Source organism: Wolffia australiana, chromosome 15, assembly GCF_029677425.1.
Source record: "Wolffia australiana isolate 7733 chromosome 15, ASM2967742v1".
Classification (NCBI taxonomy): Eukaryota; Viridiplantae; Streptophyta; class Magnoliopsida; order Alismatales; family Araceae; genus Wolffia; species Wolffia australiana.
Window position 1 is genome coordinate 10944414 of NC_135849.1, and position 142965 is coordinate 11087378.

The 142965-nt window shown below is 42.5% G+C and overlaps 11 protein-coding genes and 1 pseudogene across 18 annotated transcripts; 7 read left to right on the forward strand and 5 right to left on the reverse strand.

The window, feature by feature from the left end:
- Window positions 1-1386: 1386 nt before the first annotated feature.
- BRS1 (alpha/beta-Hydrolases superfamily protein) lies at window positions 1387-4996 on the forward strand. 2 transcript variants are annotated; one of them, XR_013583894.1, is made up of 9 exons: window positions 1387-1832; window positions 2688-2795; window positions 2875-2970; window positions 3051-3143; window positions 3217-3302; window positions 3383-3786; window positions 4178-4298; window positions 4381-4486; window positions 4556-4588. XR_013583894.1 is itself a non-coding variant. In XM_078587277.1 (9 exons), the coding sequence occupies exons 1-9, from the start codon at window positions 1571-1573 to the stop codon at window positions 4712-4714; spliced, it is 1410 nt and encodes a 469-aa protein (XP_078443403.1). In that variant the 5' UTR covers window positions 1396-1570; the 3' UTR covers window positions 4715-4996. The 2 variants fall into 2 exon arrangements, 1 of the variants encoding a protein (XP_078443403.1); XM_078587277.1 differs by having other exon boundaries at window positions 1396-1832; window positions 4203-4298; window positions 4556-4996.
- A 632-nt stretch (window positions 4997-5628) lies between these two features.
- On the forward strand, window positions 5629-7916 carry LOC144712897 (ribosomal RNA small subunit methyltransferase G). Of its 5 annotated transcripts, none has more exons than XM_078587279.1 (5): window positions 5629-5831; window positions 5957-6196; window positions 7130-7200; window positions 7282-7492; window positions 7579-7916. In XM_078587279.1, the coding sequence occupies exons 1-5, from the start codon at window positions 5826-5828 to the stop codon at window positions 7822-7824; spliced, it is 774 nt and encodes a 257-aa protein (XP_078443405.1). In that variant the 5' UTR covers window positions 5629-5825; the 3' UTR covers window positions 7825-7916. The 5 variants fall into 5 exon arrangements, with proteins under 5 accessions (XP_078443405.1, XP_078443408.1, XP_078443407.1 ...); XM_078587281.1 differs by having other exon boundaries at window positions 5642-5844; window positions 5957-6644; XM_078587282.1 differs by lacking the exon at window positions 5957-6196 and having other exon boundaries at window positions 5640-5831.
- A 1384-nt stretch (window positions 7917-9300) lies between these two features.
- On the reverse strand, window positions 9301-10064 carry LOC144712898 (chaperone protein dnaJ 8, chloroplastic-like). Its single transcript, XM_078587284.1, has 3 exons — window positions 9847-10064; window positions 9696-9764; window positions 9301-9613 (listed from the first exon to the last, which is right to left on the reverse strand). Exons 1-3 carry the CDS (start codon window positions 10027-10029, stop codon window positions 9440-9442), a joined length of 426 nt encoding a protein of 141 aa, XP_078443410.1. The 5' UTR covers window positions 10030-10064; the 3' UTR covers window positions 9301-9439.
- A 3461-nt stretch (window positions 10065-13525) lies between these two features.
- Window positions 13526-38501, reverse strand: LOC144712765 (putative protein phosphatase 2C 11). Its single transcript, XM_078587066.1, has 11 exons — window positions 38320-38501; window positions 36751-36890; window positions 25629-25692; window positions 23301-23409; window positions 22975-23128; window positions 14967-15092; window positions 14704-14827; window positions 14552-14628; window positions 14408-14460; window positions 14024-14078; window positions 13526-13934 (listed from the first exon to the last, which is right to left on the reverse strand). The coding sequence occupies exons 2-11, from the start codon at window positions 36865-36867 to the stop codon at window positions 13755-13757; spliced, it is 1059 nt and encodes a 352-aa protein (XP_078443192.1). The 5' UTR covers window positions 36868-36890; window positions 38320-38501; the 3' UTR covers window positions 13526-13754.
- Window positions 38502-39560: 1059 nt separating this feature from the next.
- Window positions 39561-42088, forward strand: LOC144713080 (uncharacterized). 2 transcript variants are annotated; one of them, XM_078587565.1, is made up of 2 exons: window positions 39561-41368; window positions 41978-42088. In XM_078587565.1, exon 1 carries the CDS (start codon window positions 39650-39652, stop codon window positions 41351-41353), a length of 1704 nt encoding a protein of 567 aa, XP_078443691.1. In that variant the 5' UTR covers window positions 39561-39649; the 3' UTR covers window positions 41354-41368; window positions 41978-42088. The 2 variants fall into 2 exon arrangements, with proteins under 2 accessions (XP_078443691.1, XP_078443692.1); XM_078587566.1 differs by lacking the exon at window positions 41978-42088 and adding an exon at window positions 41820-41872.
- Window positions 42089-57108: 15020 nt separating this feature from the next.
- Window positions 57109-57907, forward strand: LOC144712661 (UPF0057 membrane protein At4g30660 pseudogene; annotated as a pseudogene). Its single transcript, XR_013583860.1, has 3 exons — window positions 57109-57118; window positions 57279-57544; window positions 57623-57907. The product of XR_013583860.1 is annotated as a UPF0057 membrane protein At4g30660 pseudogene (transcript).
- A 272-nt stretch (window positions 57908-58179) lies between these two features.
- Window positions 58180-58578, reverse strand: LOC144713210 (uncharacterized). The gene has a single exon (XM_078587724.1). The coding sequence runs from the start codon at window positions 58564-58566 to the stop codon at window positions 58240-58242; it is 327 nt and encodes a 108-aa protein (XP_078443850.1). The 5' UTR covers window positions 58567-58578; the 3' UTR covers window positions 58180-58239.
- A 22400-nt stretch (window positions 58579-80978) lies between these two features.
- LOC144713049 (uncharacterized) lies at window positions 80979-84059 on the forward strand. Its single transcript, XM_078587530.1, has 6 exons — window positions 80979-81434; window positions 82298-82540; window positions 82621-82794; window positions 82862-82968; window positions 83064-83344; window positions 83412-84059. Exons 1-6 carry the CDS (start codon window positions 81285-81287, stop codon window positions 83939-83941), a joined length of 1485 nt encoding a protein of 494 aa, XP_078443656.1. The 5' UTR covers window positions 80979-81284; the 3' UTR covers window positions 83942-84059.
- Window positions 84060-96336: 12277 nt separating this feature from the next.
- On the reverse strand, window positions 96337-99439 carry LOC144713315 (Tetratricopeptide repeat (TPR)-like superfamily protein). Its single transcript, XM_078587896.1, has one exon. It carries the CDS (start codon window positions 99277-99279, stop codon window positions 96541-96543), a length of 2739 nt encoding a protein of 912 aa, XP_078444022.1. The 5' UTR covers window positions 99280-99439; the 3' UTR covers window positions 96337-96540.
- A 120-nt stretch (window positions 99440-99559) lies between these two features.
- LOC144713316 (pentatricopeptide repeat-containing protein At4g30700-like) lies at window positions 99560-102924 on the forward strand. Its single transcript, XM_078587897.1, has one exon. It carries the CDS (start codon window positions 100043-100045, stop codon window positions 102389-102391), a length of 2349 nt encoding a protein of 782 aa, XP_078444023.1. The 5' UTR covers window positions 99560-100042; the 3' UTR covers window positions 102392-102924.
- Window positions 102925-112066: 9142 nt separating this feature from the next.
- On the forward strand, window positions 112067-125926 carry MPS1 (multipolar spindle 1). The gene is made up of 9 exons (XM_078587933.1): window positions 112067-112457; window positions 112549-112789; window positions 112875-112934; window positions 113219-113298; window positions 113383-113440; window positions 114200-114313; window positions 123505-123703; window positions 123850-123920; window positions 124012-125926. Exons 1-9 carry the CDS (start codon window positions 112323-112325, stop codon window positions 124200-124202), a joined length of 1149 nt encoding a protein of 382 aa, XP_078444059.1. The 5' UTR covers window positions 112067-112322; the 3' UTR covers window positions 124203-125926.
- A 1288-nt stretch (window positions 125927-127214) lies between these two features.
- LOC144713349 (Ubiquitin-like superfamily protein) lies at window positions 127215-129648 on the reverse strand. Its single transcript, XM_078587935.1, has 4 exons — window positions 129490-129648; window positions 127930-128115; window positions 127816-127855; window positions 127215-127362 (listed from the first exon to the last, which is right to left on the reverse strand). Exons 1-4 carry the CDS (start codon window positions 129490-129492, stop codon window positions 127301-127303), a joined length of 291 nt encoding a protein of 96 aa, XP_078444061.1. The 5' UTR covers window positions 129493-129648; the 3' UTR covers window positions 127215-127300.
- Between the last annotated feature and the right edge of the window lie 13317 nt (window positions 129649-142965).

The following is a 142965-nucleotide window of genomic DNA, read 5'->3' on the forward strand; positions in this document are numbered from 1 at the left end:
TTGCAATTCTTCAGTCTTTTTAAAACTACCGACGGATAAACATAATAAGGACTAAAAGACCATGGAAAAACTCCCAGCTTTAGAATGCCTTTAGAAGAAATCTCGGAAGAATCTCTGTGAAGGTGCCTTCTTTTGAGAGCACCGACAGTCACCCTGAGAAGCAGAGATTCCCCCGAAGAAGACAAATGAACTGGTACTATTATATGCGATGGGAAAAGCTGCGTTAAATGCTTAGTCAAATGACGGGGAAAACCACAGGAAGACGAACCACAATTGTGACAATACTACGGTCTCATCCACTAGTTACCCCCAGAAACTATCGACGCTGACATTTGGATTTTGCAATGGAGGAGAATGGCAGAAAGATGCGGGATCAGGGCAGTGTGTAGATTAGATATAAAGTAGTTCTCCGAGAGGCAGACCAGCTTCTTTGCAGTAGCTTTCTAATTCTTTATCCGTTGATAGGTCAGGCACGACCAGTAATCTACTGCGCCTGGATGAGACTGAAGAATGGGGTGAGTTCGAGCGGCCCTGTTGCTCATAAATGCCTGCTTAAACAGCGTCTTCTAAGTTCTACCCGCGCTAGGAAGGCGCAAGACATTAAATCGTAGGAGCTAAACTGAGATTTAATGTTGGGGCTGATCGCGGCAGTTCACGGGCGGCAGACGCTCCACGGCGCCGAAAAGGGCCGTCGCCAGGGACTGTTAGGGTTGAATTTTTGCGGTAAAGAAGTGGGTCAAACATGGGTATTTAATGCGTATACCATCCTCAACATCGGGACTGGAAGAGATTTAAACGCTCTTTTGGACTTCGTCTCGTGATAGAAACTTTTGTCCTCGGCCCGGTTCCGGCTTCTGCAGTAACCCTACCTCAATCGACATTCCCGGGATGCGACATGTTTACTAATGTAAAACAACTGTAATGTGTATTATAGCTTACATGAGACGATTTTGTTGTCCTGGAATAGCACATGTAAATTCCATGCATTAGTTTATGCAGAGGAGCGGACACTAGGAATCGGGTCAAAGATTGGCAGAACATAGCGGGATTGAGTAAACAAAGATTGAAGAGACGTAAGACGTCAATGCTGCCCCCTCCGAAATAGATTATCAAGTTCTCAGTTTCAGTGATCCTGAACGATCAAACCTTGGACCCATGGCTTTATCCTATCTCTCTCTCTCTCTCTCTTTTCTCTGTGGGTTGCAAGCTGGCGCCTGATGAGCCACCCACTGACGGAGCACATTAATGAGGAGTTGGCCCATGGAAACCCAAGCTCTGATTTTGAATTAATGACGTTATGCGAGACATAAGGAGCGCTACTATTCATCTATATTTTCGTGTGAGAATCTATCTCCTCACTCATCTGCAATCCTTCTCTCTAAGATTTATGCAAAGTCTTGTGCCTCGGAAGGCTGTAGAGATAAGTCACTATTCGATTTACATGACCAGACGGGCCTATTATTGGGTGGGCATGCGCCTCTGTCGCTACTGCGAGACAGCCCTTCCCGCTCCTTATTTATCGCTCCTGCGCAACTGCGAGTGAGAAGTTTAACGAGTGAGAGAACCAGCGATGGGGAGACGAAAGAGAGCGCCCATTGCCTTCTATCTCTGCGTTCTCTTCCTTCTCTCCATTCACTTTGTGAAGATTGCCGGGAGCAGTGACTTGGAGCGCGACCGCATTGCCCGTCTACCCGGTCAGCCGCCGGTGACTTTCTCTCAGTTCTCCGGTTATGTTACAGTGAACGAGAAGAAGGGAAGGGCGCTCTTCTACTGGTTGACCGAGGCCGTCGGTAACGCCGCAGAGAAGCCGCTTGTTCTATGGCTGAACGGAGGTGAGCATCGAAACCCACCTCCGCTGGATCTCTGCCTAGTTTTTTTAATAATTTTCTCTAATGGATTTATGTCCCACTTGCGAAGCTGTTACTGGATGGAGGATACGATAGATCCTATGTGGGAAATTACCAAGGTCGGAGGGAAACTCCGATATTGTGAGGAAATGGGGATACTCGATTTCAGAATGATGAGTATCCCCTTTTTTCTCTCTGTAATTACGGCAATGAATGCCCCTACTGTGCTACGCCTGTCTGGGCTTCTTTGTCTGCGTCCGCGTCCACGTGTCAGAAGCTCGGTGATGCCGACAATCAGCATGCCCCTATCTAACCAGCTTTAAAAGCTGCTTCCCCATCAGGACAAGCTTGTTGCTCGTGGATTCAGTCTTGTAGTCGAGCTTCAACCCCTATTCACAAAAGGTTTAGAGAGAGAGAGAGGGGTTCGTCCATCGACCATTTGGCACCCCGCAGAGACTATCAGAAGCTCCAGTTTCATCTCTAAATTATTTAAGTAATCAATGGGAGTCTTATCATCGAGTTAACTAAGCATGCAGGAAAGTGCACGATTTCTTTATTATCGTAATCTCTTTCACGACAAACATCTAGGGTTTCAGCAGGAAAGAGTTGGCAGGATTCTTGTTTTAAACCTGCAACGATGCGAGCGCGGGGCAGAGATGAGCATCAACTCCAGGCTGATGCCGGTAACTAGGAGCCAGCCTAAACGATTCTGAGGTCTACTGCGATGCCTGTTGCCTAGTAATACGCAGTCTTCTTGCAGAGGCAGAGAAAGGAGTGATAAGACAAGAATCAATGAATGAGAAGTTAATGCGAATTGATCGTCGTCGTTGTTCTTGCCAGGCCCCGGGTGCTCGTCAATTGCATACGGCGCGTCGGAGGAGATCGGTCCCTTCCGGATTAATCGGACGGGCGCGTCGCTCTTTGTGAACAAGTACTCATGGAACAACGGTTAGCCGCATACTACACCGCAGCTTCTCTCTGGCTTCTGCGGACTGAATTAATAAGTGTTCTTTCTTTCTGATAACAGAAGCGAACCTTCTCTTCTTGGAATCTCCCGCCGGGGTGGGCTTCTCCTATTCGAACACGAACTCCGATCTCAAAACATCAGGCGACGAACGAACTGGTAAGCTCTCTACCTCCTCTTGTAAACCTACCCGGGTCTTCATTTACTCCACCTGCGTTCACTCCAACGTTCTCCCCCAGCTGTGGACGCGTTGACTTTCCTGGTCAGATGGATGCAGCGATTTCCCCAGTACAAGCACAGGGACTTCTACATCGCCGGGGAGAGCTACGCAGGTAAAAATGAATCAAGGGTTGATCCGAAAAATAACAAAGGAGGTCTCACACTGTTAACCTCTGCATTCTCCAGGACACTACGTTCCTCAGCTAGCGAAGAAGATCCTCGACTACAACAAGCCGCTCGCCAAGCCCTTCATCAATCTCAAGGGTTTCCTGGTACGTATAAACTCTCTCTCGCTCTCTCGAGAGAAGTTGGTAGAAATAGAGGAAAAACTTAGTCGCGATCTCCTGCGCAGGTGGGGAACGCGGTAACGGATAACCATTACGATGGGATAGGGACAGTGGCTTACTGGTGGACGCACGCTATGATATCGGACAAGACCTACAAGACCATCCTCGCCCAGTGCAATTTCACGAACACGAAGAACTCAGACAAGTGCGACGACGCCGTGGATTACGCCATGAACCACGAGTTCGGAGACATCGACCAGTACAGTATTTACACGTCAACCTGCGGCAGCGCCGGCGGCAACGCCACCCGTCGCCTGCGGCTGCGCGGCACCGTCATCCGACGACGGTCCTACGGCTACGACCCATGCACGGAGAGCCACGCCGAGAAGTATTACAACCGGCGCGACGTGCAGGAGGCTATGCACGCTAACGCCAGCGGCAGTATACGCTACAAGTGGACCGCCTGCAGGTACGTAAGGGTCTATAGATCAGGGACGCGGACGGGACGATTTGTTCGTCCCGGGACGGAAAATCGTCCCGTCTCAGGATACGGACGAATTTCGAGACGAATTTTCGTCCTGGAGATCATGGGACGGAAAAACCGTAGGTCCAGAAGTCTCGGACTATTTTCCTAAAAAACTTGTAAAAATCTATATTAATATATTAAAATATAAAATTAGTTTTTTTCAGCCAGGACTAAAATTCGTCCCAGTATGATTGGATGGGACAGTTTTTGTTATAGTTGGACTAAAAACTGTCCAGTCCTTCATCCCTGAGGGGACAAAATTAGTCCAGTCCTGTCCATCGTCCACGTCCGGGACGATCCTGAACTATACTGCTTGATTGCTTGTTCATCTCAGAGATATGATATCAAGAACTTTTCAGCGACGTGCTCATCAAGAACTGGGGGGATTCTCAGTTTTCCATGCTGCCCACTTACAGGGAACTGATAGGGGCTGGTCTCCGAATCTGGGTATTTAGGTGGGGTGTTTGGTTTACTTGCTTGGAGTTTTTTCAATGATCGTCTGATATCCTTTCTTTTTCTTGGTTTTATTGATGGCAGCGGCGACACGGACTCGGTCGTTCCGGTGACAGCCACCAGGTTCTCGCTGAACCATCTCAAGCTGGTTGTGAAGGTTCGCTGGTACCCTTGGTACGCAGGCCGGGAGGTGAGTTTCACTGTTGACGACCGCGTTGACTTGTTTACACGTGCGGGCTGACCGTGGAGGATTATCCAGGTGGGAGGGTGGACAGAAATCTACCGAGGGTTGACTTTTGCGACCGTGAGGGGCGCTGGACACGAAGTTCCTTTGTTCCAGCCCAGGAGGGCTCTTCAGCTTTTCAAGTCTTTCCTGGCTGGCTCGCACTTGCCCAAATCTCGGCCCCACGCCCACTGAACCTTCTTTCTCCATCTCTATCTCTTATTGAAGCCCGATAAAGTCAGTGGGATGTGAAAAGGAGGACAGATTATTCATTATCGGAAGATAGCCGGACGACCATTGGATTAACTTCCCTCTCTCTGTTCCGGTGGTTGTGGAAATAGTGAGATTGCTTGAAGGGTCGCTCTCTCTGAGAAAGGATATCTTATAAAAATAGTGTGGAAAACTGAAAATTTAAATGTAAGAAGTAGACATGGTGGTTCGGTTCTTTTTGTGTGAATTTGTGGGAATTGTTTGTTCTGTTTGGTTTTTGAACAGAACAAAAACAAATTCGAACATAATATCTCACAGATCCGTGTGCGGTTCTTTTGTTCGCTTTGTGAGAATTCTGTTCTAGTTTTATGCGAATTTGTGCGAATGTACTAATTCTGTTCGTTTTTGAAAAAAAATAGAACAAAGAACAAGGCCCCGAGCAGTTCTTTTGTGTTTATTTTCTGTTCCTTTAAAACTAACAGAACAGAACGACAATGTCTATCAGAGTATGCATAATTTAAGCAGAGTTGTGGAGGGTTTTGGGAAAAAGGGAGCAGGGCCAACCGGCCAATGATGGCGGGGGCATGTGAAGTAGAGGGAGAGGGGAGGACCGGCCTGTCCCTGCCCCCAGTTGCAGAAGGGGAAGACGGCGGCCTTTGGAAGACGGGGATGAGGTAGAGAGAGAAAGTAGGGGTACATAAGGGTTTTGGACTGAATATTTAATGAGGGAAGACGACTGAGTCTATCTCCCTGCTCCGAAAGGATCACGACGAAGGTGGGCGAGAGTAGGAGATGAGGTTTCGGTGGTAGACAATGACTGAAACATCGGCGAGCCCCACAACCCACCCTTCCATCTCCGAGAAGTAAAGGGGTAGGAGAGAGAAATAGAGAGAGAGAGAGAGAGAGAGAGAGAGAGAGAGAGAGAGAGAGAGAGAGAGAGAGAGAGAGAGAGAAAGAGAGAGAGAGAGAGAGAGAGAGAGAGGGAGGGTTATTTTCTTCTCTCTCTACGTGTCTACTCCGACGGCGAGACCGGGGGATATTGGTGGAACGAGGGTTCTCTGGAAGAAGAGAACAAGATTTGGGGCAGGGTGATGAGATGGGGGTAAGAGTTGGAGGTAGACATGTCTTGATGATGTATTCAACATTTCAACTTCCTCTCTCTCTCTCTCTATGACTGCCTGTCTCTCTCTCCGTCTAAAGCTGCCTGTGAGTCTCTCTTTCAACCAGGTAGATGCCCGAGCTCGGCATCGTCGACCCCGCAAAAACAAAGATGCCAACGACAGGCCACATCCCAGAAATGCCCTTCCTTCCCCACCTTCTCTGCAAAATCTACAGCTCTTCCTGGGGGTCAAGGCAACCTCGCCGTTCGCCACCAGCCGCTTTCCTGTTGCCGAATTATGTGGGGGCTTTTGGAATTTTCGCTGGGTAAGAGAGAGCCATAGAGAGAGAGAGAGAGAAGAGAGAGAGGTAGGCCGTCTCCCTTCCTGTTTCCCCCTCCTTCTCTCTCTCTCTCTCTATCTCTCTCTCCTCTCTCTTCCGTCTCCTTCTCGCTTCCCTCAGCCTTTATTATTTCCAGTATTATCTTCGACCTCACCACATGCCGCTCCATCCCCTTTCTTCTTCCTCGCAACTTCTCTTGTCCTCCTCCGCGTTTCCTTCCTCTTCCGCTTCCATCCGTTGACCCATCTCTTGATCTCGCCCTTCCTTCCCTTGTTGGATCTTCTTCTTCTTCTTCCTCTTCGTCTCTTCCCTCCGTTGATCGCTTTGGATTCACGAGTTCATGGGGATGAAGAAGGCGAGGTCGTCTGCCATGGAGGCAGATCTTCCTCCCCAGCGCCATCTCGCTGTTACCGAGGATGACAAGGCATGGTTCAGGCTTCAAAATCTAAGGCAGGACTACGAAGATCTTTTCAAGGTTTAGATCCCTCGATCCTTCTGGTTCTTCCCATGTTCTTCCTTCTTTCTGCCTTCTCAATCTTTTCGTCCCGGTTCTGTCCTGAAATTGGAACATATTTGGGGATCTTCTCTATTTGTTAAGCACCTTTCTCGTTCCCCTGGAGATTGTTGATATTTCCCTAATTTGGGCCTTCCGTTCTTCCAGTTATTTGCAACTTTGTTTCTATCAAGTAATATCTTAATACACAATTGGTGTGTATGATTCCCCCCTTATTCTTACGCTGATGATAAGATCCAGTCCTGCATCTCGTTCTTGATGATTTCGTCGTTCTACTCATGCTAGATCTTCGAAAAGTGTGATGGATTGTTTTCTGCCCTCTAATATATAATTATCGGCTCATCAAAAATCTTTTCGCCGTATTCCAATCCCTCAGACTGAGCGATTCTTCTCCGAGTTTCGTTCACAGGTTCTTATTACCCGCTAACTATCATTTCCTAAGGCAGGATACGGAAGCGAAAAGGAAGAAACTGACAGGGGCGAAGCAGAGGGCTCTTAAACTCAAGGGAGAAATCAGGTTAAATTCGTGAATTTCAAATACCGCCTTTGCTCCCAATCTTTTTCCTTCTTGCCTGACACATTCTTATTTGTTCCTCAGGTTCTTGCGTAAAAGGTACAAGCTCCTCACACAGACCGCCTCGCCGACACCGTATCGGCCAAAATCTCATCCGAATCAAAGCTCCAACTCGATCAAACACAAGCAGAAGGCAGTAAATCCCGTCTATCGCCACGACAGAAGCCAAACGGCGGGGGAATCCACTCTTCCCAAAGCCACTCCCATTCTAGATCTAAACCAGGCCTCGCTGCCGGTAATCACCTCGATCTAACCACACGCTACGTGCATTTGGCAACGTTCTGAATCATTCTAGTAAAATCAAAACCCTATTCCGCGTAGGAAGGTGACGAGGAAGCTGAATTCAACATTGCTTCTGAAGCTAGGGCGAAGGAATCGTCCAGAAAGTACCTGACTGAGGAAGATCCGACGCTAATCCGATGTCCAAAGTTTCCTATCGTCGTATCATCGTCGGGCGTCGGTAGCGGCCTTCTCAAGACTCCGATCTGCAGAGACGCCGGCAGCAGCAGCGGGCAAAGAGGGAAGAGGAAGGTCTCATGGCAAGATCAAGTCGCGCTCAAGGTCTGAGATTAATCTCTTTCAAATTTCGCGGTCTTCCACCGTCGGTATTTATGTACAGTTGGGAGTATTCCTCTACCCGCGCATTCTTAATTTCTCTACATATGGTTTAAAGCATAAGGAACCGAATATTAAGTGGACTATGGTACCGGAAATTGGGCCTAGTTTCTTGGGCCAGCCCAAGTGCGTTTTAAGCTGGTGGAGTAACACTATAGTTCCCGATCGTCTGGGACACTGACGACGGACGGGACGGGACGAAGATCGTCCCGTCCGACGTCCGGTATCAGTGCAGGGACGCTGATGGGACGGTTTTTACGTCCTAGACCTCCGGACAGATGGATTTTTCGTTTGAGTGGACGAAAACTGTCCAGTCCGTTCGTCTCGGGACGAATTTCCGCCTGGGTTTTCGTCCACGGACGAAAAAACCATCCCGTCCAGATCCCTACACTAGTTTTGGATCGTCCTGGATGTAGACAGGACAGGACAAAGATCATCCAGTCCGACGTCAGAAATCAGTGCAGTGACACAGATTGGACGGTTTTTTCGTTCGGGACCTCCGGGCGAGACAGTTTTTTCGTATGAGTGGATGAAAACCGTCCCGTCCGTTTCGGGACAAATTTCCGTCCCGGTTTTTGTCCAGGGACGAAAAAACCATCATCTCCGCATCCCTACACTAGTTCCGGATCGTCCGGGACGTGGCCGGGACGAAGATCATCCGGTACGACGTCTGAAATCAGTGCAGGGATACTGACGGGATGGTTTTTTCTTTTGAGACCTCCGGGTGAGACAGTTTTTTTGTATGAGTGGGCGAAAACCGTCCTGTCTATCTCGGGACAAATTTCCGCCCCGGTTTTCGTCCAACCTCGCTGACGGGACATTTCTTTGTCCTGGGATGAAAAAACCGTCTCGGCCTTGGATGGCGCCATGAGGCACGTGCCTCTGGGCAGCCCTGGCTCTTGCACGGCAGCCACACCGCTGATGTAGATGTTCTGCCCATGCCGCCAAGTCTTTTCCTTGAGAAAATACTCCCACGCGGGCGCCTCACTGCTGATGTAGATGTTGAGGGCGACCGGAACAGATAGGGGTCCTCACAGTCGAAACTGATTTTCTACATAAAAAATCATCTCTTAATTTTCTATTAATTTATTGAGATAAAAAAATCAGCTTCAGCGCGAAAGTGATCATTTAATCTATTGATTCTTTAATATAAAAATTTAAAATTGATGTGTGGAAAGACTTAAATGCCCCTGTCATTATCAAAGTTTCGAGACCTGTTCTTTCGACCGACGGACGACCCGTTGCGATTGATGATCCCGTCAATGTCAAATGAACGAGACTTTCGTTCTGATAGATATACGATCGGTTATGACTGATGGCCACGTCTTTATCAAGCTTAAAAGATATCATTTCGTTCAGATCAGCAGATCAATCAGGCGGGATTGATACTACTTCGATCGAATCAGTCGGATTGGATCGCAGAACGCGTTGGGAGAAAAGATATGAAATTGATGGAAGGTCACGGATCTGCTTAAATTTCGCAGGTCGGTCCGCTTCATCCGTAACGGGGGATGATTTACAAGGGGTTTATGTACATCGGATGGACAGATGAAGAATTGGGGAAAAATCAAATGTAAGGGTTGATGTGCGCAGAGTAATCAGTCGTGCAAGCGCCTTCCCAGCCCATCCACTCTTCCCACAGATCCCAGTTCGGATCATACATCCCCACCGACTCGTCCTCGGCCTGCGCATCCTCGCTCCACATCGATTCTTCCGGCTCACGCAAATTGTTCATCACGATCTGCAAAGAACCCGCACCGAACGTCAACATCAGAATGAAACAAAAAAAGGAAAAATCGAACATGGCGATGATTTGAGCATACATCGTAGGCTTCGTTGATCTGATGGAACTGGACGATGCAGTTGCTGCCCTTGCAAACATCGGGATGATACTGCGGAAGAACAGATCGAGAGTGAATTAGGTTTTCATCCGGGACAGAATCAAGAGATCGATCAATAGAAGGGGATGGATACCTGCAAGGCTAGTTGCCGGAAAGCCTTCTTGACCTCCTTCTCCGACGCGCCTGGCTGAACTCGCAGAGTTTTGTACGCCGCTGGAGAGGCAGAGGCGGCGATCGGACGCCTGGTTCTCCTCTTCTCCTTGCCGCCCTTGGTCGAAGCCCCGGTCGATCGAACCGATCCCATCGCCGTTGCCATTTTGAAAGCTGGATAAGCAGTTTAAGGTCGTATAGACGAAGCCCACGAGCCTATTTATAGGAGAGGAGGAGCCTTATCCTGGAGGGCAAAGCCAGCTTACGTGGCTCGCGGAACACTTACCGACGTCCTTATCCACACCCCGGTGGGGCCCAGTCCACTCAATCTTTTCCCCGTTTATCCTGCTCCGAAATAGAACGTAGGGTCCATCGGATGGACCGCATCTCGAGAGTAACGGTTAACAATTTCCGCTGCCACGTCAGTAAGTACGCCTTAATCTGTTTTAAGTTGGGATTAATGCGAGTCAGGATGACGTACGTCCGACGTGGAAAAGGTCAGATTCGTGGCGGAGAAGGTCGCGGCGTGGTGGACACGTAAACGCCGTCTGAGTCACGCGTTATCGCTGACGTCAGATGTCAACGTGGCCTGAGGGTAGAGATGAAGGGAACACGTGGCATGCGGCGACAAGAATCGTGTTACTCTTACTTTTTTCCAATGCGGAAGGACGGAAATAACCCCGGCTTTACAAAAGAGAATGTGTGTTCGATTTTGGGGGCCCACAGCGCGGTGTGGAGCGGTTTCGGAGCGCAACGCATGAAACCGCATAAATGGTATTTTATTATATTTTGTATTAAGTGGTTATTTGTAATGTAAAATAGCAGAAGGCTCGAGAGATGAGAGAGAGATGAGAGTCAAGATACAGAAGAGAGAGAGATATAGATGAGCGACAAGAGAGAGAGATGGGGGACATTAGAGTTGGAGAGATAATGCCAAGGAGAGAGACGAAAAACGAGATAGAGAGAGGTAAGAGAGAGATAATGGCAAGGAAAGAGAGATGACAAACGAGAGAGAGAGAGATGAGCTAAACGAGAGGGAGAGACGAGAAACGAGATAGAGAGAGATGGGAGAGAGATGAGTTAAAAGAGAGGGAGAGACGAGAAACGAGAAACGAGATAGAGAGAGATCAGCTAAGAGAGAGAGAGAGACGAGATAGAGAGGGATAAGAGAGAGTTTAGCTACAAGAGAGAGAGATGAGAAACGCGATACAGAGAGATGAGAGAGAGAGAAAGAGATAGAGATAGAGATAGAGAGAGATAGCGATAGAGAGAAAGAGATAGCGTTCAAGAGAAAGAGATATCGATTGAGAGAAAAAGATAGCGTTAGGGAGAAAGGGATAGCAATAGAGAGAGATAGCGATTGAGAAAGAAATAGAGATAAAAAGAGAGAGACACAGCGATAGAGAGAGATTGATATATATATACAGATATCGCCACATATAGAGAGAGATAGGGAGAGATTGCGATACATAGAGAGAGATAGAGAGAGAAAGAAAGATAGCGGAAGAGAGGGATCGCGATATATATATAGAGATTAGAGAGATGGCGAGAGAGAGAGATAGAAAGCGACAGAGAGAGAAATAGTGAGAGAGAGAAAGATAGCAATAGAGAGAGATAGAGAGAGAGATAGCAATAGAGAGAGATTGCGATATAGAAAGAGGTATCGAGAGAGAGACAGAGACATTGGCAGCGACTTGAAAGTCGATAGAAAGAAATTGGTTTTTTTATTTCGACCGACAAGACCAGCCCCAGTCATCATTTATGTTAGATGCTCTTATTAGACTGCGATGAATAATGTGTGCAATGAACACCCCTCACACGATCACGTAAAGACAGGTGTAAGTGCAGACAAGTGTTCAACTAGTGTCATATTTGGTATAGTGAAATGATCAACTAGTGTAAACTTGATAATGGGTTAAATCCTCAACTTTTACAAATAAGTATTCTAATATACCGAGGGATTGTGGAATCCGAGATCACATAAACCACGTATACTAAGAAATTCCTTCAGGGAAGACTGTTATTCATCTAAGATCTACCTTGTCATAGATATAAGTCATTTATTTTCAGGCCTTGCATATCTCGCCAAATTATCAGTGCTGCCTAATACATTTATTTAATGCAGAAGATTAGGGCAAACATTTAATAAGGTAACCATCAGTCTCTAGTTCCTAATGAGATTTCCACTGGGAACATATTAAATTAATGATTTGAAATTTGTTTTGTAATGTTTACTAGATTAACAGTATAAAAGGTCAACGGTAAAACCATCCAACCTGAAGGCTCCGGATTGGATTCTTATCATTCTCTGGATTCTGATCAGAATATACATTGTATGAAAAACATACGCATGATAAAAATGAATAATCACCCTAGTCATACTTATTATTTAACTTTGTATAATAAGTAAGAAAAAATGAAAGCCAGTATTAAAAAATGATAAGTTAAACAAGGTGTGTGTCTAACCTTGTAAAAAAATAAAAAAGAGTTTAAATAGGAAACCTTTGATAACTCATAAGAATTTCCTGAACCATTAAATGTAGTGATAGATGAATTTTCCTCTTCACTAATCGACAAATGTGATGGAATAATTTAAAATCTAATGAGGTGTTAAGACAGCTGCATGGAGACATGAATTTATGATCACAGACGTATTGAGAAACTGTAGCAAATTGAAGTGTCACATAAATAGGCCTAGTTAGGTCAAAGGTGAATGTCTTAAAGTGAGAGATTCTATCATTTTAATGCAATGATCAAATTATCAAATTTCAAGGTTCACTATAATACACAAGATAACTAACACATTGAACCAATCCCAAAGTCAGTGCTTATAAAGCATTACCTAAAGAATTATGTAGTCGAATATTATGTTTAGATAATTATAAATTAATAAATTGTGTACTAAGCATGTTTGATTGAGAAAGTAAATGGTTGAATATCTCATTCGTTCGTAATGTAATTGTTTCATGAAGATGAGAACAAAACAATTTTTCAAGCTATAACAATATGTTCTGATCCAGTCAACGATGAAATTGACTGGGTTATCTATTAAAAAACCGAATGATACAAGTGGTTATTAATATAATGTTTAATTTGTTTTTCATGATGTGAGGACCAGGATACATATAAATATCTTTTTATTAACTAATATCAAGGAAAATGTATTGATGACTTCGATGAATGTTAAAATCAATTTTTTTAAGGGGAATAAAAGTAGTAATTTCATTATATATAATGAAATTAAAATGGAGTACAAAATTTAACATTTTATCAATAAATTATCAAATATTTATTACAACTTCTTATCTTTGTTAGTTCAATAAAAAGACTTTCACCTTGTATGCATTGGACATGCATTTTAACAATTATTTACGCTGATTGGATGCCCTTTGTATTTAGAAAATATTATTCCTTACTTTCCTTTTTAAGATTTCCTTCGAGCTCAAGAGAATTGAGTTTTGACACACAAAGATCATTTTTTCAACAAAAAATAAACATTGTATTGTACGCACATATTAACTTGTTCCTAAGTAACTCATCAATAACATCAAGAGTTTGGCTATGTTGAATGTTTAGCTTTCAAACAGGGGTGCAAAGCAGAATGGAATATGAAAGAGTACAAAGATCGACATATTAATTATTTCTTATGTAGATGCCAGACCTAATTACAAAACGATGATAATAATTAATATGAATAAAAACGACACCATTCCAGATGGACAAATCACCTCGTTCAACTACAGGCAGCGAGATAGACAAATATATACAACTCTTAGTTGAATCTAACCAGTCAGCAAATAGTTCTTCCTTAAGAGGAGGAGACTTCTGTATCAGGTGCAATCATTCTCCACTAATGTGTGGCAACTTCTTATCTGGTAGCAACAACCTGGTTCACAGAGGGGTGTCGGAATTCGCCTCTGGCGGTGGCTCGGTCTTGCCGGAGTTCTCTTTGAGTGGCTTCTTGAACTGGACCAGAATCATAGTCATATTGTCACAACCTTCTCCAGTCACCGTTGACGGGGCCAGGCACCTATCCAAGACTTTCTCACAAACGGACGAGAGGCTACTCGCCTGCCCCCAATAAAATTCAAGCATCACAACATAAAGTTAGAGAGAGAGAATATATTTGAAGGGAATAATTGGTGGGGGCGGGAGCTTACTTCGTTCATATGCTCGTGTATGAAGTCAACTAGTTGCTGGCTCGTCATACAGTCCCTGAAAGAGATGTCCAGGAGACAGAACTGGCTGAGACCCAAATAGGAACACTCAAATATCATATTATACTTTTTAGAAAATAAATCTAAAAAAGTTATCACGAGGTAAAAGATGAGGAGAATGTCATATTTACATCACAAGTTATTTTTTTGAGAGAATTTACCTCGCAAGTTCTAAAATAGCTAAACCGATTAGGAGAAGCTAACCGTATCATTAGATCTTGAGCTTTGGATTATTTACAGGGTAGTAGTAGACAAGATAATTCAAAAGACATAATGAAATAGAAACACGTCAAGTGCATTTGAGGAAACTTTGAACGATAAACATACCAAACACCATCACAGGCTAGAACAACAAACTCATCTTCGTCAGAGAGCTCAACCTGTGATAAGTAATACCACAGCTATCATAAGCAGCCCAAGTATGAAAGTATAAAACACAGATATAGACGGGGTTCAACATCAGATGCTCACAGTGGTGATGTCAGGATTTGCGGTCACGATTTGTTTATCCGCGGGCAAAAACTTGTTTTGCTTGAATTCCATATCGCCTGAGACCCATATTTTTCAAATATTATTTTCCATTGCGAAATAAACTCCGATCATCAATGCTGCAATCTAATTACCGATTGCCCGAGCCAAGTTTAAGCTTCCATTCACACGTCCTGCATGGATGAACCCCCCAGCCTTGAGAATCCTCTCCTTCTCTGGTTCTTGGTCTGGTTTGTGATCTCTTGAGAGGTTGTATGCCTTGGAAAAACACAACGGAATTAAAAAAAAAAAAGAGCTCGGAAAGTTAAAAACGCATTTAAAAATAAAGAATATAGAGCTAACGAAGTAAAAAAATATTAACCATGGCTCAGTGGGGAGGCTTTAGATCTATAAGTACCTGACCCTTCCTTGAGATCACACATCGAGAATCCCCAGCATTCGCGACAACCAATTCGTTGTTCCTAAGGACAGCTACACATGCTGTGCAACCGGAGGTGGGACCAGCAAAATCAGAGTGAGGTCCCTGGGACACAAACCCAATTTTTAAGAATTAGCGGGGAATTCCGTGTCATTCTTCAGGACATTAACTAACGTAAACATAGCGCAACCAAAATGATCATCAAATACACGATCTGTCGCCACGAATGTCAAAATGATAATATCCCAGAGACTATCCCAGGAGAGAGAAATACTTGTCAAAAGAAATGAGAATATATATATATATATATATATATATATATATATATATATTCAGGGATTTTATACTATCAGTCAAAATTATCGAGGAAAACATTGGCTGGATCCCAAAACTAACCACCATGGAATCTGTCTGAAACAACCAGAATTTTGGATGACTTGCAATCTACTGGACACACCAAAATTCCTCCGTTTTTCCAAAAACAAATCAAAGTACAAAAACAAAATTGCGATTCAACGAAAAACATCTTGCATTTGAATCCTCAACTATCATATGAGTTTGCTGATGATTCATTCCCGTTCATTGAAATCACATGAGATCATGTAAACTTATTATTGCCAAGAACCTTCAGACTCCTTGACTATTAAGCATAAGACTGGATAAAACTTGACTCCAACATGTGACCAGCACTATTTATTCCTTCTACTATACAAAATTGTTCAAGCATCAAAATTTTTATACATAGGTGTTTACAATGTCACTTATGTTCCTGATATTGGGCTTTCCACTATTGGGCCCCATATCCGATTCTTATTTCTCTTAACTAGTAAGGATTCACATTACACACAGCCCTAAAGTGAAATGGTATTAGAGCCGATGGCACTCTCTGGAGACAGAGACGTCAACAAACCCTGATTACGCTTTCCCAGTGATGATCCTTTCGCAGACTTTCTGTGGCTCCTGCAGCTTCCTTCGCTGCTAGCCTTGTGGTTTCTGGATTATATTTCTTTCTCCTGCAGCTTGCCTTTCAGATGGTATTGCAGTTCCTGCAGCTTGCCCCATGGCCAGCCTTGCAGTTCATCTTCCACTCTTGCACAGCTCCTGAGTTCATGCAACACTCTTGTCTGCAAACAGAGTTGAAGGTTACTTCCCCTCACTGTCATCCTGTTCTGGACGGGATTCTTTCTTACAAGCAGAATATTAGTGAATAAGAATTCAGCTGATCAGATAGCCATTATATCTGGCCGAGATCTTGTCTAGAAGCTGATCTCGTTGAAGATAATTCATCCACTGCCACATGCTCCAGAGAAAGTCAAATTTAGCAGGAAAAATATTTATCAATTGACCCCATTTGTTGAGCTGACTCTCAAGGTTAGAAACTTGGGCAAGCATCCAGTTGATGGTCCCATGATTGAAAGTGACCCTGACACTTTTCACATTTGGCTCCAATCAACTTTGACCTCTGTGATGTATGATAACTTCCCACTGATGGACTCTGTGGAGCACATGTGGGATCAAATGAGAACGAATTTCTCTCAAGACAATGACTGATGTATTAATGCTCTTACTGATAACGCCCAAAAGCTGACTCCGGACAGCCAGCAGATCATGGAATATGTTGCAAGTTCAAAGCACTATAGCAGGAGGTTGATCACTATTGGCCGATTGAAGCGTCAGCTCTTCATTTTCTTGGTTGGTCTTAGCCCCGAGAATGAAGACATACGTAACATGACCATAAGTGGAAAGAACCCGGAACTAGGTAAAAAACAATTTTCGGAAAGGAGTTAGATAAAACTATCCACACGCTGATGGAGGATGAAAGCTGACTCAAGACCCATGTATCATGCGGCTACCAGATTGGGGGCCTCACACCATACCTCAGGTGATCAGGGCAAATCAATTGCCTTGACTTCCAAGAAGATGGGGCCTTTAGTGACCTGCAGTTGGTCAACAGGATGGTGAGCTGAAAGAAAAGGAAAAAGGTTCCAAATTCAACTGTGCGACCCTGCCCGAGTCCAAAGATGGATTGGTATGTCCCTACTGTAACATGCCCAGCCACAGAGGAGACATTTAATAAACTTCATAGGTATCCAAGGTCAAAGACCGGAAAGTCTATATTGCTCAAGGAGAAGTAGCTGATGCAGGCAATCCAGTTATTGGGATACAGCCACTGATACAGAGATGTTCAAGGAGGATATGGCATAAATATTGGGCCTGCTCAGTAATTATTCTCTGGAGCCTATTGGCTGATCTTGTGCATTCAGTACTTCCCTTGATACTGGTACTTCCAGTTATCTTTCCAGTATTTCTCAGGTCCTCGATGCTAAAACTACTAATCACATGACTCCATATCATGATAAAACTTTCAACTATTTCAGAAGTGATGATAATCGGAAAGTTCTCACTGCTAGGAAAGGACGTCTTCGAATTGCCAGTATTGGTCATGTAAAGCTGATTCTGTTGTGGTAGCAAAAGGGCCAATTCTTTCTTGTACGACTTTCTTGGAGGAAGCTACTATTGAACCAATGTAGTCATTGAACTAGAACATAGAGTGAGAAAGTGGTACGCCCCTTGTAACTTCAATAAAACTTTGATTGAAATGTGTCTTTGCCAATAATCCACATTGTCTGAGAGGAAGATAGAAGAAGATAGAGAGATAGGTTGGAGAGGAAGAAGGGTGGCGGGGTTGACAACGCCTCTGAGCAGACAGGTTGGACAACGCCTGGACTCGGCCTGGGATGCCGCCCTTGAGCAGGAGTGATTGTCTGCAATGAGGAAGGTCAGAAAAGGCCTTCAAAATGGAATGCGCTATAGCACTTACCAGAGTCAAAAGCCCCTTTCTCTCTCTGCCGGATAGCTGAAGTAGTCCTCGCTAATGGGCCCCCGACGTGGGCCTGGGCCGACGTTCATAGATACGGTGTCATATCGCATCAGAAAAGAGACGGGAATACAAAGAGAAACAAGAACCAAAAGGATGGGGAGATCCTTCCATCTGGACGCGGACTCTTGCTCTCCAGCCTCTGCCTGTGCTGCCTGAACAGGAACTAACCACTTCTTGAGAAAAGGTATCCTCTTTCTTTCGCCCCATTTTATTCATAGGCTATGTGCCTTATTTTACTCTCCACGTGCTGATGTGGACCTCCCTCTTTTCTTGGTTCTCCTTTGGTACATTATTGAAAACAAGCAGGATGGCCTGGGGGGGTTCTTAAAAATGTGTGACATATGGTGTCAGTGAAAGCACTATTGGTTTCACCTCAGAGTCTAGGTACAGATATTGGTTTCTAGCTTACTCTCAATGATGATGGTTATTTCTTGCATTAAAAGTTGGAGGGGAAGACTAAATGGATTAGAAAAAACTTTCGAGTGCTCCTGCTGGAGTAGGGAGACTGTACCTGTCGTATGACAGGAAGCCGGCAGTGGTCCCAAGAAGATCTGAAGCACAGACCGGATCCAAATCATCATGATCGTCTTAGACATTCCCCATTTGCTTTTCACAAATGCTTTTCCCCCCTTTCTGTTTGTCTGTGTTGATTTCAAAACCCTTACATGTGAGGTCTGTCTGTTGGCGAAACAAAAAAATTCCATTTAGTCACACTACTGAGCCAATCAATATTCCATTTAATCAAGTACATAATGACGCGTGGGAACCTGCCCTTGTGTCAAGTATGACTGGGACAAAATGGTTCACCATATTTTTTATGAATGTAGATGATATACATGGACTTATCTACTGAAAGTGAAATCTGAGGTGACACAGGCGGTGATACATTATTCCAAGATGATCCAATAACAGTTTGGAACTGTGGTTGCAACCAGGCCAGGTTTGACAATGCTTGAGATTACTTCACCTCAGAGGTTTCCAGCTACTTTCAGCACAAGGATATTCTACATCAACCCTCGTGTGTAGGTATCCTTCAACAAAATGGGATGAATGAACTGAAAATTGGTTGTATTGTGCCCACCACCAGGACTCTGTTGGTTCACAAACATGTTTATTGGGAGAGACTATAATTCATCTCACTAATCAGATCCTTTTCAAGAAATGCGCTACCAAGTTCTACTGAAAAGCTCTCTGGCAACCTTTCTCATGTGAAACTCAGAACCCGTCTTCTATCCAAGGTTTTTGGCTCTATTGTCTATGTGCCTGAACAGCAGCCATCAGTAAGAAAACTTGATCTGCCAGAAGTTAAGTGTATTATTGTGGGATACTCGTCCACTAAGAATGGGTATAAACTTATCATCCAGCAACAAAACAGTTCTTTATCTCGTACAGTGTGACCTTTGATGAATCCGTATGTTTATATGGTGGTGATTATTTACAAAGCAATGGGTTCCCATTTTCCCCCAACCGAGTTGCTTGATAACATCTGGAGTCTGTCAAATGATATGATCCACCACCGCGTTTATGTTTGGAGGAAGCCATGGCAATGGCCCAGCCCAGAAACCTCGGCCCAGCCCATGGATGCTCCCATTTAAGCCCTCACTCCTGAGAGTAGAGGGCAAGAAGAGTATCACTGTGAGTCTCTCTCTCTCTCTCTCTCTCTCTCTCTCTCTCTCTCTCTCTCTCTCTCTCTCTCTCTCTCTCTCTCGCTGTGACCTCCACCTTCCTCGTTCTCGCAGGTGGACATTGCCAGCCCAAACGTGGGACGCCCTCCTCCTCTGGCGATCCTTTGCCATCTCCTTACCATTCCCATTCTTTTCTTCTTCCCCGGAAACATCTCTTCCTCTCCTCTCCTCTCAAACACTGATCGGTTTCGCCGAATTGAGACTTGAGTTCTATTGAGTTGACAAGTTACATTCATTACATCCGTGCCAGATTCAGTCTCGAATTGGGACCGTATCAAACATCTGGAGTCTGTCAAATCATTCTCATCTCCAGGAACCGAGATCTTACAATAATCAGAATTTCCCGTTTCCATGTTTAACTTCCTCTACTCCACCTGACTATGTTCCAGTCTTGATGCCCACGTGATAAGATCAAAACAATGACAGCCAAAATATGATCTTATTCTGTCTTCAGAGAGAAGATCTTTATCAGTTCGATACATGAGACAATTGCAGAACGAGAGAAATGTACAAAATGTGTACAATGTAGATTCAGCGAGAATGAATAGTAGATAACTCAAACCAGGATTGCGAGATTCTTCTTCTGGACGCAGGCTTCTCCTGCTCTCCAGCCTTTCCCCATGCTCCTAGACGGGACTCCCACAACTTCTTGGAAAATCCTTCCAGTAGGTCTGTCCCTCTCTTTATTTATAGGGTCGTTGACCCTCTTAGTCCTCTTGAGCTGACGTGGACTTATTTCTTTGGTTAAATCCTTGAGAAGAACATATCACCAAGCAACATTGGAAATCGGATGCAGATCTTGAAGAAGCACCAACAAAAGCTACTGAACCTATATCTGCCTGCACTGCCCCTTAAGCATACACCCAACCAACAGAGGAACAGTTAACCTGGTCCATTGCTCTTCATAAGGACACCAGGAGCTTCACCAAGAAGCAGTTATACCCCATCTCTAATCATGTGTCACATGACTGATTGAGCAAACCATAGAAGCTGTTTCTCTCCAACGTAGGGTCTGTAACGATTCCCAGAATGGTTGAGGAAGCACTTGTATCAACTGAATGTTGTCGTGCAATGGAAAAGGGAATAGCTGCAACTCAAAAAAATAAAACTTGGGACATGGTTACTCTGCACTCAGAAAAAAAAGCAGTCCGCTGCAAGTGGGTGTACAAAACCAAGTAGGCAGCTGATACAATCCTCAAGGGATCTATCAAGTAATAATTGCAATATGCTGAATGATCTGTATGGATCAGTCATATTGACAGACGAATTTCACCTCTATGATCTGAAGAAATGTCATCAGAAAGGTGATAGAAAGTTACACCGATCAATAACAAGAACGAAGTCCAGTCTCAAGAATGGAATAGCTGTCACAGACGTAAGAAGTGAAGATGTAGAGAAGAAAGATGAACGATGAAGAAAAACAAGTTGGCTCTCCTTCCCCCTGGATGGGGAAAGATCTCCCAGAATTCAGCCCACAGCAACAAAAAACAGAATTCTTGATCCTTTGACCCGAGCCTCTCTTTTTATTGGACTTGATATTCTGCCTGTCAAACTCATTCAACCATCCCGGTCAAAGTGTGGTCAAAGTTGTTTGACCACGTTTGTGGTCTCTTGAGTCTGTTTAGCTTCCTCTTTAGATAGGACCTAGGGAGGTTCCTATCAGAAGCAGATGGCACCCTGGAGAGAAATAAAGCCTGTCTAGTAACAAAATTTTTTACACAATCTTACTTCGAAACCTCCACCCACTCAATCACAAATCAAAATGGTTTACATAATCACGAAAAGATTAACACAATCAGAGCTCCTCTTGCCCTCTCAACCCACTTTGGGGTAGGAGATCCAACAATATGACACAAATAATACATTTCTTCACAGCGACCTGGAGGAAGAGGTCTTCATGAATGCAACTCCAGAGTACAAACCCAGTAGCTCAGGTGTTTTATGCAAGTTACATCAGATGTTTTTTGAACAATTCAATAAAACTATGAAGAAAGAAGGCTATAAGCAGGGCAATGGTGATCACACATGGAGAGTATGGGTTGATAGTCTTGATTGCCTATGTTAACAATAGGATTACTGATGGACGCAACCCAGGGGAGGCCAAAATTTTAAGCATGTCCCTCGCTATCAAGTTTGATATCAAATACCTGGGAATACCTGGGAATACAGATATTTTCTGGGTATGGAGGCAGAATATTCCAGCACAGGTATCTTAGTCTCCCAGCTTGAATATGTGCAGGATATATTACACGATGTTGGATGGTTGGCATTCCAGCTTGTCAGCAGTCCTACTGATCCAAATGTGAAGCTGGGGCAGGGGATGACAGGCCTCAGTGTATTGTGATTCCTATCAACGACTGATCCAGAAATTAATCAATTTAATTCAACAGCCAAAAGATATCAGCTTTGCTGTTCGCCTGTCGAGACGCTTTATGCCCGAACCCCAAGAAATAAACCTAAGCTGTGCACCATGCCTTTGCTCATCTTGTGGAAACTCAATTGTGCCATATATTTCCACAAGACAGCTGACAAGACGGTTAAGATTTACACAGATACATATTATGCAGGTTCAGCTGTGGATCAGAGATCTCATCCTGGTGTTGTGGCTTTGCTTTTGGGAATTTAATCATTTAGAAAAGTAAGAACCAAGACATGGTTAGTCAATCAAGAGTCGAAGCATAGTTCTGGTCTCTAGGACATGGGATCTGTGAAGGCCCCTGGCCCAAGGGATTTTATAAGATCTCCAAGTTGTCTTTGATGGGCCTCTTCACCTATATCGCATGATGAAGTTGGCCATCACATTGCCAACGACCTTGCTCAACATGAGTGGATGAAATATGTGAAGATTGACAGGCACTTCATCAAGGAGAACAAAGACAAAGGAGAGGTTGACATCCGCTTTGTCAGCTCATATGCCCAGATTGCTGATGTCTTCACCAAGAGTCTCCCAGTCTCAACATTGATCTCCAAGCTTGGCATGGACAATATCCAAACCTTGCTTCAGCGAGGATGCCAGGTGTAGGCGATTACTATTTAACATATGTACCTGACATTGGAACATCCTCTATTGGGTCCCTAATCATATCGTTATTTCTATTCTTTACTTCCTCTGCAGCTGGTAATTCAAACCAGTTCTCTCATTGTAATTAGTAAGGATTTCAGTTTTACAAATCCTATCATGACAAAATAGAATGGCACACTAGTGAAACTTATAAATGAAAAATTGCCTAAATCAGTCTATTGCGGCAATATTTGGACTTTAAGAAATGATGCTTTTTGAGAAGCCAGTGTTTTATTGGTATATATTCAAGCAAACAAGTTTCCTCACAGTATAGTGTACACAGTCAGGATGAAACACAACAAATGCTGAGATTTGATTTGTGAGTAAAACAGAAATGAACATAATAGAATTCGAGACCACCTCCTCCAATGCCCAGTCTCCAACTTGGTCACGAGCCTCCCCACCCCTCGGAGACCAAATGAGGCCTTCTATCATGCCACTCAACCTGTCAATTTTATCACCCAATATAGCTAACTCCCTCCAGCCTCTTTGACCACGCATCATCTCATCCATTCTGTCGTAAAAATAGAGCTTTGTTAAGGTGTTTGTATTTTGTTGTGTTTCCCTCTTTCCTTGAGTCCAGGCCAAAGTAAAGGAGACAACTATTTTCAGTTTCATGAATAAAAGTAATTAAGTTGACAGAATCACAGACTCATTTTTCTTTGATTGAATGAAAGTAAATAAACCTGAGGAAGGCCTTCCGAACTGATGCACCCAAGTCATCCGTGGAACTAGCTTCATTTTTTAGAACTTGATGATGAAGGAATTTGGCACAGAATTTTGCAACAACTTTACCTGAAACGTAAAACTCAAGAATTAATACTAACAAGGAACATAATTAATTCTGACGAGGTTCTCAGAAAAATTAGGCTGCTGAGTTTAATAGGTATAGAATGTTTGACTTGAAACTATGATGCGCAAGTAACAGACTGGTCAATAGAGTGAACTCTCTAATGACTCGCATCAAGCATCTTAACAAATTGATTCTTGCTTATTGCACCATAGTCTCTATTAGACCTTGTGAAATGGAAGAGAGCATTGGAGAATATAGGGTGATGGGAAGAACCCCATCAACCTAGAATACAATTTGAGCAGAAAAGCTCTGTATTCATTCCATACAATCTAGCTTAAATAGGAAAATGGGTCCTTACAAAATTACGGGAAAGCCTAAAATATATTGAATGACTCTCCTGTCTACTGGCCATTCCATAAGAGGATCCGCTAAACATTACTATCATATCCACATTAAAATACTTTTCAGAAAAAAATATATCCACATTACAATAATATTTTACACTGTTAAGTTACAGACATACCTCACACTATTTTACCTGGAATTTTGTCAAATAAAATCAAAAATATGTTTATATAACAAATAATGCTGTCGGTGGAGTACTCAGTGGTGACCGGTAGAGATAATGGAGTATCGAAGACCCTTTAATTGGGGCTCTGTGAACAGGACTAGCAGAGGCCATTCCAACTCTCGTCGCAGAGACATTGGTGGATGGCATATTTGCTTTGGTGGCTAGGGCGGTCAGACACATGGAGGGGAACCCAAATGGGGAGGCAAAGAAAGATCTGCTGCAATGGCAGAGTTGGTATAGGAATAACAACTACAGGAGGTCCTACAGACTCACACTTCCCCCCCTGCACCCTCAATATCTGGTTTAATCTTCTCCGTTCATTGGCCATGAGATGGAATAACCTAGTTTTAGCACCTCTCTCCTTACCCACAGCTATCATGACAGCTGTCTCTAATCCACCTCAACCTTCCTGTCTTCCTCTGCTATTATCACATGGAATCCATGCCTCTCTTTCTCCTCTTTTTCATTAGAGTTCTGGTATCTTCCAAGTTCAATCCAGGTTGTTGAATCCGCCAATGGGGTTGAGATGCTTAATGTTAAGCTCCTCCATGATGTGTTCCGAGATGGTATTCCTATACCATAGTCTGCTGACAAACTTCTTTATGGAGGGATTGGTGGAGGCCAAGATTCTATCCAACCAACCACACCTCTTCACAGGATCCTCTGGACTTCACAAATGCGCCAAATCAGTTTTCATCAACTTTGGGCTATTTTTAGATGAGCAGTCTCTGTGCTCTAGGGTCTTGGGGACAACAATTGGAACATTACCCATAAGGTACATGAGTCTGCCTTTTACAAGGGTGCCAGAGAGCCACAGACTAGCACACAGTCATAGAGAAAATGGAGCAGCAGCTTGAAGGATGGAAAACCAGAGTGTTGTTGAGGGGGCGCCAACTGGTGTTCTCACTGTTGGTGCTCTCTGGGCTTCCCATCTTTTACTTTGCAGTCTCAGAGACACCCATCGGTGTTGGCAAGTACCTGCAAGGTTTGATACGAAAGTTTCTATTGAGGAGAGGGAGGAACCTTGCATCTTGGGATGTGATCTGAAGACCAATCGACCAGGGTGGGCTAGGGGTGTCACAGATGCACAACATGAACCTCACTTCCATACAACTTAGCATGTTTGATGGTCGATGGTTCCTCTGATAATCTATATCCTTGGAAGAGACATCCACCCCTGTCAGAGTCTTACTGGCCTGTGTTGCCCAATCAAATGGGCATGTGAAGAAAAAACAAGAGCAGTCTTCTTCACCACTCGTGCTGCCGGGATTTCTGGTAGCCATCTCTTCCTAAAGGTCCACACCCACCTTTGTTTAAGGAACAGGTACGACATTCAATTCTTCTGGTGGGATGATCTCATTGCACACTGGCCATGATCCCAAAATAAATGCACTAGTAATCAAGAAGAAAGCTACTCCATGATGATCCTCAAATATGAATAATCCCATTATAATAGAATAGATCAATCAAGTGTTTTTCTCCCATCGTCTTTCCAAATACCAATTTTATGTGCTATTGACTCTCAAGAAAAAATGTAACAGAGAAGCACAAGAACAAAAAAGAAGTATAATATTTCAGAAAGGAGACATTTCCTTCAACAATCATAACGGAAATTGTTAATGCAATAACAATAACGAGAATGGGTGGTACCTCCATGCCCATCATAAACACCAAAAAATGATGTGCAGTTGTCTAGATCAGGCAAGGCAGCATGCTGAGAAAAGGTCAAGTATAGAGAATCAAATACATTGTATAGGAGAGACACGGGAAGCTTGAAATACATGGTACGTTAACACAATAACCAAGCATTTTTCTGAGAGGTGTGTTTATTAGCTAAATTAAAGGGTATGTTTATTTTTGCTAATCAAATACATTGTTGAGGCCCAATAATAAGAGGTGTCAAAACATATGGCACTTTTGAACATGCCCTATATTAGCAGAAATAAACACAATGGAACTTCAAAAATTTTAATCCTAAATTATGCCTCCCGTCCTCACTTGGTGATCATAAAAAATGCACGGCCGAGATACTGTCAAAGTTGAATGCTCTCCACTGCCACCAGACTACATCTTTTGTTTAGGGTTTCACAAAATTAAACTATACTTCATTACACAACAAATCTGGTTTAAATACCACTTACAGCATTGGGCCAAGGCACATAATGGGTGAAATAAGTGAGCACATGCCAGATTAGAATGATCCGCTTACTAGGTCCACTCAGGTACAACCAAAAGGAAATAAATAAATAAAAACACGAATCCTTGCCACAGTGACATAAAAACCTCCCCTCCCCCCCACCCCCAATTGAGTGCCAAAGTTAGTGATGCCATCTTGGACACCATCAGCTTCAAGTGTGGATCTGACAGTCCCTTGATGAAAATATCTACAACCTCCTCAATATGTGATTACTTGGTGAAGGTGATCCAAGATTGGTGATTAATACAAGTCTATTTCTATATATGAACGTTAAATACACAAATGACCATAATTCCCCACCCTTTACTCCCTTGTAAACCAGTATGAAACAAAACTTGTCACGTCATGGACACTATTTGTTGAGGCAGCCCTCCTCCTAAACACTACATCATTATGGTGAAGCCATATAGCCCATAGCACCAAGAGGAGCCTTCCCCACTGTGTCTTCCTCCTAGACATGGCTTCCTCATAGAACCCCAAAAGGCCTTGTCTAAGGAAACTGAACATGGGATCTTCCGCAAGCCCATATCACCTCAGCAAATAGACACTAAAAGTAAGGTGAGACCATTCATCTTCACCCCTTGTGCACGTAGGAAGCTTTGCCGAGGTGTCCAAGAAAATTCTCTTCCGAAGAACTCGTGCGGAAATGTGTTGACCAGCCACTTAATATCATTCACGTTATGTTTCTATGTTTTACTTTTATTTTTCCTTTTTCCCTTTCTACATGTAAGTGGGCCACGTGCTATAAGTGGACCCACATGGGCAAGTCACCTATTCTCTCCCATGATAGAATAAGTAATCTATGGATAATGGGCCCAGCCCATTTAACTGTACCAGCTGGTATTTAAACCAGCTACATGAGAAATCCAAATATCCTGTTTCTGTTTCTGTAAACCCTAGCTATACGAGAAGGAGACACGGGGAGATCCTGAAGAGGCTGACGGTTCTGCTTAACAAGGGCGATTTGCAACAAAATGTGTCACCTCAGGAGCAACCATTCAAAAATTTGCACCTTTAATGGAACCTTTTGCTTCATACAAGTCCACATTTGTGAATGCTTGTTGGATGCTCCATTTTCCCCTCTCTAATCTATGTGTTGGCAAACCAAAAAGGAGGTGCCTCTCCATGCCCGGCCATCTTAAGTCTGATACGAACCTTGATCTCGGTTGTATCGGAAGGAGGTGGGAAGACGGGGTAAGGTAGAAGTTCCCGGGGTAAATGGTGAAACAAGAATGATCGGGAGGAGGCCGAGCGGAGGGGGTAGGGATCGGCCGAGGACGAGCAGCCTGAAGACGCGGTGAGGTAGAGACGATCTCGAGAACGGGGATCATGGAGGGAGGCAGCGCATGGGTATTGAAGAGGCGAGAGAGAAGGGAACCAACTATTACTTAAACTCCAACATTCAGTCCGCCCACCTTAGAGGGAGGGCTGAGCTATTTACAGGAACATAAAAGGAGGACACGGGAATGCCCTCAATGCAGCACGATAACCTATCAAAGTCCCACCCAAAAGTCTCAGTAGTAATAAAAACTACTCCATACTCAAAAAATGTCCCACCCTCTGGTCCAATAGAACACTTTACACAATTGGATACGATGTGTCATCCCTAACCGTAGATGAGGGTTCTGTGCACGGGGAAATAGGTTTGGAAAGTCCTCCATAGAATCCCATGAGCAGACAAGCAATCCAACCAATATTGAAATAAAGAGACATCCTATATTTCAAAAATATAAAAATAAAAATAAAGCGCCGTCCTCTAGTTTGTGGCCAAAAAATTCACAGTTTTGAGAGAAACTCTGCCTCACACCATGGCAGTAAGTGTATGCCCCTCTGACTGAAAGCCATGCATTGCTCCCAGTCCAGGCCCATGCCGTAATTGTCCTTCAGCATCTTTAGAATCAGATCCTCCTCAAAACTCATAATCCTGCCCACCCATTTTGTTTGCATTCTAAGGTTCATGGTTTGCAGTTGAAACCCCCAAAATCAAGGGGTCTGAAAATCACATCCCAAGAGGCCAAAACCATTCCCTTATTGTTTCTTGACCTGGCGCCTTTCCTCAAGCCTTTCAGATGCATTCCAACACTTATTTTAACTTAAAGTCTGAGAGGTCAAAAATAGGGATCGAGGAAAGCACTAATTGTAACGACAATAGGTGCCCCCCCTTGACAACACTCTGCTTTACCAACCTCTCACATCCTCTCCACCTTCTCAAATACTGCATGTCAATCCATCATCGAGATTTGTCCCCTCGTCAATGCCAGGCCCAAAAGCACTTGGCTGATTTCCCAAATGGGCATCCCCCAGGCCTTCCAAATGCTTTCCAACACTTATTGGTAACTGTTAGATTCAAGCGCTTACCAAAAGTGCTAAAAGCTATAGCTGATAGCAAAGAGGCTACTTTTCATCTTTAAGCAGGATATTTTTCTTCAACACTCCCCCACAACACTTGTGGCTGGCCTATTTATGACCCACACGTGCAGCGTGTGGCTTCTGTGATTTTACCCTGCAACCTGGCTCTGATACAATACTGGATTCAAGCACTTACCAACAGTGCTAAAAGCTATCGATGATAACAAGTCTACCTTTTATCTTTAAGTAGAATGCTTGTACTTCCGCACTCCCCCATAACGTCTGCCGCTGGCCTAATAATGGCCCAAGCATGCAGTGTGTTACTTCTGGGATCTGAACCTGCCACCTGGCTCTGATACCAAGTTTGATTCAAGCATTTACCAAATGTCCTAAAAGCTATAGCTGATAGCAAGGGCGCTTCTTTTCATCTTTAACCAGGATATTGTTCTTCAACAGTAAATTAAAAACTTTGAGAGGTTAAAAAATCAGGATTCCTGGAAAACACTAATTACAACAACACTTGGCGGTCCTCCCTGGACAACTCTCTGCATTACCATCCCCTCACCTCGCAACCTTCGCAACTATCGCCTGTCATTCAAAGATCGAGATCTGTCCTCTCGTCAATCCCAGACCCAAAAAGCACATGGATAATGTCCCAATGGGAGTCCACAAGGCCATGAGCGTTGTTCGTCCTATGACAGTCCAGCCCAATCCCCATGAATGCTGAATTGTCTCAATTGATAGATAGACCCAAAAAATCTGAAAATAGTTCTAACAGCACAAAAAGGTTCATACCTTCCTTCACAAAGCCTTCCACAAAGAACCTGGCATATTTGAATTCCCGTTGGGTAACTCATTGTCTGGAAGCCCCTCAAGTCAAATGAACATGCTTGAACTGTACACATTGCTAGGGCATACACTTTTAGGATAAATAAATACTGGTACCAAGGGACATTCCAGCCTGACCCCTCTCCCTTTTTGAGGGTGAATCCAACTCCCTCTGGATTCCTTTTCACCAAAACCAAAAAGACTGGGGAAGTAAGACATCTCGGAATTCATGCCACCCCTTAAGTGGGAAAGCTTCATCATAGAGGACCACATAAAGTCATAGTCTAGGGATTCATATTCTTGTGTAAAGTCCACTTTTCACATGAAGCCCTTGGTCCCCTTTCTCTCCCACTCCACTGGGATTTTGCCTACTACTACTGCACCATCCACCAACTACCTATCTGGTATGAATACTATGTGAAAAGGTCTGATTATATCCCCAATCAAATTCCTTAACCTGTTTGCCAGAACCTTTGCGATGATGAGGTATATAAATTTAGACATCGAGATAGGCTAAAAATCTTGACCTCTTACCCCTAGGAACTTCTAAAGACTAGGTGCATCTGTTAATTTGCTTTATGCCATAATTAACTCACTGAAACTCTTCCAAAGTAATCATAATCTCTATCTCAACCAACTCCCAGAACTTACTAAAGAAGAACAGTATAAATCGTTTAACCCCTTGATGGCCTCTCGCTCTTCCTTCTCCATTTGTCCTTTTGCGACTTGATATCCACAGGCTTTAGGTCCCTTGCTTGTAAAACCCCGAAAGTGAGCCGCCATCAGCTTGTGTTCCAACATATTCCTTGTTCCTTAATGGAAACTTCAATATCTGATTGGATCTCCTCCCATCTTCTCTGAGGTATCAGAATATTGTCTTAGTGTCGCTCTCTTTCAGCCACAGTTGCCTCGATCTCTTTCCATTTTCCTATCTTCCTGTGCTTCCAGATCCCTGCACTCTCTTTGTTCCCTCATCTCTTCTTTCAATAAAATTTTTGTATCTTCCAAGTCATCCAACACTTTTGATCTTGACAATGCATCCTTCCGCCTTCTGTTCCTCTTTTCTCAAATTTGCTTCCTTACCCCAATAAAGTGCCTTTGCAACCCTTCAAGCTTTCTAGCCAGCCTCACCATTGATGTGTCCTGCCTTGGTTGTGATGACCACCTCACGAGCTCTTCCTGAAAACTCCTATCTCGCAGCCTAGATCTGTCCATCTTGAAATATGTGGATCACCCCTGCCACTTGTACGTTTACCACACAATCAGGGTGTGATCCAACAATGATCTGGAAAGTGACACCATATTTGTCATATGGAAGCACTCCAACATTTCCATTGAGCATAGGAACATGTCCAGGCAAGATAGCATGGCAGGACCCTTTGAATTCCTCCAAGCGTACATGCAATCCATGGCGCCCATTTCCTGCAACCCTGCCCTCAAGTAGAATGACCAAAAGACCTCCAAACCCAGGCCTCGTCTGCCAGATCCATTAGGCTTATCCCCCACCTCCAACTTCAGATTGAAGTTCACCCAAAACAGCAAGGGAATCCCCTAGAAGGCTGACACTACTCTGGTCAGCTACCTCCATAAAATGTCCCTCAGGGAAACATTAACTGGACCATAAACCGAGACAACAACAAATTCAGTGCCATCACTCTACCATCTTAGCATCATTGCTTCCCCGAACAACCCTGTCCATGATTCCTCTCTAGAAAATATCATCTCATTCCAGGTGACTACTAAACCCTTGGAGTGACAAACTGCCTTGACTCCCAAGAAACCCTCCAAAAAGTCTCGAACCAAATTCTAACCCCTCACCTCATGGCTTTCGAGAAGTCTCTAGCAAGTAGACTGCTTTGGCACCCCACTTTGCACACATACCTCCCCGCCAACCATTCCCAAACACAGTGGAGTCTGTTCTATGAGACACACTTCAAAATTGAGCTGATCGCCCCCTCCCTGCATCTACACCCTTGACAACCCAACAATCTTGGCCATCGCTATTGCTCGCTGGTTAGTGAGTGGATCCTTCTCCACCTAGTCGTCCTCCCTCCCTGCATCATCTACAAGAGTGGAGAAGAGTTGAGCAGAAGGGGCAACAGACAAGCCGGAGGCAACTAAGGTTGCTGTTCGTCTCCTCCCCCAGCCGGTTAACCTGCTCTGATACCTCCGACAGCTAGGATGAAGTGTGCAGTATCAGCTATACAGTAGTCTTTCAGCCGTCTGGGAATATGGTACCACCCTATCCCTTTAACACTGAATCTATCTGAATGAGGTCCAGATCTGGAATCCTGCTTCCAAAGGATATCAGACAGATCCTACTAATGCTCTCTCTGGCATACAGCTTTCTGCTTGACCCCTAAGCTGATGTTGCCTATTGATGTTGATTATAGTGAACACAGGGTGTCCACTATAATCCTTGCCTTCTGTCCCCCAATTCACTGTGCAACTCAGGATCACATTTCCATTCCCCCAATCTCTATGAAGTCAGTGGAGCCGGCAGTGGGGCCCACCTTGTCAGCCTAACCCTGAAAAGCATGACCTCAAAATCGAGATAGCACTGACGTCTGAAGTTCCCCGATTACCTCCACCTCCAATGCAAACATGCTAGGCTCTTAAAACGCCAGTCCCATCAAGACGAGGCCATAGATTCTCCTGAACGACCTGACCTTAGCCTCTATTGTCTGTGATGCTCAATATCCCAGTGGAACCCCTCTGGCTTCCAAAACAACTTATACTGGCGCTCCCCCTGATGCCTCATTGATTCGGAGTACCTGACACCACCTTACCTCAAACTCCTATCGATAATTAGTGTACCTCCATAAATTGTGACATGCTCCCTTGGAGAATCCTTGTATGAAGAAGCCATTTATATATAACAGATAATTACACCGAAACTAATGCTGAATGCTTCTTACATAGCTCACGACAGACCTCCTCTAGTACCAGAAAGCCACCAAAAACTTTCCTCAGCAGGCAACCCTAGAGAAGGCTACTGCATGCATCCAATTCCCAAACCGATGCTTGGCCCTCCCTGTGCCTGAAAACACTCCTTGCTGTACAGCCTCCTGAAAAAGAGACTCTTTCTCTCTTCCAGTCGATCTCTATATCGGCATCCAGAATGATAATGATTCCGCCTCTGCATCTACAACAAATCAATAATCCCTGCATTTCCGTGCGTAATGCACCCCCATTAGAAATAGGATGGATATTCCCTCCTTTCCATTTTTAATCATTGTCTCGTTCTGTTGGTTGGCCTATAATGCTCTTACTCGACATGGTCCCAACTTCACCCAGCCCTCCTTCATCATTTCCTTCGGTGGTCCTATGTTCCTCTCCCACGCAGAGCTTTGCAGGAGCCCCACCCAAACCAACAGTTGAGAACCCACCTCCACACCTCTGGGCATCTCCCATGGGCTCTTGTCGACAATTTATCACATGAGCGTTATTTGTGTGCCAATACACCCACTGCCCAATTCTGCCTCCCATTACCATCTTATAAGAACAGACTCACCCTCTACCAGAGGGGTGATCTGCAAGGCCGCTGCTGCTGCTGCCGCCGCAGCCATCACCTCAAAATGATGGCTGCCTCCCACCAACTTTGTTATGAGGATATTGATGTTTGCCTCCGTCTTCCTAGCGTCACCATTGTCTGTGTGAGTAGTGTCATCCTCCGCTCGCGACGCCTTTACATCCTCCACACTTATACTCCACAAGTAAATTCTGATGACCTGCTGGCAGGCCATCCAGCAGCCATGACTGCCCTCTTCGGTCTCTGCTAGTCCTGACCAATGGACTCCGAAGGAGACGCTGCCAATACTCCATTCTCTACCATTCAATTACCTTGCTGAGTTTCTCTTCCTCCGCCTTCAGTTTTCCTCTCCCTCTTGTCTCACTGTTGGTTCCCTCTATTGTAATGGTGTGACAGCCTGGACAAGATGGAGAAAGTGTGGGAACCCCTGAGGCAATCAACAATATACTAAAGACGACTCCAATCCCCAAGCTCCTGCTCCAGCTCCCTGCCATGTCACTGCTCTTCCAGAAGCTTTGATCTGTGCAGCAAGGGAGCAATGATAGCGAAGCGACGTCGAATGGTGGTGTCGAGTCTCCTCTGGAATATGTAAATCTCCTCAATTGGGACGGTGCTAAATCTCATCTGCCGATGTTTGTATTCTAGGCTGCCTGTTACAATTGTCCAAAAAGGCGTCCGCTGCCCAACCCCCATTGCCTAAGAAGACGTCTGTCTGTTACCTGTCACATGTTGCCCTATGCCAATTGATAGCTGGTCCCCAACTCCAGGGACAGTGGCCTGTCACGTGCTACCCTTTTGCCTGCCTAAGAAGACTTCAGCCTGTTAGTCATCCATCTCCTGTTGGTCACCCGTCACGACAACAAAGCCTATTGTGCATCTTCCACCTGATGCCCATCGCATGAGAAGATAGGTGGTAGCTTCCAACCTGCTCAGTCATGCTGAAAAGATCTAACAGAAAATGTGCTAAAAACCCTTATCTTATTCTTGATGGAACATCAGACAGTCCACATGTTTTGCTCCTGTCCAGCTGGATTGGACTTTGAGTGATATCAATTGCTGACTGATTATCACAGTGTTGTTGGATATATCCCTATAAATACAATGTCAGGTCTTTCAACAGTCCCTTTATCCATCATGCCTTAGATATACTACACGCCAGAAACCTTAACTCCTGGAGCAAGCAACAGCCTTCTGTTCTTTTCACCTTTGCGGACTAAGTTGCCTCCAATGAAGGCACAACAGACAGAGGCTGACCACCTGACCACAAATGACCCAGTATAATCTGCATCCGAGTATATCTCCACTGTCACACCACCATCTTGGGCAAACAGTATACCATGTTCAACGCTTCTCTTGAGATAAGATAAAACCCTATATGCTGCATGAAGAACAAGTTAAATTATTCATGAACTGGCTCAAAGTACTGACTGCATTGGAGATATCAGGTTGGGTATGATTCAGATAAATAAGTTTTCCAATCAACCATTGAGATGAACCTCTGCTCACTGGGACGTTGTCTTCTTCTTCCTTCCGATGCATTACATTAATGTTGACAAGTGTATTCATTGGTTTACTTGTAAGACTGCCCTTTCCTAATGCAAGTCACGTATGTGCATAAGCTGCTTTAGGAAAATGCCTTGTTTAGACTAGGTAACCTCAATTTCCGGGAAAATATCTCAATGCACCAGAGGGTTCAATATAAAATTGTTCAGAGAAGCTTTCACTTGGCTTCCCGATCTCCTCCATGTCATTACCTTTTATAGTTATATCATTCCTTTACCACAAGTTCTGAAAGACAGAGTATGATCACAATGACTCTGAGTATATCTAAGCCCTTCCGTGGCCTTGGCGAACCTCCCAAGCCAGGTCCTTGACAACTGTTTTTAGCATTCTCTACTGATAGGCAAGAGGATAACTTAAAATTTCTGTCTTCATAAGACATTTCTACTACTATTAAATTCATGAATAAAGTGGTTGATTAATGCTAATATTGGGATTGCTTGACAGTTGAAATCTAGGAGGAATATATATGTTGTCTTCCATCTCGCATTTAAGTTTGTTTCTTTGACACCTAACTGATGCAAAGTCCAGCCAGGATTAGCTGCCAAAACCATTAGTATCCTCATTGAATTTAACTTGGCCACAGGATTGAAATTTTCAAAATAGTCAAATCCATAGGATTGGGTATACCCTTTGCCACCAACTTGGCCTTGTAACTTTTTGGTGTTTAATAACAATGCATTTCAGAGAGTTTACTCACCTACAGTCCACAATTTTTTACCCAGTGGGAGTGGTATCATCGACCAGGTTTGATTCCTTTTTAATGCTTCTATCTCTTCATTGATAGCCTTTTTCCAAAGAACCCAAGGCAAAGCTCAATTCTAAGGATGATGTACTGTTGGTAGATCCATCTAAATTTTGTCTGGTTGGACAGCTGATTAATCTCATTCTCACAAGCCCAGATGTCTCTTTTTGCCATTAGTAAAGTTAGCGAGTATTGCCACAAACCTCAGCACACTACTCACATATTGGATATCTTGTGTAATAACAAGGGTGTTCAGTTTTGTATGGGTTAATCTACAAGAAATCAGATCATCTGGAGGTCTGTAGTTATTCAGAACTTATCTTACCAGTTGTTTCCAGATTCGTTCCTGAATCAGAATACTGATCTATGGCATATGAATCTTGTGAAATTCCCTGGGGTTATCATTTCCTCACAGGGCTGAGATTTCTCAATTCAAAACCAATACCACTTACCGTAATAATCATGCTGCCCTTCATATCACGTGCCACCATACTTTCCATCCACAATATCATTCAGGTCAAGCTCATTGTTCTTACACCTATCTCCAATCCCTACATTAGGTGCTTCCCAACTTTGTGTTTTAAGCTTTGGTCATGTAGTCCCCCAACTTTACCTTCAGCATGGTGTTACAATAAGTTGATATTTTTATCTCTTTCCTTCTCTTCCGAACATGGTGTACTTTTTAATTTTGGTCTATATGAATGTTCTTTTTGTCTTTGGATACAGATCTAAATAAATAACTTCATTTTTGGCAAATCTGCAAACTGACTTAATACTTTCCTCTTAAATTTCCTATCATTTGTTCTATACATGATCAAATATGCAAACTGACTTCAACCCTATGCATCATTATGTAAGATACCAGTGGTAAAGATGGAAGAAAGGGACGGAGGAGAAAAAGAGATCAATGCAAACAACAACACCGGCCAGTGGACACAATAATAAGGGGAGTGTCTTCCCACCAGTTGCTCAAAACACCGATAACCCTAATGTTCCGTCCCTGGCACACTGTTAATAGCCCGACCTCAGGAAATAACTGCTTAGGTGCTCAACTCACATAAACCGGTTCAGACCAGTTCATACTGTGTCGGCAAGGCAGATCCATAACAGACAGCTGATCCTTACAGACAGGGGATTAATACAGAGTAATCCTTGTTGGACCAGAATAGTTATTCTCTATGTGAATTGTTATTCAGTGTGTTCTATAGTAAGTATAACCATCTAGATGTCTTTTTTAGACAAATAGAACGTTATGGAACTATGCCATGCTGAGCCCAAATTATTGTTCTCAGGGCGGAAGGGGATACCTCGCTGCCCTACCCTCTCTCCTCTCTAAGTACTAACAAACCTCCTGTATCTTTCAATCTATAAAAATAACCATTTCCTCCCATCCAACTGGATTGGTGTAATCACATCTAATACTACCATTTTATCTGCAAAGGATAGAGGATCATAAATTCTCCAAACAATCAGAGCTGATAAAGAGTCTGAAGTATCATAACATCATTTAAAAATGACATTTATGAGAACTAGATGACGAGAATGTCCGAGAATAACTCACTGCATCTTCCATGGACGCACGCCACCCTTGCATTGATGATAACCCAAATCTAAGCCTTTCATTTTCACCATCATCAGAAAACTTCTCTGTTTTTGGGGTACTCAGATAAACTCCCATTTCTTCTGTCAGAATTTCTTTTTCTGCATTTTTGAAAATGAAAGCATTAATTGAGTATTTTTTTAATAAAGTAAATTGTGTGATTTTCACATAGTACATCCGCAAGGTTGTGCAACAGGAGCACCTTAAACTAAAGGGTGATCAACAAGCCACATGGTTATAGTAGTAATGAGGTTACAGGTAGAGATGGCTTCAACTTTTTCATAAACATGAATGCAATGGGAGATGGAGCACAGCATAAGTCACTGATGAAAAGAGATAACAACAAAAAAATGTTTAAAGGAGACCTGGAAAAAAATCATAAACTAACATATCTGCCACCAGTTTCCAATTTGAAAATAAAAACAGATAGCTTCTGGCAATAATGCTTCCACGGTGCATTCCTTGTTACAGTACAATAAAAACTATAAAATGTGATCAGAAAAAAGTACAAAATACCCTGATGTTCAATTATAAAGAAGTGACTTCAAGAAATATACAAAAGTATCATCATCTAATCAACAGATCAGATGTAAGAAGTAAGAAACTTGAAGTTAAATTATTTTTACCAGGGATATTCAACCTTCCTACCAGGACATCAAATGAAATAATACGCCCATCCAACAAAGTGAGTGCACTTGGTTCTCCAACATTGTGTCTTTCGTTCCAACAGGCTCAGAAACCAGGCCGTTTCGGCCAGCCAAATCTGGCTCTCACCAATGGCACTTCTAGTTATGACACCCAAAGCCGACTACCGGCGTGAGACCAGACATAATTATTTGGAAATAATTCGTTGCCAAGGATCCGGAGGAATGATCCGGACTTCAACCAGAAACAAGGGAAAGAAACAACGACTCTGTTTTAATTCCTAATTACCTAGCCAACAATCTTCGAAAGCCCCCAGAAGAAGATCACAAAAGCAACGGCAACGCCCAGATTTCCAATAACTAAGAATGGAAAGGTTTTAACCCGCCGAGAACTCAATAACATCCGAATTGACGAAAAGGGGGTCATTCCATTTGGGTAAATCAGCGTGATGCGCCGACAACCGTAGTTGAAGAAACCGATTCCACAGAGATTCAACGGTAGAAAATAGGGTTCCAGTTACAATCATACATAATCCTACTTCAGAGTCAAAAAACAAATAGTAACCGCCGTTGGAGTTCAATTTGGCACATCAAAGATTAAAATACAGCAGTGAAGCACAAATGAAGAGGTTCTAACCCGCCGAGAACTCAATAACATCCGAATTGACGAAAAGGGGTTCATTCCATTCGGTAAATCGGCGTGATGCGCCGACAACCGTAGTTGAAGAAACCCATTCCACAGAGATTCAACGGTAGAAAATAGGGTTCCGGTAACAATCATTCGTAATCATACTCCGGAGTCAAAAAACAAAAAAGTAACCGCCGTTCGAGTACAATTCGGCGCATCAAAGATTAAAATACAGTGGTGAAGCACAAATTCCCTTACATGGAGACGATGAGGATTCTTAGAAACGTCGGCAGATCGACGAGAACTCCAAAAGATCCTTCAGAACAGCGGTCAACCGGCGAAGCAACACCCACCGGAAGCCCGACAAGGAACCAACCGTCCTCCGTGATCGAGTGAACGGTGACGAGATCCACCCCAAATTCCGCGAAACTGCCGAAAGAAGTTGGTCTAGTATTTTAACCCCTTGCTGCCAAATTTGGAACCTTTTTTTATTCTTACTGATCCTCTCTGCACTTTTTTCAAAAAATTTCCATTAACTTGATGCATTTAAAATGCATAGATTTTTGGTGCAAAGATTTTTAAAAGTAGTTTTAATTCTAAGCGCGAGTTTCATTTTCAAATTCCTTATTCACCGTCCCAGTATAACGATATTGTGATAAAATTGTACGATTGGAGGTTGACATAAAATTTGTGCAAATTTATTAGGAAATATAATAAATAAACAGATCGCTTTTTCTTATTTAGTTCCTCATATGTTCTTCAATTCTGCATGGTTTATTCTTATTTTCTGTTATTTGTTTCTTCTCCAGGCTAGTGCAATCCTTCCCCTTAAAGTGTGTCGTCTCACCTCACCTTTCCTTTTCTCCGCCTCTCCTTCCATTTGTATCCAAAATCAAATTATCCATCGAATCTCTCTCTCTGTCTGTCTGCCTGTCTCTCTCTCTCCCTGTCTCTCTCTCTATCTATCTATCTGCCTGTCTCTCTCTTTCTCTCTCCTCTGTTTGTCTGCCTGTCCCTCTCTCTCTGCTTGTCTCTCTCTCTATCTGTCTGCCTGTCTCTCTCTTTCTCTGTCTGGCTATCTCTCTCTCTCTCTCTCTCTCTCTCTTATCTCTCTCCCCCCTCTTTGCTTTCTCCTCTCTCTCCCCCCTCTCTCCTCTCTCTGTTATATTAATTTTTTAATCTACGGACAATATATATATATATATATATATATATATGTATATAATTGCATATTGTTAAGCTATCAAGTACATATCCCAATTTATACTTGATTCACTTACTGACGGGATTAAGACATTTATTAAATGTGTAGAGGCTAAGACTATCTTAATTATAATGATAGGATTAATTAAGATACACAAAAGAGGATTAAGTATCACCTCTTCCTATAAATAGGGACCAGGTCCTTAGGTCATAGGGGTATTGACTTTTCTCTTGAGCATCTCATTACTGATAGAGACTTCAGGAAGTCTCATGACGGGATTAAGACTTTTCCGGTACTGATCCAAAAGGCCTCCCCTCAAGACTGTTCTATTCTACTGAGAGAAGATGCTATGGAGGGAGCTATGCTTTACATTAATTTCTATTCATGTACGATCTTCAACATCCCCAAGAATCGATGCAGTCTTCCCGCAGATCTAACACCCTATCCTCTCTTTATCTCCTCTCTCTCCCATCTCTCCTCTCTATTCTCTCTCTATCTTTCTCTATCTCCTCTCTCCTCTCTCTTCCTCTCTCTTCTCTTCCCTCTCTCCTCTCTCTTGTCTTCCCTCTCTCTTCCTCTCTCTTCTCTTCCCTCTCTCCTCTCTCCTCAGTTCCTTTCTCTTCTCTCCTCTCTCCTCTCTCTTCCTTTCTCTTCTCTCCCCTCTCTCCTCTATTCTCTCCTCTCTGTTCCTTTCTCTTCTCTCCCCCTCTCTCCTCTCTCTTCCTTTCTCTTCTCTCCCCTCTCTCCTCTATTCTCTCCTCTCTGTTCCTTTCTCTTCTCTCCCCCTCTCTCCTCTCTCTTCCTTTCTCTTTTCTCCCCTCTCTCCTCTATTCTCTCCTCTCTGCTCCTCTCTCTTCTCTCCCCCTCTCTCCTCTCTCTTCCTTTCTCTTCTCTCCCCTCTCTCCTCTATTCTCTCCTCTCTGTTCCTTTCTCTTCTCTCCCCCTGTCTCCTCTATCTTCTCTCCTCTCTTCTCTCTCGTCCTTTCTCTTCTCTCCCCCTATCTCCTCTCTCCTCTCTCTTCCTTTCTCTTCTCTCCCCCTCTCTCCTGTATCATCTCTCTTTTTTCACTCCTCTCATCCCTCTCTCTTCTCTTTCTTTTCCTCTGTCTCCTCTATCTTTTTCTCTCTCTTCTCTCTTCCCTCTCCCTCTCCCCTTTCTCTCCTCTTTCTCTCTCCCTCTCTCCCTCTCTCCTTTCTCTCCTATTTCTCTCTCCCTCTCTCGTCTCTCTCCTCTTTCTCTCTCCCTCTCTCCTCTCTCTCCCCTCTCTCCTCTCCCCCTCTCTCTCCCTCCTCTCTCTCTCTCTCCCTCTCGCTCTTCTCACCCTCTCTCTCGACTCTATCTCCCCCTCTCCCCCTCTCCCCCTCTCCCCCTCTCGCCCACTCACTCTCTCCCTCTCTCTTTACTCTCCTTTTTGTCTCTCCTCGCTCCCTCTCTCCCCTCTCTCCTCTCTCTCTCTCTTCCTCTCTCTCCTCTCTCCCTCTCTCTCGCCTCTCTCTCTCTCCCTCTCTCTCCACTCTCCTTTTTCTCTCCCCTCGCTCCTTCTCTCTCCCTCTCTCCTCTCTCTCCATCTCTCCATCTCTCCATCTCTCTCTCCTCCCTCTCTCTCCTTTCCCCTCCTCTCCCCTCCCTCCTCTCCCCCTCCCCTCTCCTCTCTCTCCTCTCCCTCCCCTCTCGCCCCTCTCTCCCTCTCTCTCCCCTCTCTCCTCTCCCTCTCTCTCTCCCTCTCTCCCTCTGTCCTTTTTCTCTCTCCTCGCTCCCTCCTCTCCTCTCTCTCCCTCTCTCCTTTTTCTCTCTCCTCGCTCCCTCCTCTCCTCTCTCTCCCTCTCTCCTTTTTCTCTCTCCTCGCTCCCTCTCTCTCCCTCCTCTCCTCTCTCTCGCTCTCTCCTTTTTCTCTCTCCTCGCTCCCTCTCTCTCCCTCCTCTCCTCTCTCTCCCTCTCTCCCCGGAAGTTCTGCAAGGTGGTGCACAAGACCACATTGTGGAAGTAGACAATTTCATAACCGAATAGTGCAATGTCGTGCGGGGTGTGGTGTGAATTTCTGCCAGAGTTTTCAACGCACAGGGGGTTTGGTGCTATCAAATTTTTGAACACTTGGTGCAAAGGTTTCCTCTACACTGCATAACCTCTAGACGCGGAGATGGATGGGATGTTTTTTGGTTGCTAGACAGAGAAATTTAGTGTGACTAGTTTTTTTATTGTGCGACTTGAATGGCGAACCAATTAAATGTATGAACATAGCATACATTGTGATTAAAACTTCGAGGCATAAAAAATGTTTGATCGGCTTTTTCATCCTGCCATTGATTATTTGTTTTTTAACATTGCTTTTCCATAAAATGTTATTTGCTTAATTATTAAGAAATGTACGTTATAGACATACTAATTATTTACTTCATATGTGATATTAGATGTTGTGCAAGGCTTCGTCCATGAGTTGTATACTACATGAAGAAAAAGTGCTGTCACCACACCCACATTTATCAGATATACTAGTACTACTACTTTAAATAGTTATTAAAGCATTCTCTTGAACGTGTATTTGATGCCAAATAGGAAGATCAAGTGAATCTCTATGCTGCTTTGTAGCCCTTGTTATTCGAGTCAACCATAATTTCAGAGTGAGTTATTTTCTTAGTTTTTTAACTCCAGATAATTTCATGATGTCTTAGTTTTACGAAGAATGTCATAAATCAACCCTTTTCTTATTGAAGGAAGAAGAGAAGGATGATAGACACTCAAGGCATAGAGAGGATAGGAGTCGTCCACTACTGAGATGCAGAAGCACTTGTTAGAGCATAGAAACCATGGAGGAGAGCGGTAAAAATCACCAATAAATATTTTTTCTTACTTGAGCAAGCTTTCATTTATACAATATGATCTCCGATCCACTATTGATTGAATAATGGGTCCAAAATTCATAAGTTCCAATAGTCAAATGCCAAAGGACATAAGCACAAATAGAAAGATCATCAAGTACAGCGACAAAACAGCATAAAAACATAAAATAAATTCTTCTGCCAACATTTCGTATGGAATTATCTTCTTGATAATTATTGGTGGGCAATTAAAAGCCTGAATTCTAAGTTAGGAGCAGAACAATTTTGTCTAAGTAGATGGTAGAGGACTTAATCTCCCAATATCAAAGCCAGGTAATGTCAGCAGTGAGGGACAAATGAAGAGGATGAATAGATGAAGAATATAGGCAAAGAGAAAAATACAATTCATGGGGGAGAGAGAGAGAGAGAGAGAGATGAGGCTAAAGAGAGAGAAAATGTGACTGATAAAAGGACAGAGGTTTGATTGGAAAAATAAATAAAAACATCAGTGTTATTCTTCGATGTGATGATTTCATAAGCTCCTTTGAACATAAATTAAATTGATAAACATTCTTACAGAATTGTGAAAAAATCCAGGGAATAAGAGGATGACCAAGGAAACAAAACGTAGCATCCACAACCCTTGAAATCAAATAGAGCTGGAGGGATGATGCTTCGTCATCTGTCCATTCAAAAATGACATCTGTCATCATCCGGAGCGACAAACAGATGACTGATGAAAATGACAATCAAATGTTGGTAGATGACGGCTGACTTTTTTGGATGACGAATTTACTAAATGTGTTAATTATAAATTGTAAAATCTTGTGAAAATTTTTACCAATTCAAATGTGCATCTAAAGAAAAATCCACTTTTGGTTTCATATTGTTCTCTTCTGTTCATACTCAGCAGACGATTTAAAGATGTTTCTTTTTTATTTTATTTATTCTGTACAAGTTTTTTAATAGTAATCTTGAATTCTACATCTTCCTGTCCAAAGAACCTTTATCCTTGATTTTTTCACTCCATTTTGTATAGAGTTGTTGTGTTTTTCTCATTTTTCACCAGAATCGTTGACTTCTTAAAAAAATGGATGATTGGCCCAAGTTTAATCCCCCAGTGTGGAGCGAGTTATCTGAGTGCCAAATGAGCTGGATCGCTTCAAGGAAAGGGCTATAGGCACATTGGTCGCTGGTGGGTTGACGTCAGAGCAAGGTGAGGGAATTTTTTAGCTCATCTCCTTTGATTTGGAGGCCAAGTCCTGGACATGGGTTTTGGCAGATGTGAGGATTAATAGGGAGAAAACAGGCGAGGGGGAGGCCGTTGAACAAGATACAGAGAGAGTGGCGCCTCCAAACCCCCTTTGATTCTCTCCGCCTCGCGTGAGTTCACTCTGAGTGTTATTTTCTTTTGGGGTTTTCTCCCTTTTTTGCATGGTCAAATTGTTCATAGTTTGGACATTACTTTGTCCATCTGCTACATCATCTCAGTAGACGATTTACAAATTGGACATAAGCATTGTGGGCCCATAATTGCCTGCTCCATGGCTAAAAAGGCATCATCCCAGTTGAATATTCATTATTCCCATGAGAGAGATGAGAGACACCAAATAAATAGAAAGAGAGAAAAATATTAGAAGAGTGAAATAAGAAAAAGATCAACAAGTAGAAAGATAAGGAGAAGAAAAAATTCAAGAAAAAAGATAGATAAGTAGTCCATTTGGGTGCAGGAAATAGAAAGAAAGAGAGGAAAAGAAAGAAGACGCCAAAGGAGAGATATAGCATGCAAGGGAAGGGGAAAAAACAGAAGAGAGGAGTGAAGAAAGCATATGAAAGTAAACTCAATTGGGCTTCTTGGAGGGGTTGTTTACGATGAAATAGTCAACAGAAGACAGTGAAAATGACACAAAGAGAGAGAAGACATACGATAGGGAAGGATAACATTCAACAAGGAAAGTTTGACATAAATGCAGAGAAAACTTGTCGTTCTCAATGATAAATGACTTACTCGCTCATCATGGGAGAGGCTAATCAAAACCTGTTAAATAATTCTTGAGAAAGAAGATGAAAGTGAGTAGATAAATGGATGTGGATTCTCTATTTGTCCATCAATTCAGAGGGAGAGAGAATCGTTTTCAAACCCTAAAAGAGTGAAATCTCTATAGAAAAGGATGTATATAATTTCTTGAAGATGCTCGATGTTCATGCCTCGCTTGTGCAAGGACGCTGCAATAATGAACGTAAGTAGAGTTACATTTAGATGAATTACCTTCTTCATGTTTGAGATGTCGATACATCATTCTCATCACCACGTGGGGTTGTTGGGCGCATTCAATAGTGTAATGTGTTGGGTTCCATGCCTTGGTTTGTCCATGAAAAACATGTTTCCATGGATGCGGAAGCGTGTCGATCGATTCACAATCGATCTCCAAAAAAATACATTGAATTTACCTTGTGGGGAACTCATTCCACCCTTGACTTTGCCATTCTAAGATCGTTCTGAAGCCGTTCACGTGTGCAGCCTCTAGAACTATCCACGCGATCACTCGGCGCTTGGATCTCCATGTCTTCTTCTTCGATTCTTCTTGAAAATCTAGAAGATCCCTTCACGATGAAGACTCTCTCCCTTGGAAGAATGGAGAAAGGGAGGGGCTCTCAAATCAAGCTTGCATGGGTGCTTAAAATGAGACCCCTTTCCCTCTTTATATTTCACTTAAAGTTTTTCTCAAAAACCCTACAAAATAAAATATATCCACTGATGTACCACAAATCATGCATGCAAAATAAACATTTTTTAAGGGTTTATGAAGTCATATAATTAAATGAACATGCATTGTTATGCAATTATTCATTCATTATGTAAAATGTCATATTTTTAATGGGTTTTTTCATTTCTAAAAAAAATAGTATGAAATTCGTTGATTAATTAGAAATAAAATTGAAAAAATAAAAAATTAATAATAATAATATATGTATAATTAATAAAAAGGGACTTCTTATTGAGCCGCCAAGGCGCAGCCATGGCTGCCACATTGCAGGCGCCACCCACAGCCACAGCCAAGGCCGCAGCTGCACAGCGATGGCACCCGCAAGTGCAGCCAAAGCCAGCCCCTCAAAGCGGCCCCCAAGTTAATATCAGCCAACGCACAAGGTAAGTCATGTTACTTCAATTCATTAAGTAATTGATTTTGGCAATTATATACTGCATGCGTTTTCTAGAAACATCAATATGGGATGTTCAAAATCCAATCCTTCAAAGGTGAACAAGCCAGGCCATTGATGGCAATAATGGGCCACGCTCTGAAGAAAAATGCACTTAAAATCCGATCGGGCTTCGAGCCAACCTGGCCTGAAGCCCGTATCAAAATGGGCTTTTTAATAAGTCGGGCGTATGATCTCGATTGTTCATCTTCTTTAAGAAGCTTGAACTGTCAAGATCAGTTCATATTAATTTTATTTTATTTCTAGGCAACAACTCAGCAACGTGGACCAATCGAAAGAGGGCATGTGGACACTCGAAGCTGACTAAGCAGGTCCACCAAATCTAAAGGGGTCCATAGCTACAATTTGATTGTACCCACTGATTCCTCTTGTAGATGATTGAACAGTCGAAAATAACTCAACTGATTTCCCCTTCCCGTTGTCGTCTCCATCGCCGAAGATTTCATTCTGACAATAAAAAGGAGGATTTTTGCCAATTCATCGTCGGAGATGGTGGCAGAGAAGTCCCATATTGTTCAGGAAGGTTTGTAGACCACTCCTGACCTATAAAAAGCTCTCTAAATGACCTTAAACGTATCTTTTTGCCGCCGAATTTCATGATTTAAAATCAGCATTTTCCTTAAGGGCTGAGCACCGCTGTCCGTCTCCTCTTTGTTTGATTCTCTCGGTCAACGATCGTGACAGGTCCATGACCTGAAGGGAGAGCTAAAAGAGAGAGAAATTAGAGGAAAGATCAAGGAATACTTAACTGAAGGACGACGCGGCCAGAACGGAGGTCAGGATCGTCAGCAACCTCCATCCATCGCCAAAATCTGGTTAGTAATTCAACTTTGCTTTAGATTAAATTGGTATATCATTTAGTATACGAAAAGATTGAGGAATCATCCTCAATCCATTTCTCGAAATTGAAATAATTCGATTTCGAGCAAAAACACAAAAAGGTCGAAACCTCTCTGGTGCATTTCTTCAAACACCTTTTCGACTCATCTTCTAAACGTTTTTTACACCACCCTTTTAAATACTTTTAAACCAATTAAAATTCTATAAATATAAATAATAAAATATGGGAAGATAAAATTCCTAATCTATATGCTTACTTAGGTAAAATGTCTTAAAAATCTTTCTTGTTCCATATAAAAAATCCATAAAAACCCATTTAATTCATTTAGGCATTTTGTCAAACACCGTTCCACCATGTAATGACCCTCAAAATTCTCTACCAAACGACTTCTAAAAATTATCAAAAAGTTCCTACAATCATTAATATTTCTCTTCCACAAATATATAAAATTTGAGGTCTAGATAAAATAATTTTTTTTTACTTATTGGGAAAAACCACAGTGCCGAGTATGTCCAACCTCGCGGTTAAGCCCGTAGAGCGATCTAGCCGTGCCCTAGATGCCACCTAGGGGGATTTTATATGTAAGTAATTTTTTTATCAGCGTTTAAAGGCGTGGAGCGAGCATAAGTATCCCAATTACACTTGGATCCCACTCGTCCACGCCCATGTGAAGGAAAAAGATAAGATACATAAGTGATACTTGGTAGGTGCTCAGAGAATGTCACTCCCACTAGCGTCTCTTCGCATCCCCCCGTGGCGGTGATGCTGCATAGAATGTACGGAGACCTCCCGCCGTTGACAGGTGGCATCGATGAGGTGCGTGGCAAGGAAATCGGTCAAGCGAGAGAGCGAGTGCTCCCGCCTCCTTTGCTTCATGCAATACGCTAATCGTGGGGGCCAATCACCAGGAGATGATCATTCGTGCCAGCAAGAGTGTGTGGAGCCGGTGTAGCAGATGTGATGCTTGGAGTGTGCGCAGTCCAACCCATCGTCCGCTGATGTCAACATTGAGGTGCGCGGCAAGTCGAACTATCAGACCAAGATAAAATCATTAGGCGTGACTTCCTTTACAACTCATTATCAAATTCTCTCTTGTTCTCTCTTAGACACCAACAAACACCTAGTGGTGTTTGTTTATTACCATTGTGGCGAGTTCCTTATTCATACATTGAAGTTCACCAACCTTCTGCTAAAATTTACCTCATTCTCCTATTTCGAATCCAATTAAAAAAATAATTAAATTCCCTTTTAGAATCATCCTCCTGTCCCTTCGTTTCTTTACTCTCTAAGTCAATAGTCAATTCCAACTCGACTAGCCAATCCCTGTGGAGATGATCTTGCTCAACATTATACAATTTTGAGTAAGTTTAAAAAATAGAAATTTTATTTAATTGAAGAAGAAATAATAACAATGACAAATTTAAGACCCCATTTTTGCCTTTGTCATCCACCAATGCCCTTATGACCTTGTGAGTGTGACTCTCCAGGCCCACTTATGATTCTAGTTTATAACTTTAGTGGCCCAAGAACATTTATTGACCAACCTTATTAATTAACTGATAACTTGAAAATTTTCATGTTTGATTGATGAATATTACATTATATTTATGTGTTTTAATGACCATATTTGCATGTTATCATATATAAATGAAGATAAATGACTTACACTTTGATTTTATAATTGTTTCTATTTTTAATTATTTTTTACATGGTATTTAACCTCATTTCATTGAAGAAATATTTTTTACAGGGCATTAAATACTTGGCTAAAGGTTGATAAGGGCTTTCCCATTTTTCTGGAATTTTCCATATTTTTTATAATTTTTTTACCATTATTTAGTCAAGAAATGAATTTAGAATTAAAAGAATTGATATTTATTAATTTATTTAATATTTAAATACAATTTTATATTAAATAGGTGGCGTCCACGTCATTCGCCCGAAAATTCGGGCGAATGATTGGAAGTGCCAAGATTAGTCAATGATAGGCTCATTATGGCATCACGCATCGCGATGCCATAATGAGCGAATCATGTACTTTGAATCGCGATGCCATAATGAGCCTATCATGTACTTTGAAAAAGGAACGTTGTGCAGTGAGCGAGAAGAAGAAAAGGTACGTTCTTTATTATTATTTTGATTCCTTTTGTGCAATAAATGCACGCAGAGAATTGTTCTCCATGTGCATTTATTGAAGTAGAATCCCCCTACAGTCGATTAGTTGCGTGCATTGATTGCACGCGGCTACCAACAAACATGCAGTTAATAAAGCCCTTTTTGCATAATCAATGAATGAGAATCGATAGCCGCATGCATTAAATGCACGCGCCAATCGATTCCACGTGCATTTAATAGAACGGAAAGCTTACTTTTTATATATTTTAAAACACCGTTTCTGGCCATTTAAACGTAGTGATCATTCTCCAACGATTGTGCGCTGCAGACGTGGACAATGACATGTCAGAATGCGATCTGAGAAGGGGGAAAACAAAAATAAAAGCGTCAACCAATCAAAAAAGGGCATCTTATGAGATATTCTGAAGAGAAATAAAAGATCTAACGGCCTGGATTAATCCTAGTAAAACCTTGATATCTTGAGATCTCAACGTCCGATTGGGCAGAAATTTTGAGGGCATGTTTGTCTTTTCCCCCTCTACAACCCAGACCGTTGGATCTTTAAATAGAGGTCTGGAAAAGGGCGAAATTCACTTTTTGAAGCTCTATCTAAGGATTTGGCGAGCAAGAACACAGGAGTTGCTTTGGAAGTTGATAAATCTTGATTCTGCATTCAATGTTGTAAGTTTCTGGTTTATATTTTGAACTTCTTCTTGAGAGATTCTAAAACGCCTTGGCATGGGTGAAATGTACATGCCCTAGAAGTTTTTTTGAATGAAATTAGCACTGTTATTTGAGTCTGATTCGAGATCTGATTTTTAATCCTTAGTTTTAAATAGATTTGGAACAATTCTGCATTTTTAGATTTTTAAATTAGGGTCGGATTTCATCTTTTCCCCAAATTCTTCAATTTCTCTCTCTAGGTTAATTCATCTATTTTCTTTCTATAGATTTCAAAATTGATTGTTTGAAAATTTAACTCAATATATATAAAAAACCTAAATGTAAAATTTCATCCAAAAATAAGTCCATCTTGAAGTCCAATTTCAAAACCCCTTTTTCGATTATTAAATTCCCAAGTTTAATTCATAAAAATTATCTTTAAAATTTTATAATAATTGGGAAATTAATAATTCAAATTAATCTGATCTTATAATTAAAATTATTGTATCTTGAGCTTTTTCACCAAAAATATTTAAAATCAAAATTAAGTTTTTACTTAATTTTGATTAATTAAAAACATCATTAAGTATAATTAAGGTTTATTAATTGTTAAATTAATTCATCCTTGAATTAATTTATTAAAAATTGGATAAAAATTCTTGCTTGCTTCCTCCTTGTGGTTCGACCCCTTGCTTGCTCTATACAATGTACTTAGTGATTAAGGATATTTATAAATTTTATTATATAAAGTCTAAACGCCAAATCAACGACGTATTTACACATCATTTTTAGGCTTATCATTAACTATATCAACATATATATTAATTAAATAAGGATCGATTTAACCCAATCGATAGGTTAAGTTTCCAGCCCGTGGGGTGCCAAGCTACACCTCCTGTTCTAGAAGGTACTAAGTAGTCTCGAACTCTCCCATGGAACTTTTATCGTCATTAGTTACCATATATGTATACTCCATCATTCATGTGAGACTCTCAAACAACTTAAGGTATGGTTTATCGTCAAACCCTTATCCATCATTCGATTAGTACTGATGCTTAACAGGGATCATTGGAGAACACCTTCTCCAATATCCTCACTACCCTAGTCAGGAATTTTTTCTGCATCGTCTTCCTTGAGTCAATCTCCTCTTATACTGAGGGTTGATGATCCTGTCTTGACAACTCAATCATCTCCGTAAGCTTCTTACTACATCTATAACTTATTTGAATCCCATGGCTTGAGGCTCATAAGTCATAGTCAAAACGTAGTCGTCCAGTCACAAGATGACCTTGGTGTCTCAAGTCAGTGGATCACTTATACAATCGTGACTTGAATCAACCTGATTGACGTTTATGTATAATACCATTTAGTGATTCATAAGGATTAATTCAATGAACTCTTTCTCAAAAGAGCACCCATTATCTGTCCGTAGTGTCGCCACACTAGTAGCCACATGATTAGCTATACTTGTCGTATAAGCAGGATTAGCTAATGCTATTCTGTTCGGATAATTTGATGACCGTTTCGACTATCCATCGAATAGGAATATTTAGAATACATGTTTAAATACAAGTGATCCATGGATTATGATCTCATCATAATTCACTAAGTCATTGCACATATTCATGGACTTCATTATAAACATCACACGAAACAATAATGAACTTAAATAAACATGGTAATGTGATTGGCTTGACGACATCCATCATAATGCACACAACACCTCAATACTCTCTACATCTAGGCTCGCTCCTTAGGGCGTCACAACCTTACCACCCACTAAAAAGAGTCGCTCTAATGGTGCATTTGTTGTTGGCATAGAGAGGTACCCCATGACCAACTTTGAAAGATGTGGATAAGCGTGCACACTGGAGTACATTGTCCTACCGATCTCCTTAATTGCCCATCGTCCATACATCTTTATGTTGGACTGTGCTCCAAATCGCCATGCTCGTTGGAATTCCTCTACATCACCAAATGACCATGGCAATGTGCTACGGATGATAAGCTGTAGAATTTCTTACTTCTCCGCCTCAAAAGTGACCCCAGTGAAGTACTGCTTTGATGATGACAACTCGGAAAACACTTCTGCAACATAACATTGAAAAGTTGCTATACCTTTGAGTTCATCATGTACCTTTCGATGAACCGTTTGTAAATGTCGCCAAAAAACATTTGTGCTTCCATCTTTAGGCCGTTGTAAGTAGCGTTTGTTTGCAGAGTTAAAACCACGATACATTTCACATATGTTCTTTGAGTCATCCACTGTCGTGAAGTACTCAAAGATTTTTGCTCTAGATGGTTTCTTCAAATTTTAATCTAGCTCTCTATTTCCACCGCTTGCGTAGCGTCATTGCAATGGGGCGACGATTTTCTGCACTAGACTTCATACTTATCTTAAATTACTCTGGAAATAATTTTTCCCAAGAAAAATAGCCTACTTACTTGAAAAATAACAAGAAAAAAAAATTTATAAAGAATAGCTCAAGAATAATCCATGGCTAGAACCGATCACATGAGAATTTGAATTTGAAACTTGATGAACAGGCAATGAAACATAATTCATCTATGATTAAAGCCATGCATCAAATATGTAAATTTAAAATTAAACATCGACCTGCATGCAGAACATTGCCCTGTGCGCAGAATGGCTCAAAATGAATTTTTCATATCAATATGATGGCGCAAAGAAAGTGCCTAGAACTTCAGAAATGTCTGATTGAAGTAAGATCCTCTTCGAAATCGAATCATAATAGCTCCAATTTCTCTGATTTCTTCTACAAACTCATATCTCTATTTCCCTGTAACTGGCAAGCGCCATATGGCTCTTCATAAGTATATGACTTATATTTAAACCAGATATAATCTTAAGGAGAGAATGACAAGTAAATTATTCAAAAGAGAAATTAGCCATTATTTTAGTACTTTAACTTAAGCTAATACCGTTCGCCGCATATGACAAGAAGTGACAATATAATCAATTATGCAATAAAATGAGGCTCAGTTTTTTTTATATAATTTAAGAGGAATAAATTGAGGGAGAGAAGAGGAGAACTGTAAGTGATAAAGAGAAAGAGAAGAAAACTGTGAACTAGATATAACTCTAGTCCACATTCTTCAATATTTAAGATAGTTGATACATTAATGTACTTTGCAATGATTGAATATTTAAGGTGCAAAGTTGATTCTGTCAAAGGTGCATCGATAATTATCATTTAAAATAAATGAAATTTAAATATTTCTCAAAATAAGAACTTTATTAGAAGAAATTTATAAAATATGACAATATATGAATTCTCCCATGTTGAAGAGTGAGAATGGTAGAAGAAGAATCTCTAAAGAAATAAGATGAATTCTCCCATGTAGAGAGTTCAGTTTCACCCTCTATTTATACAGGGCAGACGTCACATTTGTTTAAAGGAATTTGAGTAAATTCTAATGGATCCTTTAGAAGACTTAAAGAATACAACTTGATATGTGGGAGCTGAATCATCATGTGTCTATTTAATCACCAAACTTGATATTTCTGAAACTCTTAGTATCCCTAGTAATAAGTGATGGCAGGAATTCTGTATTATTACTGGTGTAGTCTGCATATCTTCAACACTAAGCATTAAGTAGGGTTTAAATACAAAGAGAGAAGGCATTTAAAAGACGAAGCTTCAGGTAAGAAGAACTTTCTCAGAAGAAGAACTTTATTAGAAGAACTTTAAAAAATATGGCAGTAGATAAAGACTGAGAAGAGTAGAAGAAGAATCTCTGACATTTGGTTTGACACGTCTCCAAATGCTTAAAAGACCTGAGCAACTAAAGAAGCATTATAAATTCAATACATGATTGCAAATCTATTGAGATGACAATTTCAACAAGAGACATGATAAAGAAAATCAAAACAGGTAGCTGACTTTCTTAGCTTTGCCATGAGCCCATAGACTCCACATTGATGCAGTTTGATTGAATTTAAAAAGTAGTTAAATTGAAGACAGCAGTGACCTGAATGGTTGCTTCAAATGTCAAAAACTTGAGAGATTGAACGTAGACATTCGTGGAGGGAAGAAAGATGCCCACCTCTGGGATATCATGCCTCCTCTCAGCCTTAGAACAAGATGCAAAGTTGATTCTGTCAAAGGAAGAACTTTATTTGAATTAACTACATTATAATATCGAAGAAACGCCAATTGAAACTCTCAATACATAAGAAAAGCGAAGATTGCAACAAAAAGAAAAACTAATCCAATCCAAAATCCGAAATCAACTCGGAAGTCAACTCAGAAACAATTACCAGGAAGACTTTGTCACCTTCGATGGACTTGCAGAGAGGAAGGGTCCTCAAGGGATGAAGCTCAACTCCGAGCCTGTGGGCATAAGCGGGCGACGATTTTTGAATGGACATGTTGGCATAAGCGGGTGAAGATTTAGAATAGAAATTTAGCCTTAATCCTAAATTTCTAGTAATATTTTTATTAAAGTCCCCCGTTCCGTCATCCACAAGTCCGTTATCCGTTCTGTTTTCTATAACAGACGAATAGCAGAACGGGGTTAATGATGGACTTGTGATAATGACGAAACCCAGACGAAAGACGAATCAGACAAACCAAAATACCCTCAACGGATAACTGAACATAAGTCCGTTCAGTCCTGTTCCGTCCATCCAAGATCGTCATCCATTTACATCCAACAACTCTAAAATCAAAGCCCAGACAAAAACCCCAAACTCAAACAAGAGGAACACATATAACTACAAGGGTCCATAAATACAGTAGTTCAAAAATAAACAACTCACCTACAATGGGAAAAAAATAGGCCACATCAATCAAGCGAATGGAGCAGAGAAAGAGAGAGGAGAGAGAGAGTTGAGGGTGGAGAGAGAAAGAGAGAAAGTGAGAGAGAGGAGAGAGAGGAGAGAGAGGAGAGAGAGGAAAGAGAGGAGAAAGAGGGAAAGGGAGAGATAGACATGGTCCAAACCGTGCGAGCGAATCCCGCTCGTGCGGTTGGGCGAAAGTGCGGTGCGGTTGTGCGGTAAATCACACAGGATTTTCGCACACCGCACCGCACACCGCACAGGGGTCGATGCGGTGCGGATTTTTGCAGTTGTGCGAATCCACCCCCCCTCCCCCCCCCCTCTCTGCCTGCTGCTGCCCCGGTTGGCCCTCTTCAGTCGTCCCCGCTGCCCCGCCCCCCTTCTAGCCGCGCTTCCTGCGGCCGTCCCCCCATCTAGCCCGCGCCCCTCAGCCCGCGCCCCCTCTGGCCATCCCCACCGCCCACTCCCCCCCCCTCTAGCCCTACGGGTTGGTGCCGCGGTGTTGGAGAGTCCATCTTCTGATACCCGAAGTGCGGGTTGCGCCGTTTTGCCGAGAGGTACCGAGACCCGTGGAGCGGGTTCCCTAGGTGGCGGTAGAGGTAAATTTACCTCCTCATTCCCCAAGTACTCTGTTTGAAATTGTCCGCCTGATGGATCTTCGGGTGGAAGATTCCCTACGGCGGGATCATTTTCATGATCCTTGTCGCGTTCTACTATATCGGCATTCCGATACTGGGTTTAACTAATGATGTATGCAATGAAATGATGGTCAAGAGATGCGTATGAATTTCAGGAAATGATGTGCGTGAAGAAAGAAGATGTTACGTTGATATGCTACTGACCGTGTTAAGCAGAAGCTAACACGACCGGCTCTGATACCAATATGATGTAGTACGGTTCCACCAGGATCGACGGCTCGTATTACGTCACAACAAAGATGGTGAGTGAAATTCGATTAGTCTGTTTAAGTGAAAATGATTGTCGTGAGAAAAACCCCCGAACGAGCAATGTAGGACTTCTACGACTGAGGTGAACGATCAACGAATTTCAATGGTGAAGATATTGATCACTCGTAGACTCCCAATGACCCTTAAAACCAACTATGATGACAATGGTGTAAGGGGTGTGTGACGGCCCGGCGTTGTTCCAACTCTAAAATCAGCGAGGAATCCTCTACCACAAGAAATCCTATCTCTCTTGATAAGTGGCTATCCTATCCCAAATAACGTCTCTTCCTAGGCAGCGGAATCGATAGGGAAACGATGGCACTGCAACAAGTAATAATACTAGAAATTAATGGAGGAGAGACGAGTAGGTACCTGTTTATCGATAGTCCACGGCAGCGTAGCCCAATTAGGAAATCAGGACGACGACAGGGCTTCGAAGTCGACGAGCATCTGATGGGGAGGGGCGGCCGGACGTTATCGAGATCCGGAGCACGCGAGCGGAGGGACGCGGCCGGCCGCGGCTGTGGCTTGCGCGCATGCTCGGCAAACCGGGCGCGGGCGGCGCGGGACACGGTCGCGGGGGCGCGCGGGCTCGCTCGGATGGGCGCACGGGGGCGCGCGCGGCTTGGGCATCGTTCACTCTCTCTATCTCTGTATCTCTCTCTGCCTCTCTCTCCTCTCTCCTCTGTTCTCTCTTCCCTCTCTCTACTCTCCACTCTTTCACTTAGGTATCGGGGATCGGATCGGATCGGATCGTTGATCGTTGATCGAAAGATTTGAACGAACAATGCTTATTCGAACAGACCCGTTGGTCGTATTCGATCGAAAGTTTGGAACGAACATTTTGGTTTGTTCGTGTTCGATCGGCCATTTGTTCGAACTGTTCGAACAAAATCGAACAAGTTCGAACAAGTGGCCGGTGGCTCGCCGGGGACTGCCCGCGGCTGGCGGTGCTGCACTGGCGGTCGCTGGCGGAGGTCAGTCGCTGGCGGCAGTGGGCTGCGCCAGCGCGCAGCTGCGACACTCGGCGTGGCCAGCGCTGCGGCAGCTGGCAGAGCCGGTGGGCTCGCCAGCCGGGCTGTTCGCGGACGCGCAGGGGTTCCCCGCCTCCGCCGCCTCCCTCTCGACTCCCACCACCTTCAGCGTTGGCTCCGCCTCCGCCGCCGCGCGCGCCGCCTCGCCGGCCCGCTGCGCCGCCACGATCCTCTCCCGATGCCGCTAGATCTCGCCGGCGAGCCGCGGCAGCTCCTCCTCGACGCTGAGCAGCTCCATCGCCCTCTTCAAGATCGGCACCGCCGCCGCCTCGGCCGGGGGGTCGTTCTCGACGGCGAAGAGCACCTCCTTGCACTCCCTCCGCTTCACCTCGGCGGCGGAGAGCCACCAGCCGGCGGAGCTCCGCCGTCGTCTCCTCCGCGACCTCCGCGCAGAGTCTGAGCTCGCTCACGGCCTGCTCCTCCCTCTTCTCCGCAGCGGCAGGATAAGCCTCTCCTCCGTCGTCTTCCTCCTCTCCTCTGCTTGGCCCGCCGGAGGGGCTGAGCTTGGCGCCGGCGCCACTGGAGCCGGTCCGCGACCACGTGGAACGCGTCCGGTCGGTTTCGAACATTCGAACCGATCCGATTGGAACAACGCGTTCGAATCGAATTGAATTCGAACATTCAATCCGAACAGCCATCTTGTTCGAACAATCCGATCCGAACAGACGCGCAGATCGTGTTCGGATGGAACATTCGTAACAATCTGTCCGAATCACCAATCCCTAATACAGAGGTAAAGACAGAGATAGAGAGAGTGAACTAGAGATTTAGGGAGAGAGAGAGAGAGAGAAAGGAGAGAGAGAAGAGTGAAAGAGTGGAGAGTAGAGAGGGACGAGAGAACAGAGGAGAGAGGTGAGAGAGGCAGAGAGATACAGAGATAGAGAGAGTTAACGAGAGATTTAGGGAGAGAGAGAGAACGAGAGAGAGAAGAGTGAAAGAGTGGAGAGTAGAGAGGGACGAGAGAACAGAGGAGAGAGGAGAGAGAGGCAGAGAGATACAGAGATAGAGAGAGTTAACGAGAGATTTAGGGAGAGAGAGAGAACGAGAGAGAGAAGAGTGAAAGAGTGGAGAGTAGAGAGGGACGAGAGAACAGAGGAGAGAGGAGAGAGAGGCAGAGAGATACAGAGATAGAGAGAGTTAACGAGAGATTTAGGGAGAGAGAGAGAGAACGAGAGAGAGAGAGAGAGAGAGAGAGAGAGAGAGAGAGAGAGAGAGAGAGAGAGAGAGAGAGAGAGAGAGAGAGAGAGAGAGAGAGAGAGAGAGAGAGAGAGAGAGAGAGAGAGAGAGAGAGAGAGAGAACGAGAGATTAAGAGATAGATCCATATAAAAAGGTAATCAGAGAGATGAAGCGATAGAGAACGATAAGAAGCCACAAGAAAACATTTGCAAGATGTCCAGAACAGATGAGCGAGAGTGAATAAATAAAGTCTTCTAAGTTAACGACTTATAATTCAGCCTACATTTTTTCCGTTCCGGACAACAATCTCGAATACAATCCTCGCGTTAAAATAATCGGATCCGGTCAACAATATTGAATGGGCCGTATTAACGAATCTCATCTGCGCGCAAAAAGAGACACGCGGCGTTCATGGAGTCCAGAGGAAATCTGAGGCGTATACGGTGGATCGGACGGTGGAGATCGGCATACTTGTTAGCGATCATGATAGAAAGGTGCAAGTTGGAGAGGAGCTCTCGCAAGGATCGTCTTCTTCCTCTGGAAAGATCGGCGAACGGATCTCTGCAATCATGCGTACCAGCAGATGCTGCACCTTTCTGGAGATCTTAATTGCGATATTGATTCCTCCTCTCGGAGTCTGTCTCCGCCATGGCTGCTGCACGGCAAGTTCCATGAATTTCACGGTAATCCTTCCGATCGTTATCTGATTCAATTTCTTTGGCGTTCTTCTCTTGATTCAGCTGGAGTTTTGCATTTGCCTGCTGCTCACCTTCCTCGGATATCTTCCGGGGATCATCTACGCGGTTTATGTGATTGTTGCGGTTGATCCGGAGCCTCTCTATTCACCGGAGCCCAATTACTGGCGACCGATCAATGCTTAGATCTGGTCAATCGCCGTGCCCTTTCGCGTTCGAATCCGTGACGTGTGGTTCCCGACAATTGAAAACTCACGAAGCCCATGATTAAACATCTGTTGATTAAATTATACATGCCGTAGTAAAATCCGTCCCCGTATAGTTGTTTCAGTTTCAGCGTCTTTCAATTTTAAATTCTACTGATTCAATTCTTCATCTTCAATGTCTTGAATTTTAGTTCTCACCACATCGTCCATCGATCAAACTCTTCCAGCTCGAGATCATGAAATCCGATCCCGTATAGCTCTCACATTTCTAATATTTCAAAATTGTTTATCCAGTACATCAACCCATGATCGAATTCTTAACAAAATCCGATCCCATAGGTTTAGATCATGATAGAACCATCGTCTTCCTGCAATTTCTGAACTGCTCTTCTTCGATTGGGGCGTTTTCCATGGCAAGAAATAGAAATCAAATGGGGGAAACGGATGAGAGGCGAATCAGACCATGTTAAGATCTCCGCCGGGGAGGATTTTCTCCGCGGGCGGGCGGAAGGAGAGGAGTATCGCGGCGAGGAGAACTCCGATTAGGTCGGCGGCGGCGTCCTTGAAGGACGCCCCGGCGGATTCCATGAACCCTAGTTCGTCCGCCGCCTCCTTGGCGGCTCCGGCCGCGAGGGCGGAGAGGCAGCCGATCCGAGTCGACCATCGACGCAGGAATCGATGACGAGATCGGGAGACGACGAGCGATACGATGACGGCGATGAACAGGCAGGCGACGGCGTGCTGGAGCTTGTCGCCGGCGAGCCACTCGTCGTTCAACTCCATCGCTGGCACCGACTGCTGTTTTTCTTCTGATTTTCTTATTCGAAAACGAACGTTTTATCTCCCGGGGTGTCGGATGACGTTGACCAGAGTCGTCGTCGTTGTTCATGATGCCGTCCACGTTTGGTTCGGATCGAGTCGATCGAATGTTGGTCGAGTGTTTCGATCGATCCAAATGAGATTCGATCCGACTGGATCGAGTATTCCGATCGAAGAAGGGCTTCAGGTCGAGTTGTTCTAGATTTTTCGATCTGTTTGAATGAAATAGTTCGTGAAAAAAAACGAGAACTCCCTCTCTCATGCACTTCATGCTCTTTCTCTCTCTCTCTCTCTCTCTCTCTCTCTCTCTCTCTCTAGGGTTGGGAAAAAATGTTTAGTTTGTTTGCGTACACGAACAGTCCAAATCTTACACGAACATGTTCGAACGGTTGGCGTTCAGACGGTTCGCGAACAGGTGGCATTCCCGAGGTAATGTAATATAAATTATTATTTTTACACTAAAATAGTGAGAAAGAGAGAGAGAGAACAGGAATCTCCCTCTCTCTCTCGCTGCCCTCCTCTCCCTCCCTCACTCACTCCCTCTCTCACTCTCTCACTCTCTCACTCACTCTCCCCGCTCCCTCTCACGTGCCCTTCTCTCTCTCTCTCTCTCTCTCTCTCTCTCTCTCTCTCTCTCTTGTTCTCTCTTTCCCTTTGGCTCTCTCTTGTGGGCGTGGAGGATCGAATCGGATCAGATCGTTCGAATCTTGATCGAAAGATTCAAACGAACAAATGCTGATTCGAATAAATCTGTTCGAATCTTTCGATCGAAAAGGCCTTTTGTTCATGTTCTATCGAAAGTTTCGAACAAACAATTTGGTTCGTTCATGTTCGATCGGCCATTTGTTTGAACTTGTTCGAACAAGTTCAAACAAATGGCCAGTGGCCAAGCCAGCGGCGCCAGCGACCGCCAGCGACTTTCTCTCTGGCGGTCGCTGGCGAGCGCGGGCGGTGCTGGCGGTCGCTGGCAGCTGCTGGTGGTTGCTATGTGCCGCTGGCACCGCTGGCTAACCCAGTACTGCAGGAGCTGAACTGAGCACCGAATCCGGATTCGAACATTTGATTCAAACAACGTGTTTGAATAGGATCGAATTCGAACATTCGATTCGAACAGCCATCTTGTTCGAGCAATCCGACCCAAACCCGATGCACAGATCATGTTCGGATCGGATCTGAACTGGACAAATTGGTGTTTGGATTTGATTGTTCGAATGCCCGATCCGATCAAACGTTCGAACAATCTGTCTGAATCCCCAATCCATACTCTCTTGTTCTCTCTCCCCTTTTGGTTCTCTCTCTCTCTCTCCCCTTTGATTCTCTCTCACTTGTTCTCTCTTTCCCTTTGGCTCTCTCTTGTTCTCTCTCCCCCTTCGGTTCTCTCTCTCTCTCTTGTTCTCTCTTCTTCTTTGATTCTATCTTTCTCTCCTTTGTTCTCTCTCCCCCTTTCTCTCCTTTGTTCTCTCTCCCCCTTTGGTCCCCTCTCTCTCCCGTGTTCTCTCTCCCCCTTTGGTTCCCTCTCTCTCTCTATCTTCCTTGTTCTCACTCACCCTTTGCCCTTTGATTCTCTCTCTCCCTCTTGTTCTTTCTCCCCTTTGGTTCTCTCTCTATCTTGTGTTCTCTCTCTCTCTCTGGCTCTTTCTTGCGAGCTCTCTCTCCCCCTTTGGTTCTCTCTCTCTCTCTCTCTCTTGTTCTCTCTCTCTCCCTCTTGTTCTTTCTCCCCTTTGGTTCTCTCTATATCTTGTGTTCTCTCTTTCCCTTTGGCTCTCTCTCTCTATGTCTCTCTCTTGTGCTCTCTCTCTTTGCCTTTGGTTTTCTCTCTCCGGCTCTCTCTCTTGTGCTTTCTCTCTCTTTCTCTCTCCCCTTTGGTTCTCTCTCTTGCACTCACTCTCTCTCTCTCTCTCTCTTGTTCTGTCCCCCCCCTCTCTCCCTCTCTCTGACGTGCTATCTCTCTGGATCTCTCTCATTTCATTCACTACACATTTATTTTGTATGAATTTGAACAAATCAATCTAATCTGATCCAAACCAGACAGTTTGGCTTATCCAATCCAAACACTGGACCAGATTGTTTAATATGATCTGACCCAATGGGTAAGATCTAGTCTGAATCGATTTTCTGGCCCCAAGGATCTAGATTTGGATTCGATTGAAAGAATGCACAATCTGATTGAACATTTGATCAATAAGATCAAATCCCCAATCCCTAATTATGACTCATTATCCTCATCTAGGATGTCAAACACTGCAGTGGGCCAAAGGGCTAAGGGCCATCATTTGATGAGATGAGAGCACTTCTAGAGGAGATGACCCAGGTCATGTCATGTCATCCTCATTAATTCCAGATCCAAGATCTGAACATAATCTATTATCGGGATTTTATTTCTGAATTTTTTTGAAAGCGACGAGTTTATATTTATTTTCTCTCTCCTCCAAGGCCCTAGTAACATGCCAGTGCTGTAATGGATCATATTGTGATTCTTTGGAATTAAATTTCCTTATAAAAAATTGCAATATAGTTCCTCTCTTCCCTGCCTTGCCATAGCCGCTGAGAAGGGACACGTCTTATGTGTCACCATTTTCATGCACTAATTTCTTGCCATACACCGCCACTCATGCGCTGATTTTTGCACACCACTATTGCACCATCCACTGCCACTTGTATGCTGATTTTTGTGCACTAGTGACATGTAATCCGCTGCTATTCATGAAGGTTGGCCAAGTGTGCACCATCTCTCACACATGGCCACTTGGACATGTGGCCGCCAGCCACTCGCACCATCATACCACTCGCACCATCATACCACTCTTCATGCACATCATGTTGCCACTCCTCACACACGCCATCCCACTGATCCTTGTGCATGCTATTCTACCTCCCCTTGCACACACCTACCAGAAAGGTTTCAGAGAGCTATGATTAGATCAACGTTTGGCCCCTCAAAGAACACCATCCTCTGTCCTCCCCCTCTCACAACCAGGCTCATCACATTGCTCTATCACATAGGGCAGGTGCTAAATTTCCACTATTAACTCTTAAGTAATTTACATTAGTCTGTCTGGTGTTTTCTGGAATATTTATTCACTTCCATCATATTTTGTGGAATAGTTTAGTGGAAGAGATTTTTGTCTTCACACAAACCACAGTTTATGATTTTGAATTTGGAGCTTTCTTTTATTATTTTTGTTTTAAGACAGTGTTCTTGCCCTTGATCCAGTAAAGGGGATGCGCCATCATTATTTTATCTGGATCAATCGTGTGTAATTGTGACGACTTATCCAACCCTATACATTCTGCACTGCACTATCTTTCTCACAGTCACGTACCTAGAGCAAAACACACTTAATCTCTTCTTTTGTTAGATACATAAGGGTGAATAAATTTTAAATAGATGAACATGGGCTGATAAACTATATGAAGACCTCATTCTCTTTTAATTGGGGAAGAAGTATTCTCCTCTCTTTTAATCTTCCTTATGGGTTATTCTTCACATATCCTCTATGTTTTGTTTCTTACTGTGTGTATTAGTTTTATCAGCATTGTAATTGGAACCGAATTTCTAGGTAAATTTTGAATCACAATACATTGACATAAGATATTCATGATAAGGCATCAGACGAACTCAAATGATCTAACAATAACTAATTTGGTTTAGGTAGAAAGAAAATAGCTAAATATTCAGGTGAATTTAAGTTGATTTCTGATCCATGTTGACTTTATTATCCATCACTTTACAACAGATGGATGACGTTATTAACTCCAAAGGTGGTAATACTATTTTCTGATTTTTACAACAGTGTGAATCTAAATTTTCCTTGGCTCCAAGACACTACTAAATTGCATGAAATGAATGAGGAAAGTGTCTTCAAATTTTAAATGTTTCATACTCTTTGATCTATAATTATAACATGCCTTGTTGAACAAGCCGCAGAAACATCTCAACGTAGAAATCAATCATAAATAAAAATTTAAATTTTAATAAAAATTTTAAATAAAGATTTTGTATCGCTATAACCTTCACTAGAGGCTTAAATGTGGGGTAGTGGGAGACTACAACGTGATGGTGTACCAACCCATCCTACTGGTCATAGACAACCGAATATTACAGTTCATTTTTCTCCTAATGTTCACTTAATTATATATTCTTAAAGATGATATAAATTTTTTACGTTTTTATCAGCCCTAGTGTATTAAAATTAGTTACTTTGTGTAAGAAATTTATACTTATGAATCTGTCTCTAAGTAATTTTGGACAAGCATTTATTGGAGATCAATCCTTTATTAGCCTTGCCTACGATATCCTTCTTGGATGCTTTATTTCAATTCATTAAGTTACATAATTGAAAATTCTTAGAAAAATATTCCTAATGGTTCATTTTCACAATTTATAGGGATAGTCTCTAACATAGCCTAAAACTCATAAAAAACCCATATGATGGACCCACTTGCATGGAACTCTTTGCCATTTCACGCCAACACCCATGCTCTTGGCACCCTAACATCATGGTGTCATTATGCATGGTGGCTTGGGACCCTCTTTGAATGCTCTATGGTGGTGTCAGCGTGGGCACGTTGTCTTCCAAACCATCATGATGAATCCATAGCTCTATATGCAATCTTAGCATTGCAAGTCGTCAAATTTTCACTACACATGCATCAAGCCCATGTGAACTATCTAGTATCTCCTTGTGCAACGAACGTGCAGCATGTGTAGACCTTAAGCATCCAGCAGCGACTGACAACACCTTATCGAGTCCTTGTTGAAGGCTTGTGTAGAGTCAATGCAAGTCTTGTATGGATAACATGTTGACTAGAGGGGAGCCATAGGAAGCAAGGAGACCCTGTACTTGGGAGCATAGTCATTGGATATTGTAGAGAGGGTGTAGATCTTGAGGGGTGCAGATCTTGAGAGGTACATGGAGGTGTTGGATTTTTTGGATTATATTGGTTGTCTGAAATTTTATCTACACAAAAATTCTTAGAAATTGGATTCAATGAAAATATAAAACAAAAAATGATCCTATCACCTTATGTGAAACCATTACAACTCTCAACTTTTTAAATAGAAGAGTATGTTCACATGCTCAGCCTTGAGACTTTGAGACTTATTCATGCAATCAGTAGAAACATGGATCTCTTCTTGTACTTTAATTATACTTGAAGATCTTGATGATCTTCCCACTATTAAGTCTTGTTAGAAGAGGACAATCATGATAAGAGGAGAAGATGAGGGCTCCCAAATCTGCTAGCATGGGTTCACCCCTATATTTATACTTGGTCTATACATTTCAATAGCGTGGGTTCCCCCCTATATCTATACTTGGTCTATACATTTCACAACTTAATTATACCTTCCAACTTCTATAGATCTTATGTGTGTGACCCTTTAGACCCATGCAGTAAATTTAATAGCACAATAATACTTATTGAACGACCTTATTAATTAACTAGATGGATTTATCAATTGAGTAATCAAGGTCAATTTAACCCAGTTATTTTCTCTCCCATGGGGTGCCAAGATACACCTTGTGTTCCACAAAAAACATAGTAGTAAATGAACTCTCTCATGGAATCTTACCGTCATTGGTTTCCGTCTATGTATAATCCTTCATCCATGTGATACTTTCAAATGACTTAGGATATGGTTAGCCATCAAACTAATCCCTCATTCCAGTTTGTACTGATGCATAATGGAGATCATTGGAGAATGTCTTATCTAATATTTCCACTACCCCGGTTAGGAATTTAATGTATCTTCTTCTTCAACTCAATATCCTACTTTGTGTACTTATTTTTATTTAAGAGCTAAGAATTATTTGAATCACATGCTCAGGGACTGATAAGTCATAGTGAAAATATAGACATCTATCCACAAGATATCTTTGGTGTTTCAAGTCAAAGAACCACTTATAAGACTACGACATGAATCACCCTGTTTTGTATTGAGGTATTATAACATTCATGGTCTCAATCAATTTAGTTAACTATTTCCAAAGGAGAACCCATTATATGTCTTTAGTGTCTCCACACTTATGGCCATATGATAAGCATTACTTATCATATAAGTAGGTTTTGATAGTGATAAAATTTCTAGATATTTTGATGCTTGTCTTGGGTATCCTTTAGATATGGATAGTTAGAATAAATGTTTTTAATAAAAGTGATTTATGTATTATGTTTTCATCATCATTCACTGATTCACATAATGTATTCATGGACTTTATTATAAGCATTACCCATGCATTAGATGAATACAAATTCTATCACTGCATATTGAACGAGATGTGCCATATGTAGTATGCATGCTTGCCATATATATTTCCATTATGAATGGGCTATCAAAAGTACAAACAGGATTGATTTGTTATGGTGTGTTATGATTTATCCTAAAAATATGATTAATTTTTTGGCATAATAATCACTTTAAAATTGAAGCCTATTCTGATAGTGTAGAGAGAGTTTGAGAGGGAATTTGAAGGTGCAGATGAAGGAGATTTTTTATGAAATTTGGAGGTGACGAACTGTGGATATGGATGGAGGTCTAGAGAGAGAAAATACATATTCTAGAGAGAGAAATGGCCGAAATGAGGAGATAGAGAGAGAAAATGAAGAGAGAGTGTAGAAGGACTTTGAGATAGAATTTGGATATGCAAATGAAGAGGCTTTTTTATGAAATTTTTAGGGGAGTAACTATGGATATAGATGTAGGTCTAGTGAGAAAAAAACCTATTTTAGAGAGAGAAAGTGGAGAAAATGAGTGTTTAGAGTGGGAAAGTGATGGATTTTAAGGGTAAATAGATGGGAAATGATGGAGAAGGTAGAAATCTAAGATCCTAAAGCCTCAATGCAAGTTTACTGAGCCCTCAATGCTTCCTCTCAAGTATGGATCCTTATATTTCACCAGGATCAGGCATTTTTCAATGCAAACAAGAGACGAGATTAAGAGAAAACTTCAATAAACTTACATTAAGCAGGTTGAACAACCTGGATTCTGAAGAATGCCTTGTCCTGCTGGCCAGCCACTTGCTAGAGCACGTCCAGAATGAGGGAAAATGAGGGAGAAAAAGTCTATTTATACATTGTGAGAATTACTAAAATACCCCTTTGGGCATTATCTATTCTCTTTTCTTGCCATTTTGCCTCTTTTTCTCCATGGGTTGAGAGCTTTGCCTTGTAATTTCCAGTTTGATTCTTTTGTAATGTGTTTGCACGCCCAATAGGTAGTTCAGGTCGTGGTCCAAGCCCCTCTGATCTCTCCTTTAAAAGCCCACAATACTGTTTCATCATTTGCAGCCCATTTTGATAATCACTAAGCTCCCAAAATCCTCCAATTTTTCTCAGAATGATATCTTCTAATTCCTGTAAATTTCTGCACATTCAGAACTACAAAATACTCATCAGAAATCAAACTGATTGACTTCATACAAGTCAATGAAGTTAGTGAAAAATAATCATAATGTGCAAAAGTTGGAATTAATTGCTAATGCATAAATATTTGGTTAATTCAAAAAATAACATGATAAATTATAAATTAATAATACTAAAAACATCTCAACTGTATACAAATATAGGTTCATTTATCATGTTATCAACCGCCAGAGAGGTAGATCGTTCTCCCTGTTTGTTAGTTATATTTCCGTCTTTAGTATATTGTTGAATGTGCTCTACGCCGTTCGGGTTAATTTAGGTGAGAGAATTAATCGAGAAAACTATGACTTGAGTGAATTCCCAGGTACGGGTCAAGCCCATCCGTTACGTGCAAGCGTCAACATAATTATTCTGTCTGACGTCGTAGTCATCCACGTCGCTCCGACGAGGGTCAGAAGGCCACTGTCACCGTCACCGGTTGCTCACTCGGAGCTCAAAACTCGACAAATCCCCATGAGTCAGGGCCCGCACGTACTCTCTGCCTAGTACACTACATCACATAGTCACATCCTTTTAGGGAAAATATTAGTCGCGACGTCACTAAGAACGTCTGACATCATCTAGGTATTCGAGCATCGTCTCGATACCAACCAGACGACGTCCTTGATGATGTCTGACATCAAGCACCCACTATCTATCCTTAGTGTCTGCACACTAATGGCTACGAGACTGGCCATACTCATCGTATGAGTAAGGCTAGATAGTGCTACTCTATCTGAATACTTTGATGTTCTTCTCGCGTATCCTTTGAATAGGAATGTGTAGAACACATGCTTAAAGACTAACAATCTACATATTATGATCTCATCATAATTCACTAAGTCAGATCATGTATTCATGGACTTTATTATAAGCATCAAGCGTGCACCATAATGAATATGTTATATTAATGAATATGAAATGAGATGTGGATTTGTGATTGGCTTGCCAACCACATATATTTCCATCAGGTTCCCCCTCATAAAGGCATAGTAGGGTGAAATCGGTTTCCAGTTACCATAACCAACTTCATTTTCTCTCTCTATCTCTTCATTTTCTCTCTCTCTATACTCTCATTTCGACATTTTATCTCTCTAGAAACATTTTTTTCTCACTCTAAAATACATCCCTATATCTCTCTAGATCCTCAAGCATTCCCTACTTCGAATCCCAAAAAATCGCATTAAAATATCATTTTTCATCCTTTCAAGACACAAGTTTTTTGTCTTCTAGCCGCCACTGTGCGGTGCCGTGCGGTGCCCGTGCGGCAGAGACAACCCTCTGCCCGTCGGTCCGCGCGCAGCCAGCGCACACGATCGCAGGGCACATGGTAGCCATGTGCAGGATTTAGCCAAATCGGCTAAGTCCTGGCCAGTGGGTGAAGCCCAATAAGGCTTAAGCCCAATTTGGCTAAGTCTTAACTTAGCCAAATTGGGCTAAGCTTAGTAGGCTGACCCACTAAGGCCAGCCCTCTAAGGGCCAACCCGGGCCTGCCGACCCATTTGGCTCGCCACCGCCGCCGTCGTCGCCGCTCCGCCGCCACCTCCGCTCCGCCGCCGCCACCACCACTATGGCACAGCCACCGCCGCCGCTCCAGCACCGCCACTGCCGCCGCTCTGGCAATCGCCGGAGTAGGTAAATTTCACATTTTAGTATTTAAAAAAATAGAAAAATCAAAAGAAAATCAGAAAATTTATTTTCTGCATTGAAAAAAATCCGAAAAAATTTGGAAAAAATCTAGAAAATTCATATAATCTATTTAAATTCATTTTAACACCTAAAAAAATTCTAAAGAAATCTCTGTCTCTAGTTTTTTATAGTTATAGTTGTTTTTTTATGTAAATTAATTCCAGAAAATTCTAAAAATATTTATTTCTGATTAATTTGATAAGAGAAAATAGAGAAATTAGTTTTAAAATATGATTTTGTGTTTCTCCTTGTATTTTGGCTTAACTTAAATCGTAGGGAATTATGAAAATTACCTAAAAATCTAGAAACATCCCAAAAAATTGTATTTTTCACGTTTAAAATCATTTTCTTCATCCCAAGCTTGAGAAAAACTTCTGAAATTAAATTTCTGCCTCTCTGTGGATCGACCCCTTACTTGCCCTATATTAATTATAGAGTATTTAAGCGGAAAGTTTTCATAAATATTGTTGGCTAAGTCTGAATCAAAACAACGACATAAAACCCCTAAATTTGGACTTATCAATGGTGTCATTCGTTGTCAGCGTCTTCGTTGGTGGAAGGGTTGGTGCGAGCAAGAGCGGTGGAGGCGTGTCATTGACGAACACAATTTGGCTCAACGGGTGGTGGTATTGTGGCACTAGATCGTGATGTTGGATTTGGGGCGATGACGAAGATGTGAGAAGTGGCAATGACAAGGCAGCTCAAGCTTTGTGGATTCTCCACTGGTGCGATCTAGGAGCATACCAGCGCGAACAGAGACACAGCGTAAACGAAACAGGCGTTGGGACTTTGGTGTGTGAACGTAGTGTCAGTAGCGGCACGATGTATGGACACCAAGATGTAGCATCGAAGAGAGTCACCCCATGCAACTAGGGAACTAAGTGCACGCCAGGCAGCATCAGGTGGACACTCAGTTCAACCGATGACGCAGGTAATCGGCTGGTCACCGATGGCGCGGTTCGTTGTGGACGAGATTCACTCGCCGTTAGTTGTGGCTGTACAAAGGAGGACACATGCAGTTCTTTGGTGACACTTGTGGTGGTTGGCGAGCGACTAGCACATTCTGAGTGGCGCGGTTTGAAGTGAGGCCGCATCATTCCCGGTTGGATCTCAGGTCATCGTTCATCAGAGTTGGCGATCTCGTCATCCGTTGAATCTAGCATGCGATCCGAATGCGCCGAAAGTCAACACGCCGGGGGACCATAGTCTCGCACGAGGGGTTTGTGAATTATAGAGGAAGCCCTTCAACGTATCACGTGGTTGACCTAGATGCAGTCCTCACATCGTAGGTTAAAGCGGTGTCCAAATCATGTAGCGGTACAGCCTACTGTAGAATGAGGGTGTCGCCTAAGCGTCATAGATAAAACATCCCAGATGATGTGGCAAAATCCGACTGGTCACAACGTAGTGTCGTAGGTGACATGAGGAGATTGATAACACTGCGAAGGAGGTGCCATCCACCGGTCCCACGATGGCAGGTCAGCGGGACACCGCCAGTGGACGTGTTGGGTTGGCACAACAACTTGCAACTGTGCGAACTCTACATGCATGATAAGCCTAAAATGCGTGTAAATATGTCGTTGATTTGACGTTTAGACTTATACAATAAAATTTATAAATACCCTTAATCACTAAATATAGAATATAGACCAAGCAAGTGGTGGAACCACAGGAGGCAGCAAGAAAGAATTTTATCCAAATTTTAATGAATTAATTCAAGGAAGACTTAATTTGTCAATTAATAAACCTTAATTATCCTTAATAATGTTTTTTAATTCATCAAAATCAAGTAAATAAACTTAATTTTGATTTTAAATATTTCAGTCAAAAAGCTCAAGATATAAATATTTCAATTATAAGATCAGATTAATTCGGATTATTAATTTCCCAATTATTATAAATTTAAGACAATTTTTATGAATTAAAAATTGGGAATTTAATAATCAAGAAAGAGATTTTGAAGTTGGAGTTCAAGATGGATGAATTTTTTAATCAAATTTTATTTTTAGGTTTTTTATATATTAAGTTAAATTTCCAAATAATAAAAATTGAAATCTATAGAGAAAAACTAGACAAATTAACCTAAAGAGAGAAAGTGAAGAATTTGGGGAAAAGATGAAATCCGACCCTAAATTAAAAATCCAATAATGCAAAAATGTTCAAAATTGATGTAGAACTAAAGATTAAAAACCAGATCTTGTATCAGAATCAAAATGCAGTGCTAATTTCATTCAAAACCACTTATAGGGCATGTACATTTCGCCCATGCCTTGGCGTTTTAGAATTGTTCAAGAAGAAGGTTGAAATACAAATCAGAAACTTACAGATTTGAGAGCAGAATCAAGAACTATCGACTTCCAAAGCAACTCTTGTGTCCTTCCTGGCCAAATCCTTGGAGACAGCTTCAAAAAGTGAATTTCGCCCTTTTCCAGACCTCTATTTAAAGATCCAACCATAGCGAATGTAGAGGGGAAAAAGACAAACATGCCCTCAAAATTTCAGCCCAATCGGACGTCTAGATCTCAAGATATCAAGGTTTTACTAGCGCTTAATCTCCACCGTTGGATCTTTTATCTCTCTTCAAAATATTTCAAAAATCGGTGTTTTCTGATTGGTCGGCATTATTTTTCTCATTTTCTGCCTTCTCGGATCGCGTTCTGACATGTGATTGTCCGCGTCCGCCGCCCACAATCATTGTAGAATGATTCGTCTCTTTGAATGACTATAAAGAAGCCACGTCGCCATTCATTTTATTTTTCTAAAAAAAGCATAAAATGACAAAATCAGCCGCAATATTTGATTTATTTCAACCCATGCGTGTCGGTTGCCGCGTGCATTAAATGCACACGGCTAACCGATTACGGCTTTCATGATTAAAAGCACACTGTAATATTTGATTTTTTAACACACGTGTGTCGGTTGCCGCGTGCATTAAATGCACGCGGCGAATCGACGCTGCATGTGCATGGATTTACATGTGTCGTTAGCGCGTACATTAAATGTACGCGCTAACGACTAAAAAGTAATCATAAATGCACACAAAAAACGTACCTTTTCTTCTTTGCCGACGCCACGTTGTAAAGGTTTTCGAACTAATGATTGGCTCGTTATTGGCATCGCAATTTGCGATGCCATAATGAGCCAGTAATGCTCATTCTCTCTTTCTTAATGATTTTAATAATATTTATCCACTTATTCGCCCGAATTTTGGGGGGACGACGTGGATACCCCTTGATAAATATAAAAAAAACTTTCTAAAATGTAATATAAATAAAATATGTATTATTTAAATAGGAAAAAGATCATTTCTTGCCTAAATATTGGTCAGAAAATTATATAAAAATATGGAAAAATTCCAGAAAAATCATGAGAGCCCTTACCATCCTTTAGCCAAGTATTTAAAGCCCTGTAAAAAATATTTCTTCAATGAAATGAGGTTAAATGCCATGTAAAAAATGATAAAAATTAGAAATAATAGTAAAATCAAAGTGTAAGTCATTAATCTTCATTTTTATATGATAACATGCAAATATGGTCATTAAAGCACATAAATATAATGTAAAATTCATCAATTAATCCTGTTAATTTGCAAGTTATAATGCACTAAAGCACCCATTGGAATAGAGGACGTATCTCTGGGGTTGCGACCTCTTTCTCTATTTTCTTCCTCCTCCCTTCTCTTCTTCTTCTTCCTCCTTCTTCCTTCTCTTCTTCTTAATGAGATATGGACGAAGGTAACTTCCAAAATACAACAAACATATCTGAAACTGTTTGGTGTCCATCATGGCCATATATAGGGCCATGATGGGCCCTTACAAGAGGGTCCATTATGGGGCCCTTATGTTGGGTTCTAGAGGTCTTGACATGGATGAACAAAACAAAACGATATGCAACGGAAGACTTTTGCGAATCGAATGGCATCAACAAAAATCATTGAATGAAGTACCTTTCCATGGATCGCATTCGTGATTTATTGGATTCGGAGTGAGCTGAGTCGAGCTGCTCACGTGTGCAGCCTCTAGATGTATCCTCACGGTCCTCGGCACGTCAGATCTCCACCTTGTTGACGAGCCTCGTTCAATCTCCATCGTCGTCGTTACGTCGTCCCGATCGCATCGGAGATGGAGAAGGGTTGTGGGGAGAAGGGAGAAGAAGGGGAAGATCCCTGAACAATTTTTTCCTGGGTGAATTTCGTTCAAGGCCTTCCCCTGTTTATACTAAGTGGGTATTTTTCTTAAAACCCCCAAAACTTAAGTATATCTTTCGACGTCCCAAAGACCATTTGTGTGTGAGCTTCTAGGCCCATCTATCAGTCTAGTTAACGACTCCAGCGGCCCAATAACTTTAATTGGCCTTCCAAATTAATTAACCATATCATCATATAGGTTAATTAATGTCTGATCCATTTAATCCAATCGATAGGTCGAGTCTCCAACACGTGGGGTGCTAAGCTACAATTCGAATTCTAGAAGATACAAATGAGTGTGTATCTACTCACTCATGGAACCTGTTCATTATCAGTTATCATGTATATATAGTCCCTCATCCACTTGATGCTCTTAGGACGACTTAGGGCATGGTCAACTGTCAAACCCTAGTTAGTCATCCGAGTTAGTACTGATGCATTCGGAAATCATCGGAGAACTCTTCTCCGATATTTCACTGCCTTGGCCAAGGACCTCATCACATCGTCTTCCTTGAGCTGTCACCTTTTTTTTACGGAGGGTGGACGATCCCATCTTTACCACTCAATCGTCTTCATAAACTTCTTCATGCACCCGAACTAAGACAATTTAGAATCTCATGATTAGGGACACGTAGGTCATAGTCAAAGTACAACTGTCCATCCACAAGATGACTTTGGTGTGTCACGTTTAAGGACCACTTACACAATCGTGACGTGAATCAACCTGATTAACAATTCAATGTAATACCATTTAAGGACTCGTACGGATCAATTCAGTGAACTCTTTATATGTCTCCGGTGGCCACTGTTATCAATAGCTCCTTGGCCACCGAATTGAGTTCACTGCATTTAATGCACACGGCAACCGACACGCATGGGTTGAAATAAATCAAATATTGCGGCTGATTTTGTCATTTTATGCTTTTTTTAGAAAAATAAAATGAATGGCGACGTGGCTTCTTTATAGCCGTTCAAAGAGACGAATCATTCTACAATGATTGTGGGCGACGGACGCGGACAATCACATGTCAGAACGCGATCCGAGAAGGCAGAAAATGAGAAAAATAATGCCGACCAATCAGAAAATACCGATTTTTGAAATATTTTGAAGAGAGATAAAAGATCCAACGGTGGAGATTAAGCACTAGTAAAACCTTGATATCTTGAGATCTAGACGTCCGATTGGGCTGAAATTTTGGGCCACTAGAGTCGTTAACTAGACTGATAGATGGGCCTAGAAGCTCACACACAAATGGTCTTTGGGACGTCGAAAGATATACTTAAGTTTTGGGGGTTTTAAGAAAAATACCCACTTAGTATAAACAGGGGAAGGCCTTGAACGAAATTCACCCAGGAAAAAATTGTTCAGGGATCTTCCCCTTCTTCTCCCTTCTCCCTACACCCCCTCTCCATGCATGATGCGATCGAGATGATGTAACGACAATGATGGAGGTAGAATGGGGCTCGTCAACGAGAAGGAGGAGATTCATCATGCCGAAGACCATGTGCATACATCTATGGGTTGCACAGTTGAGTATCTTGACTCATCTTGCTCTGAGATCCAATAAATCATGGATGCGATCTATGCATTGATTCTTCAATTCAATGTTTTTGTCGACACTATCAATTTCTCAGAAGCCTTCTGCTACGGATTTTTTTGATTTATTCATCTATATCTAGGCCCCTAGAAACCAACAGAACCTACCTAGAATAGTAAGAAGTAGATTATGATAATTGGGTTAGGTTAGTGGCTAAATATTTAGCCAAGGCTGTTGATGCATGAGAGATAGGGTGGATTTGATCTTTTCAAGGAATATTGGATAGTTGAAGGAAACTCCATATGCATACATATGATGAAGCAAGGTGAAGAACCATAAATTAGGCTTAAAAATATTGTTTAAGGATTCTGTTTAATGCAACAATATTTATAGATTTCCTTACAAGCTTGGGGTGATTAGGGGTAAAATCTGCATAAAGCAAGAATTGAAAAAGTGAATGTTGGCTCTGATATCTATTTTTGGTTAATATTTTATTTGAGTAATTTAACCTAAATTAATAGAACCAAAATGGTGATAATCAAATCAAAATATTTTTATAATGATAAGAAAAGAAGTTTCCTAATGAACCAAATTTATAAAACATGCATCCGATATTATATTTCGTCTAAAAACCTGTATCATAATGTATAATATTTGGTTTTAGGAAACATATGTTTGTAGTGAATTATTTCTCCCTTATTAGTGCTTGAGATGATGTGAGCTGTTTGGGAACCAAGTGGATGATCAGTCAACTTTAGGGTTGGAATTTGAACTGGTGTGAGATGCAAGGGGGCACAAAGGCCTCACTCAAGGCCCCATCTATGAGATTTTTGGATAAAATGATGGATTTCGAACCCACCCACTTGAGCATCGCCCAAAATTGGACTCGGGCATTACACAAATATTCACTAGATTGATCAAGGGGATAACCACACTCAAATTTCAACTCCCCATTTCCCTTGTTAAGATAGCCCTTGTGGTGACCAATGGCAAGATCAGGCAATCGATGTGGTGAAAGAGGGTAATGGCCAATGGAATGGGTGACTTCTAGCATCATGCATGGCAACCCAATAGAATATGCAAACATCTGATATCTCATATGAACACCTGACAGTCCAGACAAAATCAATACAGCATCAGAAGTCTCTTTGGGGCATAGAAAATGCCTGGAAATCCAAGAAAAATGAAGCGAAGGTGTGGCATCACCAATGACAACACAAGTACCCAGAACACGATATGAAATTTTAAATAGTAGATACAAGAAAATTAATCATAATAGGAACACTTATAGGATATTTCCAATGAAAAATAAAAATATAATTAATGAAGTCAATTAGATAGGCCCCATCCCATTCAAAAGATAGGAAAAGATGCAAGCTATGACTATTATTTATGGTTATGTAAATCAAGGACATAGTCGTGGCCTTAGAGGGTTCTGTTACACATGCCCCCAATCTGCATGATGATGGAAATCTATCACACCCATATCGATGAAAAACAGGTTTTATGATGACCCACTTAAGCTCTTGGTAAAGGTGGGGGTCAACTTTTTTAAGGATGTGACATGTGTAGCTGTGTCAATTCACATGAGAATCTTATCACAAACTTAGTGGCAATCTGCTTCAATCATTTTTCACATGTGTGGAAGGTAATATTTTTCACAATGAAGATGTCATCCTTTGATAATGATAAATAGCAGGTTACTTTTAGTAATAATTTCATGCATTTGTGTGCTTATTTTCATAAAAATTGTCATAAATGTATGTTTTTAATTGTTAAAATCATATATTGCACTTTATGAATGTACCATTTTTTCTTGATTTTATGGCATTTTAGCATAAATTTCTGACATTAATTCCACTCCACTCATGTCACCCAGCACTACCAAAGTGTGGGTGAACGTACTTATTTAAAATTAACTAGTATTTTCTACTATAAAATTCTGATAAAAAATTTAAAATTAAAATGGAATATATGAAATATATGACCCCAGTCAAACATGTTCAAGACTTGCAAATCTTACTTAAGGAACCAATTGATTACATGTCCCAATCGGAAGGTGATGAGTGATCATGTAATTTTTCTAATATTTTTATCTCCTATCAAAATTGGGATGATTTTGGATTTTTTTCTATTGAAAAAAGTCACATTTTATCATCATCAATTCCAATAGCATGGATCTGTTAGCTGATAAGCCATTGTGGATCACCATTTCAACAATCTAAATATCATTTTCTGACATAGTGGCCTTTGAGGTTAGTGATGAAGCAGATTAATGGGTGTAATTCGTATGTCCTTATGATTTTTTAATTTGATTTAATCAAATAAATGTCTTTTAGCTTTAATCACTATGTATAGTGGTGGGCAGGTCGTCTCCGCAGGGACCGATGCTTAGAGATAAATTTAACTTAAGAGTTAAAAATGAATAATAATGTATTAAGATAGTAATAGGGAAAATAATTGTATTTACTTATATAAAAGTCTAGGATAATATTGTGATAGTAAACGTAGTAAGGATAGGAGAAGAGAAATATGAATAGTAATTAGTCCAAGACAACAAGTGAAGAGGACTAAATGATGTAAAATAGCAAGTAGAATAAAGAGAGAATAATAGAGATATTGGTTTTAGGAAAGGAAATATACTTTTAACATTAATTCTGAGTGAGTGGTAGTGGACATGCGTGAAGTGAAGAATTATTATAGTGTTATAAGAAGAATAAAGATTTTGATGGATAGTAGAAAAGATAAATTATCGACTTTTAATCCGATATATTATCAAATAAATAGAGTGGAAGAGAATCAGGGGTGAGGGGAATACAGAGAGGATATTAAGAATGAATGATGTGAATTAATGGAAGATGGACATATTATCTTAAGAGAGTTAAAATATGGGTAGTGTTGGGTTCAGGATGCCTTAGTCTGGATGTAGAAACTCAAAATAATTCCTAGCGGAAGGATTAAATGGAATTGTAATGATATCAATAAACTAATAAAATGAATCGCGTGTACGAGTTGCATATGCGATTTCTTGGATCCTGAAGCGAGAAAAGTTGAGCTGCTCATGCATGCAGCCTCTAAACGTATCCGTGTAGTCCATGACATGTCAAATCTCTTCCTTCACCTTGACAACATCCGTTCACCCTCCGTCGTTGTTGTAACACTATCTTGATCATATTGTGAATGCAGAGGAGATAAGGGGAAAAGGAAGAAGGAGAAAGTCCCTGAACATTTCTGGTCTAGGTGAATTTATTTTTGGGCCTTATCCTATTTATACTAAGTGGATATTTTTTATTTTAACCCCCAAAACTTAAGTATATCTTTCGACTCTCAAAAGATCACTTGCATGTGAAGTTCTAGGCTCATGTATCAATCTAGTTAATGACTCTAGTGTCCCAATAACATTTATTAGCTTTTAAAGTCAACTAACTATATCATCATATAGATTGATTATTTTTTTATCGATTTAGCCCAATCGATAGGTCGAGTCCCCAACCTATGGGGTGCTAGTTGATGAACTCGATTGAGATTGTTAAAGATTGTTGTTATGAATTGAATTCACACAATAAAAATTTTTTAACCTCATTTGGTACTGTTGGGTTCAGTGCCCTGGTCAGTCCATGGAAAACACGTTTCTATGGATGCAGAAGCGTAGTCGATCGATTCTCAATCAATCTTTAAAACAAAAATTGAAAGTACCTTTTGGGGAACTCGTTCCACCCTTGACTTTGCCGCTCTGAGATTTTTTTAAAGCCATTCACGCGTCTGGCCTCTAGAAGTATCCACACGATCACTCGGCGTTTGGATCTCACCGTCTTCTTCTTCAACTCTTCTCGAAAAATCTAGAAGATCTCCTCACCATGAAGGCACTCTTCCTTGGATGAGTGGAGAAGAGAGTAGAAAATGGGAGAGGCTCTCAAATCAGACTTGCATGGGTGCTTAAAATGAGACCCCTTTCCATCTTTATATTTCACTTAAGGCTTTTCTCAAAAACCCTCCCAAGTAAAATATATCCACCAATGGCCTTATGACCTTGTGAGTGTGACCCTCTAGACCCATGTATCATTCTAGTTAATAACTTTAGTGGGCCAATAACATTTATTGACCAACCTTATCCATTAACTATATCACCATATAAATTAATTAAATAAGGATCAATTTAACCTAATCGATAGGTTAAGTTTCAAGCATGTGGGGTGCCAAGCTATACCTCGTGTTCTAGAAGATACCGTGTAGTATCGAACTCTCCCATGGTACTTTAATCGTCATCAATTACCTTATATGTATAATCCATCATCCTCACGAGACTCTAAAACAACTTAAGGTATGGTTTATCGTCAAACCCTAATCCGTCATTCGATTAGTACTGATGCTTAATATGGATCATTGGAGAACGCCTTCTCCAATATCCTCACTACCCTGGTCAGGAATTTTTTCTGCATCATCTTCCTTGAGTCAATCTCCTCTTATACCGAGGGCGAATGATCCCGTCTTGACCACTTAATCATCTCCATAAGCTTCTCACTACATCTGATCTATAGATTATTTGAATCCCATGACTAGAGGCTCATAAGTCATAGTCAAAACGTAGTCGTCCACTCATGAGATATCCTTGGTGTCTTAGGTCAGTGGATTATTCATACAATCGTGACTTGAATCAACCTGATTGACGTTTATGTATAATACCATTTAGGGATTCGTAAGGATCAATTAAAATGAACTCTTTCTCAAAAGAGCACCCACTATCTGTCCTTAGTGTCGCCACACTAATAGTTATAGGATCAGCTATACTTATCGTATAAGTAGGATTAGCTAGTGCTATTCTATCCGGATAATTCGATGTCCATCTCGACTATCCATCAAATAGGAATATTTAGAATACATATTTAAAGACCAGTGATCACTGTATTATGATCTCATGATTATTCACTAAGTCATTGCACGTATTCATGGACTTCATTATAAACATCACACGGAATAATGATGAACGCAAATATTTTATTTAATGAACTTGAATAAACATGGTACTATGATTGGCTTGACGGCCACATAATATCCATCAGGTACATGGCTAAGGAAGGTTCGAACATCAGGGAGCATGGGAATAAGATTGGATTTGATATGAACCGGGATTATCTACAAGTAAGGATTCTAACCTATCAATCTAAGTAAGAAGTTTATGCGAGAATGTGAGAAGGGAATTTGACCATGGGATTCATTTTTGCTTTCTTTTTCTTTACGATAGAAATCAATGCTTGGAGAGAACAACTCATAGGAAGGAACCAAGACTCAAATAGAAAACTTGTCTAATAAGAAAACTTAAGTGAAAACAATCAAATCAATTTACTCTACTAGTGAATAAGAACGACACCTGAGCTTTCTCACAAATCCTACGGTGGTGTCTGTCCTGGACCTGGCGGTGGGTAGCTCAAGTTGACGATATCCTCTCCTGACTAGTCCTTCACGACACTCCTGAGTATCCAACAATGCTGGAACGAGCCTTGATCTTCTATGGGTCCTTCTGGGCAGCTCGCTGCTAAGAGGAGGAAAAAAAAGCAAATTAAAATGAAGATTCCCTTCCCCTTAATAAGGGTTTAGCCCAAACTTATACAGGCGCTCTCTGGGCTGTTCAATCATGATGCATGTGATCAGGGTACTAAGAGGGTCACTACATTGGTCATTGGCCTTTGGCAGACCAATTACCTTCATGTTACGTTCTCTTACATGTTACCTTGCATCCAAAGACTCATAAAAGGCTGAGAGGTGAGCCACTTGACTTCAGAGAAGTCAAGTGGAACAAGTCTCGTGGAATATGTACAAAATGATGCATGAACATGACGCACAACTGCAAATAATAATGCTTGAGAGGATTATAAGGGGGAATTTGTGTAAATGCGGTATTTCATGTTAAGATAGGCACAAATGCATGTACTGATAATAAGTTATCACATTAAAATAGCATTTTAACGCATGTTTACAATGATAGTTTCATGCTTATCACCAAGCTACACCTCGTGCTCTAGAAGATAACAAGGAGCGTATTGACTCTCTCATGGAACATGTTTGTCATTAAATATAATGTACATATAATCCGTCATTCCACTTGATGATGATATGATGACTTAGGGTATGGTGATTTATTATCAGTACCAATGGGTTCATAAATCATCATAAAACTCTTCTCTAATATTCAACTGCCATCACCAAAGATTTCATGGTATCATCTTCATTGAGTTGCCTACTCTTATACTAAAGAGTGAATTATCCCATATTGGCAAAAGATTACTATAAACTTCTTGCTGCAATCGAATTAAGATTGTTTATAATTCCATGATTAGGAATGTTAATGTCATCATCAAAGTAATACTCTCCATCTACAATACATTTTTAGTGTCTTAGGTCTATCGACCACTTGTACAATCGTGAGGCGAATCAACTTGATTGGCAATTTGGTATAATATCATCCTTGGATTCATTCGGATCAATTTAGTGAACTCTTTCTGCTAAAGAGCGCCCAGTATCTATCCTTAGTGTCTTTACACTAATGGCTACGGCACATGCCATACTCATCATAGGAATGATGCTAGATAGTGTTATTTTGTTTGGATACTTCGATGTTCTTCTCAAGTATCCTTATAATATAAATATTTAGAACACATGCTCGAAGGCGAGTGATCTCTGTATTACAATCTATGTATTCACTAAGTCTGATCATGTATTCACGGACTTCATTATAAGCATCACACGTGCACTATAATGAATGCATTATACTAATGAATAATGAACAAATGAACAAGGTGTGGAGTGTAACCCTACACTTGAGATACCAATGACATATTGTGGATAGACTATTATGGTTTACTTTTATCTATGTGCATTTTATCATGAGAATCCAAACTTTCAAAACTCGGATGTAATGAGATATTTGTGAAAGTCATTGTAGGGTCAAGATGGGATCCTCCGCCCTTAATACCTAAATGAGACTATCCCTACCAAAATCTGCGCCTTTGTCCTTTGCTAATGCAAGTGAAATATAATAAAAAAAGTTTTTAATGATTTAGTACCACATTATTTCTATTGGGATGATCAGTTAAGGTTTTGATAATTGGCCATGGCTTAGGCCATTTAAGAAGAGTCACATGGACGGGAGATCATACATTTTTTTATTATTGTTTGATAGATAGGGCTCCATGTACAGTACATTCAAGGACATGTGGTGTATCCCCGTAGAATTTTCTCTAGACAACCATCCACGTAGCAGGTGCCATTTGTACAAGGGTACTCAAACATCTTTTTGCACACGTCGGCAAAGTAACAAAAATGTCCATCATAATGTTAATTTAACTAGACAGCTCAAACCTGTGATTAAGTGGTGCCATTTGCGATTAGTTGACAATACTGTCCACTTGTAGAGCAGTTCAGTATTTCTACTGAAATCAAGGCTGAGAACAGCAGGGCCCCCAATATTAATGGGCCATTGATGGTTAAAGCCTTAGGCCCAGTGAGAGGCCAACTTGGCAACTTCCTCCCAAATTGATCGACAAGTCGGGACTACGTGTCAGAGAAGGCCTGGAAGATTGAATGAAGGGTAGCCAGCTTGGCCCTTCCTCCCAAATTGATCGACAAGTCGAGCGCCCCTCTTTTTTAAGTCTTCTTCCCTTTCTGTACCCCGAAATTCCCAACCGAAATTTGCTTCAATCGATCGAGGGACGAGCAGGGTCGCTTCGTATTCGAGGAAAACGCGTTCAGAAATTGGCTCGGTGTTCTCGGCGTGTCAGATTGAGCTTTACAGGTTGAGTTCTCGTCGTATTGGGGATTTTTAGGTCGAAAGATCGGATCTTTCCGAATTTTGGGCTTGCGAGGTTTCGATGGTTCAGGCCACGGACCCCGGCGGCCTCTTGCCGGAATCGGAGTCTCCTCTATGTGGGATTTCGGTGAAGACAGAAGTGGACGACCCTTTGGAGGAGGAGCACGGGCCAGACAACAAGAGACTCAAGCAGGGCTCGGCGCTTCAGCAGGTAGGGTTGCTGTTGGTCATCGATTTTCTTAATTCTTGATTTTCTTCACTTTTCCATTGATGGATTAACGCTGTCACCATTAGGCAACAAAACAATCTTGTGATCATTCCGCCTTCATTTGTTGTTGGAGCTTCCTTCTCCTCGTTTATGTTGCTAATCGTGTATGGAGGAAGGTCTTGTTTCGGTAGGGTTGCTGTTCGTCATCGATTTTTTATTTTTATTTGGTAGATAAGCGTTGAAGTACATCATTGGCTGACAACGGTAGGCAACAAAATACCCATGATCATTCCGTTTTTAGTTTTTGATGGAGCTTCCTTCTCCGCGCATGCGTTGCTTATCTTACACGGAGGAAGCCTATCTTTTCAATTTGCTTGGGAGTTGTCTTCTGCTGTAATGAGATATTTTCTACATGGGCCTCTGTTGAGTCTTCTTTCGTGTGTTTATGGAGAGGTTGAGCATTGATTTCATAGTTTGGTTCTTCTAATTTGGACCCTTCTTGGGTCCTGCATATTTGTTTCAAAGCGAAAAGAGCATCAAAGCCATGCTTTGGATTTCATGGGAGCTTTATGAATAGTGTATAAAGTCGGATATTGATAAGTCATATGTTCTCTGGAGAATAAAAGATGCGTCATCCATTATAGTTTCTCTGTGTTCTTTTTGGAAAGAATTCGTTACATGTGTAATCTAGGATTGGATTTGGACAACTATTTTTATATAAATCTGAGAATCGGACATTAATATTTTAACATGCGAATTTCGGAAAACTTGTCATCTCCATCATGCTTGATGCTCAACTAGCCAACGACCATCACTTTTCGTTACGGCTGATGTGGCTTGGCTTCTCTATTTATTCTTATCGACAGTGGACAACGGACCAAGCACCATATAATGTTCTAAACGATCAAAGCCCGTTGGGTTTACGGTTGAGAAAAAGTCCTTCCTTGCTGGATTTGATTCAAATGAGACTTTCTCAAGGAACCCCCCCAAAAGCTGGCGAGAGCAGATCAGAAACTGGGAAGAAAGAGACAAAGCCTTCTTCTAGTTTGCCCGACAAGATGAAGGCTTCAAACTTTCCAGCCACCACCCTAAAAATAGGGAGCTGGGAGGTATTTCTATCTGTCTTCAATTTTTTCATGATAAATTATCCTCTGATTTTATGATTGATTTGCGTTATGTTTTTGAACAGTGCGTGTCAAGATATGAAGGTGATCTCGTGGCTAAGTGTTATTTTGCGAAACGGAAATTAGTGTGGGAGGTTCTCAACGGAGGGCTGAAGAGCAAGATTGAAATCCAGTGGTCGGATATCACGGCTCTAAAAGCAACATTTTCCGAGAACGGTCCTGATACTCTAGATTTAGTGGTAATTTTCTCTTCGCGCCGTCGAATGTAATTTTCTATGAGCGAAATTCACAGTACATTTTTTGTAGGTTTCACGGCCGCCGCTTTTCTTTCGTGAGACCAATCCCCAGCCTAGGAAGCATACCTTATGGCAAGCAACCTCGGATTTCACTGGGGGTCAAGCGAGTCGAAACAGGTACTTTCAAATCATGTCCCTCGTTCTTACTGAATTTTTATTAAATATTTAGACATTTGCTTGTATTTTACCTTTTCTAATTTCTTTCTACGCAGGAGACATTTTCTTCAAGTTCCACACGGGTTGCTGGGCAAGCACTTTGACAAACTGATTGGATGTGACCCACATCTCAGTGAACTTAGCAGACAGCCTGACATAAATCTCTCTTCACCACTGTTCGACTCCAAATCTTCTATCTTTGAGGAAATGCCTTCAAATCTAGAACAAATCAAGAGCGAATATGGGTCGCCAGCATTCTCAGTTCACCAAGAAGCCACCTCCCCCTCCGCCGGAAGCCAACACTTTGGGTCCAACGAAAGAGCCTCAGCAAGCTCAGGTACAACAATTTCTTCACTCAATTGTACATCTTTCTGTTCATGGCAGCGTTAACATATCCATAACAGGTACAATAGAGGTGGAGTCAAGAGCAGCAGAGGAGAACTCGAGCTGCGTGACGGGTGAGCAGAATCCGACGTGCCCATTTCGGGTTCCGGGGATCCGACCATCCATGTCGATGAGCGACTTTGTCAGCCAAATTGGGCAGTGCATCAACGAGAAGACTGGCTCAGATGACCAATTTTTGGAGATTAACCGTGATGCACTGGAGGAGATGACCCAGCAGCTGCTCAGTGACTCGCAGTGCGGGCCTGCGTCGGACGAGCCATCGCTCATGTCCAGAGTCAACTCGCTCTACTGCCTGCTTCAAAAGGACCCGGCAGCCGCTCAAAATCTACTGATTGGCCGGGGATGTGGGGAAGAGGAAGGAGAAGAAGAGACGGATTCTGCCGCCATGGACGGCAGAGATCCGCCGCCGGCGATCTCGCGGAAGGAATCTTCCGGGGATCTTCTGCTGTACCTCCCCCGGATTGCGTCGCTGCCGCAGTTCCTGTTTGATATCGCTGAGGACCCGGTGAACAAAGAGGGTGGGCATTGAGTTGCGTTCGTTGCCACTGTAATTAAGTTGCCAATTTTTAGATGGATTAGGCCGCAGTTCATACCCACTTGTAAATAGTTGTGAGTTGTGTATCCATCTCTCTCTGTCTTCACCTTCCTGTCTCTTTCTCTCTGTCTACATCTCAGGAGTCATGAAGTTGGTAGATTTGATATATGGGCAACATGAGATGGCCAAAGGGTATGTCCATGGAATAGTGTTTGGAGCTTTGGAATTCACGATAGATTCATCTAGCTCTACCTGTTTCTCGCTCTGCATTAATATGACATTTCCGAGACTGTGTTGGGCGTTGAGCCATTACATTCAAATTCAATCATTATCTCAAAAATCAGTGCAACATATGAACGAAATTTCTCCACAAATCAACTGATATAAGCTCACAAATAATAATAACGGAATTCCTCCCTTTTACCTTCTTGTTTCTTCATTACTTTTTCCTTTACTTGTTTACTCTTGTAATACAAAATTAATTATCTTCAGAAGGTTTGCCTCCCCTTAAAGAAATGTCACAAGAAGACTAGGTAATATCAACAATATTGTATGTGTTCCACTCTCTCTTCTTTTATTTTATACTCTCATCAATTTCCTTATCGTCTTATTTCATTTATTTTTCCTTTTTATTTCGTTTGATATTAATGCCATGTTCTCCTGAAAGATAACTTAAACCCAAAATGAATTCATATGACACAATACCATGAGAAATATATATCCAATATTTTTATTAGAATTATCCTCTTTTTTAACTTACTCTGGATTCAATTTATTTTCTAGGATGGAAGATAAATAAATATATTTAAGAAATGACAGTATGAAATAATGTAAAAAATCACACAGAGGTTCTCACACGACATCATGAAGCATTAATCTGGGTAACTCATTTCAACCGATCGAAATCCAAATCACTTTCATGCTTAATTAGTGATTAACTAATTATGTGATTATTTTGAGACTTTTCCCACTGATCATGTACTAAAAATTACTCACATGTTGGAGAAACTCAAAAGCACTATAAAAGTGCTTTGCCATTATTTTCTGTTGAAACCAACGGGATTGATCCCATGTATGTATCAAGTAGAATAAAAGGGTTAACACTTGGGACTTTATGCTAGGCACAATGTACTAACATGGAGTATGCCTTATTTGACACTCTACCTTGTTGGTAGGTAATGGCTTCCGATTCCTCTATTTGATAATCTTCTGGATATGTTTTGTGGCTCTAGATATTTTCCAATATCTAATCGAAGATTGGTTATCATTAGGTTGATGAGGACAATGAATAAAATATTGAAGTCACCTATTCAAATTTTTTTATGATAGCTACAGGTAAAAATAATACCCAGTTGGAATACAGTGCATTTGAAATCTGTTATAATTGTGCTACAGCAGAATGACTCTTGCATCAACTTGAAGAAGTGTTTCTTGGTTATGAAATAAGGTAGCCAGGAATCAAAGTGCACAACAAAAAATTACAAGCCACCAAAGACTGGCAATCACCAACAAAGATTCATGAGGTGAAAAGTTTCTATGGGGTGGCACCAATCTATCATCATCTTATTAGTATTTTATTTCTATAGTTCCCCTATCACTAATCACATGAAGAAGGGAAGTTTTTTGGACGAGTGGTGCTGAGAATAGCTTTATCTTTATCAAGTAGTAATTGATATCTACCAGTGTCTTAGCCCTTCTAGACTTTGAGAAATCATTTGAACTTTAATGTGACACATTAATATCTAAGAGCGGTGATGTATTGTCACAAGAATGAGATCTTTTGCATTCTATTGTGAAAATTTTCAGATGCACAAAGTGGATAACCTATGTGCTGGTTTTTGATGCAGCTTTATGAGGTCTTATATGTGAACAATGTCTGATCCAAAGGGAGTTCACATTGCATACTGACCATAAGGCTTTAGTCAGTAAATTAGAAAATGCCTACAAATAGAATGCATGCCAGTTTGATTTCCTCCATGAACAATGTGTCTAGAAATTTGAATTGTACTGGTGATGCATTGAGTCATAAAACTTCTGAAGGCATTGTATGAAGAAGAAGAGCATTTCACAGCTTAGGTATTGTGACATACTGAACATGATGTCATATTTTTTCATTTGAATGACAAGTTCTTATTTTGTATAAGTCACCTATTTATTACTGAAACCGTGTTATGGGAGAAGCTGATTAGACAGCTGCACTCTGGTAGTTTCGGTAGGGATTTTGGAAATAACAAGATACCCTTCATACTTCACGAAGCGTGTTAATTGCCACAACTTGAACATGATGAGGATAATTTCTTGAGAGAATTAAAATTTTCAAGAAATCAAGGGACAGCGTCAGAAGATAGGGTTGTACATCCTACTCCCCATCCTTCAACATTTATTATTTTTTTGTAGGGCTTCCTCACATGCAAAGGGGAGCTTACTGTGTTATGCTGGTTGTTGACATATTTTCTAAGATGATCTGTTTTAAAGCCTCTCCTACATACACCAACACCAAGTGACATGAACCCGCTTCTAGCATCCGAGGCCTACTCAATGAACTAACAAGGTATGATTATTTTATGCCTTTTCTTCTTGACATGGGCACATATGATTGGGGTATGCCCACTTCACACCTACAAATTATTCAAAACACTAAATCTTCACATATATAAAACCCCTTGGGCGGCATCTAGGGCATTATTGAAACTGTCTATAAGCACGATCCTAGGGTCAGGCTTAGACTGATTCAATGTTCCATAGATGCCTCTGACTAATTTTCAATGATCACCTCACACTGAGTTTCCAAATTTTGTCATAATTTTGGTCTACATTATGGAAGTTCTTAAAAGGTGTGCTCAAAGTTTCTGACATCACGCCCCTTCTTTATGCCATGAATAATGGTTGAGGACAGGTGGTGGATAGTTCACGTTCATTAAATACATCAATACCACATTGGGAATTATTCTCCAAAACATATAAATTGATCACTCATCATTATGGGATTATACTTTACCCCAAGCATAAATCATCAGTGAACCATTCCACAAAGCAATCTCCTTGCTCTATTATACATTAATTTTCCCCAAGGGTTCAAAGAGATATTCAAAAGATGCTACGACAGTGCATAAAAGTTTATCTTCAAAAGGCATGTGAATCAATGGAATGATATTCACACCTTTGTTCATGTTGCTTTATCTACAACTAATCAGAGGTACAGAACGACAACATACAAGGATTTGTCGAGGAAGATATATAGTGAAAAATATATCTAAATGGTATCTTGCCACAGTTACTACATGAACTTAAAACAATCTACCACCAAAGAAATGTGGCCCTTTTATAACTGAATGAGGATAAATAATAATGCCTATACTATTAAATTGATTTGCCTCCTGGGTGTTCTGAACACTTCCAATGTGAGTCATAATAATGAATGCTTCTCATGCCATAATTTAAACTTGAGGGTGTGTTTTTCAAGGGGAGACTCCTGATGTAGCCAAATAATCCATAAATGAGGCCCAGTATGACATTAACCCATATCTCTAGAAAACTATCTTTTATGTGACTACTATCTATCAAATTCTATTTTGATGTAACAGATTGTCTTCTAATGTGGGAGTTATCTTTTAGAGTTTTATTGTGACGTGATAGGACTTCCGTTTCTGTGACTGGATAAGACTTCTGTTTATGTGACTTCTATCCATTAGATTTCAGGCCATTAAAGGTATCCGATTAGTCATTCACAGCTTTTACCAGCGCCTAAGGCCTACAAAGACCGCACACTAGATTGTTCACCTGTTTTCAAAGAATTATGTCTGATGAAGATTTAAGATGCTCATGGCATATCTTCTATCAGATAAACCTCCTTTTAGATTTTTCCAAATCTGTCATTTCAGTTCATTTTTATTTTTTCTTTTGTTTGTTGTGCTAAAGGGGAAATCCTTGTTTGTCCCATGATATTTTATATTATATTATTATCTATATAGCCTATACACAGGCATCACTTCAACATATTTCTTCTTGTTCTAGAGATTTCTCCTCTATAATTTATCCTTCCCTCTAAGAGCATTACGGTAAGCTTATGAACTTAGGCACTACCCTATTTGACTCAAGGGCTGATTATCCACTCTTATGTTCTTGAGATACCCACTATTATAGAAAATCCATGATTTGTGAATTCAATACCAAGCTTGGCAACTTCTCTTGCATTTAATATGTGTTAGTTGGGTATTTACCTAGTCAGTTAGGCATGGACTAAGTTGAACTCACTTTTTGGATATTATATCATCACCCAGGGTTAAGAGAGGAAAAAAATACTCATTTTAATTGAAAAGGTTTATTAGTTTACACCACAAAACCTCCCTAATAAATTTAAAATTTAACCAATGAAAATGACAAAATGACAGAACTATATTAAAATTTAATCCACAAAACACATGGATTTATGAGTTATTTAAATGAATATATTTTATATGTTGTAAATTTCTTTCTACATATATAACCTCTTGCTTGTTACATTGACCTGTCTTGCATTGAAGATGTGTATGTTGTCTTTACCTAATCAGTTGGGCATGGATTTAATTGATGTCAATTTCTGGATATTATATTAATACCTGGGGTTAAGAGAGGGAAAATATATTAATTCAAATTTAAAAGGAATAATATTTTATATCACAAAACTGTTCAAATAAAGTTACTATTGAAACAATGAGCAGAAATACAAAATAACAGAACTTTATTAAAATTTTAATATTCACAACAAATGGTTTATGAGTTACTTAAATGAATAGAGTTTAAATTTCTTTCTATATATATAACATCTTGCTTGCTACATTAACTTTTCATTTATTTATGACCAATGATTTGTTACTAATGTCAAATTTATTAATGAGATTAATTTCAATCAAAATATATCCCTAGGAACTCAAAGGCTGTCACACAGATACCTTATATTGAATATTGTGTAAAAAATTGGGATTGGAATATTTCTTGTAAAAACCCTATTATTAAGAGTGAGAACATTGGGGAAACTTCAGGGTCTTAATTTTGATGAAGAACGACATGATGAAAGCATAGGCATATGAATTATTCGTTGGGTCCATGAACTATACACATAAATGTGCATGGCATCGAGATATAAGTCTCATGCACTTGTAGATGTGAAGAAGGTTCTAAGCTATCTTCTAAGATCCAAGTGTATGGTAATTATATACAATAAAAAGGAAAATATGCTAGTCATGGCTTCTATGAATCATGCTTCGCTAATTTTGTGGCAGAATAGGAATTTAAATTTGATTATATATTTATAAATTTTTATGGAGCCATATTGAGGTCCAGTGCTGAGAAGAAGATGAGTACATCATCTACAATGGCATATGTGATATTCACAAGGTTTATGGTTACAAAACTTCAATTTTTATCTAACAATTGTGATCAGCACAAGGAAATCCATCTAACATTGTAATAAGAATATTTTCATGAAGTTCTTCACCATTAGTAGGATCTCAAGTGCTTGAAGGCATGTAAAGGTAATGTCTTCTATGGCTAAGTTATGACCTAATTAGAGGGGTGAACTAATTTATTTTCTTATATATTGATTATAAACTTAACAATTACTTTATTTAAGGTATTCCTATAGAAGGAATAAGGCAGAGGATTGGGTGGACTCGCTGGTTTTAATACATATTTATCTAGTCCTTAATTTTTTCATGGAGATATCTAAACACATATTTGTAAGATCCCTAAGCAGTTAACTTGTCTCAGGCCCCCAAGTAGGGTGCTGCGATTGGATTAATCAAGGTAATTTTTTAATCAGATACTATCCGGTCAAGGTTCTCGATTGATAATTGAACACCTGATCATGGTTTGTTCTCCTCTACTGGTCACCTCTTCAATCTTGATTGTCGGTGTGATCAAGGATGTGATCGTTAGTCCCAATCTAATCAGAGGATGAATCATGATGTGATCGTTGATCATGAGGACTTTGTTGACTTGATCATTGATCAATCATGATCATTTTAGGATAGGTGATTAGGGCTCTATCAGGACCAATTTAATCTGATTTTCAAAGTCATTTTAATATATATATATATATGTATTTATTTATTTTAAATAACATACAGTGAGAATCAAACTTGGAAATTTAATGCCATTCACTTGAAGCCAATATATGAATTTTGATAAATTTACCTCATGAAGTTGACATAAAATTTGGTGAACCCATGTCACTTGGTCAGAAAATGACCATTCTATGGTAACCTTATTTCCAAGTAATGAAAAAACCCACTGAACTCATGTCTAGAGAGTTTACGGATGGATTGGAAACTCAAAACCATGTCATACATGCACACATCATCTATACTCATGGAATGCCTCGACATAGTTGACTTAGATTGTAAGGCAAGTGGTTAAACAAACATATCCTGACCCAAATTTGGATGGTCAACCTTAGACCTAGCTCTTGATCAAACCCCAAAGTTTTAGAATAATTTAAACTTTTTTACTAGTATAAACATCGACTAATATCTAGTTTCTGTTTTCGGGTCACCTCTGAGTGATTAAAGTAAACATTTTCTACTGGAGAATATATGTTGAATCAATAATCAATCTCCAAAGAAAAGTCTTATCTTCAAGATAATGGTCTAATCTTAGTTAAGAATTCTAGAAGAATTATTTCATAATATGATGAGGAGTAATTTTATAGATAGAGACATCTAAAACATAAATGGATGACTGCATTTTTGGTCTGGTTCAACCATGCATAAATTAAATAGATATGTTTTCTTGATTAATATAGTTTTAAGAAATGCATGATGTCTGAATAGAATTTGTGAAACTTTAACTAATATTTTCAAAAATACTTATTTCATTTTTTATGACGAATATTCAAGCAGGTAGGTCTTTCTCATGAGATGAAGGCCTACAGGTTGTCCTTTGACCATGTATTTTGTTTATCTTAATGTTTATTATTTTATAATAATTTTTGTACTGACCAAGGTGAGCAAAAGAAAAGGGTAAGAATATCGTGCTGGTAGTGGGAGACCTGTCCGGGGGCTGGCTGGCCATGTAGGGGTGGTGACAACTCTCAAAAAACTTGGGGAGCTCAAGAAGGGGATGAAAAAGCTCCAGAAAGTCGGTGCCAGTATAGAGGAGAACGAGCACTGATGCACACCAAAGCTAGGGGTGATGATCGACAACCCTGCCCCTGCTCGTATAGATTAAGGAAATCATGATTGATCTATGAACCCGATCAGGTTGATATCTAATTTATAAACATCATTTAATGCATATATTTAACATAAATGGGCTCTGAAATTAGATTTGATTCACATTCCTAAGATCAGCCTCTTTAGGCATTTCAATAAATACCTACCATGCCCATGAAATTTTCTCCCATTTTACTTTTATTTTATGTGATAAAAAATATCAAAATTTACTTCTTAAAAATATAAATATTTATATACTGCATTCTTCTAAAATAAGCTATCTACCTAATAATATCAAAATATATAATAAAACTCCTAACCAATCTTATTATTCTCTACTATGTTTTACTTCTCTCTCTCTATCTATCTAATAAAACTTCATTCTCTCCTTGCCTTTCTAGCTTTAGAATCCTAATCCTAGATCTATTATCTACCTTCAACCCATTAATATACATATACTTGATCAATCTCTTCTTTCAAGCATTAGAATCCTTATCCCCGTTCCTCTCCATTAGTCCTCTTATAGTCTCTATCCTCTTAAATATTAATATTCATTTAACTACTATATCTACCTCTCCTTTCTTACATATAGCCTAAATAAATAATCATACCAAAGATATATTCCACTACGAATATTATCTTAACCTATATCTTTCTGTTACACATATATCTTAATTAAAAATCTAAAATAATTATTCTATTACCTATCTCCTCACATTTCAAAATATTCTTTATTATCACATTATGCTTTCTTTTATTCTACTATATAACTAATTTCTCATTTTATTCACTTTATCCTGTATCCTTCTGAATCCGAACTCAAGAGCCAGATCTATATTGAAAGGCCAGTACATGTGGAGACGACCTATCTCACCACTAGACTTACTTGAGTATGTTTAGATAGTTATATATTTTATTTGATCTAGGTGAATTAAATTTTATAACGACATTAAACTAACAAACTAATTTTCCTCCGGCACTATGTACTTTGCACTATTAGATGTGACCCACACCTACACTTAGCGAGGAGGGGCACACTTTTTCTTCCTATGAGACGTGAGTGAGGTAATTATTTTTATTCCATTAATTGAAACTTTCTCTTCAATCCCTTCCCTTATTTTAATTTATATCTAACTTTACTTTTCTTGGACGTTACGGAATTCTCTACAACCAAGGCCCAAACATCCAGCTTCAACGAGCAAGCCATTGTTCACAAGTTGACATTATGATTTTTATTTCTCAGAGTGCAGGGCATATTTTGACATATATTTTAAAATGACATTTTTTTTTGGCTATAGATCATTTCATGTACATAATAAATGAACCCATTTGAAGATTCAAACATTTCCCATCAATAAAAAATATCCTAGTCAACTTGCTCGTGTTTCCGTACCATGGTGGTTATCATCCTTGTTGACAACAATCATTGTCCATGTCCACATATAATCATCATCCCTATCCAAAATGGTCCTTGTCTGTGTCACCATTGCTCCTCATCCTCATCTGCGATGGTCCTCGTTCCCTTCGTTGATGGTCCTTGTCTCCGTCAACGAGGGTTCTCATCCCTGTCATTAAGAGTCCTCATTCCCATCATTGACGGTTTTCACTCCCAATTGTCAACAATCATCGCCTCCATTGTGAAAGTAGGCCTCCCAGTCCAAGCTAGTTTTCATCCCTGTCCACGATGTCCTAACCCCCTTGTCTATGGTCCTCTTCCCTATTGTTGACAGTCCTTGGCCCAATCATTGACAGTGGTCGTCTCCATCATGGACATGGATGGTACTCATCCTTGTCATCACTAGCCCTCATCCCCGTCTATGATGATCATCATCCCTATTGTTGACTGTCCTTGTCCCATTGTTGGCTATCCCCAGCCCCATCGCCCATCGTTCTCGTCCCTCTCCATCACGGTCCTCATCCCCATGATCAATGGTCCACGTCTCCATTGTTGATGATCATAGTTTTCATTGTCAACAGTCCTCTTCGCCATCTACGGTGATCATCATCCCCTTCCATGATGCTTGTCATCCTAGTCCATTTCAGTCAATAATAGTCGTTTCTCCATGAAATTGACGCAGAAAAAATCCTAAAATATTGCAGTGCATTTCAAATGTTATTTTATTAAAAATATAACTAATAATTGAATTTATTTTTGTTTATTTAATACCTATAAACTAATAAATAAGTTGAGACAAAAATATCCAATGTGGATGAGTGCTTGATTTACTATCACATTTTATTCATAAAATAATGTGAGATTAACCTAAATATCTAATTTATCTTTCTCCTTGCACGCCCACCCCCCTCCCAAAGCGACCGTAATGTGGAAATCACCATCCCAGGGCAACGTGGCTGCTTATCGAATTGAAGACAAGGAGATTTACTTATCGAGTTTGTCTAAAGGCCGAACATGTGTGGCTCATGGCAGATCATTAAGGAACTAAAAGGATATCCGTTTTTTTGCGCAAGATGATTTGATCATCATGTTGTTCATTTAATTTCATAAGTCCTTTACAATTTTTTTACTTTGTGCAATGTGAATCACCTTCAGGTCATCAATCACAACCTTAAAACCCAACATAATCCACTTTGAACATTCATCACAATATATCTTTAGGTATTTATTTAAAATATATTAAGCCGTGCTCTTCCATATCCTAGATGAATTAGAGTCTACTAAGAATCAATTATATACTAGCTGACATACTTAAAAATGCATTTCCACATTGTATCTATTGTGAAGATGTTTTAATATTATATTGATCAAACCCTTCATAAGCATAACGATATTTTTTTACTTAACTGATCTATATCTTTGTATCAGCTCGTTTGTATCATTAATTAATGTTAATTACAAATAATTTTTATTCATGCAAATAAATACATGGAACTCAGGCGATGGAAATGGAATTATGATTTCATTTCACTGTGCATTTGGGGAAAAGTCATTAATGGTTGACAGCAATCATGAATATTTAATGGATTGTTGGGACATACTTATAAGATGTACTTCTCAGGATATGAAAATAACATTATGATTTCATTTCATTCTGTTTTTGGGGAAAACGTATTTAATGGTTGACATCAATCATGAATATTTAATGAGTTACACGCACATATTTATGAGATGTAATTCTCAGGGTATGGAAAGGACATTTCATTTCATTGTGTACTTGGGAAAAGGCTTTAATGGTTGACATCAGTCATGAATATTTAATGGGTTTCAGGAATATACTTTTGAGATGTACTACACTGGCTATGGAGATGGAATTATGATTTCACTTCATTGTGCATTTGAGAAAAGTCATTAATGGTTGACAGCAATTATGAATACTTAAATGGATTGTTGGGACACACTTTTTCGTTTCATTGGGTTATTTCCCATTAAATCTGTTTTTGGGAAAACGTATTTAATGGTTGACATCAATCATGAATATTTAATGAGTTACACGCACATATTTATGAGATGTAATACTCAGGGTATGGAAAGGACATTGTGATTTCATTTCATTATGTACTTGGGAAAAGGCTTTATTGGTTGACATCAGTCATGAATATTTATTAAGTTTCAGGAATATACTTTTGAGATGTACTGCTCAGGCTATGGAGATGGAATCATGATTTCATTTCATTGTGCATTTGAGGAAAGTCATTAATGGTTGACAGCAATCATGAATATTTAATGGATTATTGGGACATACTTATAAGATGTACTTCTCAGGATACGGAAATAACATTATGATTTCATTTCATTCTGTTTTTGGGAAAAAGTATTTAATGGTTGACATCAATCATGAATATTTAATGAGTTACACGCACATATTTATGAGATGTAATTCTCAGGGTATGGAAAGGACATTATGATTTCATTTCATTATGTACTTTATTGGTTGACATCAGTCATGAATATTTAATGGGTTTCAGGAATATACTTTTGAGATGCACTACTTAGGCTATGAAGATGGAATTATGATTTCATTTCATTGTGCATTTGAGGAAAGTCATTAATGGTTGTTAGCAATCATGAATATTTAATGGATTATTGGGACATACTTATAAGATGTACTTCTCAGGATACGGAAATAACATTATGATTTCATTTCATTCTGTTTTTGGGAAAAAGTATTTAATGGTTGACATCAATCATGAATATTTAATGAGTTACACGCACATATTTATGAGATGTAATTCTCAGGGTATGGAAAGGACATTATGATTTCATTTCATTATGTACTTTATTGGTTGACATCAGTCATGAATATTTAATGGGTTTCAGGAATATACTTTTGAGATGCACTACTTAGGCTATGAAGATGGAATTATGATTTCATTTCATTGTGCATTTGAGGAAAGTCATTAATGGTTGTTAGCAATCATGAATATTTAAATGGATTATTGGGACATACTTATAAGATGTACTTCTCAGGATACAGAAATAACATTAGGATTTCATTTTATTATGTATTGGGGAAAAGCCTTTAATTGTTAACATAGATCATCGATAAGGTTTAGCGGAACGTATTTATTAGATGTATTACTGTCTTGGTCAATAGGTGTATGAAAAAATATGATCAAATGACAATTTTGGGGTTATGGGCACCTGATATGTATGCCTGATATAAAACCATTTGATTGGGCCAAGTGGGAGATTCTTGAGTATCTCTATAAGGGGAATCTCTATGGGGTTTCGACATCCGTGTCCATCTTCTATCCAGATTTCCCTCCGTGGGGGCAAGGGCTTATCTTGCTGAAACTAAAATCGACAGGGCAATTACAAGCGTGGATTTCTACTTTATCATCTCATTTACTCTTGAATACAATCTAAGGATTGAACCCACCGTCCCACTCATCAAGGCCTTCAAGCGTAATTACAAATTTCACGATAGATTCGCGCCATCTCTTTCGACAGTCAGGAGTCAGCTGAATATGAGAGATTTGGTGGGCAAGAAGGCAAGAGGTCGTTTAAAGAATGAGTTGGAGGATTTGATCGAGGAGGAGGGGGGGGACGAGGACGGCTCTCGAGATCGCCCGCCATCGCCATGAGCATCGAACCTTCAGAGATCACCCACGAACACCCACGAAGCAGACGCCTATCGACATCTGCTGCCCTCCCTTCTGCTCCACCCGCGAGCAAAAGGAAGAGGATAGAACAGAATAAGAACAACGGTCGTCGCTCCTTCGCCATGCCCATCACAGAAATACGACTAAAAGCCTGAGAGACTTCTTATTTATTTGGATTGGCGAAGAGCAAGCATCATACTTTCGAGCTGGGTCAAGATGAAACCCCTTCCATCCCACTTGTAATTTCATATGCTCATAAAAAACGATAAAAGAAAACTCGCCAACTGCTCATCCTCGCGTTCCCACGATCCGAACACGGAGAAAAAACAATACAATCAAGAACTAGTCGCCGAGATCCACCTGCTTCATCCAGAGATCCCACTTGACGGCCTCGAGAAACTGTTCATTCCTCTGAAGAGCAGAGACGAGAGAGGAGAAGGTGACCCGGTCAGGGCTCACCCCTCTCTCCCTCATCTCTCTCACCACTCCTACGGCCTCCTCCACCATGCCGGCCACCCCATAAGCCTTGATCAGCGTATTATATCCATATAAATCCGGCTCCATCCCCCTCTCCCTCAGCTCCGAGAGCACCCCCCCCACCTCCTCTATCCATCCCTTCCGCCCGTAAATATTAATCAGAATATTATAAGTGTAATGATCCGAAGAGCAGCTCATCTCCTTCATCTTCTTCATCACGTCCTTAAACTCCTCCGCCATGTCCGCCTTCCCGTACGCGTCAAGCATGGTATTATAAGCCTCGAGAGAGACGGATATCCCCGCGGCGACCATCTGCCGAACCATGTGTTGCATTCTCTTCACCTCCCCCGCCCTTCCGTAGGCCGCGATAATCGTGTTAAATGAGATAGCGTCGGCCAAGCCTTGCTTTCTCGCCATGGCCAGCACCTTCCTCGCCTTAACCAGAAGCCCCGACCGGCAATACACGTCGATCATCACGTTGACGGTGACGGTCCCGGCGGCGAACCCGCTTCCCGTCATCTCTTCAAAAAGCCTGGAGAGCTCGTCGACGGGGAGAGCCCTCGCGCAGCAGTTGATAACGCAGTTGTACATGGCTTCGTCCCAGTCCAGGCCGCTTCTCCTTAGCCGATAATACAGCTCGGCGAGCTTCTCCTTCATTCCCAGGCGCTGGTAGACTCGCAGCATGTCGCGATAGAGGAACACGTCCGGGGTGACGCCATTGTTGAGCTCCATGCAAGCGATAACTTCGCAGGCTTTGTGCAAGAGCCCGGCGTTCGCGTACATTCGAACGAGGATGGCGTACGCGACTAAGTCTAATTGCACCCCGGCGGATTTCAGCTGGAGATGGAGAGTCTCCGCTCGCTGGAATTGGAGAAGACGAGCGTAGACGTCGATCATGGAGCTCCAGATGTGGAGATTTGGAGGACGGGAGAGAGCTTCAAGCTGGGAGAAGATGGCGACCGCGTCTTCGAGGCGGCCGGCGTCTTTGCAGGAGCAGATAAGGAGATGGTAGAGGTTGTCTTCGAAGGCGGGATCGGTCCATTTACAACCCCGGAGAAGGCCCAGTACTTGGTCCGCCATGGCCGCCCGCGAGAAAGCTAATGCGAGCATCGAGCAGGAGGTCTGGTCTGCGAGAACTTCCTCGTAGAAGACGGGTATAACCTCGCGGGGGAGTTCGAGCACTCTCCCTGCTCTCTCGTAGGCTTGAAGAAGAATGCCGAGAATAGAGGAAAGCTCGCAGCCCAGAGACCGCATGTCGAGGAGGGTTTGGACTGCCCCACCATTGTCGCCGAGCTTCGCTTGGAGGTTGATCATGGTGAAGAAGTTGGCCGAGCTGGGGCGAAAGCCGGCGGATTTCAGCTCTGAGTACAGTCGCTTGACCTCTTCGTAGTTGCCTGCTCGGCCGAGCCCTTCGATCATGGATCGATAGGTCGTGGCGTCGGGCTTCAGGCCGAGAGATCGCAAGCTTCTGAACACGCGCATGGCGGAAATTGAATCGGAGATTTTTCCGTAGCCGGTTATCAAAGTGTTGTAGGCAACGATGTTGGGGTGGAATCCGGCGAGCTTCATCTTCTCTAGCTCGGTGGAGGCTTCCTTGAGCTTTCCTTGCTGGCTGTAAGCGTTGATTCTCACTAACCAGGCCTCGCTGTTCAGAGCTATCCTGTCTTCCACCATTAGACGGATTACTCGTTCGGCGTCTTCGTGCCGGCCGTGGCGGGTGTAGAGGGTGATCATGGCGGAGTAGGCGGCGGCGGCGCCGGCTTCGCGGCTGCGCATTAGATCGAAGGCGAGCTCGGCTTCCTTGAGACGGCCGGTTTTTTGGTAAAGCGTTAGAAGAGGAGCGAAGGTGGCGGAGTTGGCCTCGATTCCTCTCCCGATCATCGTTCTAAGTAAGTTTGCGCCGATTTCCGCAGACCCGCGTCGATTGCAGGCGAGAAGTAGCGAGTTGAAGAGAGAAGGCGTCAGAGCGCCGGAGAAGGAAGATAACTCTGCGAGGAGAGCTTCGGTGTTGGGCCAGTCTCCCTTTCTTGCCCAAGCCCGAAGAGCAACGGCGTAGGCGGCGGGGTTCTTCTCCAGCTTCCCGTTTTCTCGCATGAGTTCGAAGAACTGGAGAACCTTCTCGTCGCAGTCCTGCTCCAGCCGGTTGAGGATGGAGTTGCAGCGGGCTTGGCTGAGAGACGACATCGAGGCCTCCAAATCCGCGTCTTTTCTCACAAACTTTGATCTCCCCCTTTTGGGGGAAGAACCCAGATCGCTGATTTCGCCGAGGCCCGTGTTCTTGAGCTTCGCCGTGTTCTTTGAGGCGGTTTCGAGGGTTTCCGAGACTGGGTTTTCGCCATTGACGAGCTCCGCTGATGGGGACGCGTTGTTCATCTGCCGCAGTCCCACGACCCATGTCCGATTCATTCGAAATTGAGGGAAATCGGGAAATTTCTCGTCGTAGGAGCCCAATAGGACTTCGCCCCGATTTGCGCTGCTTCTCGGAGAAACGCTCTTTCCGGGGAAAGCCTGCGGCGGCGGAGAGCAGCCGTAATCGGGTCCGGAAGAACAGCATCTCCTCCGTTCTCGGATCTCCGGAGCGAACCAGAGCTTCAAAGAGGCCATGGAATTCGGGATTTTGAAGACAACCCAGTGAGGATTTGGAACTGGGGAGACGACCCACCCGCTCAGAAACTCGAGAACTTGGAGATATCATTCGATCCGTCGTCTGCAATCGGCTTCATCTCGGGATGTTTTTACTTCCTCACTCCAAGAGCAGTTAAAAAGACGGGTCTTTTTCTTCTGAATTTGATATGAAGCGGGAGGCCGAGATGGGCCGACCCTTCGAAGACGACTCTTATCCTTATCAACCTTGCCCCGCTTCGCTAATTTGGGTTTTTTTTGGCTTAAGTTGGTTCTTTCTTCACCGCAGCGAACAGCGGGTGACCACCCTTTCTCTCCATTTCGATTGTTTGCATATCGCCGGCAAGTAATCGTTTGATCTTCGCCTTCCCCAATCTGCTAGGGTTTCCTATCAATTCGATCAAGATGATGCTGTCGCGCTGATATAGAAAAGAGGTTCGCGCATCTCGTTCCTGAAACTAGAACGGGGAAATTATTCCAGAAATTCCAGCCATATGCCAATGGGTGATTTAGATTTCATTTTCCTTGAAAAAGAAACTAGTTTTTGTTCAACGTAATGCGGAGACAGGCCGACCCATCTCATCTGGCTTGCTTCGCCCCGGTTGGAGAATGTTGGTTAATTAGGTTACATGATTCTTCCCATAGATAACCAAGAATAACCCGGATGGAAATTTGCCCTTGATTCATAATCGGACCTCATCTCTTCAGAGTTCTAAAATTTCTTGATTTTTTTACGCTCCGGTCTATGCCACCGGGGGGGGGCTCCTACCTCGGGCTCATCTCCAGATCAACGACGCTATCTCAGCTCTTCCAAATCCACGCCCAGATCGTTCTTTCCGGCCATCTCTCCACGGGCGACGTCGTCACCCCCACCAAGCTCATCCAACGGCTCTCCGAGCTCGGCGGCGCCGCCCACGCGCGCCGCCTCTTCCCCGCCGTCCCTTCCCCAGACCTCTTCCTCTTCAACGTCCTGATCCGCTCCTCCGCCGCCGACGGCGACCCAATCTCCGCCCTCTCCCTCTACCGCCGCCTCCTGCGCGAGCCGCGGCTCGCCCCGGACCGGTTCACCTTCGCCTTCGCCTTCACCGCCGCCGCGACCCTCGGCTCGGACCACCCCGGCCGCCGGCTCCACGCCCATGCCGCCCAGACGGGGTCCGCCTCGGACCCATTCGCTGGCTCGGCCCTGTCCACCCTCTACTTCCAGTTCGGCCGCGTCGCCTGCGCCGAGAAGGTGTTCGAGGAAATTCGCGACCCGGACACCGTGGCCTGGAACGCGCTCGTCAGCGGGCTAGCCCGCTACGGGTACTGCGGCAGAGCCATGCGAGCCCTGGCGAGAATGCTTAGCCTCAGAGGCCCGCGCCCCGACTCGGCGACCCTGGCGGCGGTCCTCCCCGCCGCGGCGGAGCTCAAAGACTCGAGCTTTGGAGCGGCGGCCCACGGGCTAGGGACCAAGGCCGGGCTCGCCGCCCACGCCTTCGTCTCCACGGCGCTCATCTCCATGTACGCCAAGTGCGGAGAGATCTCCGCCTCCTGGCTCGTATTCAAGGCCATGAAATCCCCTGATATCATCGCCTGCAACGCGATGATCTCCGGGTTATCGATCAACGGAGACGTCGCCGGCTCGGCGGCGCTGTTCAGAGATCTGCTGCGCTCGGGGAAGAAGGCGAGCTCCAGCACGCTCGGCGGGCTTATCCCGGTTCACAGCCCCTTCGGCCACGAGCCCCTCTGCGGTTGCATCCACGGGTTCGCGGTCCGTAGCGGGCTCGACGTGGGTTCCCCGGTGGCGACCGCCCTGGTGACCGCCTACGGCCGCCTGGCCCGGACCGCGGCCGCGCGGCGCGTCTTCGACTGCGCCCCGCCGGAGGCCAAGACCCCGGCGACGTGGAACGCGGTAATCTCCGCGCACGCGCAGAACGGCGAGACGGAGGCCGCCGTGGAGCTGTTCAAGACCATGCGAGAGGAAACGGGAAGCCCCCGTCCGAACCCCGTCACCGCGGCCAGCGTTCTCTCGGCCTGCGCGCAGCTCGGGACGCTCTCGCTCGGGGAGTGGGCGCACCGGGCGATCGAAAACGAGCGGCTGGAGATGAACGTGTTCGTCTCCACGGCGCTGATCGACATGTACGCCAAGTGCGGCAGCGTAACGGAGGCCCGTCGGATCTTCGACGCCATGGAGGAGAAGACTGTGGTCTCCTGGAACGCCATGATAGCCGGGTACGGGCTCCACGGGCTGGGCCGGGATGCGCTCCAGCTGTTTGATGAAATGCTGCAAGCCGGGATGGCTCCGAGCTCGGTCACCTTCCTCGCCGCTCTGCACGCTTGCAGCCACGCGGGTCTGGTCGAGGAAGGGAGGGCGCTGTTCCGGGGCATGGCGGCTCGGCACGGGGTCGAGCCAGGGCCGGAGCACGCGGCCTGCATGGTGGACCTTCTGGGCCGGGCGGGGCGGCTGCGGGAGGCCGTGGAGTTCATCTCCGGGCTCGCGGGCGAGCCCGGGGCGGGCGTCTGGGGGGCTCTCCTCGGGGCCTGCATGATCCACAAGGACCAAGAGCTCGCTTCCATGGCCTCCGAGCGGCTCTTCAAGCTGGACCCGGACAGCCCCGGCTACCAAGTCCTCCTCTCCAACATCCTCTCCGCCGGGCGAGACTACCGACGCGCCGCCCTGGTCCGGCGCGGGGTCAAGACCAAGACCCCCGGCTGCACCACCATCGAGCTCGCCGGCTCGCTTCATGTGTTCACCTCCGGCGACCGGTCTCACTCGCGGGCGGCAGAGATTTACAGAGAGCTGGAGAGACTTATGGGGAAGATGGCTGAGGCCGGGTACTCTGCCGTAACGGAGAACGCGCTGTACGATGTGGAGGCGGAGGAGAAGGAGCAGATGCTGAGGGTGCACAGCGAGAAGCTCGCCATCTGCTTCGGGCTGATTAGCACCGAGCCCGGCGCCGAGATCAGGATCATCAAGAATCTGAGGGTGTGCGTGGACTGCCACTCGGCCACCAAGTTCATTTCCTTGGTCACCGGGAGAGTTATCGTGGTCAGGGATGCCAACAGGTTTCATCATTTCAAGGGTGGGAGCTGCTCTTGCGGGGACTACTGGTGAGACAATTCACAGGAGGACGGACAGACATCAACTGTTAACTACTGTTATAGTTGCATTATGGTGTGGGGAGTCTTGTATCATGGATTCAGTGAGCAGTATCAACTACTGTTGGAGTTACAGTATGGTGCTGGTACCCCTGTTCAGATCACAAGCAACGTCACCCATGCCGAAACTACCTCTCCCAGACATGATAATGTTTGTTCCTACAATATTTGTCCCAGACCTTACAGATATTCTTTCTACCAAAAGAATGTAGTGGAGCAATTAGTGATTGAATTGCTGGCGGGAAGCATCATCCAAAAGTTAAACAGCCCATCTTCCAGCGTCGTTCTTCTCATCAAGATGAAAGATGGTGGGTGACATTTTATGTGTTTACCGGGGGCTTCGCCGATTGAGAACACCACGAGCTCGTTTACTCAGGGTTAAGCAAAACCTTATTTAGTAAACTAGGTGATAGTTTAGAATTGTTTCCCCATTGTCATCATAGGGACATTGTTCAAAGGGCAAGATGATGTGCGTATTTTTTTCCCAAATTGGATTGGGTGATTATCAAATACATATGCAGATGACATCTAGAGGTTGGCATTCAAAACAGCCTAACAATTGAATATGATAACCTTCGCTGTAGAATTCCAATTCAACGAAAATGCATATATCTTTCACTCAGATCGCAACTATCGACCCTTGAGTATCCGGATCATTAGAAGAAAGAGAAATAAAGGAATGAATTAAGGAAGGAGGGGATATCTCGGAACGAAGGACAGTAGAGGTGACGATTTGTGAAAACCGGATCGGCAGCCCAACGCAGGAGAATCTCCAGGAGCGTTTCTTGAAGTAGATTTCCAAAAGTGCTCCTCGAGCCAGCCCCATTCCTCTATTTAAACCAGTTTCCCGCCACCTTTAGTGCTGCTCCTTTCCCGCCCTTTTTTATTTCGAATTCTCCACGTGTGGTTCACTCCACACGTGCGATATCCTTGGCCTTTCGTTTCTTTGTCATGTATGTGCATAAAGGACGCTTATCAGGTGATTATCAAATACATATGCAGATGACATCTAGAGGTTGGCATTCAAAAAACACCATGGGCACTTGAAGTTCTTAGTCGTGCCTTTTTGAGTATGGGATAACCCGACAGTCTTCCCATTCCCTGATGAATGATGTGTTCACCCCTACTATTGAGAAATTTTCCCCAATATTTTTTGTCGATATCTAGGTCAATAAGTCAAAATGCATCTTCAGCCAGCTACTAATTGAATATCTAGGTCAATAGGTCTCTTTTGAGTGTGCCACTTCAGATTAGGGATTGGGGTTCGGATTGAATCGAATCATGATCGAATGTTTCGATCGATCAGGTGAAGAATCTTTTGATCGAACAAGATATTAGACCGAGTACAAACAAATTATTCGATCGATTTGATTTGTTCGTTCGTGTTTGATCAAACATTTGTTCAAACTGTTCGAACAAAATCAAAAAGTTGGCTAATAAAATGAAAATGTGTGAGATTGGGATTTTTTTTGGAAGAATAAGGTATGATGAAACTCGTAATTTCTGAAAACTAAATGTAATGAAGTAGATAAAGCTATGTTGAGATATGTTGAAAGACAAAGGCATGATTTTGGAAGTAAGAATTATAAGTTAGCATTATTATGTAAATTATCTCTAATTATAGGTATAAACTTATCTCAAAAATATTATGTAGTACTAAGGTATAACAGTAATAGTTGAGAGGAGAGAATTACAAATCAACATTATTGAAAATATTACATAATTCTGTAGACAAAAATATTGCATAGATGAAAATATATTAAATTTGATTAAAGGACCGAGATGAAGTCTCATGACAAAGTAAGAGGATGTCCCCAGTGTCACGTGCAGACGACATCATCAAGCACACTGACATTCCTTTTGAGATCACATCAAAATCGAGACCAGATGAGACAACATGGCGTGATCAAATGAGAGGATGCCACATGACATGTAAAATTAACAATGCTGAATCCAATATTGTGTTTCTTTTAAGTGAGCATTTTTGTGTTATGTTGTTTTATAGTTAATGTATATGAATTTTTTATAATTATAATTTTGTAATATTTTTATATCTAGCATCATTTTATTAAGTTTTTCAAAGTTTTTGAGATTTCACTCATAAATGGGTGACTTAGTGCAGTCATTGAACCTGTTTAGTGCGGATCATAATTTTACGAAGACTTCATTATAATAGCACTGTATAGTGTCAATTGTTGGTTGCTGGTGAGTGTTGACTGCTAAGTGCAGACTTTTTGTGGACTTGCAAAATGTAGAGCTATGGAGTGTAGACCTATCAGTGAAGCATTTCAGATAAATATTATGATGCTATCAGACCAATCATACTTGTGTGTCGTGTTGAAGTTCATTTAACTAATCATTTATTCATCACTATTTTTGTGTGATGAATATAGTGAAGTCATTGAACACAAGTAATGAATTGGGGAATTATGATGAGATCATAATAGAGTGATCACTAAATGTAGGCATGTGTTCCAAATATTGAACTATCTGAAAAGTATAGTCATTAGTGTTGGTACTCCAATGATTGAGAGCGGGTACTCTTTAGGGAAAGAGTTCATCAAATTGTTTAGTATGAATCACTAAAATGATTAGTATGTTTAAGTTCATCAAATTTATTATACATTAGACTTGAGACACTAAAGACATATTTTACATGGATTAAAATATTTTGAATATGACTTGAGATTCTCCAGTCATGGGATTAAAGTTAATATTAGCTCAAATATAACAAGAACCATAAGAAGGTGATTGATTAGTCAAAATCAGACCTTATGTTGCTGGTACAAGAGGATGTTGAATCAAGGAAATAGATGCATTGAATACTTGTCAAGGTTAATTGAGATATAGAAGAAGGATACTATCCAATAATTTCCAATATATCAGTACTAACGGGAAGGAGGATCATAATCTGACATTTAACCACGCCTCAAGTTATTTGGGATACTCACGTGGATGAAGCATTATACATGTGCAGTAACTGATGGCGCTTAATGTTAAATAAATTTATGATTATGTATATTCTAGATCACGAGGTGTAGCTTGGACCCCCACTAGTTGAAAAAGTACCATATTAATGAGGTTAAATTATTAATTGATGAAGTATTCTATATATTGATATAGTTAATTAATAAGGTTGGTTAATAAATGCTATGGGTCCATCAAATTTATATGTAGACTAGTATAAGGCTTCAAGGGTAACATACATAACATCTAAGGATATTGGTAGTTATACTTAAATTTTATGGGCTATTACATATTAAGTAGAAATAGAGGAGCCATCCATTTCAGATGCCCATGTCAGCAAGATCTGCTCCCCCTATATTCTATTCTCAAATCACTCCTGCTAATGTGACTTTATATTGAGAATATTTTAAAGATCTACAAGGGTAGATGAGGAAGTTGAAGAGGAGATCCAACGTTTAATTGATTGCATTGATACATCTAGATATCATACATGTGAAGGGCTTGAAGATTTTCTAACAAGGAGCAAAGTGAGATTGGAATTATTTCCGCACAATGTAATATGATCATTAAAGGCTTATTAGATAAATTATACACTTATTTCATTCGTCTGATGCATAAAATTAGATTTTAAGTAGTCAATCAAAGTCCTAGAACCAACATTCACAATACCAAACTTAGCATACTTTTTTAGTTTTAATCTATTTTATCTTATTTATTTCAGGGTCGTGCCCATAGTAAAGCCACAGATCGAGGACAAAGCCAAATTTTTTTGCCAATTATTTTGTTGACTGTCATAAAAATCTAAGATGCAAAACCCTACACATGGCAAGGCGGGGATAATAATCACAAATAACTATTATTTTCATTATAATTTCATTTATCTATGTGTTTATTATTATTAAAATGATCATAAATTCATGTTATTAAGGATTTAAATGATCTAAAACATTTTTAAAATGAATTCAAAAATTTATGCATTTAATGGAATTTCATTAGAATTTTTACGTAAATTCCATGTAAAAAATATTTTTATAAGTCAGACAATATAAAATTAGATTTAGTTAGTTTTATCTAAGGGTTTATTACTATTCCAGAATGATATTCTATTTTTTATGGAACTTTCTAACGCTAAATTGAAAAGGAAATAACTTTATAAGTAAAAAAATAAAACTGAATTTATTTTAATATTATAAGTGAATTTGTTGACCTTTTCTACGCTTAAAATTATATGCGATGCAGGCAATCCGCTTCAAAAATCAGAGGAGATAAAATCAGATGGCTAAGACTTCTGCTAATTCAAAGAATGATATCTAATGATATAAGAGTTTTTATGCTAAGATTTTGGGGGAAGTTCCATATTTACCTCCTCTATCCATCCATCATATTGGATCTATAAATAGAACCCCCATCCTTGTAAAAAAGGCACCCTTGAATTTTGTTATTAATTATAATTAGCAGAGTGATTTACATATTCTAATACATTATAAAAATTAGGATAAATATTTTCACCATTGTAATATTGTTTTTAGTAAATTTCTACTAGTTTCATTTTATTAAATTAGATAGTTCATGAATTATATATAAAAAATCCAAAAAGCAGAAACCAAAGCTAAAATTCATTTGTTCAATACTTTCTCCTGGTGGATTCAACCTTTCCTCAACCCCTTCTTGTAAGGAAAATTAGAAATATTTTTGCATAAACAAGAATCCTTTAGAAACATATTTAACCTAATTTGTGGCTCATCATGGGGGGAAGGATGAGTAGAGAGAATATATTTAATTAAATTGATGACAAATATTGATCTAACTTTGAGGCTTGATATCTAATAATCTTGAAGGTGAATTGAGCTAAAATTTTAAGGGACATCTGTCTATATCCCCTATTTCATTCATGCCCTTGTATACACAAATTAAGATGTTGATTAACATATAAAGACCATGTTTGAACTCACTTTTCATATATGTAGGCCAATGGAAAGAGAGTGAGGTTAGAGATCCATCAAGTCCTTTCTTGGTGTCTCGGGTGATTGAAAAGAGGCTCTAAAGAAGTGGAGAAGCTTTTCAGCATCAACACGACACCATGGTCCTACCATAACTTGGGGCAAGTTTTCTCACCTTACATTATTCTATTTTGTCATTATTATTACATTATGTTTACCTCCTGTCTTACCATCACCTTCCACATTTGTCATCATCTCTTAACCCCTCGTTTTCACTTCACTCCATCACTTTGCTTTGTAATTGATAACACCCTAATTTCGGTCTTTATTTCATGTTATTAGCATGATTTATGCATTTAAAAGGCTTAAATTTGGGTTGTTATCATATATTTACACAAAATAATGCTTCCAAGTAATTTCTGATTTTTCCCTAATTTTCTGTTAATTATATGAATTTTTAAGGATTTATTGAAGCTCGAAATAATTATTTTTGGATGAAAATGGCACATTAAAAAGTTTATTTCGACATTTATCAACATGGGAATCAATCAGGGAATTTTCTAGAATTTTCTAGAATTTTTTACGAATTTTTAGGAATTTTCTGGGATTTATTTCAAGAAGAAATGCATTTATTCTATGAAAAAAGGGCATATTTATAGGAGAAAAAATGTATTTATGCAATTTCTAGACTTTTCGGGGCCTTTTTGCAACGTTTCGTTGCAAAAAGACCCTGAAAACAGCTCTCGGTCGCCATGGCAGGCGTAAAGATCCTATTTAAAATCATTCAGGGTTTCATTGCAATTTTTAATATATATTTTTAATGTTTTAGGAGAAATCGGAGGAGAGAGAGTGCGCCAGGGGCATATACGCAATTACTTTTGGGCGGCGTCCAAAAGCAATTCCAGGCTTTTTAAGGACTTTTCTGCAAAAAAAAAAGGATTCAAAATGCGCCAGCCAATGAGAGAGCGACACGTCATTGCGTGTTTAAAAACGAAACTAATAAATAAATCAATTTTAAATCTAATGAATTAAATTGGTTTAAAATTGATTTATTAATAACTTTTGATCCTGAAGTCCGATTGAGATGATTTTTTTATGGATTTGTTCGTCTTGATCTCCTCTTTCTATCTGTATGGTTAGATCATTCAGAACTAGCCTACATTGATAGATAAATATTAAGTACTAAACGGGGGTAAAATGGTGATTTTTACCCTATAACCTAAGTATAAAAGCTGAATTTCGAGAGGGGGAGCTCATTCTGGAGGGTGCTTCATCACAGCTGCAAGACAGAGAGGAGTCCCAGCCTGGATCAACAGTTTTGGTAATTTTTTTTTTCATTGTATTCAAACTTTTGTGCATTTTGAATGAAATAGGTTAAGTTGTTTGTTTCTTCATCTCCATTCTAGTCTGAACTTCTAAATCGCTTGGCTTGAGCGGCATGTACAAGCCCTGATTAGGATTGAGAGGAGAAATTGAGGAATTTTACCTGGGCATTCAATTGCATTACAAAAGAAAATTATAAAAAAATTTAGTTTTAATTTTTAGAAGTCTCAATTTACCCCATTTTAGTTCTGAATTATCAATCTGAAAAATCAACCCAACTCATTTTAAGAACCCTCTTTCAACCTCTCTAAATGATTTCTTGGATCCTTTAATTAGGATCAAAGAAGGAAATTTAGAGCTCTTAATTCTTCTAATCTTCCCATCTCTCCTACCCCCCTCTCTAAATTCTCACCTAATTAGGGTGACTTGATCCTCATTGAAGATCAAATTCACTCTAATTAGGATCTAAAACACCAAAAATTAAATCAAATTGAAATTCCTACTTGCCTCCCTTGGACGACACTCATACTTATCACTATACATATTAAGTAGAGTTTTATAAATTTTATTGCATAAGCCAAAAATTCACAACGACAAGGGCTAAAAATTTGCGTAATTTTCACCCCTATTTTCGGCTTATCAGTAATCACATCATCATTAAAGTCTCATAAACACTCACATCCATTCACACATTAAGGCTTACCCATATCACTCTCTCCACTTCTCATCCCATCACTGCTCTGCATTTCAATGTGTATCTCTATTTTCTATAATCTCATATCACTATATCCTCTCTTTTATTCTTCATGATATTCACCTCAATATTATTAAATATTAACTATAACTTTCTCACCTTGCCATTTCCCTGATTCATCTATCTCTTATTTTATATGTGTCTATTATCATATCTTTCATTACCATTTAAGCATTTTTCAATCCCCTAAGCGCAGTTCCCTGTGGAGACGATCCATACTCATCACTATCTAGATTTATTTCAGAAAGCACATGTTTTTTATGAATTTTTAGATTAAACTCAAAGCCACCGATGACACAAATCAAAACCATAATTTTGAGTATATCACCCACCCCTTATCCTCAATATTTTGCCTTTAAGATGATCCTCACCCTCAATGGAACCTGCCCATAAACATTTTGTTGTCACCACCCTATGTATCTGTCTTACTTTGCCTTTGTTTCACTCACATTCCCTTCCTCCACCTCTCAAACTCCCTTGCTTTCTTTCTGTCCCACTCTCTAGCCCTCTCTAACTAGGTACCCATTTTTCTGTTTCTGCCACCACCTTGGGTATCCCCCTGATCACATGACCACCTCTCTCGTTGCCTCTCCCCCTTGCCAAATTCTCTCTCGCTCTCTGTCCCTCTCACTGTCTCCCCTCCAAAAATCTACCTATTTCCCTCTCACCCTCTCCTGTTCTATACGCCTCCCTCAATATTTTATGAATTCAGTTGGAGGTGTAATGGTGGTGGAGGTGAAGGCCATAGCGTCTGCTGTAGGATTGACCCATGGATGTTGCTGATCCCTCTCTATCTTTTCACGACTTATTGATTGGAGATTGAGAATAATTATCAAGAGGTAGACAATAAGATGACTGAAATTATAAGAACCTCCAAAAAGTTCATTTAAAATAATTATTGTCCAAGGCATAACCTCTTCCTATTTAAACTGCCTCTTGTCATGCCTTAGCTCGGTGTTCACATCCCATCCCAAACGAAGAAACATCAGAATTTAGATGGATAGGAATCTATGAATATATGTATCTATATGAGTTTATGTGTTAACTATCCACTGATCTATGTATCTATTTATCTGTATATCCACACATCATCTCTCTCTATTTGTATATTTACCCTCCCATTTATGAATCCATCAATCTACTGCATCCAATGACTGCCCATAATGTCATTGTCAACAAACAGTCATTGTCCTCCTTGATCATGCTGTCATTAACATTATTCCTCATCAACATAACTATACTTGTCATCGTTATTGTTGAAAATCACATGTGTTCATCCATAACAGTCATAATAGTCTTCATTGAAAGTCATCCACCTCATTGATGCTGTCCGTCATCGTCATAGCAACAATACTAGTTGCTGATTAGCAGTCATCACTGATGAATTTCATTGTTGGGATCACCGGTAGTCATCATCTTGATGATGATGCTTTTGTCAACTTGTTTGCCATCAATGTTTGCGACAATCATCGATGCTTCCATTGACATTGTCAGTTGTTGTAGCAACAATCATATCGTCTTTGACAAATGGTTGTTGCCAAAAACTGTCAACAAGAGTCATTATCATAGGGTATGACACTTTCATTGTCAGAGTACATTATTCTTGTAGAGACAATCAACCTATTTGTCCTTGACGATAAACAGTCATCAATAATACCCTCCATAGACATCAGCAATGACATTCATCGTAGTCAATGGCTCTTCAATCGACCTCGCCTGTCATTGTCATCTGACATATCAATTATACAGTTTCTAAGGATTTAGTTTTGAATATATTAAGTAAAAATAAAATATTTTATTTTTACCCACTATTCTGTTCTTCTGTCATCCGTCATCTTTAGTCATCTATCATTCTCAGTCATCAGTCATCTCATACGGACGAGTGATGGTTAATGACAGAAATGACTTTGTCCAGTCAATAGTATGACGGATAACAAATGATGGATTGGGACAAATTCCATCCTCCATCCACCAATCCTAGTGAGGCATATGGTATGGTATGTGATCCTCACACATTGGGGCCCTGCCTTTTCAATGTCCATTCTTGACTATGCGTTAACCTTTTACAGAGCTGGTAATCAGCTTATGTAAACAGAAATTTTTCAGAAAAAACGTGTATGGTATTTGATGCCTCGTATTGGTTGCCATTATCTCCAGTTAAATTTGTAGTGCAGGGACGCAGACTGGATGGTTTTTTCATCCCAGGAAAAAAAAATCATCCCGTCTGCGAGGTTGGACGAAAACCGGGACAGAAATTCGTCCCGGGAAAGTTTTCGTCCACTAAGGCGAAAAAACCGTCCCGCCCGGAGGCCTCGGACGATGGACAAAAATCCGTCAGATTTGCTTCCGACCGTTGAGATTTTGCAGCGTGGCATTGCTATATCAATTCTTTGACATTTTGCATCAAAGTGCGTGCTTTTTTCGCGCTCTCAAACTAACGCCACCCAAAAGTAATCGTACATGTCCCTCTTTCTCTCTCCTCCGTATTTCCCTAAAAAAACTTAGAAAATCCATATTAATTCAATCAGACCTTCGAACTATTTTTATTGGATATTTCGTCTGGGACGAGGAATGGGATAGTTTTTCTCCAGACCGGACGAAACTGGTTTTTGTCCGGAGGGACGGGACAGGATATTTCGTCCCTGCACTGATTCCGGACGTCGACGGGACGATCTTCGTCCTGTCCCGTCCCGTCCATCGTCCCAGGACGATCCGGAACTAACTTATATGGTCTTAAATGTAAGGTAGAGAAATATTCCAGTGGCGCGGAACCATTTGGCAGTTAGAACGATTTTTTGAAACCGCAGTTTGAGCGGGAAAACTAGATGTCATGCTTGGGGCTCTGCATATATGAATAACCGACGAACAAGAGAAGAGAGAAAGAGGGGAGCTTAACTGGAGCGATGGCGGCAGCCGAATCTCTCAAAATGGCGATCGCGGTGGCCTTCGCACTCTCTCGAACGAAGCGTCTCGCTGAGGAACCAGCTGCGGTTTCATCGTCACCAGCTGATGCGGATGCGGACCGGTGGAAGAAAAAGGTCTCGATCTCCCGTCTCCAGTTTCTTTTCGTCATTCTTTCTGGTAGAAATTTGTGAGTTCATGCTGTCGGCTGGACGTTGAATCATCCAGGCTAAGGAGCGGAAGAGAGAGCTCATTAGTCTCAGAGAAGAGGTAAAGCGACTCGAAGCGGAAAGAGAACGGGGATCAGATGACGTTATGCAGATCGTATCCTGCAGATGTCAGTTTTTTGATGAATCTGGAGTATTTGGCCCGCGAAAGCCTTCATCAGGCGCTGAGGGCGAGGGAGAGTGGGAATCCTGTGGAAATGATTGGATTGATGATGCTCTGAGGCGAAGATTTTTTCGGCACAGTACGACTTTTGATCTACTGTAACTGCTTATTAATGTCTCTACTTTGTTTCTAAACTTTCTCCGATCCATTTGAGCTATTTTTAGTCAGATGGAGAAAGAGGCAACGGAAGGTTGAAGGTTCTACGTGTAACAGATCTTGTGCTGGTAAATGTTTTCCTTTAAAACTTAATTCTGCGTTCGCCGCTAGCCAACACATTCTCCATTTCGGCGACCGCTATCTTTCTCGTAGGTTAATAAGACGACATAGATGTTTTATGTTCTACATGAAAAACTGAGTACTACAGAAATGTCGGGGAACAAAAAATAATTTCCTGCACTAAAAAAATAGATATTTCGTTCGTATTTTCCTGTCTCGCGATCCCCTTTCCCTTTTTTATTCCTATGATCGTTTGATTTCTGAAAATTTGGCGTTCCATGGTTATTCGCAGGTTTAGATGATGGTGATGAGATTGGGTGGCTATGCATATCAGTTGACTTTCTGTTGGAGCTGAGTAGCTCTAAAGTTTCGGTCAGTGGACTTTCCTTGGTTGGGGTCTACTGTATAATAGCTAGTCCAGTAGCAAGCTCTTTTTCCCTTTTTCTTTCTTTGCAGGAAAATGACGCCAATAATTTTGCCGCATTATCTCATCTGGCTACGGACTCTATATTAGGTGAATCACTGTTCAAAAATCTTCAAACAAAGAGCGGAAACGGTTGATCTGTGGTATTACTTGAATGTTTGGGCCGTAAAGGAGTTTTATTTTTCATTATGGCACATGAATTAATTTTATGTACTATTTCTCCAAAATTTCTTTAAAATTTGAGTACAACAGAAAAGTGTGGAAAATTTCTATGGAAAAACGAGTTTTTTTCTGATTTATTTCACTGTACAACAACAATATGTGGAAGAATCAAGTAGATAAACCCATTGACGTGCCGTTTTTTGCACTTTTTTCCATCCAAACAAAGTCATTGTGTCACATTCAAACGCTTGAAAGATTTACATAGTGATAAACTTCATTAGTAGCTCAACGTTTTCTTTTATCAAAGCCCTCATGCATCATCTTTCATTTCGAATAATCCCATTTAGTCCTCCAGTTAAAAAAATACATCCTAATTAGTTAATTTCTTCATCATCTTATTAACTCTCTTACTTTTGCTTAATCTCTGTTATGTGCTCCATATAAAAAGAATCAAAGGAACTGGAAGTGGCATCAAGAATTTGTGTCGTTTAATTGCTCTGACGTATTAATTGTTGAGTCACATGCTGCATTGGTATTAAAACGTTTATTTTTTGACACAGCTAGTTCCCTATGGTTCATTTTTTGACTCAGCTATTGATCTGAATTATTTGTTGCTAATTCCACCGATGCATGCGACTAAAAATTATTGTATCTAAAAGGAATCATTCCTCTTTTCTTGGTTTCAAGCATCTTTGAGGAAGTTGATGGCGTCAAAGAATAAGGATCCGCTTGTTGAAGATGTTGTCAACAGATTACTAACTTGCCTATTACAAAGAATGTGGCCAGCCATAGAAAAATTTGGTAATCACAGTCACCCTTCTAACGTTAAGTGTCCTTCTTTTCTTTGCCCATACCATATGAATTTGATGTGCTCCCAAAAATATATCTCAATACAAACTTCAGGATTGCAATTTCTAGTTCTTGTTTCCAAGAAAATCTGGAATTTCCCTAATGAGGAAGATTGTCGAAGAACTGTGAGGAGAATATATTTTTGAAATCAAGACAATGTGAGGGATTAGAGATGGCGAGAGAGAAGGTGGATAGACAAGGCGAATCACCTTGGTCTTCTACAGAGGAGGAGAATCTCCTGATCGGCCATGTCACAACCACTTCTAAGAAAAGTCCCATGTCGTCTGAGGGCTGTCCTCTTATTTATAGATGAAAATTCCCCTTTCAGCCATCTCACGTTGTCTTATGAGACACCAGCGAGGCGGCTTTGCTTCTTACTTGTCTCCGTGTAGATCCCAGGGAGATCCGTATCAGAATTAATGATAAATTTGATATTTTTTCTAACTAAAATCTTATAAAGCATTGGAGAAATATCAAGAGAGCTGGTCAGCAACTTGCATATTCCCATTCCTTTCTCTCACTACGGAAACACCCCGGGAAATAGGGAATCAGTTCATGGTCAAGGCAGATGCTGAGGCGTAATTATGGAAATTCAAGGGTTCGCAATCGTAGACAACTACCTGTTGCATCATATGGGCAGTGTAGATGTGTTATTTCGTATGCTGTGGCTTAAAAACATTGGAAATGGAGATCGATTAGCTGAAGCTCAACATGACCAAAGAAGATGGTCAGGTCGTCACACTGATGGGAAATCCTAGTTTGAGTTGTTTGGGAATCTCTCTCACATTGATGCATGATAAGTTCTATTCCCGGAAATACCAAAGAAGGAGGATGCCGAGATCCGGTCAACAGGCCGTTGACCGAGACCAGTAAACCAGGAGGGGGAGGGACCTCTCTACTCTATAAATAAAGACCCGCACTGGAGGGGGCAGGTATGTCTTTTCTAATTCTTGAAGAAGAACCCGAGTCATTCGAATCGGGAAGGGCCAAGAAGTGGGGGGAGATCTCGTCAACTGCTTGGAAGGAGGAGCTCGCCATCGAGGGGAGCCGCCTAGAGGAAGGTCGTCCGACGGAGCTGGAGCCATCTGGATCGAAGAGGAGGAGCTCCTGAGAGGAGTCGTCTCGTCGTGGGAGGGGGGAGCACCACCGAAGGAGAGAGTTTCTTCGTATCTTGCAATATCCAAACAATCCTGATATATTGGGACATTCTACGATCTTATCAAGCGGCGCATTTCATCCTATTGGAATCGCATTGATGCATGTTCTATCAATGCACAAAGAGAATCACACTTATTCGTCGAAGAACTGTTGGATGAAAATGCAGTGATCTTCCCAAAAATGGAGGAAGAAAAATATCCTGAAAACGGAATTTCACACTCATGAGGGCCATTATCAGTTCATGGTGATGCCATTTGGGTTGAAGAATATACTGACACAATTTGAAGCCCTGACGAACACCATATCCAGTCCTCTTTGTAAAGTCTTAAATTTTTTTGATGATATTTTGAGCTTCTTTGACTTGCGTTCACGAAACAGCTGAGCATACCCTCCACAACAACCTAAAGAAATGCTCCTTTGTCAGTGAGAAATTAGATGACTTGGGCCACTGACTCTCTCCAAATGTCACAGCCAACCAAGACAAGATTGTCCCCAGGACTTAGTGGCCCACCCTTTATGATCATAAGGAACTTAAAGGGTTTTTGAGCCTCAGGGGTTACTACCAATATTATTGAGGGTTACAGCGTTATTGCTGGACCTTCAAACATCTCAAAACAGTTGTCCTCTATTCTCGTATGTACCTTTCCTGATTTCCTAGCTGCATCCATTATTGAAACAGATGCTTCAAACTTTTGAGTCGGGGTAGATCTGATGCAACGGGACCAATGTATTGCCTATCTCATCTAGTTTATATCTGCCTCCAGCCACTTGAAGAAGGGTTTTGAATGGTAGTTTATTACAGCAAAGACCAATCAGCCATTGGTGGCATTCTCATATTGCCCAAAAGTTAATGCTAAGGATGGATCAGTAGATAGGCCATCCACAGATGAATGGTCAATCCGAAATAGTCAAGCGCTTCTTGGAAGGTTGTCCAGAGATTCTTTGGGGGGATCAGCTAGCAATGTAGTCAACGGATGGGATGGGCAGAATAATCACTATCTGAATCATTCCCTTCATTATGGTTTTTGGAAGAGATTTTCTCTGTTACGCTATGGTTCCTCTTCTTCTCAGTGTCCTACCTTGTTCAACTCCTTCAGTTGCAGGACTAAGCACTCAGTTGCTCAAGCACCACCTCTTAATAGCCTAAGATAGGATCAAGCACAAAGTGGAAAAAGGTCACCCCGAGGTACACTTCTCACTAGGCAACTGGGTCTATGTTTGCCTTTGGCCCTTTCATATGTAGTCACAGGAAACACACCCCCTGGTTTTATGGTCTGTACTGAATTCTTAAACAAGTTGGACAAGTTGCTTACTGCCTCGACCTTCCGGTTGGCTGTCTCATCTACCAGATTTTCCATGTGAGCCATCTCTAACTCTACCCTAATCCGAACCTCAAATATTTTTCTGTAGCATCTACATTGCAGGATGATCTGGAATATGAGGTGCAACCTGAAGCTGTTCTAAAGTTGTGAAATTCACCTAGCAGCCCTTAAGTCCAGGTCAGATGGGTTGAGCTACAAGATGATGAATTTACATAGGAGCACACTTCTACAATTCAATTAGTGTTTTCTGGTTATGACCTTGGGACAAGTTCATTCTTCCTGGGGGATGCGAAGTTAAGAGCTGACCTGACCTGCTAATGCCTCAGTGGGTCAGTGATAGGATCCTCAACCTATCTAGGGGTAGGCTTGTCATGTTAGCCCGCAAGGAAGGGCATTTCCGTCTTTTGGTCATTATGTATTTCCTTAAAATAGGGATGCTCTCCCTTTAAGACTGCAGCCAAGAAGAATGAAGTAAGTGTGAAACCCTAGAAGGGTTGAGGGAGAGGAGAAAGAAGATAATGACATAAGGACCCAAAGGGGTACATAGAGGGTATTTATACCCTAGGAGAGTAAGTAGGAGAGAGAGTACATAATAGGGAAGAAGTCCACACTAACACCCCCCCGCAAGCGAAGTATGGATGTCGTCCATGCCGAGCTTGGACACCGCACGTTGAAGCAGGGGCCGGGACAGTCCTTTGGTGAGGACATCCGCGGCTTGATCCGCGGAGGCAACAAAGTCAAGGTCGAAGATGCCTTCGTCCATCCGCTCCTTGAAGAAGTAGCGGTTGCGCTCCATGTGCTTGATCTTTCCCTGCTGGCCAGGGTTCTGGGCCAACGCAATCGCCGACTTGTTGTCGCAGTAGAAATGGATCGGGCCGAGTACTCCACCAAGGTCATGGAGAATGCCGTAGATCCATTGGCCCTCAGAGGCCCCATCGGCGAGTGCCCGGTACTGCTTCAGCACTGGAGCGGGACACCTTGTCCTGCTTGCTGCTCTTCCACGTGACAAGACTGCCAAACAGAAAATGCAGTACCCAGTCGTGGAGCGATAATCCACAATCGAACCGGCGAAATCAGCGCCGGTGTACACCTTCACTGTCCGATCCGCACTCCGTGGGAAGAGCAATCCCTTCCCGGGCAACCTTTAAGGTACGCAAGTACCCGATATGCTGCCTGGCGATGGATCTCCGCGGTGAGTGCATAAACTGGCTGAGAAGATTGACGCGGCTGATATCCGGTCTGGTGTCGGCCAAATAGAGGAGTTTCCCACCAGCTGCTGATACTGGAAGGAATTCACCACAGGCGAAGTCGTCCCTGCACCCAACTTCACGCTTGGGTCAATGGGAGTACTCACTGGCGCACACTCCGTCATGCCCGCAAGGGCCAGCAAGTCAACGGCGCATTTCTGCTGAGACACAAAGATGCCCCGGGGCGATGCCACCTCAAGGCCGAGGAAGTAGCGGAGAGGCCCAAGGGCCTTAACCTCGAACTCCTTGGCCAGAGCAATACCAAGGCGAGTCGCCTCTGCAGAATCGGAGCCGGTGATAAGAATATCGTCAACATATACAGCCAGGATGGAGACGCCGGCGGGAGAATGGCGGAAGAACAGCGACGCATCGCCGTTGCTCTGGGTGTAGCCCTCGGTCTTCATCACGGAAGAGAACCGTCCGAACCACATCCGCGGAGACTGCTTGAGTCCATAAAGAGACTTCCGCAGTCGGCAGACGGTGCCAGGAGGGCCGAGGGCATACCCCGGAGGTGGCTGCATGTAAACTTCTTCCGTCAAGTCGCCATGGAGAAAGCGTTCTTCACGTCGAACTGTCGGATACCCCAGTGGAAGTGAGCAGCCACTGCCAAGATAAGACGGACGGTGTCCATCTTCGCCACGGGTGAGAATGTCTCGAAGTAGTCCACGCCGTAGGACTGAGTGAACCCTCGGGCCACGAGACGCGACTTGTAGCGCTCGAGGGTGCCATCAGCATGATGTTTCTTGGTGTGAATCCACTTGCAACCCACCGCCCGCTTGCCAGGAGAGTGGGACAACATCCCAAGTGTGGTTCTTGAGCAGGGACTGCATCTCGCCGCCCATCGCCGCTTCCAATGAGGAGAAGCGATAGCATCGGCTAGGCGGCGTGGAATGGGGTCCGACTCGATGCGAGTGAGAAACAGCCGGTAGGAAGTACTCAGCCGGTCGAAGGAGATATAGTGGGACAGGGGATAGCGCGGAGGGCGGGGGCACTCGCGTGCACTTCTTCCGAAGGGCGATAGGCCATCCCAACTGATCGTCATCATCGGGAGGAGACAGGGAAGGATCGTCCGATGGTAGAGCGGAAGCGAGTGGAGACGGAGACTCCTCGGGGAATGGAGAAGAATCCGCAGGAGGGAGAGAGGGCGACTCCCCAAGAGGTGTGGATGACGACACACCGGGGGAGGGGAGCCGCGGGGGAGGGAGGTGTCGGCGGTAGTGGCGGAAACGCTAACGGGGTAGGCGAGGGTGGCGAGGATGCCGGAAGGGGCAAGGGGGAAGTGGAGGAGTGCTCCGACGACCCCGTAGGAGAAGAAGCCACTGGAATGGAAGGCCGATCAAGTGGGGGAGAAACAATGGAGGAGGGCAAGGGAGCAGTGGGCCCCGCAATAGGAAACGGCTCTAAGTGGGGAGCCGCAAGAGCCTCATCCAACGAGAGGCGGGATGAGGGGTCACCGAAATAGGACGCATGTTCGCAAAGGTGACGCTTGCCGAGATGAAATACCTCCGAGAAGGTGGGTGATAACACCGGTAGCCTTTTGAAGGGAGGCATAACCACAAACACGCACCGGAGGGCACGAGCGTCGAGCGTCGTGCGGGAAGGAGACGTGTCATGCACATAGGCAGTGCAGCCGAAGACGCGAGGGAGCAGGCCGGTCCGAAGAGGCACGCCGGGGAAGGCCTCAATCATCCGATCAAGGGGACTGTGGAACCCCAAGATATCGGAGGGAATGCGGTTGACGAGTTGCGTGCTCGTTAACACCGCATCACCCCAATACGACCAGGGTACCTGGTAGTTCAGCAAGAGTGTCCGGGCCGTGGAGGTGACATAGCCAATGCGACGCCAGCCATGCCGTTCTGCTCGTCGCCACACACGAGGATTCATGAAGAATACCCCGTCCGGCAAAGTAGGAGGCGAGATCGGCATTGACGAAATCGCGGGCGTTGTCGGACCGGAATCGCTGAATGCCGCGGCCGAACTGAGTCTGGACGACGGCACAGAAGTGACGGACGGAGGCAGGAACCTCAGATTTCGCCGCCAGCAGGTAGGTCCACGTAGCGGTCGCCTCATCGACGAGAATCAAAAAATAGCGATGGCCCTTTAGGCTCGCCTGTGGGGCCGGTCCCCAAACATCACTATGAACGCGGAAAAACGGCGTCGAGCTGTGGGACACAGACGGAGAAAACGTGGATCGTCGATGCTTGGCCAACTGACAAGCTTCGCAAACAACGGTCTGTAGGTCTAGTCCAGTACACAACGACGGAAATAAACGCTTCAAAGTGGAAAACGGAGGATGACCCAGGCGCTGATGAGCCAACTGGAGCCGTGCACGGCGCTGCTCGTCAACCGGACGGAGGCTACGAGGTACCAAGAAGCACTGCGAGCGGCCCCCATCGTCCAACAGCAGCAGCCCATTCTCGCGTCTAATGGCTGTAGTCCGCCCCCCCTTGTCAGAAAGGAACATGCCGTCAGGTTGGAGGTGAAACGAACAAAAAACTGAATCAACCAGACGCTGCGGTGACATGAGGACGGCTCGCAGGTCGGGGACGTGAAGGACGTTGCGGACAACACCGAGGCCGTCAACATAGACTGCCCCGATACCAGCCACGCGGAGACGGCCACCACCGGCCGTGAGAACCGTACGACTCCCACTATGCCTCTCGTAGGATACAAACCGGTCGTTGAACGGGGTCATGTGATCGGTAGCCCCCGAATCAAGCACCCAGGTTGTATCCGAGACCAGAGGTGAGTGGAGAGCCGTATGACCACAGTACCACTGATCAGACACCGGAGAGGAGTACGCACCGAAACCGCCAAAATGGGCGGAAGACTGGGACTGCATGGCGGCCAGCTGCTCGCGGAGAAGGGCCACATCAGCCTGAAGCTGATCCATGGGTGACGTGGAGGACGGAGTGGCTGCGACCATGGCCTTCGGGTCGGCTGCCTTCTTCTTCTCGTTATCTAACTTGCGACGCCGGCAGAAACGACTGCGGTGGCCGGGCTTGTTGCAGTAGTTGCATACCACTGCGGAGGCCGGCGGATCGGAAGTAGAGGCGGAAGAGGAAGTGGAGGAGGAAGTCGATGGCCGAGTGAGAAGAGCCGTCGAGTCGGGAGAGGGCTCGACGGAAGCCTGCTGCAGCTGGAAGTGACTTTCCTCCTCCTGGAGTTCCTTGACGAGATCATCGATTGACGGGAGTCCTTCGCGTCGATGGAGGGCGCGACGACGAATGTCATCGTATTCTTTGTTGAGGCCGTTTAGGAATCCCAGGAGCCGGATGCGGAGTGTATTCTGATAGGACACGGAAGCCGGGTCATCCGTTGGCAGGTAGTAGTCAACTTCCTCCCACAGCTTCTTGTGGGCCAAGGCATAGTCCGAAATGGACAATTGGCCTTGACGGAGGTTTTGGGCGCGCTGGACAAGGCTAAACAGGCGCCAGTTGTCGCCATCACGGCCACAGTAGGCAGCGGCCTGGTCCCAAAAACCCTTCACAGTCGTCCGGTGCGGGAACTTGTCACGGAACTCGGGAGCAAGAGTGTGAATGTACAGCCAGCCCATGATAAAATTTTCCTCGGCTTCCCATGCCGCGAAGTGTGGATGGGTCGGCGGTAGCGGTCCGGCTATGCAGTGTTTGAACAATTGGCGCGCCTTGAGGGTGGTCTCGATGTACCGACGCCAGTTAAGGATGTTCGGGCCGCGGAGAAGGGTCGACTCCGGGACCATCGGGAGAGGATGGACCACCTTGTGCGACAGCGGTTCCCGCTGAAAATCAGCGTCGGAAAAATCACTAGCAGGCGCCGCACTAGCGGGCCATTGTGGTGCTGGCATTGCCGGAGACGGGAGGGTCAACACTGTCGTCCGCCATCAGGCAGGCAGTTGACTGTCAGGGGTCCGCTCGGGGCTGGCTGCTCAGGCAGTTCCGCGGTCGGGGCTGCTCGGGCTGCTGGACCGTGCAGGTCTGGCTGCTCGGGCGGCTGGTCCTCTCGGGTCTGGCGGCTCGGGCGGCTGGTCCGCTCGGATCGGCTGCTCGGGCTGCGGGACCGCAGGGCTGGCGGCTCGGGCGGCTGGTCCGCTCGGGCTGGCGGCTCGGGCGGCTGGTCCGCCGGGGCTAGCAGCTCGGGCGGCTGGTCCGCTCGGATCGCTGCTCGGGCGGCTGGTCCGCGCGAAGCGACTGGTCCGCTCGGGCTGCTGGACCGTGCAGGGCTGGCGGCTCGGGCGGCTGGTCCGCCGGGCTGGCTGCTCGGGCGGCTGGTCCGCTCGGAGCTGGCGGCTCGGGCGGCTGGTCCGCTCGGATCGGCTGCTCGGGCGGCTGGTCCGCGCGGAACTGGCGGCTCGGGCGGCTGGTCCGCTGGGCTGCTGCTCGGGCGGCTGGTCCGCTCGGATCTGGCGGCTCGGGCGGCGGTTCCGCGGTGGGAGACGGTCTTCGGCAAAATTGGTGGTCGTCGGTGGAACCAGGGTCGATTCTGCAGGAAGTTAGGGTTTCCCTTCCTGCAGATTCGAACAGGGCTTTGGTTCACCGGAGTTCCGCCGGGATTAGGGTGATGTCAAGCCCTATACTCAGATGCCCAAGGGCTCTGATACCATGTGAAACCCTAGAAGGGTTGAGGGAGAGGAGAAAGAAGATAATGACATAAGGACCCAAAGGGGTACATAGAGGGTATTTATACCCTAGGAGAGTAAGTAGGAGAGAGAGTACATAATAGGGAAGAAGTCCACACTAACAGTAAGGTTTCTTGTCTTCCTTCTCCATGTCTAGGTTCTCTCTTTCCCTTGACGATCCCCCTCCCTCATGATTCTCTCCTCTCTCACCGTGTCTTTAGGTGGCTTCTCCCTGGTCAATCCCTACCTCATCAGTTCTACCTCTCCTTGGATCATTTCCATTTCTCTTTTCTACCCTGGGAACCTCTCATCCTTCCCGTCTATTCATTTCTCCAGTACAAGCCTACTTCCAGTATCGTACCAGCAAGGCCCATTTATTTGAAACCAGATAGGGACGTGAAATTAGGGCTGACATTGCTTCGGTGAACTTTTTGTGAAGTGGCTTCCCCTGTTATCAAGCAAGCTAGAGGACCGGACACTCTTTGAATTTGGTTGCTTTGCTTTTGTTCATTCTTGGGGATCCATCAATGTCCTACAAGATCTGTGTATGATAAATATTTATCTCTTTCTTGTCTCCAATGATAACATAACGTATGTTGACCCATTTTTAGAAGCCATACGGTTTCTTTTCTTTATTTTACAACGATTATTAACTTTTATGGCCTTTTAGCCTTAATCATGTCTAAGAAATTGTTTGCAGCTCATTTCAATTAGACTTATTCTCATACCTCATTGTTTGCAGCTCATTTTAACTATACTCACAGAGCAATAGCCTTCTAATATTTTCACAGAGTTAACTAGCTCAACTCAATGTCCCAGGTACTGGTACTCCAGTTGCCAACAAAGTAGTTGATATCCACGTACAACACTTGATCAGGATTCTTGGAGGCGACCCATACATGGGTCAATGGGCACTGTTTTTGGTTTCTCAAAAAATATCATGTGTGGCAGACACATTACTCATTACAGATCCCTTTGATGATGTTTACCCCAACATGCATGATTACATGTATATGATGTAAGTATCACATGATTTTCAACCTACTTTTTAGTGGATGACTGAGTTGCTGATTGAACTCTTTCTTTCCAAATAAAAATGGTATTTATGTTCTGGACATTACGATGAGTATTTAACATTTCCTTGCATTGCATCAACTTACGCAGGATGCAGCTCACTGAATCCATATTGCAAGACAATTTGCATGAGTGGACAAAAAAATCTACCCTCGATAGCAGTAAGCCTCGTGTCTTACTCTGATATTGTTTTCCTAACTTCAAACAAAAACATTAGAAATGAGCTGATCCCTTATTCGTGCACTCTCACAGAGCTATTTGAGGAGTGGCTGAGGTCAACCCTCAAAGCACGAGAGGCCATGGGAGCTTTGGAGAATAGAAATGGGCTGTACCTCATCTACTTGGACCGCATCATTGGGTCAACTGCCAAACAGCTTCAACTGCTCTCTGACCAGCAGAGTATCATCAACACAGACCTTCTTGATGCCCTTCTATGCATCTAACTCCCTCAGACTCACTCCGTCAGTCCCTACAAGACCAGCTCTCATCCAGGATATGATGAAACCTGTCGGCATCCCTGACCATGATCACTCTCCCGGTGTCCTTGGATATGAACTCGGTCGCCACATGGCAGTCCATGCACACTCTGAGATTATTGATGACCCTGATCTGTCTTGGTGCTGATGACTCCAAAGAAAATGGTCAGCTTCTCACTGTGCACCCACAGCATATGCTCTGCTGCCATGCCATAAAGCACGTTGCCCATAGCTGTTGAGTATCCCTTCTCCACATCGTCCATGTAAGTCTCTTGAGCTTTCTGTAAACTTCTCCTGCCTCAAAGTGCAACCCGTCCCTAAAGGTAAACTCATGCAGTAGCCCTGCTATCTTGATGGTGGTGCACCCTGGGGTCTTGCTCTTGACCCCTCACCTGACCAGTGCTTCCTGTTTGTAGTCTTGCCCAGCAGAGTGGATGTTTGAGAGCAGTATGTTACGCCCAATATGGATGTATCGGTTTCTGGCCAAAAGAGCAAGGCGGGAGGAGCCCCAGCCCTTATCAGAAGCTACTGATGGGCCAGTTACCCGCCCATCTGAGGGGCTGGCCCAAACAGAGGGTGGGGGAATTCATTAGGGCAGGGGGGATCAAGAGGAAGGGAGCATCTGCTCAGGAGGGAAAATCGTCTCTCTCTGGATCTCGATTGCCCTCAGACTCGCTCACCTCGACGGGGTGAGCTGGAAGAGTCGGGAACATTGAACTTGGTTTGTGAGGTTTTCCTTTTACACTACTCTCCGGCTGAGTCAGGTCTACCATAGCACTTGGTAGCCAGCACTGTCCAGGTCCAGCCTGAACAGCCGCTCTGAGGCCTAGCTCGGAGGCTCCAGGTGCGAGCTTCAGGTTCTTGTGAATCATGCATGCCCTGAGGAGAGCCCCCGAAACACTCAACCTGGGCTTGCCTGTGAGCCCGGAAATGAAGTCCATTGCCTCTTACAGCTTCCCAGACCACAGCCCACCAGGTTCATCATAGAGAAGGTGTGCTCCAGCCCGAGCTTGATCCCATGGGAGGCCCCCATGCCTTGGAACAGCTCCCGGCCCTACAGTGTTACGAGGAAGGTGATTGAGTTGGTACCATCCAAGCGGTGAGCATCTCCTCCATTAGCAAAAGGGTCTCCCAGCCCAGGCAATCATGGCATTCCATGGCACTATGGTCTGTTCCTCTGTTGCATCAATGATGCAGGACAGAAGAGCACAAGGAGGGTGATGTTGAAGACACTGGCAATGGTGGCATCAAGCATGACAATGATGATGGGAACATTAAGGATGACAATGTCAATGGGTGTGGATCAAGAAGAATATGATGGCAGTCGTGGGTTAGACAGATGGCGAACAAAGTGTTCAAGGGATAGGCAACAACATAGAACACTTGCTCATGAGCAAACTACAGGCAGAAGTCATGTGGGGGCTGCCTTGGTGCAGCAGCTGTGGAGGCTATACAGAGTGAAAATGAAGAAGGCTTCTCAATTCAAAATTCACCGATATCTGCATCAAGGGACGGGCCTTTTCCAGTCTTTCCACAATTTTAAAAATGAACTTTGTCATCCAGGACATATAATTGTTTCCATTTTTCTGTTCTTGCTTTATTTGGACTTGCCTATTTTGTTCTTTTATTTCTATCTGTAGACTAATAAGGTGTACTTTGATCTGGTATTTAAACCAGGGTAACTTACTGAATAGATCTCTCTTTTGGTTCCTTGGCCTTATGGTGTCTCTTTGGGTTTCCCAAAGGAGAAGAAATCTACTCTGGGGATCCAACTTCTATCGTCTAGGTCGACAAAATTAAAGAAAGAAATATTAAATAAATGGAATTAAAATGTCTGTTATGCTCCATTTTGTGCCATAACATCATACATTATGTAGCATAATGCCAGCTGTTATGGTACTGTCCCATTTCTCCAGCCGTTTCCATAAGCCAAAGATGGGGCAGGCACCTCCAATGTTACTGCGGTTGGGTACATATCAATCAGGTACCTCTTTTCCCATTACACCTACAATGTTACAGCAGTCCCACTCCCCCAGAGTGTCCCCAGCTGTGCTCATGCTGACAACATGCTGGCCATTGTAATGGGATTCGACTGGGTCCTTTCCGTCTCTCACATTCTCCTGTACAACCCAACGGCCGCCTACGTCTCCTGTCTCACATTCTCAAATTCCACTCTGCCAGGCCCTTCCTCCCAGTGGGTCCTACTCAAAGAACCTCCTCATGGCATCAGTCTGACCCAGTAGGTGCAGTCACAAGGGCAGTGGCTCCAGGAATCCTGATCCAGCCCACGAGCACCGACATACCCATGGATGCAATGGTAGAGGAGATCATGGCCAAAGGGGCTGTAAACCAGGAGTCCACTCAGCATATCAGAGCTTGGCCTCTTCCCCATGCACACTAGATTCCTGAACAGCACCACAGAACCAGTGACGTTGCTGCTGATCAAGCGGGTGGGGATCATCACATTGCAGGGGAGGATATCTGAGGCTTGCAGGGCCTCAAACACACATCCAAAGGCAGAGATCTCTCTGCACTTGGCCTACATTGAGATGCGCCATGGCAATGAAAGCGTGGCTGGGAAGCCTGGCCTTGGTTCCTAGTCTTTGAGCTCTGCTGCTGGAGGGAGGACTCGGTCCAAGATCACAAAGGCTTGCTTGGCTCTGCTGCAATTCTTGTACAAGACGGCTTGGTGACAAGGCCATTCCAGGCCAGCATCCGTGTCTCAAAACATATCGAACACCTCTGTGCAGGCATAGCGGCCAAACCCGAAGGAGAGGGTTGCCAGGGCCTAGCTGGTCTTTAATGGGCGTGGAGCCGGCAACCGGTTGGTCCGAGCCAAGGGATGTAGCGGAAGTGATGGCGAAGGTGCGCCCTGGCTTCCACACGAGGAGGCGGTAGAGGGAAGGAGGAGATAGGGTCAGTCGTTGACCTGGAGATGAGCCTGATGTAGGAGGCCACAGCTGGAGGCATAGAGGCGACTGCAAAAGAAATTATGAGCTGACAAGGACAAACAAGGACATAGTCGCTCTGTTTTTACAACCCAGAAGAAACAGTGCACATGGGTGTCAAGAGAAGGATGAGAAGTCCTCCGGACGGGAGATGCTGACTTTCTCGAACTCCCCATCCCCTGGGAAACAAGACATTTTAGAAAAAGTCAGAAGAGATGAGGTCTGATTATGAATAATCTACAACTACGGTTTCTAAAATCCAGGACAGCCGGACTAGGAATAAACCAAGTAGCGTTCATATAAATCAACTATCTGGATCAGATATCAAAACTTGACCGAATTTCTATACGGGGGATGCTAGGTTGTTTCTAGAAAGCCTAGTTGACAAAAATCATCACAGCTTGGAATCGTGTTACCTAATTTACCAAAATTCTCCAAGGCGAAGAAAGCCAGATGAGAAGGGTCAGCCTGACACCTCGTATTTTCCAGAAATTACAGGGAAAAAAAACTCATATTTCCAAGGAAAGTGCCAACTAAATCACCCATTAGCAAATGGAAGTAATTTCTGGAATAATATCCTTGCCATTTATAAACGATGGGAACGAGATGGGCTGAGTAGGAGGGGGGCAAACCTCTTTTCAATGTCAATGCAACGACAGCATCATTTTCCACCTGAAATAAGATCGGATTTCTCAGAAAAAATAACAAAGAAGAGAAAACAGAGAAGAATTAGCCATGATCCCTACCTTTTGTTCTGCCAGGGTTTTCGGATTGTCCAAGATCTGCTCAGTAGACAGCAGAATCAGGCGCTGGTTATCTACTGGTGCGTCGGTAAGGGATTGTAATTTCTGCTTTATGCGCATGACTGTGTCAGTCGGGTCGCAGGTCACAAAGTAGGTAATCTTATGGCGTTTGACTCTAATATACATGGCCTGCACAACATAGATAAAGAAGCAATCTTTCCAGTAAATTTGCACACAATTACAGAGTAAACAAGAGAAGCCAGCAAATTTAGCACAAATCTCAAAGACAAATGAGACTTTCTCATGAGATATTTTTCTACGGTTGCAATCTCTGTCTTAAATCTAAGAAGGGCTACGAAAAGACGATTTGCAACTCCAAGAAGCATGAAAAAGCAGACAAAATCTCTAAAAGAAATGTTTGATAGTTGTTTCCGGAGGAAAGGTGGGCATCTGCAAAGACTTTCCGAAAAGAGAGTTCGCGCCATTAAAACTTGTTTTTTCTATTCTTCGAATTGGTAAAGAAGTGGTCGTATTGGTATTTGGGAAGGAGTAGGTCAATAAAAAACAGTCACTGAGAAAAATTGAGCAAAGAAGACTCATCGATTTTTTATTTGGTAGATAAGCGTTGAAGTACATCATTGCCAGCCAACACTAGGCAACAAAATACCCATGATCATTCCGTTTTTATTTCTTGAAGGAGCTTCCTTCTCCTCGCATGTGTTGCTAATCTTATGCAGAGAAAGCGTTTCTTTTCGATTTGCTTGAGATTTGTCTTTTACTGTAGTCCCCTCTTTCTCTATAATGAGATATTTGCTTGAGTCTTCTTTCCCCTGTTTATGGGGAGGTTGAGTATTGATTTCATAGTTTGGTTCTTCTAATTTGGACCCGTCTAGGGTCCTGCATATTTGCCTCAAAGCGAAAAGAGCCTCAAGGCCATGATTTGGATCTCATGGGAGCTTTGTGATTATTATATAAAGTCGGATATGGATAAGTCAACTATCCTCTGGACTATGGTTTCCCTATGTTGTTTCTGGGAAAACTTCATGACATGTGTACTCTAGGATTGGATTTGGACAGCTATTTATTTTTATATAAATCTCAGAATCGGACATCAATCTTTTGACATGAGAATGTCCAATCTCCGTCTTAAATTTAAGAAGGGCTACGAGTAAGACGATGGGCAACTCCAAGAAGCATGAAACAGTAAACAAAATCTCTTGAGGGAAAGGTGGGCATTGGCAAAGACTTTCGCCAAAAACTCGTCGTATTGGGATCTGGGAAGGACTAGAACAATATAAACAGAGATTGAGAAAAATCGAGCAAAGAAGACTAGAACGTCGCGGATTGCAGTAATTTCTGATTACTGCAATCAAATGGAGAAGGGTTCAAGAAAGTTCAAGAACCACATATTTGTCAGTGATCTAACAAGAAACCCACAATACCGCTTAACATGCGATGGGAAATCACTCGCTCAAGGCAATTCCGAAGATGGCGAGCAACTCCAAGAATTATGAAACAACAAACAAAATCTCAAAGAGAAATGATTGAAATTCAAGAGCGTACCATCTCGATCAAATGGAAAGTGTAAAAAGTTCGATCGATGGAGAAGGGTAGGGAGGGACGGTCCTCGGAGATCCAAGAACCGCAAGCAGCCTCCTCGATCTTCCTCTTGTTCGCTGCGATGAAGAAAAAGCCCAACTTTCAATGAAGGGATGAGATACAACTTAACAATAAAACCAGATTAAGTTAGCGTGCTCCGCGGAGCAGGGTAAGCTTGATACAGATGGATAAGAAGAGAGGTTGATGTCATACCACTAGACAGGACTGGTTTGTAGGTGACAACTCTGGCTGCTGAGAACCATCTCTCTGGAGCACTAGTTGCATCCACTGTAAGAAATTTGTGGTCCATCTTTGCCAGAGCAGGGGGAAATTTGGTACCCACCACTTGAGGGGGGTATTTTTCTCATTATTGTGAGTAGTATGTAGGGAGGTCTCAAATTCCGCAGCTGGGGTTCTCTATGCAATTCTGGATGTGTTTTCCCTTGGTTAAGATGTATGTTTTCTTGCTTACATGGTCAATAATGTAGGCAAACAGACCCAAATATGAAGGCAAAGTCGACATTTCTTTAATATTCATTGATAAATTATTTCCGCTGTGTCTAGTAGGGCTCAATTAAGTTTGGATTCAACTTGCACACCGACAATTCCATGTAGTGTACCTGGCCCTTTATGGATAGAAAGGTTGTTTGAAATATATACAGCTAGTAAACTAATGGCAAAGTCCACATTTCTTCAATATTTATTAACAAACTATTTCTTTATAATGCATGTGTGATGCGTATACTTGAAATCCATGAATACATCCAATGTATGATGAACTATGATGAAATCATACTAAGATAATCATAAGTCTTTATACATGTGTTCCAAATATTCCTACTTGAAGGATACCCAAGGAGATTGAAAAACCCATAAATATTAGCACTGTCTAGTCTTGCTAATATGGTAAAGTATAGCCAATCCCATAGCCATTAGTGTGCATGTAAGATAAAGGGTGCTTTTTTAGTAAAGAGTTCATTGAATTGATTCATATGAACACCTAAATAACACTAAATAACACTATTTCGATTGTCACCTATGAGTCTCTAACCATGATGATTTAAACAACCCCTTACTTGAATGCATCAACAAATCCACAAATGTAATTATGTGGTTAATTTGGGAATTTATACCATTCATATAAGAGAATAATGACTCAAAGAAAAAGATGTAGCGAAATCCCTAGCAAGAGTAGTGGAAATATCAAAAAAGGTGGTCTCTTATGATTTCACCATGCATCAGTACTAAATAGAATGACCAATTATGCCTTGATGATTAACCTCAACCAATGTCATTTCGAGTGTCTTATATTGATGCAATATTTTATGTACATCACAAGTGATAATGGCCAAGGTTCTATGAGCTGGTGGACATACTCCTTTGTACCTTCTAGAGCATGAGGTGTAGCTTACCACCCAACACCCTAACATTTGAATCTATCAATTGGGTCAAATTGATTCTTGATTATTAATCTATATGTTGATATAGTTAATTAATAAGGTTGGCCAATAAAATTTTGTGGGCAATTAGAGTCACTAAGTAAACTAATTCAAAGACTTAGAGGGTCACCCACATAATACTTTTGAAGATTCCTTGATGTACTCTAAGTTTGGGGACTATATCAACAAATAGATGTAGTATTAATAGAGGGAGAACCCTCACTTGAAAACCATACAAGCCATTCTTGAATGCCCCTTTTCTTTTCTTCATCTTCCTAATTGTGTTGCTCTAATGAGATTAGAGGGAAAGGAAAATAGTTTTTTAGCAGCATAGTTTAATTAAAACAAAAGTAAATTTTGCACTCTAAATATCACATAGATACATTTGGACGTTGGATATTCTAAACAACTTAAAAATGCTCATTTCTTGGGTTTTGGGGCTATGGTTTGGTGCATGATAACAACAGTCCAATGGATCAAAATATAATGGTTAATTCAAAATAAATTTCTAAAACAAATTATACTTTGTGTAACTTATGGAGAACTTGTTCCACCCTTGACTTGCTTCCTAGGATATTTTGTTTAAGTTCCTAACTTGCCCAATTTCTAGAAGTATCCATTGGTTTAGAGGATTACTGGATCTCTTTTCCTTCTTCCCCAACTCTTATGGAAGACTCTGTTGATCTCCTCATCATCAAGAAGCACTTTTGGAGTGAGTTGAGAAAATAGTGAAATTAAGGGGCATGCCCAAAGCTGGCTGGCATGGACATCGAAATTGGGTGGCCCCCATTTTTATACTAATTTAGAATTTTGACAAAATCGTTACTAATAAAGTATATATTCTAATGTCCTTTAAGAAACCAAGAACTCTCACATTTGATGAGTGCAATGGTGAAAATTTTGATTGGTCTATAATTTTGTTTTCATATACATCTTTGATTCAAAATTCTTCTGCGTAATGGATCTTAGATCAACTCAATCGAAGTAAGGATTCCCAGAATTAACATTCCGAAGAATTGTTTTCACTTGTGATTGCATCACACATAGAAATGGTGTTATGACTCTAACTCTTTGATAGATTCCTCCACCTTGGAGTCACCATAATATAAAACCTTCTCATTTTCACAACTATCTACTCCATTAAAATTGTTGGAAGAGGCATGTCAACAAATTTTACAACATTGAAGTTTAGAGAAGTTTAAAGTGTTGAAGTTTAGAGAAATTATAGTTAAGTGTTACAAAAAAGACAAAATATACTTATGAAGTAATTTTATTTGATGAATTCATAAGAATAATTATTTTAGAGGTTATACATATGGAAACCCAAACCTGATTGTGTGGATTAAGAAATCACTCTAATCATAAAAACTGTATGGGTCCTAAAGCCGGGCTGATAACATCATTTTGTATTTTCATTAAGAATTTAAATACATAAAATATATTTAAAAAATAAAAATATAATTATAAATCCATGAGTAATAATCAACGATTAAAGATAATATAAATACCATTGCTAATTAAAAATTCAAACCTAGAAGGCCCAAATTACACGATCTTTTTGCTGGGTTCTAGGGCATAGATTTGGAGGAAAGCTTAAAATGACTTGCAATGGAATACTTAAAATGGAATCACAACTACATCATCAAAAACATGATTCAAATCACCTATGCACAGATTGCATCCAATATTTCATGGATCCTCGACTAAGAAGAGGGTATTTTTCATAAAAAACCCCAAACATTAGGTATATCTTTTGACATCCAAAATACCATTTGCATTTGACCCTCGAGGCCCATGTATCATCATAATTAATTACTCCATTTGTCCAATAACCTTTATTAGCCTTAAAATTAATTAACAATATCATCATACATATTAATCAATATCAAATGAATGTGATCCAATCAATAGGTCAAGTCACTAGCTAGTGGGGCGCCATGGTACACCTCGTGTTGTAGGACATACAAAGGAGTTTGTATCAAATCACTCAAAGAGGCTGTCTGTGATCAATCATGGTGTACGTATAGCCCCTCATCCACTAGATGCTCCTAGGATGACATAGGGTATATTAAATTGTCAAACCATAATCAGTCATCCAAGTTAGTGTTGATGCGTTCAAAAAATCATTGGATAACTCTCCTTAGATATTTTACTACCTTGACCAAGGACTTCATCACATCATCTTCCTCGAGTTGTCTGCTCTTATATTGAAGGCGCAAAATCCCACCTTGACCACTTAATTGTCTTCATGAACTTTTTGATGCACCAAAACTAAGACTATTTAGAGTCTCATGATTAGGAACTCGTAGATCATAGTCAAAGTACAATTTTCATTTACAAAGCATCTTTGGTGTCTCATGTCTGACGACGACTTAGACAACCATTATGAGAATCAACCAAATTGATAGTTCGGTATAATATCATTCAGGTATTTGTATGTATGAATCAATTAAGTGAACTCTTTCCACTAAAGAGCACCGACTATATAAGCCTAGTATCTCCATACTTATTCCAATGGGACAAGCCATACTTATTGTCTGAGTGAGCCTAGATGGTGATATCGTATGAGTGTAGCTATACAATTTGATAGAGAAAAATGGGTGTATTAAAATGTCTTTGTTATTACTTTCACTTCTATCAGATAATATTTATGAATTGGAAATCTTACCCAAAGAAGTATAGCATGAGTAAGGTATCTCCTCAGGTATTTGCTCTTAAAGATAGAATTAGTTAATGAGTTACAGAGCAGGGGTAAGACTTTTGAAGGTGTCAATACTAATAGGAAATATTATTATCATTTTTATGTAAAATACAAATAGGAAAATGTGGAAGATATCTCTAAATTTTTTTAAAGAAAATATGGTGTCAGACGTCGTCAAGGACATCGTCCGGTCGGCACTGAGTATGATGGCTCAGTACTGATAAGAGGTAGTGGTATCGAACATCGACGGTGTCATCGCCTGACGGATAAAACCCTAACGGTCGATGTGACTATGATGTAATGAATGTCCTACGTGTGGTATGTACATGCTCCGACTCAAGGGAGGCGCCGAGCTCCAAGCTTGGACAGGGTCGTCGGTGACGGCAACGGTGGCTTCTCGCACCTCGTTGGAGCGGCGAAGGCGTCTACGGCCGAACGGACTCAATCCGTAGGGCTCGCACGTAACGAACGATCTCGTCCGTACTGGTAAGACACTCAAGTAGGTCGTAGTTCTCTCAAAACCTCTCTCATCTACGTAGCCCAAGCACGGTGGAGTCTAGACGAAAATTTACTGCAAGAGATAATTAAACGAGAAACGGGAGAGGACGACGTACCTCGTCGGCGTGGCTCGTGGTACAGAGTTCGTCGACGGTCAGCGACAGTTAAAGCAGGTGGGGCGGAGAGACGCCAGAGAGCAGACGATAGCTCGACGAGCAAATGTTGAGGCCAGAGCTATAGGTAAAGGGTCAGGGGAGAGGAGACGATGGAGCTACTCACAATGGTGACGCGACTCGAGCAACTCCGTTGGCCCTGCCCAGGCAAACACAGGATAATCAGCCTGGACAGGTCATTAACAGGTGTGAGCGGCAATGATCATTCACCTGCAGAAGGGATGGGGGCCCGATAGCATCTGGTAGCCGAAGGCGGGTCAATCCATCATGTACCAGTAGATGGCGACTCAAAACCCCAAGGATCCACAGCAAGATCCCGTCAATTCCGTTCGAATGAGCTCACAGCCAACACAAATTCCCCTATTGACCGAGCTCTCGTTCGTAACAGATCCTCGATCAAACTGAGTGTCGACCGAACGAAAATACCTTGTTGGAAGAGTTCACGTTTAGGTAGAATCCCCGGATTGAGTACCCGGTCTGAATAAAGGAAGAGTGCATCCGGATTGAGTGAACGCTCGACCAGGCCTGATTCTCGGCCACTTTGAGACGTGATCCAATCAGTTGAGAAATCCTGGGCCTTGGTGAGAGTCAGACGGCGGCAGGAGTCATTATCAGCTTCAACATCAACCAAAGAGGCTGCGCGAGGACCGTTGACAGCTCCGGGTGCAGCGTCGTCAAAGCTGTAGGGGGAGATTGGGTCCGCCGGTGAACATGCGGACGGACGTCGGTGGCTCACGGATGGAGTGGTGCTGGATGGCACATTTTGACCTCGTTGAGGCCCTCAAACCAGAGGAGAGATCTTCCTCTTCGTGATTCCTTAGTCATCAATGCCGCAACTGAGTCACGATCCTATGTGTCGTGACAAGAAGGGGCGCGGAGAAATGTCCATGACCGGTAGGTGCTGACGGTCGGCAGAGACAGCCGTGGGTATTGGACGGCAGAATCTTGAGGGAGAGAGGCCCGGAATTGTGTTCCTGTGCATCCCGGCCAGAAGGTAGATGTGGCGAGCATCTGTTGACCGATAGGTGCTGAAGATCCGCTGATACGGTCGTGAACCTTGGTAGGCAAATTCTCTCCACGGGGAGGAAGAACCGGTAGAAAGAATCGCGATGGGGTGCAGAGAAGATTGTGATTTCGTTCCCTTACCTCCTTCAGGCAATCTCTTGCCCGGCTGCTTCAATCATGCTCCCCTCCTCCCCCTCTGTTTTCTTCTTTGAAGGAGGGAGGGAGACCACGAGAGAATTCAACAATGAAAATTACCTCTTCTTCTTGGTTGAGGGGCTAGGGCGCCCCCTTCTTCCATTATAAAGTGGAAGAGGTCAATGGGCCCCTCCTTAGTGGGTCAACAAAAGAGACAATTCAGGTCCATTAGGGGCCCTTATAGAATGGGCCCCCATTACACATAGAAGGGGGGAAATTGACAATTAAAAGAGAAAAAGGGGGAAAGGACTAGATGCCCCTTCCCATGGCGATGAAAACGCGAGCACGGGACGTGTCACGGTGCGATGAGAACAGGACGAATATGAAGAAAGCACAAATTATGACTTAAATAAAAATGATGAAATCAAAAGGCGATAACGGGCATCTTCACCCGGTCTTCGATGATGGTGGCGGGTGGCGCGGACGGTGTCGTCGATGAACCTTGATGGCGTGGGCCATCAAAATAGTTAGAGGTAGTTAGGGGAATGAGATTTAGCAAAGAAAATAAAGACTGTTGAAGAAAATCAAGAACACCACTTATATCTAGTAAAAAGAGAGATATGCATAATAAAAAGAGAGAGGACTTATATCTATTTTTATAAAGAGAATTACCCTTACTGATTTTATTCGTAATGTTAAATTTGTATTATGAGAGTATATGTAGATTAGAGAATTTAGATAATTTTGATCAAATGTTTAATAGTCGACTTATAATAGAAAATGCAGGGTAACCTTTTGAAAATGACTATGGATATGAAGTGGTCGATGAAATGCATAGCTAAAGGAGTGTAGTTATATAGTGTTTTTTCTGCTGAACGCCTATGATTTTTGAGTTTTATATCTAGGGAATATATAGAGTACATATAACCTCGTATAATTTATAAGTATTTTTAAGGATTTTAATTGGCTTCAATTTTTTTAAGAAAAATCAATTAAATTTGCTGATGAATCAATGCAGATCAGCTATTCGAGAAAATACTAAGAAGAAATATTTTTACTGAAATGGGAAAAAAAACTTTTGGTTGTGTTGTGTATTAAGCTCCTTAATGGGCTTAAAATTGTATAGACATTCAACTTTTGATATGTAATTTTCAATGACTTACCATAATGCTCGTTCGTTTGGGGGCGCCGATGACTTATGATGGGGGACCATCCTGCTTTGAAGGCCCAGGCACACCACTTCATCAAGCGAGGGCTCATGCATGAGACCCATCCTTCGGTGTACGCGGCCTCATCAACGGCCACAAAGGTTTGGCGTTATCTTTCCTTATATTTTCTTTATTTTGTAGACCGTGTATGTCAGCCGTGTATGTGTTTGCTTTTGTTTATTCGCATGTGTTTTGACCGTTGTATAGACCTACACATTTGCGCATGTGTTAGCGCATCTGTGGGCGTGTTCGTGTGCCTCTCTTCTATTGGGGGGAGGGGGCTAATCACTTTTAATTGGGCCTTCTTCCCCTTTATTTCTAAGGGGGGAGGCCCATATTTGCCCTATAAAAGGTGGAGCCCGCCCATAGGATGAGAAGAGAAGAAAGATTGAAGAAAATATGATTTTTAATGATGTTTTTTCCTATTTTTTAGTTTTCTTCATATTTATAAAATGCCACTGTGAAGTTAGGAGAGAGAAAGGAAACCCTAGAGTTCGCCGGAAACCGCTGCCGTCTTTGCTGGAAATCGCTGCCGTCGCTACATTCGTCGGAGTTCTGGCCACTGCTCCTGAGGCTGCCTAGCACCACAAGCGTGCGTCGAGGGCCGCCAACTGCCACCTAGGGCCTCCAATAGTGGCTAGCGGCTGCCGAGGGCCACCAGCGGCCACCCATGGCCTCCAATAGCGGCCAACGGCTGCCCAGGGCTGCTAGCAGTTGCCAGCGGCCGCCTAGGGCCACCAGCAGCCGCTAGTGGCTGCCCAGGGCCGTGAGCGACCGCCCTGAGCCGCCAGCGGCTGCCTACGGCCACACACGGCCGTCCTGGCAGCCCGCGGCCACCCGGGCTGCCCGCGATTGCCCAGGCCACCCGCGGTTGCTGTTGGCGCCCACGGCCGTCAACTCGAGGCTGCTGCCCTATGTCCAACTTGAGTCCACTGCCCGGCGGCCGATCTCAGGCTGTAGTGCCTCGTGGCCGACCGGAGGCCCCTGCACCCCGCAGCCGACTGGAGGCCGCCGCACCCCCTGGCCTACCGGAGGCCATCCCTCGGTCGTCCTATGACCTCTCTCGTGGTTGCCCTCGGCCTACCCAGCGGACGCCCCACGGTCTCCCTTTGGATGCCCTTGCAGCTGTCCCCATGGCCGCGCCTAGGCCGCCCATGCAGCCGCCCTTTGGTTGCCTCCTTTGGCTGCCTCCTAGTCACCCTTGCGGTCGCCTCTTTGGCCACCCCTTAGATGGCTCGAGGTCGCCCCTCACCCGTCTCCGCGGTCATTCCACGGCCGCCCCCAGAATCCAGCCTTGGCTGAACGTGTTGCCTGTCGCACCCTACAGTCACACCTATTACTACCCTAGTCCCTAGTGCCACAACCACTACTACACCCATTGTTGCGCCCGTCGCTGCACCTACCTGTGCCCCATCTCGCCCACTTGCTGGACGCCTTCAACGACTGCTGAATCAGACTTTGCCTACGCCTACCACTATTGGTACACTCATCAGCTCCCTCTTGACATTAATTTATTTCTTCGAGTGCCTCCAAACGTTTACTCCACCGTCGGGGTTAGATTAGTGATAGATAGGATTCACGTTCCGAGGATTAGGATTTCAATTGGTACATTCTTGGTTTGGACCGTCGAGGGCGTGCGCATTAGCAGAAGTAGTGGAGCTCGCACCGTCAGCCTTCAACCCAATGTTCGGATCATCAGGAGCCTCGTGGCATTTCTAGGTCTTGCTTGCCATAGCATAGTGGACATTGGTGTACGTCAACGTCGGATTTATACTTCTCAGTGATTTTATCATTGCATCATCACTTGTATTACGTTTATGTATGTTGTATCCACTACATTACATGATTGTCATCGCCCTCCCTATGGTGTAACACGAGGCGTTCGATCCCAGTGTCTGTCATGTTACATCAACTTCAGATCCTCTTTCAGCCAAATTTTCTTTCGGTTAAGTACTTGATCCTCTCGTCGATTATTAAATTCTTGTCTTGTCCTTTACGCTTGAAAAAATTTCACTTTCCTCAACCAAGAGTTCCAAGAAGAAACATAATGATTTGAAGGAATTTGTACTCTCCAATTTGTTCTAAAATTTAATTTTAACAATGGTGAATCATATCCTTTTTCTGGTAGGCTAATGCATGTTTTATGGGGGTGATATGGCGGAGATTTTCCTTCTCGTCGCCGAAATGAGGTCTCCACCGACAAAGACGACGGTGAAAGGTTAGAAAAGGTCATTTTTCTCCTTGACTGTCTGACCCACATCATAGAGGGTTCAACAGTTATGATTAAATCATAGCCGTGGACCCTTTTATTATTTGGTGGTGCACACATGGGTAGCAGCTCCTCTAGATGGCAGCTCTTCATTGGCCTCCATCATGTGCCGCCACTGATTTGGCGCATGTGAAAGAAAAAGAGACATATTAAAAAGAAATCCGTCTAATCTGACCGTTGAATCTTCTTAGAGAAGTTCCGCGGTCAGAATTAAATCAATCGTTATAAGTAGAGTGCATTCCGACTCTAGCTTCGGGCTGGGTGTCACACGGTCAAATCCCGAGCTAGGTCTCTTGCTCGAATCTGACATGTGCCGGCCTCAGTGCTCGGAGCAAAACACTGAGCAACCTTGATCTCTTGCAGCAAAAGTCTTTGCAATTACTTAAGATCAAATAGAAGGGGTTAGAGGAGATGGTGGGGACGCAGCCCCGTCAGGGAATAGGGTCATTGCATTCATATCATGAAAGGTTACATCGTAGTTGGGACAATTACATGGGGGAAGATGAAGGTTGATTCAATGAACGAGACGAGGCGCCTCACGCCAAGGTAGTGTTGCCTCTTCGCCTCGAGGCCGGCGCTCCGCGTGCGCCCGCTCTACCGCTCCACATGTGACAGCAGGCTGGGCGCCGTGCGCCCGCGGGCATGGCGATCACACATGCTACCCCTGCCTTGATGATCACACATGCCACCAGCACCGATGCTGATACCGTCGCGCACAGTCTGTGCGCCGCCGCCGCATTCAATGCCTCAAGCTGGGCGCTGCGCGCCCAACACTACCCGCAGGAGCGCTACGCGCCCTCCATGCCACCTTGGCACTCTCAGTGTGCCACATGCCTTAGTCTCCTGGCGGGATGTCTCCCTACCCGCGCCTCGCACACGCAATGCGCGCGCTGCCGCAAAGTCGCTGTGCGGCACCCCGCACAACTACGCGTGCTGCACCCGCGGCATGCCACCCGTCTTGCGCGTCCTGGGCCTGCGCATGGCACTTCCCGCTCCCGTGTGGCGCTTGGCGCTCGCGCGTAGCGTTGGCGTGCACGTGTGGCCCTTGGCGCTGGCACACGGTGCTTGGCGTGCTCACGTTCATGCCTGTCAGCCTGCATGCCCATCACGCGCGGACTTCACCTGATTCATCCCACCTTGGGCGTGAATGGGCACATGCACCGTTTGTAGTGTATCACCACATACAGGGGCGATGGCCTGAAAGATCAGGTTTGGGCATCGTTACCCATAGATGACTCAACCGTTAAATGTCGTGAGTCTCTTACATGGACACACCCTCCCAATAAGCACGCATGCCTATGGGCAGGGAATGCCGCCTAGTTAGGGGCCTAACACTAGGTCAAAGCATAGCCCGATATTGGCTTCCTCTATGAATCCGTATTTCAGTGGCACACGGCCCTGCCAATAACTTTGTTATTTATGCCCTGGCTTGACCCAATCCATTCTTAAAGTTCTAATTTGTAATTCCCATATCAAAAGAATTAGAATCTCTCAACAATACACAAAGTTAACTCTTAAGGTTTGAATTAAAAGGAAAACAATGAAGATTCTCTTGCGTGTGCACATACCTTAAGGCTGACGTGTACCCTCTAATGGCTATGGCTGCAGTTGCCACTTGCAGCTGGGTGGCCCTTAGCACTCGGACAACAGTTGCAGCTACCTTTACTTCTATAGCCCTTGGCAGCTCCTTCGGGGAAACAACTTTATTTATTTATAATTTTTTTTTCTTTTTACTTTATCAAAAATTTACTCATCAGGTCATATTCAATGTAATAATCATGCCGAATTCATTAGAAATTCTAAAAGTACATAATGTGGGAATGGATGCATGAAATGGAATTTAGTGATCACATATATAGAAATATGAATGCTAGATCCGTCATATATGCAATATATGACCTTCTAAGTAATAAAATGCAAGCATGACTTTGGATACGTCAACGACTTACTTACACAACCGTTGTGAGAATCAACCCGATTGACACTTTGGCATAATATCATTAAGGTATTTGTATGTATGAATCAGTTAAATGAATCTTTCCACTAAAGAGCACCCACTTTAGAAGCCTAGCATCTCCACACAAATGGCAATGGGACAAGCCATACTTACTGTATGAGTGAGGCTAGATAGTGATATTCTATCTGGATACTTCAATGTTCTTCTCAAGTATCATTCGGATATGAATATTTAGAACACATTCTTAAATACTAATGACCTTTGTACTATGATCTCATCATAATTCACTAAGTCTGATCATCATAACTCATGTACTTCATTGTAAGCATCATACATGCACTATGATGGATACATTGTATTATTTCATATGCAACGTAATATGGAATGTATGATTGGCTTGTCGACCACATATTTTTCCATCATACCTTAATATGAAATAAATATGTGGACGTTTGGAATAAATGTTAGTATCCTTGGGTGTTTTTTTATTTCTCTAGAAAGTGAAAATACCATTATTTTTTGGGAACCATATTTTTTATATTTTTACATCTTTTTAAAAAAATTAAAAGGGTCATAATGTTGAATTTTGAGAGAAGTTATAATATAAGGATTACTGATAAAAATACATATAATATAATTAATATTTTTATTTATTTATTCATGATCACTAATGGATGATGATCGATGATATAAATAATGTTTATAAATATGAAAACTCAAATCTAGTGATCATGAATTACCAAATCCCATTAACTATGAAATAGCAGTATGTGTCCTAATGTTGGCTTTATAAGATCATAATGTATTTTGATGATTATTATGAACAGTGAAGACAACATACGTTTTAGGAATAAGTTTAAGGAATAATATGATGTTTTCATATTTTTAATATCTTTTTTAACACAAAAAATTAAATAAGGTTTTTTGAGGAATTCCAATAGGGAAATTTGAAATAAATAGGCATATAATATGCCAGCGGACTTATAGTTGATTATTTATGACTATAATTAAATAATCTTAGTACAGTACTTTCAGTAACATTATAAATAAAGTATTTCATTTTATATGAAAATAATAATGTTTCCATTTATTGTTTAAATATATTTTAACGCCATATTAATGCATGAAATTGCTCAAGCCACATCATCAGCTTCAAAATTCCATGAAATTAGACAAAAAAACCTCCTTCCTATGGATCCCACATCTATCTTCCACATACTAATGAGGTATATACACTACATCATGCTCATTGCTTCTCCAGGTAACAAGGCTTCTGATAACATGCAAATTTATGACATAAAATCATCCATTTTACATATATATTTGTCTCAAAATGACTACATTTGCATGTTATATCAAATTAAATTGATTAATTTTGCCTTTGTTGTGATTTTATGATGTTATGACGTTTCCTGATTTTTCTGTAATTTTTTCATACGTTTTCGGGTTCAAAAATCATAAGGAAATGAAAATTTAAAGGCAAAATACAATTTTCTGGATTTTATAAATGATTTAAATGAATTTTAAATGATTTTTAGGGTTTTTATTTTCCCTGGGGGGTTAGTTATATTTTTCCTATCCTTCTAAGGTCGCGAGGGCATAAACGCAGTTTAACCATTGGTTTTGATGAAACCCCTAACTCTAAAATAACCTTCTTCTTCCCTCTTCGATTTTTGTCTTTTGGCATTCCTTTGACACCAGGTCACCAGCAGGAAAGGGGGAGAAGCTTAGTCCCAAGCTTTGGCATTGTTAGATGCTCAAGTTTGCTCTGGAGAAGGAGATCAAGTGGAGCTTGACATCATAGAGGATCAAGCACCACCCAGCCTAGGACTGGCATCAAAAACAGGGTTTGTGTGAGGATTCTGATGAGAGATTTGCTTGTAATCCCCTCCAAGGATAGTGTATTTGGTTTGTTTTCTTTCATCTTAGGTTTGGTTTGATCATCTCACAAATTATCTAAAAAAGGCATCATCTCTATCATCCTTCACATCCACCCATTCCATCTTTCTCATCTCTCCATATCACCATCCATCCCATCATTCCACCATTCATTCA

Coding starts and splice junctions, on each gene's coding strand:
- BRS1 (XM_078587277.1), top strand. CDS start 1,571: ATGGGGAGACGAAAGAGAGCGCCCATTGCCTTCTATCTCTGCGTTCTC. Junction 1,833..2,687: donor TGTTCTATGGCTGAACGGAG/GTGAGCATCGAA, acceptor TGTTCTTGCCAG/GCCCCGGGTGCTCGTCAATT. Junction 4,487..4,555: donor CTTGGTACGCAGGCCGGGAG/GTGAGTTTCACT, acceptor AGGATTATCCAG/GTGGGAGGGTGGACAGAAAT.
- LOC144712897 (XM_078587278.1), top strand. CDS start 5,900: ATGACTGCCTGTCTCTCTCTCCGTCTAAAGCTGCCTGTGAGTCTCTCT. Junction 6,197..7,129: donor GAGAGAGAGAAGAGAGAGAG/GTAGGCCGTCTC, acceptor TTCCTAAGGCAG/GATACGGAAGCGAAAAGGAA. Junction 7,201..7,281: donor AAACTCAAGGGAGAAATCAG/GTTAAATTCGTG, acceptor TTTGTTCCTCAG/GTTCTTGCGTAAAAGGTACA.
- LOC144712898 (XM_078587284.1), bottom strand. CDS start 10,029: ATGGCAACGGCGATGGGATCGGTTCGATCGACCGGGGCTTCGACCAAG. Junction 9,765..9,846: donor TCCGGCAACTAGCCTTGCAG/GTATCCATCCCC, acceptor GTTCTTCCGCAG/TATCATCCCGATGTTTGCAA. Junction 9,614..9,695: donor AGATCAACGAAGCCTACGAT/GTATGCTCAAAT, acceptor GGTTCTTTGCAG/ATCGTGATGAACAATTTGCG.
- LOC144712765 (XM_078587066.1), bottom strand. CDS start 36,867: ATGGGAGTTTATCTGAGTACCCCAAAAACAGAGAAGTTTTCTGATGAT. Junction 25,693..36,750: donor GTGCGTCCATGGAAGATGCA/GTGAGTTATTCT, acceptor ACCTTTTCTCAG/CATGCTGCCTTGCCTGATCT. Junction 14,079..14,407: donor CTAGCCTGTGATGGTGTTTG/GTATGTTTATCG, acceptor CATCTCTTTCAG/GGACTGTATGACGAGCCAGC.
- LOC144713080 (XM_078587565.1), top strand. CDS start 39,650: ATGTACGATCTTCAACATCCCCAAGAATCGATGCAGTCTTCCCGCAGA.
- LOC144713210 (XM_078587724.1), bottom strand. CDS start 58,566: ATGGAGTTGAACGACGAGTGGCTCGCCGGCGACAAGCTCCAGCACGCC.
- LOC144713049 (XM_078587530.1), top strand. CDS start 81,285: ATGGTTCAGGCCACGGACCCCGGCGGCCTCTTGCCGGAATCGGAGTCT. Junction 82,541..82,620: donor TAAAAATAGGGAGCTGGGAG/GTATTTCTATCT, acceptor GTTTTTGAACAG/TGCGTGTCAAGATATGAAGG. Junction 83,345..83,411: donor AAGAGCCTCAGCAAGCTCAG/GTACAACAATTT, acceptor TATCCATAACAG/GTACAATAGAGGTGGAGTCA.
- LOC144713315 (XM_078587896.1), bottom strand. CDS start 99,279: ATGGCCTCTTTGAAGCTCTGGTTCGCTCCGGAGATCCGAGAACGGAGG.
- LOC144713316 (XM_078587897.1), top strand. CDS start 100,043: ATGCCACCGGGGGGGGGCTCCTACCTCGGGCTCATCTCCAGATCAACG.
- MPS1 (XM_078587933.1), top strand. CDS start 112,323: ATGGCGGCAGCCGAATCTCTCAAAATGGCGATCGCGGTGGCCTTCGCA. Junction 112,935..113,218: donor GTGTAACAGATCTTGTGCTG/GTAAATGTTTTC, acceptor GGTTATTCGCAG/GTTTAGATGATGGTGATGAG. Junction 113,299..113,382: donor TGAGTAGCTCTAAAGTTTCG/GTCAGTGGACTT, acceptor CTTTCTTTGCAG/GAAAATGACGCCAATAATTT.
- LOC144713349 (XM_078587935.1), bottom strand. Junction 127,856..127,929: donor AAACCCTGGCAGAACAAAAG/GTAGGGATCATG, acceptor ATCTTATTTCAG/GTGGAAAATGATGCTGTCGT. Junction 127,363..127,815: donor TGCATTGACATTGAAAAGAG/GTTTGCCCCCCT, acceptor CTTGTTTCCCAG/GGGATGGGGAGTTCGAGAAA.